At 47.0% G+C, this 144179-nt stretch overlaps 8 non-coding genes across 8 annotated transcripts; 2 read left to right on the forward strand and 6 right to left on the reverse strand.

Moving 5' to 3' along the window:
- Positions 1 to 6794: 6794 nt before the first annotated feature.
- Positions 6795 to 6867, reverse strand: trnak-cuu (transfer RNA lysine (anticodon CUU)). The gene has a single exon. It is a non-coding gene; the product is annotated as a tRNA-Lys (tRNA).
- Positions 6868 to 21079: 14212 nt separating this feature from the next.
- Positions 21080 to 21152, reverse strand: trnav-uac (transfer RNA valine (anticodon UAC)). The gene has a single exon. It is a non-coding gene; the product is annotated as a tRNA-Val (tRNA).
- Positions 21153 to 25021: 3869 nt separating this feature from the next.
- On the reverse strand, positions 25022 to 25094 carry trnav-uac (transfer RNA valine (anticodon UAC)). Its single transcript has one exon. It is a non-coding gene; the product is annotated as a tRNA-Val (tRNA).
- A 1284-nt stretch (positions 25095 to 26378) lies between these two features.
- Positions 26379 to 26466, forward strand: trnap-ugg (transfer RNA proline (anticodon UGG)). Its single transcript is given in 2 exon segments — positions 26379 to 26414; positions 26431 to 26466. It is a non-coding gene; the product is annotated as a tRNA-Pro (tRNA).
- Positions 26467 to 33792: 7326 nt separating this feature from the next.
- trnav-cac (transfer RNA valine (anticodon CAC)) lies at positions 33793 to 33864 on the reverse strand. Its single transcript has one exon. It is a non-coding gene; the product is annotated as a tRNA-Val (tRNA).
- A 1283-nt stretch (positions 33865 to 35147) lies between these two features.
- trnap-ugg (transfer RNA proline (anticodon UGG)) lies at positions 35148 to 35235 on the forward strand. The gene is given in 2 exon segments: positions 35148 to 35183; positions 35200 to 35235. It is a non-coding gene; the product is annotated as a tRNA-Pro (tRNA).
- A 7326-nt stretch (positions 35236 to 42561) lies between these two features.
- trnav-cac (transfer RNA valine (anticodon CAC)) lies at positions 42562 to 42633 on the reverse strand. Its single transcript has one exon. It is a non-coding gene; the product is annotated as a tRNA-Val (tRNA).
- Positions 42634 to 77881: 35248 nt separating this feature from the next.
- On the reverse strand, positions 77882 to 77954 carry trnak-cuu (transfer RNA lysine (anticodon CUU)). Its single transcript has one exon. It is a non-coding gene; the product is annotated as a tRNA-Lys (tRNA).
- Positions 77955 to 144179: the final 66225 nt, after the last annotated feature.

Raw genomic sequence — 144179 nt, forward strand, 5'->3', positions numbered from 1 at the left:
TCTTTCTCCCCAAAAACACCACTTCTGTTGCCATGAAGACGCATTTCGACCTGGTCAGCCTCAGCCCAAAACGATCCAGTCGCTGGAGGACCTCCTCCAGGTTTTGACTGTGTTCCGTGGTTTCCCGACCCATAACCAATATGTCGTCCTAAAAGACCACCGTGTGTGGTACTGACTTGTGTAGGATCTCCATGTTTCTCTGGAAGATCGCTGCAGCCGACCGAATTCCAAACGGGCATCTGTTGTAGATGAATAGTCCCTTGTGCGTGTTGATGCAGGTGAGGCCCTTCGAAGACTCCTCCAGCTCCTGCGTCATGTCGGTCGAAGTCAGGTCAAGCTTGGTGAACGCCTTGCCTCCTGACAGCGCGCCAAATAGGTCGTCTGTCTTAGGTCGCGGGTATTGCTGCTGTAGCGAGAAACGATTTATAGTTACTTTGTAATCGCCGCAAACCCTGACCGTGCCATCACATTTGTGTGCTGGAACAATCGGGCTGGCAACTCGCTGAATTCCACTTGGGAGATGATGCCCTCGTGTTGCAGCCTGTCCAGCTCGATTTCCACTCTCTCCTCATCATGTGTGGTACCGCTTGCGCCTTGTGGTGAATGGGTCGTGCCTCTGGGACCAAGTGAATCCGCACCTTCGCCCCGGAAAAGCTTCCAATGTCTGGCTCAGAAATGGAAGGAAATTTGTTCAGAACCTGGGTACATAAGGCCTCATCGTCATGTGATAGCGCTCGGATGGTATCCCAGTTCTAGCCGATTTTGCCCAGCCAGCTCCTTCCAAGCACTGTGGGGCCATCGCCCGGGACAATCCAGAGTGGCAGTTTGTGCACCGTGCCCTCGTAGGTGACCTTGACCAAGGCGCTGCCCAGGATAGTGATAAGCTCTTTGGTGTACATTCTCAGTTTCGTGTGGATGGGGCTTCGGGCTGGTCTGAATGCCTTGTTGCACCACAGTCTCTCAAACATATTTTTACTCACGATGGATTGGCTAGCGCCAGTGTCTAGTTCCATGGTTATGGGTAAGACATTCAATTTTAGATTTAGCATTATAGGTGGACATTTCGTCGATAAAGTGTGCACCCCGTGTACTTCAGCATTTGCTTCCTCTATCTGAGGCTCTTAATTGCTTTGATCCACCATGGACCGATCTTCCTCTGCCACATGGTGGTTAGCAGGTATTGCAGAGCTTGCAGTTCTTTCGCAAGGCCGTTGGAGATGCCCCATTCTTCCACAGCTCTTGCAAACATACCCTTTGAAGCGGCATGAATAGGCTGAATGGAAGCCTCCACAACGCCAACAAGGTGCGAATTGCCTTGCATTCATCCTTTGTTGGGGACTCTGAGTCATCTGGGTCACCTGAGGCCTGCTGACAGTTGCAGACTCGTGGTTTCTGCCCTGTACATGTCTGCTGACAAACACATTTCCACTTAATTTATGAAGATTGCTAGCACTTGTGTGCTGAGAGGTTTGTTTGGTGTTATCACTGTTGGACATAAATACCTGTGTTATCGCAATGACCTTACTGAGGGCCGGTGTCTCTACAGCCAAAAGCTTTCGTAGGATGGTCTCGTGGCCAATGCCCAGTACAAGAAAGTCTCTGAGCATTTGCTCCAGGTAGCCATCAAAGTCACATTATCCTGCAAGTCGCCTTAGCTCGGCGACGTAGCTCGCCACTCCTGATCTTCAGATCGCTGGCACGTGTAAAACCGATACCTCACCAAAGCACGCTCTCCCTCGGGTTATGATGCTCCCGAACCAGTGTCCACAGCTCCTCATACGACTTATCTGTGGGTTTCACTGGAGCCAGAAGGCTGTAGGTCAGTGCCCCACAGAATGTGAGGAGGACCGCTCTCCTTTTTGCAGCACTTCATTCTCCGTCCAGCTCATTGGCTACAAAGTACTGGTCTAGCCATTCGACATAGGATACCCAGTCCTCACCCTCCGAGAACTTCTTCAGGATGCCAACAGTTTGCTGCAAGTTTGTGTTCGATTCGTATTCTCGTCGCCAGTTATTGTGGTCCTAACACAGATGATGCTGCACACAGGGAGGTTAAAGTAAGAGTGAACTCAGTCTTTCATAAGACACTCCAGAGTGAGAATCTCGCCTTAGGGGCCGGCTTACATACAGTGCTCCAAAGTAGTGCTGGGATCCCTTGGGACTTCAGGGGATGAGCTCCCTGCTGGCAGAACATGGGAGTGCATGCTTTACAGATACACAACACATACATTGCCTCAACTTTGATTTCTGCCAAAATCCCTTGTGTTTAACCTTCGCCGCACCTCCGCCACGATCTCTCACCGTTCCTCCACCACGACCTCTCACCGTTCCACCACCACGACCTCTCGTCACTCCTCCACCACGACTTCTCACCGCTCCTCCACCACGACCTCTCACCGCTCGTCCACCACGACCTCTCACCGTTCCAACACCACGATCTCTCACCGCTCCTCCACCACGACCTCTCACCACTCCTCCACCACGACCTCTCACCGCTCCTCCACCACGACCTATCATCGCTCCTCCACCACGACCTCTCACCGTTCCTCCACCACGATCTCTCACCATTCCTCCACCAAGATGTCTCACCGTTCCTCCAACACGATCTCTCACCGTTCCTCCACCACGATCTCTCACCGTTCCTCCACACTGACCTTCGAGTTCCTCCGCTGTACCTGGGTCCCGCCGATGTTCCTGCCCATGCACCAAACGGCGACCTGGATTTTTATGACGTGCAGCAGAGCAGGTCTCCAGCCGTCCTCGTTAAACCTTGCCACTGGACCAAGACCTCGCTCTGTCAAGCCCGTGTGGTGGCTGGTGTGCAATGGTCACACCACATTAAAACCATCCACCCACAGGCATCTTCCACCCTTTGATTGGAGTTCAGGACTGCAACATCGGGTCCTTCATTGAAACACCTGTTAACACATCTGGAAGTAAGCCTTCCTCGTTCGAGGATCCACCTATGATGATGATGATGATGATGTGTGGGACCTTTCCAAATGCCTGCTGGAAACCATCAGATTAAATCTAGTAAGACCCGTCCCTTGATTCAGTTTTCACTGACCTTGCCTTAGGAAGGCTACATTGGCTTTGGAGGGAGCACTATGTCGGTTCCCATAATGATACCTGGATTCCAAGGTTTAAATTAAGATATGAGATTATACCCACTGGAAATTAGAGGGTCGAGCAGTGATTTGATCAAAATTTTCAAGATAATAAGGGAGCAGATAGGTTAGGTGGAGATAAATGATTTGCGCTGGTTGGGGAGTACCAGACTAGGGGCCGTAGTCTAAACATTAGAGCCAGACGTTTCAGGAGTGAAATTCGGAAACATTCCTACACACACATGGTGGGAGAGGAATGGAACTCCCTTCTGCAAAGGGCAGTTGGTGCGGGGTCAGTTGTTCATTTAACATCGCATTTTGACCAAAATTATTCAGGAATATTGGCCAAAGGTGGGTATATGGAGTTTCGTCACAGATCAGCCACGATCACATTGAATGGGGGAACCGGCTCGAGGGGCTGAATGGCCTCCTCCTGTTCCTGTGTAACAGGCTCGAGGGGCTGAATGGCCTCCTCCTGTTCCTGTGTAACAGGCTCGAGGGGTGAATGGCCTCCTCCTTTTCCTGTGTCACAGGCTCTAGGGGCTGAATGGCCTCCTCCTGTTCCTGTGTAACAGGCTCGAGGGCCTGAATGGCCTCCTCCTGTTCCTGTGTAACAGGCTCGTGGGGCTGAATGGCATCCTCCTGTTCCTGTGTAACAGGCTCGTGGTGCTGAATGGGCCTCCTCCTGTTCCTGTGCAACAGGGTCGAGGGGCTGAATGGGCCTACTCCTGTTCCTGTGTAACAGGCTCAAGGGGCTGAATGGACCTCCTCCTGTTCCTGTGTAACAGGCTCAAGGGGCTTAATGGGCCTCCTCCTGTACCTGTGTTGTAAGGTCTGGGAAACAAAGGGAGGTGATATGAGAAAACATAAACTAAATGGTATTATGTTAAAAGGGAAGTTGAAGGATTGAGTGATTTACACACATAAATCTTTGAAGCTGGGTAGATAAGTTGCTAAGTTGATTAAAAAGAATACAGGGCCCTTGGCTTTATATGTCGTGAAATGGAGGACAGCAGCGAGGAAGTTATACCATACCTTTTCAATCCCGGTTTAGGTCTCAGTTGGAGAAATGTTTACAGTTCTGAGCACCACAATTTAGGAAGGATATCAAGGCATTGGAGAGACGTAAGAAATATATAAGAAACATTTACTGTTGTTGTTGAAGACACAAACACAGGCATTAATCGAGAATCAACCTGCAGGTGACCACACATAACTAAAGAGAGCCAGAGAGACTGACAGAATCGGGAAACACCGGCAAATAGACAAGAGATATTGACAAGGACTGAAAGAACTTTGCGATCAGAAAATTGACGGCACAGCTGTGGTTAATGATACGGCTTTGGATGATTGATCTCCTTCCAAGCCTTGAAATTCTGGAGAACCGGTTTCGTGGTACGAAGCTCGAGATAAACCCACGGGGCGATGCCAACAGGCGCCTGGCAGCAATCAGCGACAGGAAGATGCAGCTTTAGCAGGCCCGGCTCATTCAGTCGGCATCGTATTAGATTTTTACTCTCCGGGTCGTGGGATCGAGCCCCATGTTGGGTGAATTATTTTCCTTAAACTTTTATGGTGCTTTCACAGGAAAACATCATTAATGAACCCACAATCTTCTTTTGCACAATGAAAGAAATGCGAACTGAGGGAGAGTTGTTCATTTGATCATTTGTTCTGTATAAGAACACAAGAACCAGGCACAGGAGTAGGCCATTTGTCCCTTCGAGCCTGCCTTCTTTTGCACTGAAACAAATTATAACCGTGTTTTTAAATTAGCAGTGCGAGATATTTAGAGGGCACATTTCAATGTTTCACAAAACCATTCCTTTCGCGACAGCCACCCAGGATCGATTCCGGTTTGAGAAGTAACTTTGATATCGTTGTTTGTCATTGAATTGGGGTCATTTTATTAAGTTCGATGGATCTCCCAAAGCACTTGAGAGTGGCGTCCAAACAAATGAGTTTGTAATTAAAAACACTGAATGTCAGGAGCTGTATTTGAACCCACACCACCAGAAAAGACTGTGAACTGAACACAGCACCTTAGACAGGTTGGCCATCCTGACTGCTAGATACTCCAGTTGCAAGTTATTACTCTGGAATGTTTCAGACCGGACACTTGTTCGGTGTTACTGGAAGGACCAATGACCGAGATATTCTCGCCCCCGGGGTTTTCATGAGCAGTTGCTCGGTGTATGGGGCGTTGGTCCGGGTCCGAGGTAGCTTGCATCATGTGACAATGGACACCGGACTGCTCTTGTTCCATTTTATCGCACATTAGTTTTTGGTTCAAAAAATATATGAGAAATGGGACATGAACCCACATTTTCAGAGGAGACAGTGACCTGAACACAGAACCTTAGACCGCTAGGCCATCCTGATTATTCAGTGCTGTGTGTGGCCACTTGCAGGTTGATTTTGAACTTTTGTGTCCTGTCACATGAAATAAATGAGGGCAGCAGGCTTGTCTCTGCCTGACACCGAGGAAACAGTGAGACAGACATTGCATTGTGTTCAGGTATCATCACAGCAATATCCGCAGTCAGGAGCTGAAAAGGACGAAGAGCTGAAAAAACACAAGAAGAAAGCTAAGAAATGTCAGCAATTGTGGTAAACTCTTTAATGTGTTTCCTGCTCGTTTAGTGATGCGGTGCTCACAGAGGGAGACCGGATGCAGAAAGTAAATCTTTCATTCAAAATCTTTAAAATAATGACATGCAACAAATTAAACTGTGTGTCGAGGGATGGGGATGGGTGAAGATTAGTTGTTTTATTCCCCATTCATTAACCGACAGCGTTGTTTTGTAGAATTGCTACTGAGGGACAGTGGAAACTTCAATAACTGAACTTTAACTATGTAAGGATTTTGAATCATTGATGAAGTTTTCTCCCCTTACTGACTTTACTCACTCTGTATGTTGGAGACTATTTAAAATGTTCAGTTCTCATGCGAAAAGGAACCAGGCGCGACTTTTGTTCAATTTATTTCACAGCAAAAATAGTCTCCAAAATAATGTTTCCACCCGTGCTCGAACGGGGTACCTTTACGCGTGTGAGGCAAAACTGACAACCGCTACACTACAGAATCATTGTGGGTAAAGTAATCTTAGGAATACAACCAGAGTTTTAACCGACACAGCTGGCCGAAACGGCAGTAGCTGGTTTTACGAGAATAGAATGAAGGTGCTATATTTAAGGAGGCTGTGAGTGTGGCAGGAATTGACCTCGTGTTTCGCAGACTTCACCCATAGGAACAGGAGATGGCCATTTAGCACCGAGTGCTTAGGATCTGGGATGCACGTCTTGAAAGGGCGGTGGAGGCAAATTCAATCTTATCTTTCAGACGGGAGTTGGATAAGTTTCTGAAGGAAAAACAATTGCAGGGCTACGGGGAAAGGGTGGGGGAGTGGAACTCGCTGAGAGTCCGCACGGGCTCGTTGGGCCGAATGGCCTTCCGTGCTGTAACCATTCCATGATTCGATAAGTTATTGGCACATTTCATAGTGTGGGTGAGAGCACAACATTGCAAAGGGACATGGATTGAGTCAGCAAAACTAGAGGCATCTGATTCAGGAGATTCGCAGGGCTTGGAAATTTCGGAGTTTAATGACTTTGAAAGGAACATTTTTGTTTTGTGCCGTTTCGGTCATAGGTTTTCCATGAAAGCAACATGAAATGAAAAGAAATCGCCCAACGTGTGGCTCGAACCCACGACCCTGAGATTAAGAGTCTCATGCTCTTCCGACTGAGCTAGCCAGGCTTCTGACCAACGCACGTTTTTATCACTCATTGCAGCCAGACGCCTGTTGGCTCTGCCCCAGATGTTAAAATTTGCTGTTGAAGAACTGACAGGGTCTTGTTCAATGGTGGACCAGGCTCGAGGAGCCGAATGGCAAACTCCGGCCCCTAATCCGCATGTGTTTATGTTTACGTCTTTATGCGGAGCTCCTTCGGGGTGAACGAGCCAAAGGAGGACAGCGGAAAAGTTACAAGGACACCCTCAAAGCCTCCCTGGTAAAGTGCAACATCACCACTGACACCTGGGAGCAGACAGCCCGAGCTGGAGAAAGTCCATCCGGGAGGGCGTTGAGCTCTTTGAGGCTCGATGCAACGATAATGAAGAGACCAAGCGCAGGCAGCGGAAGGAGCACGCGGCAAACCAGTCCCAACAATCCCTTCCCTCGACGTATGTCTGTCCCACCTGTAACAGGATCTGTGGCTCTCATATCGGACTGTTCAGCCATCAAAGGACTCACTTTGGGAGTGGAAGCAAGTCCTCCTCGATCCCGAGGGACTGCCTCTGATGGTGTCAATGATTTGCGTGTGAGGCGAACGTGTTAACCGCTACACTGCGGAAACATCTCCACTTTCAGCACCAGATTACAAGAATATAACCCAATGTGATCGGGAGAAAATTTCCTCATATGCTCAGACCAAAATATATCATATGACAATAGAATTTTATGAATTAAGAAATGATGTTTAAATTAATGCTTCTATTTTTTTTACACAGTAGATGCATAAAGATGTGCAAAATAGATGAACTATTTTTTTTATAAGGTTTTGAATTAAAAGTACAATTTCCCTGACCGGGAATCGAACCCAGGTCGCAGCCGTGAGAACGCAGCTCCGCAACACAGAACTCTTTGCTCTACGAGCTCTCCCCAGGGACATACACCGAGACAGACATCATCTGCTGCTGGAGGGCCATCAACTCAGTCAAAGATGCTCTTTGGTTTTGCCGAAACTTGCTGGTCTTCCAGAGCAAGAGGATATCCACCTCTGCGTGTTGCAGACTGGCGCAATCCAATATCCAGGATTACGTGCTGAGGGACGCACTTAAAAGTGGTGCAGTTGCCTAAAGGCAGGGTGGGGAAGGGCCACAGTTTAAAGCCCTTCTGACACGGTAAACCCCGGGGCAGGAATCAATATAAAACTCCCCTCGGGCCGTACTTGTAACTTCTTTATCGTGTACATGGAGCACCATGATCTGTAAACACATCTGTAGTGCCATGTACAATGTAAGGTCTGTTTCGTGATGCACGTTGAAAAAAAGTGTAAATGTACCGTTACCCATTCCATGTACTGTACAATGACACGTGTGATGTAATTTGTTGTATGTACTACAAGGTATCCCGTATTGTACCGAATTGTACTGGAACTGAAAAGCAAGGGAATATATCGACAGGAACTGCCGTCAGAACCCAAATGTAGTGTATGGGATTACTGACCGCAGCTAAATGTACTGAACTGCTTTTGAATGTACTGTACAAATTTTTATATGAATAAAGTATTTTTTTAAATAAAAAAATATTCTCTGCCTGACACCGGGGAAACAGTGAGACAGACCTTGGAGCAAGGGTCTGGTTATTGACAAACAGCAAAAGAAATATTAATTCTGGAAGAACAATATCCGAACGAACAGTAACCCCGACGTGATTTAAACACGTAACCTTCGGATTTAAAAGTCAGACAAACTACCGTTGCACCATGTGACCTACATAGCGTGCTGGAGATGTTCCTATATATCAAGGTTCTGTAATACAAGGGTCTTTAAAATCTCCGTCCATTCCCACCAGGTATCACAAGTAGCGCTCACCTGACAGGCACCGTATGGTTTCTTCTTAAAGTTTTCTCTTGCTTTCACGGGAAACCATCATTAATTAACCCCTCACCTTCTTTTGCACAATCAAACAAATGCTAAGTCAGGAACAGTCCATACTTCAATCATTTGTCCTGTGCTTTGCATCTTAACTCGAAAACCACATCTCATTTTACTCACTGTGTTATAGCTTTCTGGTTCAAAATCTTGATTGCCGATGACACCACGAATCTGGGGCAACTTTTTTCAAATTTAACAGCACCGGTTATTCCTACCATGCACACAAAATACAATCAGTAGTGAAGATAAAATCCCAACATGCGTATTTTCAGATTCAACGCAGTAGCATTTCAAATAAAGTGAAAGAATTTTACACTGAAAAGATTTGCAAGTGTTGCTTGTATTTGTGTCTTTAATTCATTTTTGTGGCGTCTGACTCCCGTTCATGCCACTGCTGAATAAGAAAGGAGGGTTTGACATTGACCAGACTGCACTGCCCCTGATATTTGTGAGCTCATCCTTTATATTCAGTAGTTTCTCGCCCTTTGATGGGCTGCAGTGTAGCGGGTATCACGTTGGCCTCACATTGAGTAAAGTTGAGAGGGGAGACTCATCAGGGGAGGGCAGCAGCAGCCAAGTTCATGGCACCGTGGCTGGCTCTGCTACACAGGAGGGCAGGAAAAAGAGTGGGACAGCGATAGTGATAGGGGATTCGATTGTAAGGGGAATAGATAGGCGTTTCTGAGGCCGCAACCGAGTCTCCAGATGGTATGTTGCCTCCCTGGTGCAAGGGTCAAGGATGTTTCGGAACGGGTGCAGGACATTCTGAAAATGGAGGGGGAACAGCCAGTTGTAGTGGTGCACATTGGTACCAACGATTTAGGTAAAAAAAGGGATGAGGTCCTACGAGATGAATTTAAGGAGCTAGGAGCTAAATTAAAAAGTAGGACCTCAAAAGTAGTAATCTCGGGATTGCTACCAGTGCCACGTGTTAGTCAGAGTAGGAATCACAGGATAGCTCAGATGAATACGTGGCTTGAGCAGTGGTGCAGCAGGGAGGGATTCAAATTCCTGGGGCATTGGAACCGGTTCTGGGGGAGTTGGGACCAGTACAAACCAGACGGGCTGCACCTGGGCAGGTCCGGAACCAATGTCCTAGGGGAAGTGTTTACTAGTGCTGTTGGGGAGGAGTTAAAATAAAATAGCATGGGGATGGGAAGCAATGCAGGGAGACAGAGGGAAACAAAATGGAGACAGAAACAAAAGACAGAAAGGAGATGAGGGGAAGTGGAGGGCAGAGAAACCCAAGGCAAAAAACAAAAAGGGCCACTGTACAGCAACATTCTAAAGGGTCAAAGTGTAATAAAAAGGCAAGCCTGAAAGCTCGGTGCCTCAATGCGAGGAGTGTTCAGAACGCAGGAGAGGTTTCTGAGCTAGTTAGAGTGGGTGAGAGCACAGATAAACAGGACCTCAAGAAAGAATGCAAAAGGCAGGAGGCAACAGAGCAGAGTAGCACTGGGGTAAGTGTAAACCTCAAGGTGATAGGAACGGAAAATATGTATGAATATAAAGGGGCTGCAGGAGGAGTCAATACAAAAAATCATGGTTTAAAAACTAGTATTAAACACTCTACCTAAACGCACGCAGCATTCAAAATAAAGTAAATGAGTTGACGGCACAAATCATGACAAATGGTTATGATTTGGTGGCCATTACAGAAACGTGGTTGCAGGGTGGTGAAGACTGGGAATTAAACATACAGGCGTAGCTGACAATTCGGAAAGATAGACAAGAATGGAAAGGAGGTGGGGTAGCTCTGTTAATAAAGGATGATATTAGGGCAGTTGTGAGAGATGATATTGGCTCTAATGAATAAAATGTTGAAACATTGTGGGTCGAGATTACAGATAATAAAGGGAAAAAGTCACTGGTGGGCGTAGTTTATAGGCCCCCAATTAATAACTTGACGGTGGGGTGGGCAATAATCAAGGGAATAATGGAGGCATGTGAAAAAGGAACGGCAGTAATCATGGGGGATTTTAACCTACATATTGATTGGTCAAATCAAATCGCACGGGGTAGCCTGGAGGAGTAATTCATAGAATGCATACGGGATTGTTTCTTAAAACAATATGTTACAGAACCGACAAGGGAGCAAGCTATCTTAGATCTGGTCCTGTGCAATGAGACAGGAATAATAAACGATCTCATAGTAAAAGATCCTCTCGGAATGAGTAATCACAGTATGGTTGAATTTGTAATATAGATTGAGGGTGAGGAATTAGTGTCACAAACGAGCGCACTTTGCTTAAACAAAGGGGACTACAGTGGGATGAGGGCAGAGTTGGCTAAAGTAGTTGGGAACACAGACTAAACGGTGGCACAATTGAGGAACAGCAGAGGACTTTTAAGGAGCTCTTTCACAATGCACAACAAAAATATATTCCAGTGAAAAAGAAGGGCAGTAAGAGAAGGGATAACCTGCCGTGGATAACCAAGGAAATAAAGGAGAGTATCAAATTAAAAACCAATGCGTATAAGGTGGCCAAGGTTAGTGGGAAACTAGAAGATTGGGAAAATGTTAAACGACAGCAAACAATGACAAAGAAAGCAATAAAGAAAGGAAAGATAGATTACGAAATTACACTTGTGCAAAACATAAAAACAGATAGTAAAAGCGCTTACCCATATATAAAACGCCAAAGAGTGACTAAAGTAAATCTTGGTCCCTCAGAAGATGAGAAGGGGGATTTAAAAATGGGAAATGTGGAAATGGTTGAGATCTTAAACAATTATTTTGCTTTGGTCTTCACAGTAGAAGACACAAAAACCATGCCAGAAATTGCTGGTCACAGGAATGTGGGAAGGGAGGACCTTGAGACAATCACTATCACTAGGCGGGTAGTGCTGGCCAGGCTAATAGGACTCAAGGTAGACAAGTTCCCTCGTCCGGATGAAATGCATCCCAGGTTATTAAAAGAGATGGCGGAATTTATAGCAGATGCATTGGCTATAATCTTCCAAAATTCTCTGGATTCTGGGGAGGTACCAGCGGATCGGAAAGCAGCAAATGTAACGCCTCTGTTTAAAAAAGGGGGCAGTCAAAAGGCAGGTAACTATAGGCCGGTTAGTATAACATCTCTCGTGGGGAAAATGTTTGAAACTATCATTAAGGAAGAAATAGCGGGACATCTAGATAGGCTTAGTGCAATCGAGCAGTCACAGCATGGATTCATGAAGGGGAAATCACGTTGAACTAATTTACTGGAATTATTTGAGGATATAACGAGCATGGTGGATAGAGGTGTACCGATGGATGTGGTGTATTTAGATTTCCAAAAGGCATTCGATAAGGTACTACACAAAAGGTTACTTCCGAAGATAGAGGTACGCGGAGTCAGATGATATGTAATAGCATGGATCGAGAAATGGCTGGCGAACAGAAAGCAGAGAGTCGGGATAAATTGGTGCTTTTCAGGTTGGAAATCGGTGGTTAGTGGTGTGCCACAGGGATCGGTGCTGGGACCACAACTGTTTGCAAGAAACATAGATGACCTGGAAGAGGGGACAGAGTGTAGTGTCAGAAAATTTGCAGATGACACAAAGATTAGTGGGAAAGCGGGTTGTGCAGAAGAAAAAGAGAGGCTGCAAAGAGATTTGGATAGGTTAAGCGAATGGGCTAAGATTTTGCAGCTGGAATACAATGTCGGAAAGTGTGAGGTCATCCACCTTGGGAAAAAATACAGTAAAAGGGAATATTATTTGAATGGGGAGAAATTACAACATGCTGCGGTGCAGAGGGACCTGGGGGACCTTGTGCATGAATCCCAAAAAGTTAGTTTGCAGGTGCAGCAGGTAATGAGGAAGGTGAATGGAATGTTCGCTTTCATTGAGAGAGGGATGGAGTACAAAAGCAGGGAGGTCCTGCTGCAACTGTACAGTGTATTGGTGAGGCCGCACCTGGAGTACAGCGTGCAGTTTTGGTCACCTTACTTAAGGAAGGATATACTGGCTTTGGAGGGGATACAGAGATGATTCACTCGACTGATTCCGCAGATGAGGGGGTTACCTTATGATGATAGATTGAGGAGACTGGGTCTTTACTCGGTGGAGTTCAGAAGGATGAGGGGTGATCTCATAGAAACATTTAAAATAATGAAAGGGATAGACAAGATAGAGGCAGAGAGGTTGTTTCCACTGGTAGGGGAGACTAGAACTAGGAGGCACAGCCTCAAAATACGGGGGAGCCAATTTAAAACCGAGTTGAGAAGGAATTTCTTCTCCCAGAGTGTTGTGAATCTGTGGAATTATCTGACCAAGGAAGCAGTTGAGGCGAGCTCATTGAATGTATTCAAGTCACAGATAGATAGATTTTTAACCACTAAGGGAATTAAGGGTTACGGGGAGCGGGCGGGTAAGTGGAGCTGAGTCCACGGCCAGAACAGCCATGATCTTGTTGAATGGCGGAGCAGGCTCGAGGGGCTAGATGACCTACTCCTGTTCTTAATTCTTATGTTTCTTATGTTTCTTATGGTGTAGGCGTCGACTAAAACTAAAAACATTTTTGAAAGGACCTGCGTAGTCCTCATGGACGCGTGCCCAAGGCTTGGTGGGCCAGGACCAGGGGCTAAGGGGGGCTTCGCTGGGCGCATTACCCAGTTGGGCAAACGTGTTGCACCTGCGAACACAATGTTCCAGATCTGCGTCTATCCCTGGACACCAAATGTGTGACTTGGCAATTGCCTTCCTCATGACAATGCCGGGGTGCTCATTGTGGAGTTCTCTGATGAACACCTCTCTGCCAATGTGGTTTTTACGCGGTTTCCCCACAGTAGGCAATCGGCCTGAATCGAGAGTTCATCCCTGCGCCTGTGGAATAGTTTAACTTCCTCAGGGCATGCCCTGTACGTGGCTGCCCAGTCCCCATTCAGGACACATTTATTGACTAGAGACAATAGCGAGTCTCTATTTGTCCAGACTTTAATCTGACGGGCTGTCACGGGTGAGCCGTCGCTTTCGAAAGCTTCAACAGCCATGACCATCTCAGAAACATGCTCGGTAGCCCCCTTAGTGGTGGATAGTGGGAGCCTGCTGATTTCATCGGCGCAGTTTTCGGTGCCCGGTCTGTGCCGAATTGTGTAGTCATAGGCGGCTAACGTGAGTGCCCACCTCTGTAGCGGGCCGATGCGTTTGCATTTATGGCCTTGTTGTCGGCCAAAAGGGACGTTAGGGGTTTGTGATCCAGCTCCAGCTCAAATTTCCTGCCAAACAGGTACTGGTGCATTTTCTTTACCGCATATACACATGCGAGCGCCTCCTTTTCTACCATCCCATAGCCCCTTTCTGCCTGGGACAGACTTCTGGAGGCGTAAGCTACCGGCTGTAACTGACCCTTGGCATTTTCATGCTGCAACACACACCCGACACCATAGGACGACGCATCGCACGTTAACACAAGTTTCTTACATGGGTCATATAGCGTTAACAGTGTGTTGGAACATAACAAATTGCCTGCCCTATTCAAAGCCCTTTCCTGGCTGTCCCCCCAGACACATGCGCGACCTTTGCGTAGGAGCATGTGTAGCGGCTCTCGCAGCGTGCTCAATTTGGAAGAAAGTGAACAAAATAGTTCAGGAGCCCCAGGAACGAACGCAGCTCCGTCGTGTTACGGGGTCTGGGTGCTCTCTGGATCGCTTCCGTTTTTGAGGCAGTAGGGCTGATCCCGTCTGCTGCTACCCTCCTGCCCAGGAATTCTACCTCTGGAGCTAGGAAGACGCACTTCGCATTTTCCAGTCGCAGCCCTATCCGGTCCAGTCTGCATAGCACCTCCTACAGATTGTGGAGGTTTTCTTCAGTATCGTAATCCGTGATGAGGATGTCGTCCTGAAAAACCACCATCCCTGGAATCGACTTGAGGAGGCTTTCCATATTTCATTGGAAGATCGTGGCAACCGAGCGAATCCCGAACGGACATCTGTTGTACTCAAACAACCCCTTGTGTGTCGTGACGGTGGTCAGCTTCTACGACTCACTCGCCAGCTCCTGGGTCATGTAAGCTGAGGACAGGTCTAATTTTGAAAAAAGTTTGCCACCGCCCAATTGATGGTGGCCTTGTAATCACCACATATCCTGACCGACCTATCCGCCTTGAGCACCGGCACAATCGGGCTCGCTCAGTCACTGAATTCGACTGGCGATATGATGCCTTCCCTGAGCAGGCAGTCCAATTCGCCTTCTATCTTTTCCCGCATCACTTACGGCTCCGCCCTGGTCTTGTGGTGTACTGGCCTGGCGTCCGTCTTTATGTGAATCACTACCTTGGCCCCCATGAAAGTGCCAATGCCGGGTTGAAATAATGAGTCAAATTTGTCCAGGATCTGTGAGCATGATACTCGCTCCACAGAGGAAATTGCATTGACATCGTCCCATTTCCAGTTCATGACAGCAAGCCAACTTTGTGGGTCACGACTACCATGGCGCTGCCTAGCACCGGAATTATGTCCTTTGTGTATGTTCGCAGCTGTGCGTCAATCGGCAATAATTTTGGCCTACTGTCCTTGGACGCCCACAACATTTTGAGCTATTTGATACCCATCAGGGACTGGCTGGCCCACGTGTCTAGCGTCACTGATACTGGGATGCCATTGAGGAGCACTTTCATCATTATCGGTGGCGTCCTTGTGTATGAACTGTATACGTGCTTCACATGAACTCGCTGAACTTTAGCTTCCAGCGATTATCCCAAGTGTCCATTTCTGCAATTTCTGCAGGTATTTTGCTCATCTCTGCAAACTCCGGCTGAGTGTGTGCATGCACGCCTCCAACATGAGCTGCTGTTGGAAACAAAATGTCTCTTGCCAGTCTATCGTCACTGACTGCCCCGTGATTGTCCTTGAGTGCACCATTAACAGGTGTTGATGGCCCCATTACTGGCCGCATTGTCCCTTGCAATGACGTGAATCGCCGTTCAGCTTGCCATTGTCTCTGTCGAACTCCCCCTCTGGGTTCGGCTACATATTGGGACATGCCTGACTGCCTTGGCTGCCTGGAGAAGTGTGTGATGCTTTAACAATGTTGAATCTCTGTCCCAACCATTGATTAACACAGTAACTCTCGTCAGTTCAGCTAGTGGCCATGCTCGCGTAGTTTAAATCCCAGTTTCTCGTCGCCATTGATACGTCCTTACTATACAGTGTAAATGCACACGAGGCCCATGCTTCAGAGAAGGTCAGTCTGTGACCTGTCCTTTATTCCTTAGCACTCAAATGATGGAAGTGGGTGGAGCTTCCCCTTTTACACCTGAAGATCCAGGTTAGGATTGTCTCCCACAAGTTCACCACCTAGTGGTCAATATACTCGCAGTGCATAATTTAGGTCAGATTATACATGGGTTACAATGCTGGTTGAATACATGACAGTCCCGGCCTCACTCCCTCTGGAGCCGGGGACGAGCGATTAGTCGATGGGTTGTTTTCGGCTTCAATCTGCTGTTGTCAAGCGAGGCGGAAATGCAGGATCCTTTAATAATCTCTCACAACTCAACTGAAAGCAGCCGGAACGTGCAGCTTTGAGAGGGGCTTTCTGCACCGTCAGGGCTGGAAACGGGAGGGAGTGAGAGACACTGTGTCGAGTTTGAGTGTGTACAGAACTGTACAGAGAAACCAGCCAGTGTAACAGGGCTGTGAGACACTGCATTTTTGTTCATAGTATAGTATTAGGCAGTCCCTCGTATCGAGGATGACTTGTTTCCACACGAAAAAGCGATGAGTTTACAGGTGTTTCGATGAGGGATCTGACAATCTAGGTCCCGAACTACATCCTGAAGGGTGGAAGATGCTTGTGGGTGGATTGTTTTAACGTGGGGTGACCGTTGCACACCAGCCACCACACGGGGGCGAGGTCTTGGTTCATGGGTGAGGTCTTGGTTCAGTGGCAAGGATTACCCAAGAAGACCATAGACCAAGCTCTGCTGCATGGACCTAGTGTGTACACATGCGCCGACTATCCATAGATCGCAGTGTGGGCTGGCCCGTGCTGTCCCTGGTCCCTCGCCTCTCCTGAGCCCCGATCACGACGCTCCTGGGCCCCGATCTCTCACCGCTCCTCCGCTCCGATCAAAAATGGAGCAGTCAGAAACAGGACATCAATTAGCCTCTCTTATCTTGGAGACATCAAATATCAACACTGTTATTTGAAATATCAAAATATTAAACTCCAGCCTAGTTGAAGGGTTATTAACATCAGCAGAAACAAACACCAACTTTGTTAATATTGAACCATTAATGTCAATTATTCCATTTTTTGATATTTTAATTGAACAATGTTCAAAATGTTTCCACGCGGTTTCAAACCAGGGACTTTTCGCGTGTTAGGCGAACGTGATAACCACAACACTTCGATTGACATGGTGCTAGGAACATAACCAGAGCTTTAACCTACACAGCTGGCCGATACTTCAGGAGCTGGTTTTACGAGAATAGAATAAAGGTGCTCTATTTAGGAAGGCTGTGAGTGTAGCAGGAATTGATCTCGTGTTTCCCAGACTTTACACATCGTAACAGGAGCGAGTGGTTAGGATCTGGGATGTATGGCTTGAAAGGGCGGTGGAGACAGACTGAATCTTATCTCTGAGATGGGAGTTGGATAAGTGTCTGAAGGAAAAACAATTGCAGGGCTTCGGGGAAAGGGCGGGGGAGTGGGACTCGCTGTGAGTCGGTACGGTCTCGACGGACCGAATGGCCTTCCGTGCTCTAACCATACCATGATTCGATAAGTTAGTGGCACATTTCATAGTGTGGGTGGGAGCACAACATTGCAAATGGACATGGATTGAGTCGGCAAAAGTAGACACATCTGATTCAGGAGATTCGCGGGGCACGGAAATTCGGGAGTTTAATGACATTGAAAGGAACATTTTTGTTTTGTGCCGTTTCGGTCAGAGAAATGTTTGGGAAAGGAATTTTTCGCAGAAAGGGATGCAGCATTTAACCTTCTGCCTAAACACTTCTTTCTGGGTGTCAGGTCACATTTCGTTTCAATGTTTTTCTTCCAGAATTGCTATAAGAACATAAGAATTAGGAACAGGAGTGGGCCATCTAGCCCTTCGAGCCTGCTCCAACTTCCCCATCATCGGGAACAATCTACCCGCATCTAACCAGTCCTGTGCCATCAGAATCTTGTATGTTTCGATGAGATCCCCTCTCATCCTTCCAAACTCCAATGTATAAAGGCTCAGTTGATCCAGTCTCTCCTCATTTGTCAGTCCAGTCATCCCGGGAATCAGTCGGGTGAACCTTCGCAGCACTCCCTCAATAGCAAGAACGTCCTTCCTCAGATTAGGAGACCAAAATTGAAAACAATATTCCAGGTGAGGCCTCACCAAGTCCCTGTACAGCGCTAGTAAGACCTCCCTGCTCCTGTACTCAAATCCCCTAGCTATGAAGGCCAAAATACCATTTACCTTTTTCCTGCCTGCTGTACCTGTATGCCAAATTTTATGACTGATGAACCATGACACCCAGGTCTCGTTGCACCTCCCCTTTTCCTAATCTGCCACCATGCATAAAATATTCTGTCTTCACGTTTTTGCCCTCAAAGTGGATAACCTCACATTTATCCACATTATACTGCATCTGCCATGAATTTGCCCACTCACCTAACAAGTCTAAGTGACCCTGCAGTCTCTTAGCGTACCCCTCACAGCTCACACCGTCACCCAGTTTAGTGTCATCTGCAAACATGCAGATATTACACTCAATTCCTTCATCCAAATCATTGATGTACATTGTAAAGAGCTGGGGTCCCAGCACTGAGCCCTGCGGCACTCCACTAGTCACTGCCTGCCATTTTAAAAAGGACCCTTTATTCCCGACTCTCTGCATCCTGTCTGCCAACCAGTAATCGATCCACGTCAGTATATTACCCCCAATACCATGTGCTTTGATTATGCACCCCAATCTCTTGTGTGGACCCTTGTCAAAAGCCTTTAAAAGTCCAAATACACCACATCCACTGGTTCTCCCTTGTCCACTCTACTAGTTACATCCTCAAAAATTCCAGAAGATTTGTCAAGCATAAATCCATCCCTTTCATAAATCCATGCTGACTTGGACCGATCCTGTCACTGCTTTCCAAATGCGCTGCTGTTTCATCCTTAATAATTGATTCCAACATTTCCCCATGACTGATGTCAGGCTAACCGGTCTATAATTACTCGCTTTCTCTCTCCCTCCCTTCTAAAAAAGTGGTGTTACATTAGCTAACCTCCAGTCCATAGGAACTGATCCCGAGTCAATCGACTGCTGGAAAATGTTCACCAATGCATCCACCATTTATAGGCCGACTTCCTTAAGTACTCTTGGATGTAGACTATCAGGCCCCAGGGATGTATCATCCTTCAATCCCAACAATGTCCCACCTCATAAGGATATCCTTCAGTTCCTCCTTCTCACTAGACCCTCGGTCCCCTCGTACTTTTGGAAGGTTATTCGTGTCTTCCTGCGTGAACACGGAACTGAAGTATGTGTTCAATTGGTCTTCGATTTCTTTGTTCCCCGTTATAAATTCACCTGAATCCGACTGCAAGGGACCTACAGTTGTCTTCACTAATCTTTTACTGTTCATATTTACAGAACTGTTTGCAGTCAGTTTGTATGTTCCAAGCAAGCTTCTTCTCATAATCCATTTTCCCCCTCCTAATGTAACCCTTAGTCCTCCTCCATTGAATTCTAAATTTCTCCCAGTCCTCAGGTTTGTTCCTTATTCTGGCCAATTTATCTGTCTCTTCCTTGGTTTTAACACTATCCTAAATTTCCCTTGTTAGCCACGGTTGAGCAACGTTCTCCGTTCTATTTTTACTCCAGACAGGGATGTGCAATTGCTGAAGTCACCCGTGTGATCTTTAAATATTTGCCATTGCCTATCCACCGTCAACCCTTTAAGTATCCTTGGCCAGTCTATTCTAGCCAATTCACACCTCATACCGTCAAAATTACCTTTCCTTAAGTTCAGGACCCAAGTGTCTGAATTAACTGTGACACTCTCCATCTTAGTGAAGAATTCTACCATATTATGTTACTCTTCCCCAAGGGGTCTCGCACAACAAGATTGCTAATTAGTTCCTTCTCATTAGACATCACCCAGTCAAGGATGGCCAGCTCCCTTCTTGGTTGAGAAAACCATCTATAACACACTCCATGAAATCCTCCTCCACCACATTACTGCCATGTGGTTAGCCCAATCCCTGTGTCGATGAAAGTCACCCATGATAACTGCTGTACCACCACTGCACACATCCCTTCTTTCTTGTTTGATGCTGTCACCAACCTCACCACTACTTACCAGTGAGAGAGACATTGCAGCAAGTGTCTGGTTATTGTGAAACAGCAATTGCTAAAAGAACAGTGACCCCGACATGATTTGAACACGCAACCCTTTAATCCAAAGTCAGGCACACTACCTTTGCACCACAAGGTCTACACATTAGTTAAGGGATGTTCGTCTATATGACGGTTCTGCAATACAAGGGGCTTTAAAATCCTCGCCCATTTCCACCAGGTGTCACAAGCAGCGCTCACCTGACTGTCACCGGATGGTTTGTTCGAAAACTTTTCTCTTGCTTTCATAGGAAAGCATCATTAATAACACCTCACCTTCTTTTACACATTCAAACAAATGCTAACTCAGGGACAATCCACACTTCAATCATTTGTGCTGGGCTTTGCATCTTAACTCGAAAACCATATCCCATTTTACACACTGTATTTTAGCTTTCTGGTTCAAACTCTTCATTGCCGATGACACCACGAATCTGGGGCAACTTTTCTCAAATTTAACAGCACCGGTTATTCCTACCGTGCGCACAAAATACAATCAGTAGTGAAGATAAAATCCCACTGTGCGTATTTTCAGATTCAACGCAGAAGGATTTCAAATAAAGTGAAAGAATTTTACACTGAAAAGATTTGGAAGTGTTCCTTGTATTTGTGTCTTTAATGAAACTTTGTGACGTCTGACTCCCGTTCATACCACTGCTGAATAAGAAAGGAGGGTTTGACATTGACCAGACTGCACTGCCCCTGATATTGGTGAGCTCCTCCTTTATATTCAGTGATTTCTCGCCCTTTGATGGGCTGCATTGCAGCGGATATCACGTTGGCCTCACTCTCGAAAGGTCCTCGGTGGATCCGTTTTCTCTCACTCAAAGTTATCTATTTATTAAAGTGAAATAAAAAGCAATTAAGGAATAAGGGAGCCCTTTTGCCTGAGCAAATAAAAACAGCAAATGCTGGAAATCTCAGCAGGTCAGGCAGCATTTGCAGGGAGACTAAACTCGCCTCCGATTGTTCATCCACAGCAAGTTTAAACATAATGTTTCCACCCAGGATCGAACCAGGGACCATTTGCGTGTAAAGCAAACGTGATAACCACTGCACTACAGAAACCTCTGCTCCAGCCGCTCCAACAGAGGGGAGCTGACCAGTGAGCTCCCTCTGTGCTGATCGGGAATGTGTTGGCTCACCTTCAACAACTTCTGTCCCAGACTGAAAGTTCTCAATCCTTCTCCTCCGCTGACATTTACAGAAATGTCACGGATCACCCAGCCACCGTGTTCACTTCCACAGACTCTCAGTGGGGCCGCAGAGGCTCCTACCGTCTCCCCGCGATCAGCCATATCAACCAGTTTACAAAATTAAACACCGAACACGTGCCCGGCAAAGGGCAGGGGAAGCCAGATAGTCTGTAAGCTCAGTCTATCACAGAAAGTATTGGTATTCATGGAGATTACAGCAATTATTAATCGTCTCACAGACCTCAATTATTTTTATGCGATGAATTGATCGAGGATGGAAACCAGGTTAGTGCCCCAGGTCTTCACCCCTTGACCACCAGAGAACAGATACGATACATGTCAATATATTTATATATATTTATATATGAACCTGAATGTCAATGGCTAGCTACCTAGACCTCGTGGCGCCCACGGTAGTGTGTCTAAACTTGAGTGAGAGAAATTGTTCCACAGTGACACCTGTCATTTGTTCTACATGGTTACTGCTTGTAATATTACAAGGTGTGCACCAGATGGCACTGCATGGGAGACTTTTAGCTTACCTGTACAGGTGTGCCTGGCCTAGTGTAAAAGGCAGGCCACCAGGTCTGATCCTCACTCTGTGGTTATCAATAAATGACACATTGTCTCGTAGAGTCATCATCAGAGCATCTGAAGGTATAACAATTGGCGATGAGATTCCAGATCTTCTCACGAAAATGGCTAACCTTGGTACGTTGCAGCATTTTGCTGAGGGGGATGATTGGGAAGCCTTTGTGGAGAGGCTTGTCCATTTCTTCACAGCAAACGACCTGGCTGGTGACGACCCGGCCACACTGGCTGATAAGTACAGAGCTATCCTGCGAACCAATTGTGGGCCCACGGTCTGTGGCCTCGTCAGGGACTTGCTGACACCAATGAAGACAACGAGGAGCTTGTAATACTGATCCAAGAACAACTCAAGAACAAAGAGAGCATCCTCACCGCCAGAGAGCGGTTTTATACACAGCGACGGCCCGAAGGCCAGGAGATTACGAAATATGCTGCAGACCTCAGGAGGCTGGCGGCACCGTGGGATTTTGGTGACCACCTCACTGAAGCACTGCGGGATATCTTTGTCATCGGAATCGGCAACGAGGGCCTTCTTCATAAGCAACTGTCAGCAGATACCACAGTCACACTGTAGAAGGCCATCTCCATGAGCCAAGCATTCATGACCTCGACCTGTGGCTCTAGGCAGATGACTCATCACTCAGGACTCAAACCCGGCAAGTACTGTGCACAGAGTGGTGCCTTTTAGAGGCTGGACTCCAGAACGTGAACTTTCTCAGGAGAGAGGGAACATGCCCCCGAGTCCGTTAACTCAATGTCCATGGTCAGATTAGCCATGACCTTATTGAATGGCAGAGCAGGATCGAGGGGCCGAATGGCCGACTCCTGTTCCTATTTCTTATGTTCTTTTGTGAATCATTTAAGGAGCTTGAATCATTGATGAAGTTTTCTCCCCTATCTGACATTACACACTCTGTATTTCGGAGACTGGTTTAAAATATTCAGTGCTCATGCGACAAGGAACCTGGGGCGAATTTTGTTCAATTTATTTCACAGCAAAAGTAGTCTCCAAAATAATGTTTCTACACGGGTTCAAACCGGGGACATTTCACGTGTGGTTCTCCAAAGTGGTGGAGGTTGTGCTCGAGTTTAAAATGGTGCATTCGATCCACTTTGAAAATGCATCTACTACTACGAGGAACATTTTGCCCATGAATGGGCCCGCATAATCTATGTGCACCCGCGACCACGGTTTGGTAGGCCAGGGCTAGGCGCTCAGTGGAGCCACCCTGGGGGCATTGCTGAGCTGGGCACAAATAGTGCACCTTCGGACGCAGAGCTCCAAGTCCGCGTCAATACCACGCCACCAGACGTGGAATCTGGCTATGGCCTTCATGAGAACGATCCCCGGGTGCTCGCGGTGGAGCTACCGGACAAATGCCTCTCTGCCTCGCAGAGGCATGACTACTCGTCTGCCCCACATCAGGCAGTCTGCTTGTAGTGATAGCTCATGCATGCTCCTGTGAAAGGGTTTTAATTGCTCGGGGCAGGCATCACGAGCCTCTGCCCAGTCACCGGTTAGGACACATCTTTTTTATAAGGATAACGTGGGGTTGCTGGCCGTCCAGGCTCTGATTTGCTGAGCTGTTAGGAGCGAACCTGTGGACTCAAAGGCATTGATTGGCATGACTATCTCACAGTCCTGTTCGTCAGACCCTTCCGTGGTGGCCAGGGGTAGCATGCTGAGCACGTCGGCACAGTTGTCTCTGCCTTATGGTATAGTCGTAGGACGCCAGCATGAGTGCCCACCGTTGAATTCGCGCCGAGGCGTTGCCGTTTATTGCCTTACAGAAAATTCTGGTACAACAGCCCCAACAGAGGGGAGCGGACCAGTGAGCTCCCTCTGTGCTGATCGGGAATGTGTTGGCTCACCTTAAACAACTTCTGTCCCACACTGAGGGCCCACGTTTCGGGTGGAGTTGCTCCTAGTTTTTTGGAGCAACTAGTTTACTTTGAAGAATGTTAGAAATTGCAATTCTCGGATATTAGTTTGCTCCAGTTCAACTGAGTTCGTTGAGGTTGGCTTCAGGTAAGGTATTTTTTTTCAAAAAAGGGCGTGTCCAGCCACTCAGGCCTGTTTTGCAAGTTTCGGCAGTGAATACTTAAAACAAACTAACTTCGGCTGGAGTAAGTGCCCACATTTGTAAGTTCAGAACAACCTTACCTGGAGGTAAGCTCAGTGCAGGCACAGCCAGAGAGGGGGTGGGAATCAAACACAAAAAGGATTGAAGCATTAAACACATCACTTAAAATTTCCAAAAACCTCTTTTGATGATATCTTGCCTTATATCTGCTGAATGAGGATAGTTGCTTCTCTTTTTATAAATAAACAAGTGTAACCTCACGGCTGAGGCAGGCACATTCCGGCTGCTTTCAGATGAGCAGTGAGGGATTATTTAAGGGTACGACGGCCCTGTAGCCCCCCACACCAGGATATCATCTCCCCCGGGGTTTTCCTCAGGTTGTGCTCGGTGTACGGGGAGCTTTGGCCCGGGTCCGAGGTAGCTTGCATCCCAGGGATGGACAATAACCCTCTGAGCTCTGGACCTGGGAAGAGCTAATAACTAATGATTTTTTTGTGGGTTTGAAATGTGGCTTAGATCTGCTGGTATTAACCGACGCAGGGGCTGTGAGACATTGCATTGTGTTCAGGTTTAATCACAGCAATATCCGCAGTCAGGAGCTGAAACGGACGAAGAGCTGAAAAAACACAAGACAAAAGCTTAAGAAATGTCAGCAATTGTGGTCAACTATTTAATGTGTTTCCTGCTGGTTCAGTGGTGCGGCGCTCACAGAGGGAGCCCGGATTCAGAAAGTAACTATTTCATTCAAAATCTTATAAATAATGACATGCACCGAATTAAACTGTGTGTCGGGGGATGGGGATGGGTGAAGATTATTTGTTTTATTCCCCATTCATTAACCGACAGCGTTGTTTTGTAGAATTGTTACTGAGGGTCAGTGGAAACTTCAATAACTGAACTTTAATCATTCGAGGATTTTGAATCATTGATGAAGTTTTCTCCCTTATCTGACTTTACACACTCTGCATTTAGGAGACTGGTTTAAAATGTTCAGTGCTCATGTGACAAGGAACCTGGGGCGACTTTTGTTCAATTTATTTCACAGCAAAAATAGTCTCCAAAATAATATTTCTGCCCGGGCTCGAACCGGGGACCTTTCGCGCGTAAGGCGTACGTGATAACCGCTACACTACAGAAACACTACCGTTCAAGTAATCTCAGGAATATAACCAGAGCTTTAACCTACACAGCTGGCCGATACTTCAGGAGCTTGTTTTCCGAGAATAGAATGACGCTGCAATATTTACGAAGGCTGTGAGTGTGGCAGGAATTGATCTCGTGTTTCCCAGACTTTACACATAGGAACAGGAGATGGCCATTTAGCAGCGCGTGGTTAGGATCTGGAATGCACGGCTTGAAAGGGCGGTGGAGGAAGACTCAACCTTATCTTTCAGACGGGAGTTGTATAAGTGTCTGAAGGAAAAACAATTGCAGGGCTACGGGGCAAGGGCGGGGGAGTGGGACTCTCTGAGAGTCGGCACGGGCTCGATTAGCCGAATGGCCTTCCGTGCTGTAACCATTCCATGATTCGATAAGTTAGTGGCACATTTCATAGTGTGGGTGGGAGCACCACATTGCAAAGGGACATGGATTGAGTCGGCAAAACTAGAGGCATCTGATTCAGGAGATTCGCGGGGTGCGGAAATTCAGGTGTTTATTGACTTTGAAAGGAACGTTTTTGCTTTGTGCCGTTTCGGACATTGAAATATTTGTGAAAGGAATTTTTTGCAGAAAGGGCTGCAGCATTTAACCATCTGCCTTAACACTTCTTTCAGGATGTCAGCTCACATTTCGTTTCGATGTTATTCTTCCAGAATTGCTATTTCCTTTGGTGTTTCACAATAACCGGACCCTTGCTCTAAAGTCAGTCTCACTGTTTCCCCAGTCTCCTGTTGATGTTATCAGCAATGAACATTTTGACCCAGACCCCGAAAGCACAGTGTGTAAAATGATTTATGGTTTCAGAGTTCACTTGCAGAGCACAGAAGAAATGATTCAATTATCGAGTTCCTTCAGTTAGATTTCTTTAATTGTGCAAAAGAAGATTGTGGGTTAATTAATGATGATTTTCCATGAAAGCAACATAAAATTAAAAGAAATGCAATCGCCCAACATGGGGCTTAAACCCAGGACCTTGTAATTAAAAGTCTCATCTTCTACCGACTGAGCACGCCGGGCTTCTGGCTCACGCTAGATTTTATCGCTCATTGCAGCCAGGCGCCTGTTGCCCACCCGCAGCCTGGATACAGTACCGTCCCAACAGCTCATTGACTGTCGGAGTGGGACTGTGCGGTGCTTCAGAAGACAGGTCGAAAAAGCAAATTCACTGATTCCGTCCCATGTGCTCCACCGATCAAGAATAGCAACACAGTAAACATGCTTCAATAATGGTTACACCTGAGCTCCACAATTGTGCAGTAGTTGGCTCGTTGGTCTAGGGGTATGATTCTCGCTTTGGGGTTGTTACTTAAAATTTGCGAGAGGTCCCGGGTTCAAATCCCGGACGAGCCCTCAATGTACCCATGAATTTTGAACTTGCATCGAATTTTTGCAAAGAAGGACTTGCATTTCGACAGCACCTTTCAGGAACTCATGACACCCCAAAGCGCTTTCCAGCCGTTGAGTTATGTTTGAAGTGTTGGAGTGTGGGGAAAGATGTGCCCGATTCAACCCACACGAACTGCAACTCTTTGCGAAGGAGTTCGCTGCAAAGAATCAGGTATCTCTTGGACTTGGCCTTTCTGTGAATGAGTTCTGCTTGTACCTGCATTCAAGATGGAAACAGCAACTGGGCTTTATCTCACAGGAGCAGCGTGTAGCGGATAGTGAGTAGGTGACCAGGTTGATGTTCTCCGCTTTCAAACTTTGAAATTTCACCAAACAAAGAAACGGTGAATCCAACTGTCCCTGTCAAGCGACAGATTGAAGGGATCGGTGTTCCAAACAGAGCTGGAACACGCGCAGTGTAGTAATATGGTCCGCAACATTAAATGTCAGAGTTATTAAACATACAATAATTAAACATACACTTAACAACAGTACTTACACCCAAACCTTGCGAATGTTCGCCGAAGAACTCAAACACGTTACAGTTCCCTGCTCGGTGTACAAATTGATCAAAAATTAATCGGAGTCTAAACTATCTGTTCCAAATGCCACATTTTATAACTTTTCCTTATCCCTGCTACGTGACAATTTAAATTTTTAATAGTATTACCTAACACAAGTGCCCAACTTCTAATGGAAGTTCATTAACCTGAAACGTTAACTCTGTTTCTCTCTCCACAGATGCTGCCTGACCTGCTCGGTGTTACCAGCATTTACTCTTTTTATTCTCCTAACTTATAATCAGAAAATTACTTCCCTTGTCATCTAACTACACTCCTTCCTGATATGTAGCCTTGTCCTACAAACCAGGCTCCTTTCGGATGATTCAGGCATTCATTGGAATTATAACTTCTGCACGATAACAATTCTGTGAATTTTGTAACTATGTAATACTTGCCACCAGAGGGCGCGACTGTTGGAGTCCTAATGGTCACCTGCTCACACGTGCAGGGCCAGTATAAAAGGTCGGCTGCCATGTTGTTCAGGCACTCTGGAGTTGTAATAAAGAAGACTAAGGTCACACTAAGTTTAGCTCACAGTACTCAGCCTCGGGGAGTTTTTTTCTACACAACAATTGGCGACGAGTAACAGAATACGAACCTTCACACAACCATGGCTGCCGTTGGAATATTAGAGAGATCCGTAGAGGGTGATGATTGGGAAGCCTTCGTCGAGCAGCTCGACCTGTACTTTGTGGCCAACGAGCTGGAAGGAGACACTAACGTGGCCAAGCAAAGGGTGGTTCTCCTCACCGTCTGTGGGCCTAAAATATGCAGCCTCATCAAGATTCTGCTCACACCGACAAAACCAACGGAGAAGGAATATTCAGCGTTGTGCACACTGGTTTGGGACCAGCTCAAGCCGAAGGAGAGTATCCTCATGGCCAGATATCGTTTTTACACGCACCATCGCTCCGCGGACCAGGACCTGGCGGATTATGTCACCGACCTGAGACACTTTGCGGGACCTTGCTGCGTTGGGGCAAATGCTGTGGGACTTTTACGTGCTGGGCATCATCCACGAGGTAATCTTTGAAAGCTGTTGGCTGCTGAAAACCGAGACCTGAGCAGGGCCATCGCGATCGCCCAGGCATGCATGGCCACGGACGATAACACCAAACAGATATCTTCTCAACATCGAAGCTCATCGGCAAGTACTGTGCATAAAATGATGTCGCTAGCAGGCCGAACTGCATATGGGAGGGTCGATACGTCTGTGGCTGCAAGACCTGTGATGACTCAGAGTGCGCCATCGGGGGTAAATGTGAATCTATTAACACCGTGTTGGTGCTGCGGGGGTAATCCTCGGGCCCATCAATGTCGATTCAAGCACTACGTGTGCAAAGGCTGCACAACGATGGGGTAACTCCAGTGAATGTGCAAACGTGCTGTGACATACCACGTGGCTGAGGATGATCGATCCGGCAACTGAACCCAAGGAGCAAGGACTCCCAGGTGCAGGTGGGGATGTAAAATTTTATCAGGGAGGCTTTGAGGGTGTGCCCGATACGTTTCCTTTGGCCACCTGTGGCTCGCTTAACGTGTCGGAGTTCTGAGTAGAGCGCTTGCTTAGGGAATCTCATGTTGGGCATGTGGACAATGTGGCCCGCCCAGCGGAGCTTGTCGAGTGTGGTCAGTGCTTCAATGCTGGTGATGTTGGCCTGAGCGAGAACACTAATGTTGTTGCGTCTGTCCTCCCAGGGGATTTGCAGTATCTTGCGTAGACAGCCCTGATGGTATTTGTCCAGTAATTTGAGATGTCTGCTGTATATAGTCCATGTCTCGGAGCCATACCTCGGTGCAGGTATCACCACCGCCCTGTAGACCATAAGCCTGATGGCAGATTTGAGGTCCTGGTCTTCAAACACTCTCCTCCTCAGGTGATCGAAGGCTGTGCTGGCACACTTGAGGCGGTGTTGGACCTCGTCATCGATGTCTGCCATTGCTGATAGTAGTTTCCCGAGCCGTGGAAAAGGCACTTACAGCCTTCATAAATATAGCACCCTTATTCTATTCTCTTAAAACAAGCTCCTGAATTCTCGGCTTGCTGTGCAGGTTAGAGCTGTGGTTTTATCCTCAGATAGATTCGACCACAGTGTTTCCGTAGTGTAGTAGTTATCACATTTGCATAACACACAAAAGGTCCCCGGTCCGAAACCGGGCGGAAAGATCTTGAAAACTTGAATATGGGCCGAATACCTGACTCCTGTTCCTAACTCTTACGTTCTTCTGATCTCTTGACCTTTCACAGAAAAACAAACTCTCCTCTGAACAGGCATGAGAAAGCTCCAGAAAATATTTCCCCCCGAGCTGCTTTCGCGTGTGAGGCGAACGCGTTAACCATTACACTGCGGAAACATCTCCACTTTCAGCACCAGATTACCAAAATTAAACCCAATGAGATCGGGATAAAAGTTCCTCACATGCTCAGAGCAAAATACATGATTGATGGTCGACAGAAGAATGAACAAACTTCAGCACCAGGTCAGACAGAAATGTTCAGCGAGCAGGTGGACTGCTGAATCGCACTTTTAAGGAGTTGGTGGTAACAACACAAATTTGTTTCGCTTAATGATTAAATGGGACATGAACCCACATCTCCAGAGGAGAACAGTAACGTGAATACAGCACCTTACACCGCTCGGCCATCCTGACTATTCAGTGCTGTGTGTGGCCACCTGCAGGTTGATTTTGTACTTTTGTGTCCTCTCACATGAAATAAACGAGGGCATCAGGCGTATCTCTGCCTGACACCGTTGAAAAAGTGAGACAGACCTTGGAGCAAGGATTTGGTTATTTCGACACAGCAAAGGAAATATTAATTCTGGAAGAACAATATCCAAAAGAACAATGACCAGTGAGCTCCCTCTGTGCTGACTGGGAATGTGTTCGCTCACCTTAAACAACTTCTGTCCCACACTGAAAGTTCTCAATCCTTCTCCTCCGCTGCCTTTTACAGAAATGTCACCAATCACCCAGCCACCATGTTCACTTCCTCACAGTGGGGCAACAGAGGCTCCTACCATCTCCCTGCGATCAGCGAACTCACCCAGTTTACAAAATTATACCTCGAACACGTGCCTGACAAAGGGCAGGAGAAGCCAGATAGTCTGTAAGGTCGGTCTATCACAGAAAGTATTGGTATTCATGGTGATTACAGAAATTATTAACCGTCTCACAGAACTCAATTATTTTTATGCGATGAATTGATCGAGGATTGAAACCAGGTTAGTGCGCTGGATCTTAACCCCTTGACCACCAGGGAACAGTTATGATACATGTCGATATAGTTATATATATTTATATATGAAACTGAATGTCAATGGCTACCTACCTAGACCTCGTGGTGCCCACGGTAGTGTGTCTAACTTTGAGTGAGAGAAACGGTTCCACAGTGACACCTGTCATATGTCCTACATGGTTATTGCTTGAACTATTGCAAGTTGTGCACCAGAGGAACTGCAGTGGGAGGCTTGTAGCTTACATGTTCAGATGTGCCTGGCCTGGTATAAAAGGCAAGCCATCAGGTGTGATCCTCACTCTGTGGTTATCAATAAAGGACGAAGGTCACTACAGTTCAAGCACTACACATTGTCTCGTGGAGTCATTATCAGAGCATCTGAAGGTATAACAATTGGCGACGCGATAACGGACCTTCACACGAAAATGGTTAACCTTGGTACATTGCAGCAGTTCGCCGATGGTGATGATTGGGAAGCCTTTGTGGAGAGGCTTGCCCATTTCTTCACAGCAAACTATCTGGCAGGTGACAACACGGTCACACTGGCTGATAAGTGCAGAGCTATCCTGCTAACCAGTTGTGGGCCCACCATCTACGGCCTCGTCAGGGACTTGCTGGCACCAGCGAAGACAATGACCAAGATGTACGAGGAGCTTGTAACACTGATCCAAGAACAACTCAAGCCCAAAGAGAGCAACCTCACAGCCAGACAGCGGTTTTATACACAACGACGGCCCGAAGGCCAGGAGATAACGAAATATGCTGCAGACCTCAGGAGGCATTCGGCACAGTGGGATTTTGGTGACCACCTCACCGAAGCACTGCGGGATATCTTTGTCATCGGAATCGGCCACGAGGGCCTTCTTCATAAGCTACTGTCAGCAGATACCACAGTCACACTGCAGAAGGCCATCTCCGTGAGCCAAGCATTCATGACCTCGACCTGTGGCTCCAGGCGGATGACTCATCCTCAGGACTCAAACCCGGCAAGTACTGTGCACAGAGTGGTGCCTTTTAGAGGCTGGACTGTAGAACGTGAACCTTCTCAGGGGAGAGAGAACAGGTCCCCGAGTCCCTAAACTCAATGTCCATGGTCAGATCAGCCATGATCTTATTGAATGGCAGAGCAGGATCGAGGGACCGAATGTCCGACTCCTGTTCCTATTTCTTCTGTACTTTTGTTAATCATTTAAGGAGCTTGAATTATTGATGAAGTTTTCTACGCTATCTGACATTACACACTCTGTATTTCGGAGACTGGTTTAAAATTTTCAGTGCTCATGCGACAAGGAACCTGGGGCGAATTTTATTCAATTTATTTCACAGCAAATATAGTCTCCAAAATAATGTTTCTTCACGGGTTCAAACCGGGGACCTTTCACGTGTGGTTCTCCAAGTGGTGGAGGTTGTGCTCGAGTTTAAAATGGTGCATTCGATCCACTTTGAAAATGCATTACAACTACGAGGATCATTTTGCCCATGAATGGGCCCGCATAGTCTACGTGCACCCGCGACCACGGTTTGGTAGGCCAGGGCCAGGGGCTCAGTGGAGCCTCCCTGGGGGCACTGCTGAGCTGGGCACAAATAGTGCACCTTCGGACGCAGAGCTCCAGGTCCGCGTCAATACCAGGCCACCAGCCGTGGGATCTGGCTATGGCCTTCATGAGAACAATCCCCGGGTGCTCGCGGTGGAGCTACCAGACAAATGCCTCTCTGCCTCGCAGAGGCATGACGACTCGCCTGCCCCACATCAGGCAGTCTGCTTGAAGTGATAGCTCATGCATGCTCCTGTGAAAGGGTTTTAATTGCTCGGGGCAGGCATCACGAGCCTCTGCCCAGTCACCGGTTAGGACACATCTTTTTACTAAGGATAACGTGGGGTTGCTGGCCGTCCAGGCTCTGATTTGGTGAGTTGTTATGGGCGAACCTGTGGACTCAAATGCATTGATTGCCATGACTATCTCACATTCCTGTTCGTCAGACCCTTCCGTGGTCGCCAGAGGTAGCATGCTGAGCGCGTCGGAACAGTTGTCTGTGCCTAGTCTGTGCCTTATGGTATAGTCGTAGGACGCCAGCATGAGTGCCAACCGTTGAATTGGCGCCGAGGCATTGCCGTTTATTGCCTTACAGAAACTTCTGGTACAACAGCCCCAACAGAGGGGAGCTGACCAGTGAGCTCCCTCGTTGCTGATCGGGAATGTGTTGGCTCACCTTAAACAACTTCTGTCCTGCACTGAGGGCCCAACTTTCGGGTGCAGTTGCTCCTAGTTTTTTGGAGCAACTAGTTTACTTTGGAGAATGTTAGAAATTGCAATTCTCGGATATTAGTTTGCTCCAGTTCAACTGAGTTCGTTGAGGTTGGCTTCAGGTATGGTACTTTTTTTCAAAAGGGGGTGTGTCCAGCCACTCAAGCCTTTTTTTGCAAGATTCGGCAGTGAAAACCTACTACAAACTAACTCCGGCTGGAGTAAGTTCCCACTTTTGTAAGATCAGAACAACCTTACCTAGAGGTAAGCTCAGTGCAGGCACAGCCAGAGAGGGGGTGGGAATTAAACACAAAAAGGACTGAAGCATTAAACACATCACTTAAAATGTCCAAAAACCTCTTTTCATGATATCTTGCCTTATATTTGCTGAATGAGGATAGTTGCTTCTCTTTTTATAAATAAACAAGTGTTACCTCACGGCTGAGGCAGGCACATTCCGGCTGCTTTCAGATGAGCTGTCAGAGATTATTGAAGAGTCCGAGGGTCCTGTCGCCCCCCACAATAGGATATCCACTCCCCCGGAGTTTTCCTCAGCGTGTGCTCGGTGTACGGGGACCTTTGGCCTGGGTCTGAGCTAGCTTGCATCACAGGAATGGACAATAACCCTCTGAGCTCTGGAACTGGGAAGAGCGAATAACTATTGAGTTGTTTGTGGGTTTGAAATGCGGCTCAGATCTGCTGGTATTAACCGAGGCAGGGACTGTGAGACATTGCATTGTGTTCAGATTTAATCACAGCAATATCCGCAGTCATGAGCTGAAAAGGATGAATAGCTGAAAAAACAAAGAAAAAAGCTTAAGAAATGTCAGCAATTGTGGTCAACTATTTAATGTGTTTCCTGCTCCTTTAGTGGTGCGGCGCTCACAGAGGGAGCCCGGATTCAGAAAGTAACTCTTTCATTCAAAATCTTTAAAAGAATGACATGCAACGAATTAAACTCTGTGTCGGGCGATGGGGATGGGTGAAGATTATTTGTTTTATTCCCCATTCATTAACCGACAGCGTTGTTTTGTAGAATCGTCACTGATGGACAGTGGAAACTTCAATAACTGAACTTTAATTATTTAAGGATTTTGAATCATTGATGAAGTTTTCTCCCCTATCTGACTTTATACACTCTGCATTTAGGAGCCTTGTTTAAAATGTTCAGTGCTCATGCGACAAGGAACCTGGGGCGACTTTTGTTCAATTTATTTCACGGCAAAAAAAGTCTCCAAAATAATGTTTCTTCCCGGGCTCGAACCGGGACCTTTCACGTGTGAGGCGAACGTGATAACCGCTACACTACAGAAACGCTGTGGTTCCAGTCATCTCAGGAATATAACCAGAGCTTTAACCTACACAGCTGGCCGATACTTCAGGAGCTGGTTTTACGAGAATGGAATGACGGTGCTGTATTTTGGAAGGCGGTTAATGTGGCAGGAATTGATCTCGTGTTTCCAAGACTTTACACATAGGAACAGGAGATGGCCATTTAGCAGCGAGTGTTAGGATCTGGAATGCACGGCTTGAAAGGGCGGTGGAGGAAGACTCAACCTTATCTTTCAGACGGGAGTTGTATAAGTGTCTGAAGGAAAAACAATTGCAGGGCTACGGGGCAAGGGCGGGGGAGTGGGACTCTCTGAGAGTCGGCACGGGCTCGATTAGCCGAATGGCCTTCCGTGCTGTAACCATTCCATGATTCGATAAGTTAGTGGCACATTTCATAGTGTGGGTGGGAGCACCACATTGCAAAGTGACATGGATTGAGTCGGCAAAACTAGAGGCATCTGATTCAGGAGATTCGCGGGGTGCGGAAATTCAGGTGTTTATTGACTTTGAAAGGAACGTTTTTGCTTTGTGCCGTTTCGGACATTGAAATATTTGTGAAAGGAATTTTTTGCAGAAAGGGCTGCAGCATTTAACCATCTGCCTTAACACTTCTTTCAGGATGTCAGCTCACATTTCGTTTCGATGTTATTCTTCCAGAATTGCTATTTCCTTTGGTGTTTCACAATAACCGGACCCTTGCTCTAAAGTCAGTCTCACTGTTTCCCCAGTCTCCTGTTGATGTTATCAGCAATGAACATTTTGACCCAGACCCCGAAAGCACAGTGTGTAAAATGATTTATGGTTTCAGAGTTCACTTGCAGAGCACAGAAGAAATGATTCAATTATCGAGTTCCTTCAGTTAGATTTCTTTAATTGTGCAAAAGAAGATTGTGGGTTAATTAATGATGATTTTCCATGAAAGCAACATAAAATTAAAAGAAATGCAATCGCCCAACATGGGGCTTAAACCCAGGACCTTGTAATTAAAAGTCTCATCTTCTACCGACTGAGCACGCCGGGCTTCTGGCTCACGCTAGATTTTATCGCTCATTGCAGCCAGGCGCCTGTTGCCCACCCGCAGCCTGGATACAGTACCGTCCCAACAGCTCATTGACTGTCGGAGTGGGACTGTGCGGTGCTTCAGAAGACAGGTCGAAAAAGCAAATTCACTGATTCCGTCCCATGTGCTCCACCGATCAAGAATAGCAACACAGTAAACATGCTTCAATAATGGTTACACCTGAGCTCCACAATTGTGCAGTAGTTGGCTCGTTGGTCTAGGGGTATGATTCTCGCTTTGGGGTTGTTACTTAAAATTTGCGAGAGGTCCCGGGTTCAAATCCCGGACGAGCCCTCAATGTACCCATGAATTTTGAACTTGCATCGAATTTTTGCAAAGAAGGACTTGCATTTCGACAGCACCTTTCAGGAACTCATGACACCCCAAAGCGCTTTCCAGCCGTTGAGTTATGTTTGAAGTGTTGGAGTGTGGGGAAAGATGTGCCCGATTCAACCCACACGAACTGCAACTCTTTGCGAAGGAGTTCGCTGCAAAGAATCAGGTATCTCTTGGACTTGGCCTTTCTGTGAATGAGTTCTGCTTGTACCTGCATTCAAGATGGAAACAGCAACTGGGCTTTATCTCACAGGAGCAGCGTGTAGCGGATAGTGAGTAGGTGACCAGGTTGATGTTCTCCGCTTTCAAACTTTGAAATTTCACCAAACAAAGAAACGGTGAATCCAACTGTCCCTGTCAAGCGACAGATTGAAGGGATCGGTGTTCCAAACAGAGCTGGAACACGCGCAGTGTAGTAATATGGTCCGCAACATTAAATGTCAGAGTTATTAAACATACAATAATTAAACATACACTTAACAACAGTACTTACACCCAAACCTTGCGAATGTTCGCCGAAGAACTCAAACACGTTACAGTTCCCTGCTCGGTGTACAAATTGATCAAAAATTAATCGGAGTCTAAACTATCTGTTCCAAATGCCACATTTTATAACTTTTCCTTATCCCTGCTACGTGACAATTTAAATTTTTAATAGTATTACCTAACACAAGTGCCCAACTTCTAATGGAAGTTCATTAACCTGAAACGTTAACTCTGTTTCTCTCTCCACAGATGCTGCCTGACCTGCTCAGTGTTACCAGCATTTACTCTTTTTATTCTCCTAACTTATAATCAGAAAATTACTTCCCTTGTCATCTAACTACACTCCTTCCTGATATGTAGCCTTGTCCTACAAACCAGGCTCCTTTCGGATGATTCAGGCATTCATTGGAATTATAACTTCTGCACGATAACAATTCTGTGAATTTTGTAACTATGTAATACTTGCCACCAGAGGGCGCGACTGTTGGAGTCCTAATGGTCACCTGCTCACACGTGCAGGGCCAGTATAAAAGGTCGGCTGCCATGTTGTTCAGGCACTCTGGAGTTGTAATAAAGAAGACTAAGGTCACACTAAGTTTAGCTCACAGTACTCAGCCTCGGGGAGTTTTTTTCTACACAACAATTGGCGACGAGTAACAGAATACGAACCTTCACACAACCATGGCTGCCGTTGGAATATTAGAGAGATCCGTAGAGGGTGATGATTGGGAAGCCTTCGTCGAGCAGCTCGACCTGTACTTTGTGGCCAACGAGCTGGAAGGAGACACTAACGTGGCCAAGCAAAGGGTGGTTCTCCTCACCGTCTGTGGGCCTAAAATATGCAGCCTCATCAAGATTCTGCTCACACCGACAAAACCAACGGAGAAGGAATATTCAGCGTTGTGCACACTGGTTTGGGACCAGCTCAAGCCGAAGGAGAGTATCCTCATGGCCAGATATCGTTTTTACACGCACCATCGCTCCGCGGACCAGGACCTGGCGGATTATGTCACCGACCTGAGACACTTTGCGGGACCTTGCTGCGTTGGGGCAAATGCTGTGGGACTTTTACGTGCTGGGCATCATCCACGAGGTAATCTTTGAAAGCTGTTGGCTGCTGAAAACCGAGACCTGAGCAGGGCCATCGCGATCGCCCAGGCATGCATGGCCACGGACGATAACACCAAACAGATATCTTCTCAACATCGAAGCTCATCGGCAAGTACTGTGCATAAAATGATGTCGCTAGCAGGCCGAACTGCATATGGGAGGGTCGATACGTCTGTGGCTGCAAGACCTGTGATGACTCAGAGTGCGCCATCGGGGGTAAATGTGAATCTATTAACACCGTGTTGGTGCTGCGGGGGTAATCCTCGGGCCCATCAATGTCGATTCAAGCACTACGTGTGCAAAGGCTGCACAACGATGGGGTAACTCCAGTGAATGTGCAAACGTGCTGTGACATACCACGTGGCTGAGGATGATCGATCCGGCAACTGAACCCAAGGAGCAAGGACTCCCAGGTGCAGGTGGGGATGTAAAATTTTATCAGGGAGGCTTTGAGGGTGTGCCCGATACGTTTCCTTTGGCCACCTGTGGCTCGCTTAACGTGTCGGAGTTCTGAGTAGAGCGCTTGCTTAGGGAATCTCATGTTGGGCATGTGGACAATGTGGCCCGCCCAGCGGAGCTTGTCGAGTGTGGTCAGTGCTTCAATGCTGGTGATGTTGGCCTGAGCGAGAACACTAATGTTGTTGCGTCTGTCCTCCCAGGGGATTTGCAGTATCTTGCGTAGACAGCCCTGATGGTATTTGTCCAGTAATTTGAGATGTCTGCTGTATATAGTCCATGTCTCGGAGCCATACCTCGGTGCAGGTATCACCACCGCCCTGTAGACCATAAGCCTGATGGCAGATTTGAGGTCCTGGTCTTCAAACACTCTCCTCCTCAGGTGATCGAAGGCTGTGCTGGCACACTTGAGGCGGTGTTGGACCTCGTCATCGATGTCTGCCATTGCTGATAGTAGTTTCCCGAGCCGTGGAAAAGGCACTTACAGCCTTCATAAATATAGCACCCTTATTCTATTCTCTTAAAACAAGCTCCTGAATTCTCGGCTTGCTGTGCAGGTTAGAGCTGTGGTTTTATCCTCAGATAGATTCGACCACAGTGTTTCCGTAGTGTAGTAGTTATCACATTTGCATAACACACAAAAGGTCCCCGGTCCGAAACCGGGCGGAAAGATCTTGAAAACTTGAATATGGGCCGAATACCTGACTCCTGTTCCTAACTCTTACGTTCTTCTGATCTCTTGACCTTTCACAGAAAAACAAACTCTCCTCTGAACAGGCATGAGAAAGCTCCAGAAAATATTTCCCCCCGAGCTGCTTTCGCGTGTGAGGCGAACGCGTTAACCATTACACTGCGGAAACATCTCCACTTTCAGCACCAGATTACCAAAATTAAACCCAATGAGATCGGGATAAAAGTTCCTCACATGCTCAGAGCAAAATACATGATTGATGGTCGACAGAAGAATGAACAAACTTCAGCACCAGGTCAGACAGAAATGTTCAGCGAGCAGGTGGACTGCTGAATCGCACTTTTAAGGAGTTGGTGGTAACAACACAAATTTGTTTCGCTTAATGATTAAATGGGACATGAACCCACATCTCCAGAGGAGAACAGTAACGTGAATACAGCACCTTACACCGCTCGGCCATCCTGACTATTCAGTGCTGTGTGTGGCCACCTGCAGGTTGATTTTGTACTTTTGTGTCCTCTCACATGAAATAAACGAGGGCATCAGGCGTATCTCTGCCTGACACCGTTGAAAAAGTGAGACAGACCTTGGAGCAAGGATTTGGTTATTTCGACACAGCAAAGGAAATATTAATTCTGGAAGAACAATATCCAAAAGAACAATGACCAGTGAGCTCCCTCTGTGCTGACTGGGAATGTGTTCGCTCACCTTAAACAACTTCTGTCCCACACTGAAAGTTCTCAATCCTTCTCCTCCGCTGCCTTTTACAGAAATGTCACCAATCACCCAGCCACCATGTTCACTTCCTCACAGTGGGGCAACAGAGGCTCCTACCATCTCCCTGCGATCAGCGAACTCACCCAGTTTACAAAATTATACCTCGAACACGTGCCTGACAAAGGGCAGGAGAAGCCAGATAGTCTGTAAGGTCGGTCTATCACAGAAAGTATTGGTATTCATGGTGATTACAGAAATTATTAACCGTCTCACAGAACTCAATTATTTTTATGCGATGAATTGATCGAGGATTGAAACCAGGTTAGTGCGCTGGATCTTAACCCCTTGACCACCAGGGAACAGTTATGATACATGTCGATATAGTTATATATATTTATATATGAAACTGAATGTCAATGGCTACCTACCTAGACCTCGTGGTGCCCACGGTAGTGTGTCTAACTTTGAGTGAGAGAAACGGTTCCACAGTGACACCTGTCATATGTCCTACATGGTTATTGCTTGAACTATTGCAAGTTGTGCACCAGAGGAACTGCAGTGGGAGGCTTGTAGCTTACATGTTCAGATGTGCCTGGCCTGGTATAAAAGGCAAGCCATCAGGTGTGATCCTCACTCTGTGGTTATCAATAAAGGACGAAGGTCACTACAGTTCAAGCACTACACATTGTCTCGTGGAGTCATTATCAGAGCATCTGAAGGTATAACAATTGGCGACGCGATAACGGACCTTCACACGAAAATGGTTAACCTTGGTACATTGCAGCAGTTCGCCGATGGTGATGATTGGGAAGCCTTTGTGGAGAGGCTTGCCCATTTCTTCACAGCAAACTATCTGGCAGGTGACAACACGGTCACACTGGCTGATAAGTGCAGAGCTATCCTGCTAACCAGTTGTGGGCCCACCATCTACGGCCTCGTCAGGGACTTGCTGGCACCAGCGAAGACAATGACCAAGATGTACGAGGAGCTTGTAACACTGATCCAAGAACAACTCAAGCCCAAAGAGAGCAACCTCACAGCCAGACAGCGGTTTTATACACAACGACGGCCCGAAGGCCAGGAGATAACGAAATATGCTGCAGACCTCAGGAGGCATTCGGCACAGTGGGATTTTGGTGACCACCTCACCGAAGCACTGCGGGATATCTTTGTCATCGGAATCGGCCACGAGGGCCTTCTTCATAAGCTACTGTCAGCAGATACCACAGTCACACTGCAGAAGGCCATCTCCGTGAGCCAAGCATTCATGACCTCGACCTGTGGCTCCAGGCGGATGACTCATCCTCAGGACTCAAACCCGGCAAGTACTGTGCACAGAGTGGTGCCTTTTAGAGGCTGGACTGTAGAACGTGAACCTTCTCAGGGGAGAGAGAACAGGTCCCCGAGTCCCTAAACTCAATGTCCATGGTCAGATCAGCCATGATCTTATTGAATGGCAGAGCAGGATCGAGGGACCGAATGTCCGACTCCTGTTCCTATTTCTTCTGTTCTTTTGTTAATCATTTAAGGAGCTTGAATTATTGATGAAGTTTTCTACGCTATCTGACATTACACACTCTGTATTTCGGAGACTGGTTTAAAATTTTCAGTGCTCATGCGACAAGGAACCTGGGGCGAATTTTATTCAATTTATTTCACAGCAAATATAGTCTCCAAAATAATGTTTCTTCACGGGTTCAAACCGGGGACCTTTCACGTGTGGTTCTCCAAGTGGTGGAGGTTGTGCTCGAGTTTAAAATGGTGCATTCGATCCACTTTGAAAATGCATTACAACTACGAGGATCATTTTGCCCATGAATGGGCCCGCATAGTCTACGTGCACCCGCGACCACGGTTTGGTAGGCCAGGGCCAGGGGCTCAGTGGAGCCTCCCTGGGGGCACTGCTGAGCTGGGCACAAATAGTGCACCTTCGGACGCAGAGCTCCAGGTCCGCGTCAATACCAGGCCACCAGCCGTGGGATCTGGCTATGGCCTTCATGAGAACAATCCCCGGGTGCTCGCGGTGGAGCTACCAGACAAATGCCTCTCTGCCTCGCAGAGGCATGACGACTCGCCTGCCCCACATCAGGCAGTCTGCTTGAAGTGATAGCTCATGCATGCTCCTGTGAAAGGGTTTTAATTGCTCGGGGCAGGCATCACGAGCCTCTGCCCAGTCACCGGTTAGGACACATCTTTTTACTAAGGATAACGTGGGGTTGCTGGCCGTCCAGGCTCTGATTTGGTGAGTTGTTATGGGCGAACCTGTGGACTCAAATGCATTGATTGCCATGACTATCTCACATTCCTGTTCGTCAGACCCTTCCGTGGTCGCCAGAGGTAGCATGCTGAGCGCGTCGGAACAGTTGTCTGTGCCTAGTCTGTGCCTTATGGTATAGTCGTAGGACGCCAGCATGAGTGCCAACCGTTGAATTGGCGCCGAGGCATTGCCGTTTATTGCCTTACAGAAACTTCTGGTACAACAGCCCCAACAGAGGGGAGCTGACCAGTGAGCTCCCTCGTTGCTGATCGGGAATGTGTTGGCTCACCTTAAACAACTTCTGTCCTGCACTGAGGGCCCAACTTTCGGGTGCAGTTGCTCCTAGTTTTTTGGAGCAACTAGTTTACTTTGGAGAATGTTAGAAATTGCAATTCTCGGATATTAGTTTGCTCCAGTTCAACTGAGTTCGTTGAGGTTGGCTTCAGGTATGGTACTTTCTTTCAAAAGGGGGTGTGTCCAGCCACTCAAGCCTTTTTTTGCAAGATTCGGCAGTGAAAACCTACTACAAACTAACTCCGGCTGGAGTAAGTTCCCACTTTTGTAAGATCAGAACAACCTTACCTAGAGGTAAGCTCAGTGCAGGCACAGCCAGAGAGGGGGTGGGAATTAAACACAAAAAGGACTGAAGCATTAAACACATCACTTAAAATGTCCAAAAACCTCTTTTCATGATATCTTGCCTTATATTTGCTGAATGAGGATAGTTGCTTCTCTTTTTATAAATAAACAAGTGTTACCTCACGGCTGAGGCAGGCACATTCCGGCTGCTTTCAGATGAGCTGTCAGAGATTATTGAAGAGTCCGAGGGTCCTGTCGCCCCCCACAATAGGATATCCACTCCCCCGGAGTTTTCCTCAGCGTGTGCTCGGTGTACGGGGACCTTTGGCCTGGGTCTGAGCTAGCTTGCATCACAGGAATGGACAATAACCCTCTGAGCTCTGGAACTGGGAAGAGCGAATAACTATTGAGTTGTTTGTGGGTTTGAAATGCGGCTCAGATCTGCTGGTATTAACCGAGGCAGGGACTGTGAGACATTGCATTGTGTTCAGATTTAATCACAGCAATATCCGCAGTCATGAGCTGAAAAGGATGAATAGCTGAAAAAACAAAGAAAAAAGCTTAAGAAATGTCAGCAATTGTGGTCAACTATTTAATGTGTTTCCTGCTCCTTTAGTGGTGCGGCGCTCACAGAGGGAGCCCGGATTCAGAAAGTAACTCTTTCATTCAAAATCTTTAAAAGAATGACATGCAACGAATTAAACTCTGTGTCGGGCGATGGGGATGGGTGAAGATTATTTGTTTTATTCCCCATTCATTAACCGACAGCGTTGTTTTGTAGAATCGTCACTGATGGACAGTGGAAACTTCAATAACTGAACTTTAATTATTTAAGGATTTTGAATCATTGATGAAGTTTTCTCCCCTATCTGACTTTATACACTCTGCATTTAGGAGCCTTGTTTAAAATGTTCAGTGCTCATGCGACAAGGAACCTGGGGCGACTTTTGTTCAATTTATTTCACGGCAAAAAAAGTCTCCAAAATAATGTTTCTTCCCGGGCTCGAACCGGGACCTTTCACGTGTGAGGCGAACGTGATAACCGCTACACTACAGAAACGCTGTGGTTCCAGTCATCTCAGGAATATAACCAGAGCTTTAACCTACACAGCTGGCCGATACTTCAGGAGCTGGTTTTACGAGAATGGAATGACGGTGCTGTATTTTGGAAGGCGGTTAATGTGGCAGGAATTGATCTCGTGTTTCCAAGACTTTACACATAGGAACAGGAGATGGCCATTTAGCAGCGAGTGTTAGGATCTGGAATGCACGGCTTGAAAGGGCGGTGGAGGAAGAATCAATCTTATCTTTCAGACGGGATTTGGATCAGTGTCTGAAGGAAAAACAATTGCAGGGCTACAGGGGAAGGGCGGGGGAGTGGGACTCTCTGAGAGTCGGCACGGACTCGATTGGCCGAATGGCCTTCCGTGCTGTAACCATTCCATGATTCGATAAGTTAGTGGCACATTTCATAGTGTGGGTGGGATCACAACATTGCAAAGGGACATGGATTGAGTCGGCAAAACTAGTGGCATCTGGTTCAGGAGATTCGCGGGGTGCGGAAATTCAGGTGTTTATTGACTTTGAACGGAACATTTTTGCTTTGTGCCGTTTCGGACATTGAAATATTTGTGAAAGGAATTTTTTGCAGAAAGGGATGCAGCATTTAACCTTCTGCCTTAACACTTCTTTCAGGGTGTCAGCTCACATTTCGTTTCGATGTTATTCTTCCAGAATTGCTATTTTCTTTGGTGTTTCACAATAACCAGACCCTTGGTCTAAAGTCAGTCTCACTGTTTCCCCAGTCTCCTGTTGATGTTATCAGCAATGAACATTTTGACCCAGACCCCGAAAGCACAGTGTGTAAAATGGTTTATGGTTTCAGAGTTCACTTGCAGAGCAGAGAAGAAATGATTCAATTATGGAGTTCCTTCAGTTAGCATTTCTTTAATTGAGCAAAAGAAGATTGTGGGTTCATTAATGATGCTTTTCCATGAAAGCAACATAAAATTAAAAGAAATACAATCGCCCAACATGGGGCTCAAACCCAGGACCTTGTAATTAAGAGTCTCATGTTCTACCGACTGAGCACGCCGGGATTCTGGCTAACGCTAGATTTTATCGCTCATTGCAGCCAGGCGCCTGTTGGCCACCCGCAGCCTGGATACAGTAACGTCCCAACAGCTCATTGACTGTCGGAGTGGGACTGTGCGGTGCTTCAGAAGACAGTTCGAAAAAGCAAATTCACTGATTCTGTCCCATGTGCTCCTCCAATCAAGAATAGCAACACAGTAAACATGCTTCAATAATGGTTACACCTGAGCTCCACATATGTGCAGTAGTTGGCTCGTTGGTCTAGGGGTATGACTCTAGCTTTGGGGTTCTAACTTGAAATTTGCGAGAAGTCCCGGGTTCAAATCCCGGACGAGCCCTCAATTTACCCACGAATTTTGAACTTGCATCGACTTTTTGCAAAGAAGGACTTGCATTTCGACAGCACCTTTCAGGAACTCATGATGCCCCAAAGCGCTTTGCAGCCGTTGAGTTGTGTTTGAAGTGTTGGAGTGTGGGGAAACATGTGCCCGAATCAACCCACACGAACTGCAACTCTTTGCGAAGGAGTTCTGTGCAAAGAATCAGGTATCTCACGGACTTGGCCTTTCTATGAATGAGGTCTGCTTGTACCTGCATTCAAGCTTGAAACAGCAACTGGGCTTCATCTCACGGGAGCAGCGTGTAGCGGATAGTGAGTAGGTGACCAGGTTGATGTCCGCCGCTTTCAATCTTTGAAATTTCACCAAACAAAGAAACGGTGAATCCAACTGTCCCAGTCAAGCGACAGATTGAAGGGGTCGGTGCTTCAAACAGAGCTGGAACACGCGCAGTGCAGTAATATGGTCCGCAACATTAAATGTCAGAGATATTAAACAGACAATAATTAAACATACACTTAACAACAGTACTTACACCCAAAACTTGCGAATTTTCGCCGAAGAACTCAAACACCTTACAGTTCCCAGCTCGGTGTACAAATTGATCAAAAATTAATCGGATTCTAAACTATCTGTTCCAAAAAATGCCACATTTTATATCTTTTCCTTATCCCTGCTACGTGACAATTTAAATTTTTAATAGTATTACCTAACACAAGTGCCCAACTTCTGATGGAAGGTCATTAACCTGAAACGTTCACTCTGTTTCTCTCTCCACAGATGCTGCCTGACCTGCTCAGTGTTACCAGCATTTACTCTTTTTATTCTCCTAACTTATAATCAGAAAATCACTTACCTTGTCATCTAACTACGCTCCTTCCTGATATGTACCCTTGCCCTACAAACCAGCCTCCTTTCGGATGATTCAGGCATTCTTTGGAATTATAACTTCTGAACGATAACAATTATGTGAATTATGTAACTATGTAATACTTGCCACCAAAGGGCGTGACTGTTGGAGTCCGAATGTTCACCTGCCCACACGTGCAGGGCCAATAAAAAAGGTCGGCTGCCATGTTGTTCAGGCACTCTGGAGTTGTAATAAAGAAGACTAAGGTCACACTAAATTTAGCTCACAGTACTCAGCCTCGGGGAGTTCTTCTCGACACAACAATTGGCGACGAGTAACAGAATACGAACCTTCAAACAACCATGGCTGCCGTTGGAATATTAGAGAGATCCGTAGAGTGTGATGATTGGGAAGCCTTCGTCGAGAAGCTCGACCAGTACTTTGTGGGCAACGAGCTGGAAGGAGACACTAACGTGGCCAAGCACAGGGTGGTTCTCCTCACCATCTGTGGGCCTAAAATATACAGCCTCATCAAGAATCTGCTCAACCGACAATACCAACGGAGAAGGAATATTGAGAGTTGTGCACACTGGTTTGGGACAACCTCAAGCCGAAGGAGAGTTTCCTCGTGGCCAGATATCGTTTTGACAGGCACCATCGCTCCGGGGACCAGGACCTGGCGGATTATGTCACCGACCTGAGACACCTCGCGGGACCTTGCTGCGTTGGGGCAAATGATGTGGGACTTTTACGTGCTGGGCATCAGCCACGAGGTCAGTCTTTGAAAGCTGTTGGCTGCTGAAAACCGAGACCTGAGCAGGGCCATCGCGATCGCCCAGGCATGCATGGCCACGGACGATATCACCAAACAGATATCTTCTCAACATCGAAGCTCACCGGCAAGTACTGTGCATAAAATGATGTCGCTCGCAGGCCGAACTGCATATGGCAGGGTTGATACGTCTGTGGCTGCAAGACCTGTGATGACTCAGAGTGCGCCATCGTGGGTAAATGTGAATCTATTAGCACCGTGTTGGTGCTGCGGGGGTAATCCTCGGGCCCATCAATGTCGATTCAAGCACGACGTGTGCAAAGGCTGCACAACGATGGTGTACCTCCAGTGAATGTGCAAACGTGCTGTGACATACCACGTGGCTGAGGATGATCGATCCGGCACGGATCACGCAGCACATGCAACTCAACCCAAGGAACAAGGACTCCCACTTGCAGGTGGGGATGTAGCATTTTATCAGTGAGGCTTTGAGGGTGTGCCCGAAACGTTTCCTTTGGCAACCTGTGGCTCGGTTACCATGTTGGAGTTCTGAGTAGAGCGCTTGCTTAGGGAGTCTCATGTTGGGAATGTGGACAATGTGGCCCGCCCAGCGGAGCTTGTCGAGTGTGGTCAGTGCTTCAATGCTGGTGATGTTGGCCTGAGCGAGAACACTAATGTTGTTTCGTCTGTCCTCCCAGGGGATTTGCAGGATCTTGCGTAGACAGCCCTGGTGGTATTTGTCCAGTGATTTGAGATGTCTGCTGTATATAGTCCATGTCTCGGAGCCATACCGCGGTGCAGGTATCACCAACGCTCTGCAGACCATAAGCCTGATGCCAGATTTGAGGTCCTGGTCTTCAAACACTCTCCTCCTCAGGTGATCGAAGGCTGTGCTGGCACACTGGAGGCGGTGTTGGACCTCGTCATCGATGTGTGCCATTGCTGATAGTAGGTTCCCGAGGCGTGGAAAAAGTTCCCGATGCGTGGAAAAGGCACCTACAGCCTTCCTAAATATAGCACCCTTATTCTATTCTCTTAAAACAAGCTCCTGAATTCTCGGCTAGCTGTGTAGGTTAGAGCTGTGGTTTTATCCTCAGATAGATTCGACCACAGTGTTTCCTTAGTGTAGTAGTTATCATATTCGCCACACACACGAAAGGTCCGCGTTCTGAAACCGGGCGGAAAGATCTTGAAAACTTGAATATGGGCCGACTGCCGGACTCCTGTTCTTAACTATTACGTTCTTCTGATCTCTTGACCTTTCACAGAAGAACAAACTCTCCTCTGAACATGCATGAGAAAGCTCCAGAAAATGTTTCCCCCCGAGGTGCTTTCGCGTGTGAGGCGAACGTGTTAACCGTTACACTGCGGAAACATCTCCACTTTCAGCACCAGATTACCAAAGTTAAACCCAATGAGATCGGGGTAAATGTTCCTCACATGCTCAGAGCAAAATATATCATTGATGGTCGACAGAAGAATGAACAAACTTCAGCACCAGGTCAGACAGAAATGTTCAGCGAGCAGGTGGACTGTTGAATCGCACATTTAAGGAGTTGATGGTGACAAAACAAATGGCTTTCGCTTAATGATTAAATGGGACATGAACCCACATCTCCAGAAGAGAAAAGTGACGTGAACACAGCACCTTACACCGCTCGGCCGCCCTGACTATTCAGTGCTGTGTGTGGCCACCTGCAGGTTGGTTTTGAAATATTGTGTCCTTTCACATGAAATAAACGAGGGCAGCAGGCGTATCTCTGCCTGACACCGGGGAAACAGTGAGACAGACCTTGGAGCAAGGGTTTGGTTATTTCGACACAGCAAAGGAAATATTAATTCTGGAAGGACAATATGCAAAATAACAATGACCTGTGAGCGCCCTCGGAGCTGAGTGGGAATGTGTTGGCTCACCTTAAACAACTTCTGTCCCACACTGAAAGTTCTCAATCATTCTCCTCCGCTGCCCTTTACAGAAATGTCACAAATCAGCCAGCCACCGTGTTCACTTGCTCACAATGGGGCCACAGAGTCTGCAACCATCTGCCCGCAATCAGCGAACTCACCCTGCTTACAAAATTATACCTCGAACACGTGCCTGGCAAAGGGCAGGAGAAGCCAGATAGTCTGTAAGCTCGGTCTATCACAGAAAGTATTGTTATTCATGGTGATTATAGCAATTATTAATCGTCTCACAGACCTCAATAATTTTTATGTGATGAATTGATCGAGGATTGAAACCAGGTTAGCGCACTGGATCTTAACCCCTTGACCACCAGGGAACAGTTATGATACATGTCGATTTATTTATATATATTTATATATGAACCTGAATGTCAATGGCTACCTACCTAGACCTCGTCGTGCCCACGGTAGTGTGTCTAACTTTGAGTGAGAGAAACGGTTCCACAGTGACACCTGTCATGTGTCCTACATGGTTATTACTTGAACTATTGCAAGTTGTGCACCAGAGGGCACTGCAGTGGGCGGCTTGTAGATTACCTGTTCAGGTATGCCTGGCCTGGTATAAAAGGCAAGCCATCAGGTGTGACGCTCACTCTGTGGTTATCAATAAAGAACGAAGGTCACTAAAGTTCAAGCACTAAATATTGTCTCGTGGAGTCATTATCAGAGCATCTGAAGGTGTAACAATTGGCGACGCGATTACGGACCTTCACACGAAAATGGCTAAACTTGGTACGTTGCAGCAGTTCGCCGATGGTGAAGATTGGGAAGCCTTTGTGGAGTGGCTTGTCCATTTCTTCACAGCAAACTATCTGGCAGGTGACAACCCGGTCACACTGGCTGATAAGTGCAGAGCTATCCTGCTAACCAGTTGTGGGCCCATCTTCTACAGCCTCGTCAGGGACTTGCTGGTACAGCGAAGACAATGACCAAGATGTACGAGGAGCTTGTAACACTGATCCAAGAACAAGTCAAGCCCAAAGAGAGCATCTTCACAGCCAGACAGCGGTTTTATACACACCGACGGCCTGAAGGCCAGGAGATCGAAATATGCTGCAGACCTCAGGAGGCTGGCGGCACCGTGGGATTTTGGTAACCACCTCACCGAAACACTGCGGGATATCTTTGTCATCGGAATCGGCCACGAGGGCCTTCTTCATAAGCTACTGTCAGCGGATACCAAAGTCACACTGCAGAAGGCCATCTCCATGAGCCAAGCATTCATGACCTCGACCTGTGGCTCTCGTCGGATGACTCATCCTCAGGACTCAAACCCGGCACGTACTGTGCACAGAGTGGTGCCTTTTAGAGGCTGGACTGTAGAAAGTGAACCTTCTCAGGGGAGAGAGAACAGGCCCCCGAGTCCCTTAACTCAGAATCCATGGTCAGATCACCCATGATCTTATTGAATGGCAGAACAGGATCGAGAGGCCGAATGGCCGACTCCTGTTCCTATTTCTTCTGTTCTTAAGTTAATCATTTAAAGAGCTTAATCATTGATGAAGTTTTCTCCCCTATCTGACTTTATCCACTCTGTGTGTAGGAGACTAGTTTAAAATATTCACTTCTCATGCGACAAGGAACCTTGGGCGACTTTTGTTCAATTCATTTACAACAAAATAGCCTCCAAAATAATGTTTCCGCTTGGGCTTGAACCAGGGACTTTTCGCGTGTGAGGCGAGTATGATAACCGCTACACTACAGAAACGGAGTGGCTAAAGCAATCTTACGAATATAATCAGAGCTTTAACCTACACAGCGGGCCGATACTTCAGCAGCTGGTTTTCCGAGAATAGAATGACGATGTTGGAGTGGATTTTCAGACAAAGCAAAGCATGATGGGGTAAGCCACCACGAAATGAACTTTGTTCCAAGAAGCCTATCTGCTGTCCCTGATATGAACTCTGCAGCAACAAGTGACTCCTGGCCAGGTGCAGGCCACTGTTTCATCGATAGCTTTGCAACAGAATAACTAACCACAAAAGAAGATAAAGAGGAAGGGCCCGCAAACTCGCACCATGCTATCAGGTTTTACTAGGACTAAAAAGTTGAATGTAAATGAATTGCGTTGCCATATGGATCGATTGGTTGTTTGTAAATTAATTTAAATGATTGTATTCCGCCCCCTGTAAACTGCTTAGAACCCTGCGGCACAAGGCACTCGGGGAGATCGCTGGATCTCAACTCTTCTCCCAGAGCTCTGTTAGCAATAAAGTTGTTTCTCTTACCTTACCAGAATCTATGTGAATTTATTTTCATCAACAGTGGATCCAGAGAGGATGTTTCCACCGATGGGGGAGACTGGAACTAGGGGCACGATCTTAGAATAAGGGGCCGCCCATTTAAAAGTGAGATGAGGAGGAATTTCTTCTCTCAGAGGGCTGTAAATCTGTGGAATTCACTGTTACAGAAAGCTGTGGAAGCTGGGAAATAGAATATATTTAGGACAGAAATAGACAGTTTCTTAAACAATAAGGGGTTAAGGGTTTATGGGCAGCGGGCGGGGAAGTGGATCTGAGTCCATGATCGGATCATCCATGATCTTATTAAATGGTGGAGCAGGCTCGAGGGGCCGTATGGCCGACTCTTGCTCCTATTTCTTATGTTCCTTTGACTAATACACATCAACATCCTGGGCGTCACCATTGACAAAGTAGATGTGGGCAAGCCTGGCGAGCTAAGCCTGTAAAGCATGAGATTTTTAATGTTAAGGTCATGTGTTCGAGCCCCACCTTGCGTGAATTATTTTCCTGACACTTTTATATTACTTTCACGGGAATTAACCCACACATTCAAAAAGTAGTTAGATTTGTCCTTTATGTCTAAAAGGATCAAGGGGTATGGAGAGAAAGCAGGAAAGTGGTACTGAGGGAATGATCAGTTATGATCATAGTGAATGGTGGTGCAGGCTCGAAGGGCCGAATGGCCTACTACTGCACCTATTTTCTATGTTTCTATGTTTCCCCTTGTGGGGGAATCTAGAACTTGGGGGCACAGTTTCAGAATAAGCGGGCATAAGAACATAAGAAGTCGGAGCAGGAGTAGGCCACATGGTCCCACGATCCTGCTCCACCATTCAATACGATCATGGCTGATACCCATAACCCCTTATTCCCTGAAGGTTTAAGGGTCGCCCATTTAAAACGGAGATGAGGAGGAATTTCTTCTCTCAGAGGGTGGTGAATCTTTGGAGCTCTCTGCCCCAGAGAGCTGTGGAGGCTGGGTCATTGAATATATTTCAGGTGGAGATGGACAGATTTTTGGACGAGGCCATATGGATTGAATTGGAGAACAAAAAAGGGGCAATCACACGACTGGGAATGTTCGGGACACCCCCGAACATCCAGAGGGAGATAGAGGATCTGGTTATTGTGATTCAGCAAGGAAACTATCGATCCTAGAGGACAAATACTCTGTTGCAAAGGAAACGGACCCAGCCTCTCCAATTGATCAGTTAATTAATGATGTTTTCGCGTGAAAGCAAGAGAAAAGGTTAACAAAACTTATTCGCCCAACCCTGAGATTAAAAGTCTCAAGCTTTACCGACTGAGCTAGCCAGGCTGGGCAAATGTGGCATCCTTGACGTATGTCAAATATTGTGGGTGGATTAATGATGATTGAAATCATGATCGAGTGTCTCACAGACTTGAATTATGGAGTTCCTTCAGTTAGCATTTCTTTCATTGTGCAAAAGAAGATGTGGGTTATTAATGATGTTTTTCCATGAAAGCTGCATTAAATTCAATTAAATGTAATCCGCTGACGTGGGGCTCGGACCCACGACACTGGGATTAAAAGTCTCATACTCTACCGACTGAGCTAGCCGGGCTTCCGGCCAACGCAGGTTTTTATCGCTCATTGCAGCCAGGCGCCTGTTGGCTCTGCCCCAGATGTTGAAACTTGCTTTTGAAACTTGTGTTGTGTTTATCATGTTTGCTTTACACGCAAAACGTCCCTGGTTCAATCCCGGGCAGAAGCATTATGTTTAAACTTTCTGTGGATGAACAATTGGAGGCGAGTTTAGTGTCCCGGCAAATGCTGCCTGACCTGCTGGGATTTCCAGCATTTGCTGTTTTTATTTGCTATTTATTCTCCTGGCAAAAGGGCTCCCTTATTCATTAATTGCTCTTCATTTCACTTCAATAAATGGATAACATTGACTGAGAGAAAACGGGTCCACCGGGGACCTTTTGCGTGTGAGGACAACGTAATATCCGCTACACTGCAGCCCATCAAAGGGAGAGAAACCACTGAATATAAAGGATGAGCTGACAAATATCAGGGGCAGTGCAGTCTGGTCAACGTCACACTCTCCTTTCTTATTCAGCAGAGGCATGAACGGGAGTCAGACGCCACAAAGTTTCATTAAAGACACAAATACAAGTAACACTTGCAAATCTTTTCAGTGTAAAATTCTTTGATTTTATTTGAAATCCTATTGCGTTGAATCTGCAAATACGCACGGTGGGATATTTTCTTCACTACTGATTGTATTTTTTGTGCACGATAGGAATAACCGGTGCTGTTAAATTTGATAATAAATTTGCCCCAGATCCGTGAAGACTTTGAACCAGAAAGCTAAAATACAGTGAGTAAAATGTGATATGGTTTTCGAGTTAAGATGCAAAGCACAGGATAAATGATTGAAGTATGGACTGTTCCTGCGTTAGCAATTGTTTGATTGTGCAACAGAAGGTGGGGGGTTAATTATTGATGGTTTCCCGTGAAAGCAAGAGAAATGTTTAAGAAGAAATCATACGGTGCCTGTCAGGTGAGCGCTGCCTGTGATACCTGGTGGAAATGGGAGGGGATTTTAAAGCCACTTGTATGCAGAACCTTCATATAGTAAAACATCTCCAGCCCACTGTGTAGGTCTCATGGTGCAAAGGTAGTGTGTCTGAATCCAGATCCGAAGGTTGTGTGTTCAGATCACTGCGGGGTCACTGTTCTCTTGGATATTTTTCTTCCAGAATTATTATTTCCTTGGCTGTTTGGCAAGAACCAGACCCTTGCTCCAAGGTCTGTTGAACTGTTTCCCTGGTGTCAGGCAGAGATACGATTTCTGCCCTCATTTATTTCATGTGACAGGACACAAAAGTTCAAAATCAACCAGCAGGTGGACATAGGCAGCACTAAATATTCAGGATGGCCGAGCGGTGTATGGTGCTGTGTTCAGGTCACTGTTTCCTCTGGAAATGTCGGTTTATGTCGCACTTCTGACATTTCCTATATTTTATCATTAAGCGGAATCCATTTGTTTTGTCACCACCAACTTCTTAAAACTACGATTCAGCAGTCCACCTGCTCGCTTAACATTTCCGTCTGACCTGGTACTGAAGTTTGTTCATTCTTTTGTAGACCGGCAATTATATATTTTGCCCTGAGCATGTGAGGAACTTTTATCCCGATCTCATTGGGTTTAATTTTGTTAATCTGGTGGTGAAAGTGGAGATGTTTCTGCAGTGTAATGGTTAACAAGTTCGCCTCACGAGCGAAAGCACCTCGGGGGGAAATATTTTCTGGAGCTTTCTCATGCATGTTCAGAGGAGAGTTTGTTCTCCTGTGAAAGGTCAAGAGATCATACGAACGTAAGCGTTAGGAACAGGAGTCAGCCAATCGTCTCATTTTCAAGTTTTCAAGATCTTTCCGCCCGGTTTCGGCCCGGGGTCCTTTCGTGTGTGAGGTGAATGCGATATCTACTTCACTACGGAAACACTGTGATAGAATCTATCTGAGGATATAACCACAGCTCTAACCTACACAGCTAGCCGAGAATTCAGGAACTTGTTTTAAGAGAATAGAATGAGGGTGCTATATTTAGGAAGGCTGTAAGTGTGGCCTTCGACAGCGTGGACAATATTCCACGCCGCGGGAACCTACTATCAGCAAGGGCAGACGTCGATGACGGGGTCCAATACCGCCTCCAGTGTGACAGCACAGCCGTCGATCACCTGAGGAGAAGAGTGTTTGAAGACCAGGTCCTCAAATCTGGCACCAGGCTTAAGGTGTGCAGGACGGTGGTGATAACTGCCCCGCAGTATGGCTCCGACACATGGACTATATACAGCAAACATCTCAAATCACTGGAGAAATACCACCAGGGCTGTCTCCGCAAGATCCTGCAAATCCCCTGGGAGGACAGACGCACCAACATCAGTGTTCTCGCTCAGGCCAACATCCCCAGCACTGAAGCACTGACCACACTTGACCAGCTCCGCTGGGCGGGCCACATTTTTCACATGCCCGACACGAGAATCCCTAAGCAAGCGCTCCACTCAGAATTCCGACACGGTAAGCGAGCCCCAGGTGAGCAGTGTAATTTATTTCACACTACTCTATATAACTGTACCTTACCATGCTATACATGACTGTAACTAGATAGGACCTTTAACCACAAGCATACTTTACCACCAGGGATGCACTTGCAGGAGACACTGCATACCTGTTCCACACAGGTATATAAAGGCAGGTCTCAGGCAAGTGTGGCACTCAAGAGCTGTGAAGTAAAGGTGCAGGTCAAGAGTGACCTTGACTTCAGCATGTGCCTCGTGTAAGTCTGTTCTGCAGGGTCAGGACTTTAAAGTGGCGCCGAGTTACGGGATCACAGAATCCACAGAATGGCTACCAACGGCTCAGATGAGAAATATAATGCTGGAGACAATTGGGAGGACTTTATAGAAAGGCTCCAGCAAAGCTTTGTAACCAAAGACTGGTTAGGCGACGATAAGGCAGACAAGAGAAGAGCCCATCTCTTGACCAGCTGAGGCTCGAAAACATACGCCTCAATGAATGACCTGCTGGCACCCGAGAAACCAGCAAGCAAGTCGTTTGAGGAGTTGAGCACACTGGTGAGAGACCACCTGAAGCAAGCGAACAGCCTACATATGGCCAGGCACAGGTTCTACAACTACAGACGCTGTGTGGGCCAGAGCATACCCGACTTTGTGGCGGAACTTCGGACGTTGGCTAGTTTATGTGTGTTCTCCAATGTACTAAGGAGAGAAGTACTGAGAGACTTTTTTATTGAAGGAATAGGCCACGCAGGCATATTCCGAAAGCTTATAGAGACCAAGAACTTGACCCTAGAGGCAGCAGCACTGATTGCACAAACATTCTTGGCAGGAGAAGAAGAAACAAGGTTGATCTACACTGCGGGTACGACAACTAACGAAACATCGCAACAAGGGGTTCACAGCTTGAAACAAGCCGCTACCCACACACACAGACAAAGGCAGGAGAGCAGGGCTTCACAGCAGGCAGTGGCGCCATGAGCCGATAAAGGGCCAAATGAACGGCCATTCACACCTCATAAACCCACAATGCGAGCAATCAACTTCAGAATGAGAGAAGCTCAAGAGAGATCAGCCAGACGCAGCTCATCCTTCGAAACAAAGGAAGCGGTCTGTGCTAGAGATGTGGGGCAAGGCACTCAACAAGGGGGTGTCGATTTCAGCATGCTGTTTGCAGAAACTGCAACTTTCCAGGACGTCTGGCTCACGTGCAAAAAACAGCAGCTCGGCTGTTATACGAATCAGAAGGGTCGGAAAGCGGACCAGAAGAAGGTGGGGACAGTGCCCGGGACACCGAGGCAACACGATCAATGTCCACTGTTCTTACAACAAGACGCCTCCAATAATCATGAGGGTCCTACTCAACGGGATACCCGTCAACATGGAACTGGACACGGGAGCTAGTCAATTTCTCATGAGCGTTCAACAACATGAACATCTGTGGCCGCACAAAAGCTACAGACCAAAACTCACAAGTATCGACACCAAACTAAGGACCTATACCAAATAAATCATCCTAGTCCTTGGCAGCGCCATGCTCCCTGTCACACACAAAGGGACAGTGAACCGATTTTCATGTGGATTGTCCCCCAAGATCTCCCAACATGTTGGGAAGAAGCTGTCAGGCAAAACTAAATTGGAAATGGGATGATGTTCACACCGTGTCGTCAGAGGAACGGACCTCCTGCTCAACAGTTCCAAGTCGTTTTGAACATAATTTTCAGCCTTCAAAGGGGCGAAAGTTAAAATCTACGTCACACAGGATGCCAGACCGGTCCATCACAAGGCTAGAGCTGTGCCTTATGTGATGAGGGAAAAGATTGAACACGAACTGGACAGGCTTCTGCGGGAAGGCATTATCTCACCCGTGGAATTAAGCGACTGGGCAAGACCCATCGTCCCCGTCATGAAGACTGATGGATCCGTAAAAATCTGTGGGGATTATAAGTCTACCATAAACAGAGTCTCCCTACAGGACCAGTACCCGCTGACCAGAGCGGAGGATCTATTTGCCACATTGGCTGGAGGAAAACTTTTCTCGAAACTAGATCTCACATCTGCGTATATGACGCAAGAACTGACCAAAGAGACTAAGCTACTCACCACCATCAACACACATCGAGGCCTTTTCATGTACAATCGATGCGCATTCGGCATCAAGTCGGCAGATGCTATATTCCAGCACAAAATGGAGAGTCTGCTCAAGTCCATCCCGGGGACGGTTGTATTTCAAGACAACATACTTATCACGGGCAGTGACACCGACTCCCATCTCTGCAATTTGGAGGAAGTACGAAGTCGATGGGATCGGGTAGGCCTAAGAGTTAAGACATCCAAGTGTCTGTTTCTCGCGCCCGAGGTTGAATTTTTGGGCAGAAGGATGCCGCTGATGGAATCTGCCCAACAGAATCCAAAACAGTATCAATTCGCTTGGCACCCAGGCCCGGAATGTCTCAGAACTGCGCGCCTTTCTCGGGCTACTCAATTACTTTGGGAACTTTATGCAGACATTAAGCACGCTGCTGGAGCCTCTGCATGTGCTACTCAGGAAGGGGTGCGATTGGTTTTGTGAGGAGACCCAGGAACGCGCCTTCAATAAGGCATGCAACCTTCTATGTTCGAACAGTGTTTTGGTTTTCTTTGATCCAGGTAAAAAGCTAGTTCTCACATGTGATGCGTCAGCGTATGGGGTCGGGTGCCTTTTACAACATTTCAATGATGCGGGTAAATTACAACCCATAGCTTCCGCCTCCAGGTCACTTTCGGGGCGGATCTCGGGTACTGTATGGTTGAGAGGGTGGCGCTCGTGTGCGTGTACGGTGTCAAAAAGATGCACCAATACCTTTTCGGGGCCAAGTTCGCGTGAGAAACTGACCACAAACCCCTCACGTCCCTGCTATCCGAGTGCAAGGCAAGAAACGCCAACGCCTCGGCGCGCATTCAGCGGTTGGCACTCATGCTAGCGTCTTACGACTATACAATAAGTCACAGACTTGGCACAGACACCTGTGCCGACGCGCTTAGCAGGCTATCACTGGCGACCACGGAAGGGTCCGACGAACAGGACTGTGAGATGGTGATGGCAATCAATGCCTTTGAATCCACAGGTTCACCCATGACGGCTCGCCAAATCAGAGCTTGGACGACCAGCGACCCAACGTTATCCTTCGTCAAAAGATGTGTTTTAACTGGTGACTGGGCAGAGACTCGTGATGCCCGCTCCGAGGAGATCAAACCTTTCCATAGGCGCATGCATGAACTATCACTACAGGCAGACTGCCTGAAATGGGGCAGCCGAGTAGTTATGCCCTTGCGAGGTAGACAGCGTTTGTCCCGGAGCTCCACTGCGAGCACCCAGGGATCGTCCTGATGAAGGCCATAGCCATATCTCACGTCTGCTGGCCTGGCATTGACGCGGACTTGGAGCTCTGCGTCCGTCGATGCACCATTTGTGCCCAACGCAGTAATACCCCCAGTGAGGCCGCCCTAAGCCCTCGCCATCGCACACCAAACCGTGGTCGCTGGTGCATGTAGACTATGCGGGCGCATTCATGGGCAAAATGTTCATCGTAGTCGTCGATGCATTTTCAAAGTGGATCGAATGCACCATTTTAAACTCGAGCACCACCTCTACCATTCAGGAGAGCCTTAGGACCATGTTTGCTACGCCCGGAATCCCTGACATATTGCTCAGTGATAATGGTCCGTGCTTCAACAGCGCAGAATTTCAAGATTTCATAGTTGACCACGGCATAAATCACGTTCAGACGGCACCATTCAAGCCGGCCTCCAATGGCCAGGTGGAGCGAGCAGTGCAAATCGTGAACCAAGAATGCTAAAAATCCAAGGTCCCACGCTACAGAGCCGCGACTGTTGCTGACATACAGACCTCGTCCACATTCGTTGACTGGGGTTCCCCCCGCGCAACTATTGATGAATCGAACCTTAAAGACGAGACTCCCTTTAATCCTCCCAGATAAGCATGAAATTGTCGAGGCAAAGCGCCGGAAGCTAACTGAGTACGATGACCGAAATTTGAGGGGGAGGTGGAATGTGATAGAGGACAAATTGTTTGTGCTGACCTATGGCCGGGGTCCCAAATGGTTTGCAGGGACAGTAACAGATAAGGAAGTAAACAGGCTACTGTGGTACAAATGGACAATGGCCAAACCTGCCGGACGCATGTAGGCCAAGTAAAAAGTAGATTCACTGATAACACTGCAGAACCAGAGGCAGACTACAAATTGGAACTCACACCACACCTGGTGGACAGACAAAGGGAACAACCTGATAAAAGGGCAGTCTCAAAAGACAGCCCAGGCGAGATACCAGCAATCACACCGAAAGAAAAATAGGCACCAAGGCAAACAACTGAACCACAACTAAGACGCTCCACGCGAGAGCGGAGACCACCTGAGAGACTGAACCTATAAAGAGAATAATACCTTGGGGGAGGGTTATGTTAGGTATCTCACATTACTATATATAACTGTACCTTACCATGCTATACATGACTGTAACTAGATATGACCTGTAACCAAAGCGTACTTTACCACCAGGGTGCACTTGCAGGAGACACTGCATATCTGTTCCACACAGGTATATAAAGGCAGGTCTCAGGCAAGACTGGCACTTGAGAGCTGTGAAATAAAGGTGCAGGTCCAGAGTGACCTTGACTTCAGCAGGTGTCTCGTGCATGTCTGTGCTGCAAGGGTCAGGATTTTACAGGCAGAGGAAACGTTTCGGGCACACACACCTGGTGCTGAAGTTTGTTCATTCTTTTGTAGACCATCAATCATATATTTTGCTCTGAGCATGTGAGGAACTTTTATCCCGATCTCATTGGGTTTAATTTTGGTAATCTGATGCTGAAAGTGGAGATGTTTCCGCAGTGTAATGGTTAACACATTCGCCACACACGCGAAAGCACCTCAGGGAGAAATATTTTCTGGAGCTTTATCATGCATGTTCAGAGGAGAGTTTGTTCTTCTGTAAAAGGTCAAGAGATCATCAGAACGTAAGAGTTAGGAACAGGCGTCAGGTATTCGGCCCATTTTCAAGTTTTCAAGATCTTTCCGCCCGGTTTCGGACCGAGGACCTTTCGTGTGTGAGGAGAATGTGATAACTTCTACACTACGGAAACACTATGGTCGAATCTATCGTAGGATAAAACCACAGCTCTAACCTACACAGCTAGCCGAGAATTAGGAACTTGTTTTAAGAAAATAGAATAAGGGTGCTATATTTAGGAAGGCTGCAAGTGCCTTTTCCACGTCTGTGGAACCTTTTCCATGCCTCGGGAACCTACTATCAGCAAGGGCAGACATCGATGACGAGTTCCAACACCGCCTCCAGTGTGCCAGCACAGCCTTCGATCACCTGAGGAGGAGAGTGTTTGAAGACCAGGACCTCAAATCTGGCACCAGGCTTATGGTCTACAGGGTGGTGGTGATACCTGCCCCGCGGTATGGCTCCGAGACATGGACTATTTACAGCAGACATCTCAAATCACTGGACAAATAAATACCAGGGCTGTCTCCGCAAGATCCTGAAAATCCCCTGGGAGGACAGACGCACCAACATCAGTGTTCTCGCTCAGGCCAAAATCCCCAGCATTGAAGCACTGACGTCACTCGACACGCTCCGCTGGGCAGGCCACATTGTCCACATGCCCAACATGAGACTCCCTAAGCAAGCGCTCAACTCAGAACTCCGACACGGTAAGAGAGCCCGAGGTGGGCAGATGAAACGTTTCGGGCACACCCTCAAAGCCTCCCTGATAAAATGCAGCATCCCCAGCGGCACCTGGGAGTCCTTGTTCTTCGGGTTGAGTTGCCTCTGCTGCGTGATCCATGCCGGATCGATCATCCTCTGCCACGTGGTTTGTCACAGCACGTTTGCACATTCACTGGAGGTGCCCCATCATTGTGCAGCCTTTGCAAACGTAGTGCTTGAATCGACATTGATGGGCACGATGATTAACCCCGCAGCACCAACACGGTGCTCATAGATTCACATTCACCCCCGATGGCGCACTCTGAGCCATCACAGGTCTTGCAGCCACAGACGTTTCGGCCCTGCCATATGCAGTTCGGACTGCTAGCGACATCATTTTATGCACAGTATTTGCCGGTGAGCTTCGATGTTGAGAAGGTATCTGTTTGGTGTTATCGTCCGTGGCCATGTATGTCTGGGCGATCGCGATGGCCCTGCTCAGGTCTAGGGTTTCAGCAGCCAGCAGCTTTCGAAGAATGACCTCGTGGCTGATGCCCAGCACGGAAAAGTCCCACAGCATTTGCCCCAACGCAGCTGCAAAATCGCAAGTTCCCGTGAGGTGTCTCAGGTCGGTGACATAATCCCTGGAGCGATGGTGCGTGTAAAAACGATATCTGACCATGAGGATACTCTCCTTCGGCTTGAGGTAGTCGCAAACCAGTGTGCACAAATTTCAATATTCCTTCTCCGTTGGTTTTGTCGGTGTGAGCAAATTCTTGATGAGGCTGTATATTTTAGGTCCACAGACGGTGAAGAGAACCGAACTGTGCTTGGCCATGTTAGTGTCTCCTTCCAGCTCGTTGACCACAAAGTACTGGTAGAGCTGCTCGTCGAAGGCTTCCCAATCCTCACCCTCGACGTATCTCTCTAATATTCCAACAACAGCCATGGTTGCGTGAAGGTTCGTATTCTGTTACTCGTCGCCAATTGTTGTGTATAGAAGAACTCCCCGAGGCTGAGTACTGTGACCTAAACTTAGTGTGACCTTAGTCTTCTTTATTCCAACTCCAGAGTTTCTGAACAACATGGCAGCCCACCTTTTATATTGGCCCTGTGTGGGCAGGTGACCATTAGGACTCCAACAGTCGCGCCCTCTGGTGGCAAGTATTACAGAGTTACATACATCACATAATTGTTATCGTTAAGAAGCTATAATTCCAATGAAAGCCTATATCGTGCGAAATGAGCCTGTTTGTAGGACAAGGCTACATATCAGGAAGGAGTGTAGTTAGATGACAAGGGAAGTGATACTCTGATTATAAGTTTGATGAATTAAAGAGTAAATGCTGGAATCAATGAGCACGCCAGGCAGCATCTGTGGAGAGAGAAACAGAGTTAACGTTTCAGGTTAATGACCTTCCATCAGAAGTTGGGCAGTTGTGTTCGGTAATACTATTAAAAGTTTCAATTGTCACGTAGCAGGGGTAAGGAAAATATATAAAATGTGGCATTTGGAACAGATAGTTTAGAATCCGTTTAATGTTTGATCAATTTGTACACCGACCTGGGAAATGTAACGTGTTTGAGTTCTTCGGCTAACATTCGCAAGGTTTGGGTGTAAGTACTGTTGTTAAGTGTATGTTTAATTATTGTCTGCTTAATAACTCTGACATTTAAGGTTACGGACCCTATTACTGCACTGCGCGTGTTCCAGCTCTGTTTGGAGCACCACTTCAATCCGTTGCTTACAGGGACAGTTGGATTAACCGTCTCTTTGTTTGGTGAAATTTCAAAGATTGAAAGCGGCGCACCTCAATCTGGTCACCGACTCACTAACCGCTACACGCTGCTCCCGTGAGATGGAAGCCCAGTTACTGTTTCAAGCTTGAACGCAGGTACAAGCAGAACTCATTCATAGAAAGTCCAAGTCCCTGAGGCATCTGATTATTTGCACCGAACTCCTTCGCAAAGAGTTGCAGTTCGTGTGGGGTGATTCGGGCACATCTTTCCCCACACGACAACACTTCAAACATAACTCAACGGCTGTAAAGCGCTTTGGGGCGTCATGAGTTCCTGAAAGGTGTTGTAGAAATGCAAGTTCTTCTTGCAAAAGTTCGATGCAATTTCAAAATTCTTGGCTGAATTGAGGGCTCGTCCAGGATTTGAACCCGGGACATCTCGCAAAATTTAAGTAACAACCCCAAAGCAAGAATCATATCCCTAGACCAAAGAGCCAACTGTTTAACGAATGTGTAGATAAGGTGTAACCATTATTGAAGCATTTTTCGTCTGTTGCTGTTCTTGATCGAAGGAGCACATGAGACGGAATCAGTGACTTTGCTTTTTCGACCTGTCTTCTGAAGCACCGCACTGTTCCACTCCGACAGTCAATGAGCTGTTGGGACATCAGTGTATCCAGGCTGCAAGTGGTCACCCCGAGCGCAGCAGAGGGGTTTCTTCATTAGTTCTGGGTGGGGACAGTATATTTCCCCTTCTCTCTTCCTCTTGTCAATATCTCTGTGCTTTGGTTTCTCTATTTATTCCCCTGTCTCAGTTTCTAGTGTTTAAAAGGGAACAAAAGATGAAATGATTGTCACTGTGGAACAATTTCTCTCACTCAAAGTTAGACCCACTAACGTTGCACCATGAGGTCTAGGTAGGTAGCCGTTGATAATCAGGTTCATATATAAATATATATAAATATATCGGCATGTATCGTAACTGTTCCCTGGTGGTCGAGGGGTTAAGATCTGGCGCACTAACCTGGTTTCAATCCTCGATCAATTCATCGCATAAAAATAATTGAGGTCTGTGAGACGATTAATAATTGCTGTAATCACCATGAATATCAGTACTGTCATGTATCTCACACTACTGTACATAACTGGACCTTACCATGCCATACATAACTGCAACCAGAGATGACCTGTAACCACAACCTTACCTTACCACCAGGGGTGCATTTGCAGGAGACACTGGATACCGTTCCCAGACAGGTATATAAGGACAGGTCTTAGGCAAGTGTGGCATTCGAGAGCTGTGTAATAAAGGTGCAGGTCCTGAGTGACCTTGACTTCAATATGTGCCTCGTGTGAGTCTGTACTACAGGGTCAGGACTTTACAGTGGCGAAGAGTTACGGGATTACAGAATCCACAGAATGGCGACCAACGTCTCAAATGTAAAATACAATGCTGGAGATAATTGGGAGGACTTTATAGAAAGGCTCCAGCAAAGCTTTGTAACCAAAGACTGGTTCGCAACAATAAGGCAGACAAGAGATGTGTCCAGCTCTTGACCTGCTGTGGCTCGAAAACATACGCTTCAATGAAGGATCTGCTGGCACCCGAGAAAGCAGCAAGCAAGTCGTTTGAAGAATTGAGCACACTGGTAAGAGACCACCTGATGCCAGCAAGCAGCCTACACATGTTAGCTACCTCGGACCCGTGCCAATAGTCCCCGTACACCGAGCACAGGCTCAGGAAAACCCCGGGGGTTCATTGGGCCTGCCAGCAACATTGAACAAGTGCCCGGTCTGAAACTTTCCAGTGTAATAACTTGCAACTGGAACATCTAACAGTCAGGTTGGCCGAGCGGTCAAAAGCGCTGCGTTCAGGTCGCAGTCTTTTCTGGAGGCGTGTGATCAAATCCCACTCCTGACATTTAGTATTTTTAATTACAAACTCATTTGTTTGGACACCACTCTCAAGTGCTTTGGGACATCCATTGAACTTAATAAAATGACCCCACTTCAATTGCAAACAGTGATATCAAAGTTACTTCCCAAACCGGGAATCGATTAAGGGTGGCTGTAACGAAAGGAATGTTTTTGTGAAGCATTGAAAGGTGCCCTCGAAATGTCTCGCACTGCTCATTTCAAAACACGGTTATAATTTGTTTGAGTGCAAAAGAAGGCAGGCTCGAAGGGCCAAACGGCCGACTCCTGCTCCTGATTCTTGTGTTCTTATACAGAGCACAGAACAAATGATTAAATGATCAACTCTCCCTCAGTCGCATTTCTTTCATTGTGCAAAATAATTTATGGGTTAATTAATGATGTTTTCCTGTGAAAGCAACATAAAAATTTAAGGAAAATAAATCGGCCAACGTGGGGCTTGAACTCACAACCCTGAGATTAAGAGTCTCATACACGACCAACTGAGCTAACCCGGACGGCTTAAGTTGCGTCTTCCTGTCGCTGATCGCTGCCAGGGGCTTGTTGGCTCCGCACCATGGGTTTATCTCGAACTTCAAACCTCGAAACTGGTTCTCCTGATTTCCAAGCCACTTGCATTGCGGAACCTTCATTTCGAGGAACATCTCCAGCTCAATGTATAGGCCTCGTGGCGGAACGGTCGTGTGTCTTACTTTAGATCCGAAAGTTGTGTGTTCCAATCAGGTCGGGGTCACTGTTCTGTCAGGCATTTTTTTTCCAGAATTAATATTTTTTTTTGCTGTTTGGCAATAACCAGACCCTTGCTCCAAGGTCTCTCTCACTATTTCCCCGGTGTCAGGCAGAGATACGCCTGCTGTCCTCATTTATTTCATGTGACAGGAGACAAAAGTTCAAAATCAACCTGCAGGTGGCCACACACAGCACTGAATAGTCAGGGTGGCCTGACTATTATCCCTACCACAGTGGACAACCTCATATTTCATACATTATACTCCATCTGACAAATTACTGCCCAGCCACTGAGCCTATCGATATCGCTTTGCAGATTGTTTGTGTCCTTCTCACAACTTGCTTTCCCACCGATCTTTGGATCATCTTGGCTACATTACCAACATGCAGAGCACAGAACCAATTATTGACCGACTGACTTTCCGTCAGTTTGCATTTATTTCATTGTGCAAAAGCAGATTATCGATTCATTAACGATGTTATACCATGAAAGCAAAATAAAAGTTAAACGAAAATAATTTGCACACTTGAAAGGAATATTTTTGGTTGGTGCAGTTCTGGTCAGAGAAATGTTGTGAAAGGAACTTTTTGCAGAGAGAGGGATAGAGTATTTCAGCTTATTGCTGCACACTTCTCTCTGGGCATAGAACTAGGCACCAGTTTCTTCTCGTGTAGCAGTTATCACATTTGCCTCACACGCAAAAGTTCCCCGGTTCAAGCCTGGGCCGAAACATTATTTCTGAAACAAAAACTGGTTTTAAATGTTCATTGTTCATGTGACAATGGCCTCCTTCCGTGCTGCAAACTTCTCTGATTCCATGATGAGCAACGAACATTTATAACCAGTCTCCTAAAATACAGAGTATGTAAAATCAGAAAGTGAATAAAACTTCCTCAATAATTCAAGTTTCACAAATTATTAAAATTAAGTTGTTGAAGTTTCGACTGTCCCTCAGTGATCATGTTCGCATTTCTTACAATCTGCTAAACAATGCTATCGGTTAATACCAGCAGATACAAGCCGCATTTCAAACCCGGAATCAACTTTTTCATTGTTCACCCTTCCCAGTTCAACTGCACAGATGGTTATTTATACTCCATCCCAGAAACTCAAATCCAACTTCTGACATTCCTTATTTCGAATTACCAACTCATTTGTTTTGACACCACTCTGAAGTGCTTTGGGTCATCTGCGTAATTTAATTAAATTACTTCACTTTAATTAAAAACGGTCGTAGCAAAATTACTTATCCAACTGTGAATCGAACCCCGGTAGCTGTCGTGATCAGAATGTTTTTGTGAAGCATTTAAATATGCTCTCTAAAAATCTCGCATTCCTAATTTACAAATAGGGTTACCATTTGTTTCAGTGTGAAAGAAGGAGATTGAAAATGACAACAAAAACACCAGGCAGCGACGACATTAAGAAAAATTCAAACTTTTCACAAAGTTGGTTTTACGAAGTAACGGCTGAGCTAAAGTTGGCACTAACCAGTCCCATCAGAATTTTAAATGTTTCTATGAGGTCCCCGCTCATCCTTCTAAATTCTAATGTATAAAGGCCCAGTTGATCCAGTCTCTCCTCATATGTCAGTCCGGCTTGCCCCTTATCCTTAGACTGTGTCCCCTGGTTCTGGACTTCCCCAACATCGGGAACATTCTTCCTGCATCTAACCTGTCCCGTCCCGTCCAAATTTTAAATGTTTCTATGAGTTCCCCTCTCATCCTTCTAAACTCCATTGAATACAGGCCCAATTGATCCAGTCTCTCCTCATATGTCAGTCCTGCCATCCCGGGAATCAGTCTGATGAACCTTCGTTGCACTCCCTCAATAGCAAGAAGGTCCTTCCTCAGATTAGGAGACCAAAACTGAACACAATATTCCAGGTGGTGCCTCACCAAGTCCCTGTACAACTGCAGTAAAAACTCCCTGCTTCTATACGCAAATCCCCTCGCTATGAAGGCCAACATACCATTGGCCTTCTTCATCGCCTGCTGTACCTGCATGCCAACTTTCAATGACTGATGAACCATGACACCCAGGTCTCGTTGCACCGCCCCTTTTCCAAATCTGCCGCCATTCAGATAATATTCTGCCCTAGTGTTTTTGCCCCCAAAGTTGATAACCTCACATTTATCCAAAGTGTACTGCATCTGCCATGCATTTGCCCACTCGCCTAACCTGTCCAAGTCACCCTGAAGCCTCCGAGCGTCCCCCTCACAGCTCACACCTCCACACAGTTTATTGTCATCTGCAAACTTGGAGATATTACACTGTTACATGTTCATTACATGTTACAATGAACATTCTTAATTAGACACCTCTAGTAAAGTGCGTGCAATGGGCAATGATTCAACAATTAACATAAGTACGCAAGTAGCAGGAGTCGGCCATTCGGCCCCTCGAGCCTGCTCCACCATCCAATAATATCGTGGCTGTTCTGATCCTGCACGTCTGCTCTTTTTATACTCCTCTCGAGTTTCTGCAGTGTCGAGTTCTCGCTATCTGTCCTAAGCTTCCCTTTTTCCTTTATCTTACCCTGTGTGTCCCTTGAGGAAATTTTATCCCCCATCTGACTTTACTCACTCTGTGTTTTAGGAGACTGGTTTAAAATGTTAATTGCTCATCATGGAATCATGAAATTTACAGCACGGACGGAGGCCATTCGGCCCATCGTGTCCGTGCCAGCCGACAAACAGCTCCCCAGCCCAGACCCACTTTCCAGCTCTCGGTCCGTAGCCCTGTAGAGTACGGCACTTCAGGTGCACATCCAAGTACTTTTTAAATGTGCTGAGTGTTTCTGCCTCTATCACCCTTTCAGGCAGTGAGTTCCAGTGATTTCCCCTCGAATCCCCTCCAAACCGTCGACCAATTACTTTAAATCTGTGCCCCCTGGTTGTTGCCCCTTTTCTAAGGGAAACAGGTCCTTTCTGTCCACTCTATCCAGGCCCTTCATAATGTTATACACCTCAATCAGGTCTCCCCTCAGCATCCTCTGTTCCAAGGAAAACAAACCCAGCCGATCCAATCTCTGCTCAGAGCTAAAATTCTCCAGTCCGGCAACATCCTCATAAACTTCCTCTGTATCCTCTCCAGTGCAATCACGTCCTTGCTGTAATGTGGTGAACAGGACTGCATGCAGTACTCTAGCTGTGGCCGAACAGTTCAAGAATAACCTCCCTGCTCTTGTATTCCAAGCCTCTGTATAATCGATCTGGACAGGCAGCCTATACTGTCGAGAGGTGATCATGGGAGGCTGAGCCATCGTGGAATCGGAAAGGAGGAAGCTCTCTGCTGATCAACATGCAGTCACCCAAAATTCCTCATTCTTTAGGCGGGACTGTGTTACTGTAAGTTGGGGTGGATTCGTGAAAGAGACCATGTCATTACTGGCTTGCAACAAAATCTATTTACCCAACGTGGGGCTCAAACCCCCAATCCTGAGATTAAGAGCTTTATGTTTGACCAATTGAGCTAGCTGGGCTTGGCAAAGCTATGGATCATTGTTGTATCTCAAATGTTGCGAGTGGATTGATGATTGAAATAATGATTGAGTATCTCACAGACTTGAATTATTTTTGCCAACTTGCCATCGGGAACATTCTTCCTGCATCCTCGTGAACCTTGTCTGAACTGCCTACAATGTAAGTATATCCCTCCTTAAATATGGAGACCAAAACTGTTAGCATGTCTTTCATTGTGCAAAAGTAGATTAATTCTCGTGAAAGCAACATAAAAGTTTAAGGAAAATAATTCAACCGACGTGGGTCTCGAACCCATGACCCTGAGCGTAAGAACCTCATGTTCTCCCGACTGTGCTAGCCGGGCTTCTTAACATCTCTCCAGTCAATCCCCTTCAGTTAGTGTTCAATGGTGATCCCAGGCTGTTGATGGCGGGGGATTCGGCGATGGTAATGCCGTTGATCGCCGGGCCTGCTGAAGTTGCATCTTCCTGTTGCTGATTGCTGCCAGGCGCCTGTTGGCTCCGCCCCGTGGGTTTATCTCGAACTTCAAACCACGAAACAGGTTCTCCTGAATTCCAAGGTGTGTACGGAGATCAACCATCAAAAGCTCTGTCATTAACCACAGGGGGTCCGCCAATTTTCTGATAGCAATGCGCTTTCAGTCCTTGTCCTTAAAATTGCGGACGTGTAAATTGGGGAGTTTAATGACTTTGAAAGGAACATTGTTGTTTTGTGCAGTTCCGGTCAGAGAAATGTTTGTGAAAGGAACGTTTTGCAGAGAGAGGGATTGAGCGCTTGTTGGCGGAAACATTTTTGAAATGAAAACTTGTGGACGATATAATGGAATAAGAGCAGTCCGGGGTACATTGTCACATTATGCAAGCTATCTCGGACCCGGACCAAAGCTCCCCGTACACCGAGCACAGGCTCAGGAAAACCCCGGGAAGAGGATATCCCGGTCACTGGGCCTTCCAGCAACACTGAACAAGTGCCCGGTCTGAAACTTTCCAGAGTAATAACTTGTAACTAGAGCATCCAACAGTCTCTTGGGATCCCTTGGAACTTCAGGTGATGCGCTCCCTGGTGGTGGAACATGGGAGTGCATGCTTTACAGAGACACAACATAACTCCCTCGCCAAAGTCAAAGTAAAAAGTTTTTACATGTTGAGGCGGTCTGGAGCTTTTCTTTCCCTGGTGGACGACCTCGGTACAAATGTCTGTTCTGGTGTGTTGGCTGTGCCCTCGCTGGGCTGGTGTGTTGTTAGCCCTGCAGGGCTGCTGGGTGTGTCTGGACTTGCTGGGCTGTTGGGTGTGATGGGTTCGATTTCCTGGTCCGTGGTGGTGTCGTTTATCCTTTGGGTGTGTGTTGCGGGTTCGAAAAAGGTGGTGTCTGCTGTGGTTGTTCAGGGCAGCCTGTGAACCACAGCCACGTTTGGTCCAGGTGCTTTCTGCAAATTTATCCATTGTCGAGTTTGACGACAAACACCCTTCTCCCTTCTTCAGCGATCACCGTGCCCGAGGTCCACTGGGGACCATGGCCATAGTTTAGCACATACACAGGGTCATTCAGATCAAGTTCCCGTGACACAGTGGCGCGACCATCATTTACATTTTGTTGCTGACGCCTGCACTATATCTGATCATGCAAGTTGGGGTGGACCAGCGAGAGTCTGCTTTTAAGTGTCATTTTCATGCGTAGCTCAGCCGGGGGCACCCCTGTGAGCGAGTGGGGTCTCGTGCTATAGCTGAGCAGTACTCGGGACAGGCGGGTTAGGAGTGAGCCTTCTGTGACTCGTTTGAGGCTCTGTTTGATTGTTTGTGCTGCCCGCTCTGCCTGCCCATTGGAGGCTGGTTTAAACGGGGTCGAGGTGCTATGTTTGATCCCAATGCGGGTCATGAATTCTTTAAATTTGGCACTGGTGAAATATGGCCCGTTGGCACTGACCAGAATGTCACGCATGCCGTGCGTGGCAAACATGGCCCTCAGGCTTTCAATGGTGGCGGTGGCGGTGCTTCCCGACATTATTTCACATTCAATCCATTTTGAAAAATCATCCACCACCACCAGGAACATTTTACCAAGAAATGGGCCTGCATAGTTGACATGGATCCTCGACCCTGTTCTGGAGGCCAGGACCACAAACTTGGTGGTGCCTCTGTGGAGGCGTTGCTCAACTGAGCACAAACACTGCATTGCCGTACACAGGACTCGAAGTCAGAGTCGATACCGGGCCAGCACATGTGGTATCTCGCTATCGCTTTCATCATTACTATACCCGGGTGTGTGCTGTGGAGATCCGAGATGAACGTCTCCCTGCCTTTTTTTGGCAGCACTACGCGGTTACCCCACAACAGGCAGTCTGCCTGACTGGACAGCTCGTCCTTTCGCCGCTGGAACGGCTTGATTGGCTCTTGTATTTCAACGGGGATGCTGGCCCAGCTCCCATGCAATACACAGTTTTTTTTACTAGAGACAGCAGAGGATCTTGGCTGGTCCAAGTCCTAATCTGGCGGGCCGCAAAAGGTGATTTATCATTTTCAAACGCTTCCATGACCATCAACAAGTCAGCGGGCTGCGCCCCCATCAATAAGTTTGCAGGCTGCGCCATGTCTAACCCTGTGGTGGGCAATGGTAGCCGACAGAGCATCCGCAACATTCTCAGTGCCTGGCCTGTGGTGGATTTTCTAGTTATACGCTGAGAACGTGAGTGCCCACCTTTGTATGCGGGCTGAGGCATTAGTATTTATCCCCTTGTTTTCAGCGATCAGGGATGTGAGGGGCATGTGATCGGTTTCCAGCTCAAATTTGAGGCCAAACAGAAACTGATGCATTTTCTTGACCCTGAACACACACGCTAATGCCTCTTTCTCAATCATGCTGTCGGCCCTCTCGGCCTTAGACAAGCTCCTGGAAGCATTGGCGAAAGGTTGCAACTTCCCCGCAATGTTAGCTTGTTGTAATACACACCCGACTCCGTACGACGACACGTCACATGTTAGCACAAGTCTTTTACACGGGTTATACAATACAAGCAGCATGATGGAGCATAAAAGGATGCTGGCTTTGTCAAAAGCAAACACTTGTTTTTTTTTCCCCATACTCAATTCTCACCTTTGTGCAATAACACATGTAGAGGCTCTAAAAGTTGCTTAACCCCGATAGAAAGTTACCAAAATAGTTGAGGAGTCCAAAGAACGAGCGCAGCTCCGTGATGTTCTGTTGCCTGTGCGCGTTCATGATAACATCTTTATTGGCGTCTGTGGGCCGAATGCCGTCCGCCGTTATCTTTCTCCCCAAAATCTCCACTTCTGTTGCCATGAAGACGCATTTCGACCTCTTCAGCCGCAGCCCTACGCGATCCAGTCGATGGAGGACCTCCTCCAGGTTTTGTATTTGTTCGGCTGTGTCCAGACCCAAAACCAATATGTCGTCCTGAAAGACCACCGTGTGTGGTACCGACTTGAGTTGGCTCTCCATGTTTCTCTGGAAGATAGCTGCAGCCGACCGAATTCCAAACGGGCATCTGTTGTCGCTGAACGGTCCCTTTTGCATGTTGATGCAGGTGAGGCCCTTCAAAGACTCCTCCAGCTCCTGCGTCATGTAGGCCGAAGTCAGCTCAAGCTTGGTGAAAGCCTTGCCTTCTGCCAGCGCGCCAAATAGGTCGTCTGTCTTAGGTGGCGGGTATTGGTCCTGTAGCGAGAAACGATTAATGGTTACTTTATAATCGCCGCAAACCCTGACGGTGCCATCACTATTGAGCACTGAAACAATCGGGCTGTCCCACTCGCTGAATTCCACTGGGGAGATGATGCCCTCGTGTTGCAGCCTGTCCATCTCGATTTCCCCTCTCTCCTCATCATGTGAGGTACCGCTCGCGCGTTGTGGTGAATGGATCGTGCCTCTGGGACCAAGTGGATCCGCACGTTCGCCCCGGAAAAGTTTCCAATGCCTGGCTCAGAAAGGGAAGGAAATTTGTTCAGAACTTGGGTACATAAGGCCTCATCGATATGTGATAGCGTTCGGATGGTATCCCAGTTCCAGCGGATTTTCCCCGCCAGCTCCTTCCAAGCAGTGGGGGACATCGCCCGGGACAATCCAGAGTGGCAGTTCGTGCACCGTGCCCTCGTAGGTGACCTTGACCATGGCGCTGCCCAGGACAGTGATAAGCTCTTTGGTGTACATTCTCAGTTTCATGTGGATGGGGCTTCGGGCTGCTCTGAATGCCTTGTTGCACCACAGTCTCTCAAACATCTTTTTACTCCGGATGGATTGGATAGCGCCAGAGTCCAGTTCCATGGTTGGGGGTAAGCCATTCAATTTTACATTTAGCATTATAGGTGGACATTTCGTCGAAAATGTGTGCACCCCGTGTACTTCAACATCTGCCTCCTCTCTCTGAGGCTCGAAATTGCTTTGATCCACCATGGACCGATATTCCTCTGCCACATGGTGGTTCGCAGCTTTTCCAGAGCTTGCAGCATATTCGCAAGCTCGTTGGAGATGCCCCATTGTTCCACAGCTCTTGCAAACATACCCTTTGAAGCGGCATGAATAGGCTGAATGGAAGCCTGCACAACGCCAACAAGTTGTGAATTGCCTTGCACTCATCCTTTGTTGGGGGCACTGACTCATCTGGGTCACCTGAGGCCTGCTGGCAGTTGCAGACTCGTGGGTTCTGCCCTGTACATTTCTGCTCACAAACGCAGTTCCAGTTAATTTATGAACATTGCTAGAACTTGTGTGCTGAGAGATTTGTTTGGTGTTATCACTGGTGGACATAAATACCTGTGTTATCACAATGGCCTTACTGAGGGTCGGTGTCTGTACAGCTAAAGTTTTTCGTAGGATGGTCTCGTGGCCGATGCCCAGTACAAAACAGTCTCTGAGCATTTGCTCCAGGTAGCAATAAAACTTCACATTATCCTGCAAGTCGCCTTCGCTCCGCGATGTAACTCGCCACTTCCTGACCTTCAGATTGCTGCCACGTGTAGAACAGATACCTCGCCATAGCACGCTCTCCCTCGGGTTAAGATGCTCCCGAACCAGTGTACACAGCTCCTCATACGATTTGTCTGTGGGTTTCACCGGAGCCAGAAGATTCTTCATGAGACTGTATGTCTGAGCCCCACAGACAGTGAGGAGGACAACTCTCCTTTTTGCAGCACTTCCTTCTCCGTCCAGCTCGTTGGCTACAAAGTACTGGTTTAGCCATTCGACATAGGCTTCCCAGTCCTCACCTTCCGAGAATTTCTCCAGGATGCCCACAGTTTGCTGCAAGTTTGTGCTGGATTCATATACTCGTCGCCAGTTATTGTGTTCCTAACACAGATGATGCTGCACATGGGAGGTTAAAGTAACATTGCCTCAGTCTTTCATAAGACACGCCAGACTGAGGAACTGGCCGTAGGGGCCGGCTTATATACAGTGCTCCCAAATGGTGCTGGGATCCCTTGGGACTTCAGGTGATGAGCTCCCTGGTGGCGGAACATGGGAGTGCATGCTTTACAGATATACAACACATACGTTGCCTCAACTTTGATTTCTGCCATCATCCCTTGTGTTTAACCTTCGCCGCACCTCCGCCACGATCTCTCACCGTTCCTCCATCACGATCTCACACCGTTCCTCCACCACGATCTCTCACCGTTCCCCCAGCACGATCTCTCACCGTTCCTGCACCACGATTTCTCACCGTTCCTCCGCCACGATCTCTCACAGTTCCTCCACCACGATCTTTCACAGTTCCTCCATCACGACCTATCACCGCTCCTCCACCACGATCTCTCACCATTCCTCCGCCATGATCTCTCACCATTCCTCCACCACGACCTCTCACCGTTCCTCCACCACGATCTCTCACCGTTTCTCCACCACGATCTCTCTTCTCTCCTCCACCACGACCTCTCACCGTTCCACCACCACCATCTCTCAACTTTCCTCCACCACGACCTATCACCGCTCCTCCACCACGATCTCTCGTCACTCCTCCCCCACGATCTCTCACCGTTCCTCCAACACGATCTCTCGCCGTTCCTCGACCAGGACCTCTCACCGTTCCTCCACCACGATCTCTCACCGCTCCTCCACCACGATCTCTCACTGTTCCTCCACACTGACCTTCCCGCTCCTCTGCTGTACCTGGGTCCGCCGATGTTCCTGCCCACGCACCAAACGGCGACCTGGGTTTTGATGACGTGCAGCACTGGACCAAGGCCTCGCTCTGTCAATCCCGTGTGGTGGCTGGTGTGCAATGGTCACACAACGTTAAAACAATCCACCCACAGGCATCTTCCACCCTTTGATTGGAGTTCAGAACTGGAACATCGGGTCCTTCATTGAATCACCTGTGAACCCATGTGGAATTAAGCCTTCCTCGGTCGAGGACCCGCCTATTATGATGATGATGATGATGTGTGGGTCCTTACCAAATGCCTGCTGGAAACCATCAGATTAAATCTAGTAAGACCCGTCCCTTGATTCAGTTTTCACTGACCTTGCCTTAGGAAGGCTATATTGGCTTTGGAGGGAGCACTGTGTCGGATTTCCAGAATGATACCTGGATTCCAAGGTTTAAATTAAGATATGAGATTACACCCACTGGAAATTAGAGGGTCGAGCAGTGATTTGATCAAAATTTTCAAGATAATAAGGGAACAGCTAGAGTAGATAGAGAGAAATGATTCCCGCTGGTTGGGGAGTCCCAGACTAGTGGCCATAGTCTAAATATTAGAGCCAGATGTTTCAGGAGTGAAATTCGGAAACATTCGAACACACACAGGGTGGGAGAGGTTAGGAACTCCCTTCTGCAAAGGTCAGTTGGTGCTGGGTCAGTTGTTCATTTTACATCTCATTTTGACCAAACGTATTAAGGAATATGGGCCAAAGGCGGGTATATGGAGTTTGCTCACAGACCAGCCATGATCTCATTGAATGGCGGAACCGGCTCAAGGGGCTGAATGGACCTCCTCCTGTTCCTGTGTAACAGGCTTGAGGGGCTGAATGGCCTCCTCCTGTTCCTGTGCAACAGGCTCGAGGGGCTGAATGGGCCTCCTGCTGTTCCTGTTTATCAGGCTCGAGGGGCTGAATGGGACTCCTCCTGTTCCTGTGTAAAAGGCTTGAGGGGCTGAATGGCCTCCTCCTGTTCCTGTGCAACAGGCTCGAGGGGCTGAATGGGCCTCCTCCTGTTCCTGTGTAAGGCTCGAGAGGCTGAATGGGCCTCCTCCTGTTCCTGTGCAACAGGCTCGAGGGGCTGAATGGGCCTACTTCTGTTCCTGTGTAACAGGATCAAGGGGTTGAATGGGCCTCCTCCTGTACCTGTGCAACAGGCTCGAGGGACTGAATGGGCGTACTCCTGTTCCTGTGTAACAGGCTCAAGGGGCTGAATGGGCCTATTCCTCTTCCTGTGCAACAGGCTCGTGGGGCTGAGTGGGCCCACTCCTGTTCCTGTGTAACAGGCTCGAGAGGCTGAATGGGCCTACTCCTCTTCCTGTGTAACAGGCTCGAGGGGCTGAATGGGCCTCCTCCTGTTCCTGTGTAACAGGCTCAAGGGGCTGAATGGGCCGCATCCTGTACCTGTGTGCAAGGTCTGGGAAACAAAGGGAGGTGATATGAGAAAACATAAACGAAATGGTATTGTGTTAAAAGGGAAGCAGAAGGATTGAGTGATTTACACACAGAAATCTTTGAAGCTGGGGAGATAAGTTGCTAAGTTGTTTAAAAAGAATACAGGGCCCTTGGCTTGAAATGTAGTGAAATAGAGGACACCAGCGAGGAAGTTATACCATACATTTTCAATCCCGGTTTAGGCCTCAGTTGGAGAACTGTTTACAGTTCTGAGCACCACAATTTAGGAAGGATATCAAGGCATTGGAGAGAACGTAAGAAATATATCAGAAACATTTTCTATTGGTGTTGAAGACACAAACACAGGCATTCATCGAGAATGAACCTGCAGGTGACCACACACAGATTAAAGAGCCAGAGAGACCGAAAGAATCGGGAAACACCGGCAAATAGACAAGAGATATTGAAAAGGACTGAAATCATTGTGCGATCAGAAAATTGACGGCCCAGCTGTGGTTAATGACACGGCTTTTGATGATTGATCTCCGTACAAGCCTTGAAATTCAGGAGAACCGGTTTCGTGGTTTGAAGCTCGAGATAAACCCACAGCGCGATGCCAACAGGCGCCTGGCAGCAATCAGCGACAGGAAGATGCAATTTATGCAGGCCCGGCTAGCTCAGTCGGGAGAGTATAAGACTCTTAATCTCCGGGTCGTGGGTTAGAGCCCCATGTTGGGTGAATTAGTTTCCTTAAACTTTTATGGTGCTTTCCCAGGAAAACATCATAAATGAACCCAAAATCTTCTTTTGCACAATGAAAGAAATGCGAACTGAGGGAGAGTTGATCATTTAATCATTTATTCTGTGCTCTGCAAAAGAAAACAAGAAACAGGAGCAGGAATCGGCCATTTGGCCCTTCGAGCCTGCCTTCTTTTGCACTGAAACAAATTATAACCGTGTTTTTAAATGAGCAGTGCGAGATATTTAGAGGGCAAATTTCAATGCTTCACAAAACCATTCCTATCGCGACAGCCAACCAGGGTCGGTTCCCAGTTTGAGAAGTAACTTTGATATCACTGTTTGTAATTGAAGTGGGGTCGATGGATGTCCCAAAGCACTTCAGAGTGGTGTCAAACAAATGAGTTTGCAATTAAAAACACTGAATGTCAGGAGTGGGATTTGAACCCAAATTTCCAGAGGAGACTGTGAACTGAACACAGCACCTGAGGCCGCTTGGCCATCCTGACTGGTGGAAGTTTCAGATACAAGTTATTGCTCTGGAAAGTTACAGACCGGGCACTTGTTCAGTGTGACTGGAAGGCCCAGTGACCACGATATTCTCTCCCCCGGAGTTTTCCTGAGCCTGTGCTCGGTGTGTGGGGAGCTTTGGTCCGGATCCGAGGTCGCTTGCATCATGTGACAATGCACCTCAGACTGCTCTTGTTTCATTTTATCGCACATAAGTTTTTGGTTCAAAAATAATATCAGAAGTGGGACATGCACCCACATCTCCAGAGGAGACAATAATCTGAACACAGAACGGCCATCTTGCCGATTCAGTGCTGTGTGTGGCTACCTGTATGTTGATTTAGAACTTTTGTGTCCTGTCACATGAAATAAATGAGGGCAGCAGGCGTATCGCTGCCTGACACCCGGGAAACAGTGAGACAGACATTGCATTGTGATCAGGTTTAATCACAGCAAAATCTGCTGTCAGGAGCTGAAAAGGAGGAAGAGCTGAAAAAACACAAGAAAAAAGCTAAGAAATGTCAGCAATTGTGGTAAACTCTTAAATGTGTTTCGTGCTCGTTTCGTGGTGCGGTGCTCACAGAGGGAGCCCAGATTCAGAAAGTAACTCTTTCATTCAAAATCTTTAAAATAATGACATGCAACTAATTAAACTGTGTGTCGGTGGATGGGGATGGATGAAGATTATTTGTTTTATTCCCCACTCATTAACCGACAGCGTTTTTTTGTAGAATTGCTGCTGAGGGACAGTGGAAACTTCAATATCTCAACTTTAATTATTTAAGGATTTTGAATCATTGATGAAGTTTTATCCCCTATCTGACTTTACTCACTCTGTATGTTGGAGACTGGTTAAAAATGTTCAGTGCTCATGCGACAAGGAACCTGGGGCGACTTTTGTTCAATTTATTTCACAGCAAAAATAGTCTCCAAAATGATGTTTCCACCCGTGCTCGAACCAGAGACCTTTCGCGTGCAAGGCAAACGTGATAACCACTACACTGCAGTTAAAGTAAACTAAGGTATAAAACCAGAGCTTTAACCTACAGAGCTGGCCGATACTTCAGGAGCTGGTTTTACGAGAATAGAATGATGGTGCTATATTTCGGAAGGCTGTGAGTTTGGCAGGAATTGATCTCGGGTTTCACAGACTTTACACATCGGAACAGGAGATGGCCATTTAGCAGCGAGTGGTTAGGATCTGGAATGCACGGCTTGAAAGGGCGGTGGAGGCAGACTCAATCTTATCTTTCAGACGGGAGTTGGATAAGGGTCTGAGGGAAAAACAATTGCAGAGCTACAGAGAAAGAGCGGAGGAGTGGGACTCGCTGAGAGTCGGCACGGGCTCGATTGGCCGAATGGCCTTCCGTGCTGTAACCATTCCATGATTCGATAAGTTAGTGGCACATTTCATAGTGTGGGTGGGAGCACAACATTGCAAGGGGACATGGATTGAGTCGGCAAAACTAGAGGCATCTGATTCAGGAGATTCGTGGCGCGCTGAAATTTCGGAGTTCAATGACTTTGAAAGGAACATTTTTGTTTTGTGCCGTTTCGGTCAGAGGTTTTCCATGAAAGCAACATGAAATGAAAAGAAATACAATCGCCCAACGTGGGGCTCGAACCCACGACCCTGAGATTAAGAGTCTCATGCTCTACCGACTGAGCTAGCCAGGCTTCTGTCCAACGCGGGTTTTTATCACTCATTGCAGCCAGGCGCCTGTTGGCTCCGCCCCAGATGTTGAATCTTGCTGTTGAAGAACTGCCAGGGTCTTCTTGAATGGTGAACCAGGCTCGAGGGGACGAATAGCCAAATCGGCCCCGAATCCTTACGTGTTTATGATTAGCTCCTTCAGGGTAAACGAGCCAAAGGAGTACAGCGGAAACGTTACAAGGACACCCTCAAAGTCTCCCTGGTAAAGTGCGACATCACCACTGACACCTGGGAGACCCTGGCCGCAGACCGCGCGAGGTGGAGAAAGTCCATCCGGTAGGGCGTTGAGCTCTTTGAGTCTCCACGCAAGGAGCATGAAGAGACCAAACGCAGGCAGCGGAAGGAGCACGCGGCAAACGAGTCCCACCGACCCCTTCCCTCGACGTATGTCTGTCCCACCTGTAACAGGGTCTGTGGCTCTCCTATCGGAATGTTCAGCCATCAAAGGACTCACTTTATGATGGAAGCAAGTCCTCCTCGATCCCGAGAGACTTCCTCTGATGGTGTCTATGATTTGTGGTACACTGCGGAAACATCTCCACTTTCAGCACCAGATTACCAGAATTAGACCCAATGGCGACGGCACAAAAGTTCCTCATCTGCTCAGAGAAAAATATATCGTATGACAATAGAATTTTATGAATTAATTAATGATGTTTAAATCAATGCTTCTTTTTTTTTTGCATAGGAGATGCATAAAGATGTGTAAAATAGATGAACTATTTTTTTATAAGGTTTTGAACTAAAAGTACAATTTCCCTGACCACAAACCGCGGCGGTGAGAGCACTAAATCCTAACCACTGGACCATCAGGGAACTCAGTTTGGACACAGAAGCAGTGGTTTTGTCGAGGTTCACATCGAGCAGCTTCGTAACACAGGACTCTGTGCTCTATGGGCTATTAGGAAGAACACACACATCACCTGTTGCTGGAGGGCTATCAACTCAATCAAAGTGACCACGAGGTGATTTGAACACATAATCTTCTGATCTGAAGTCAGACACATTACAGTTGCTCCATCAGAGCTACACAGTGAACTGGAGATGTTTGTCTATATGAAGGTTCTGTAATACAAGGGGCTTTAAAATCTCCGCCCATTCCCACCAGGTATCACAAGCAGAGCTCACCTGACAGGCACCGTATAGTTTCTTCTTAAACTTTTCTTTTGCTTTCACGGGAAACAATCATAAATTAACCCCTCACCTTCTTTTGCACAATCAAACAAATGCTAACTCAGGAACAGTCCATACTTCAATCATTTGTCTTGTGCTTTGCATCTTAACTCGAAACCATATCCCATTTTACTCACTGTATTGTAGCTTTCTGGTTCAAAATCTTTATTGCCGATGACCCCACGAATCTGGGGCAAATTTATCAAATTTAACAGCACCGGTTATTCCTACCGTGCACACAAAATATAATCAGTAGTGAAGATAAAATCCCACCGTGTGTATTTTCAGATTTAACGCAGCAGCATTTCAAATAAAGTTTACACTGAAAAGATTTGCAAGTGTTGCTTGTATTTGTGTCTTTAATTAAACTTTTTGGCGTCTGACTCCCATTCATGCCACTGCTGAATAAGAAAGGAGGGTTTACATTGACCAGACTGCACTGCCCCTGATATTTGTGAGCTCATCCTTTATATTCAGTGGTTACTCACCCTTTGATGGGCTGCAGTGTAGCGGATATCACGTTGGCCTCACATCGAGTACTGTTGAGGGGGATGACTCATCAGGGGAGGGTAGCAGCAGCCAAGTTCATGGCACCATGGCTGGCTCTGCTGCACAGAAGGGCAGGAAAAAGAGTGGGACAGCGATAGTGATAGGGGATTCGATTGTAAGGGGAATAGATAGGCGTTTCTGCGTCCGCAACCGAGACTCCAGGATGGTATGTTGCCTCCCTGGTGCAAGGGTCAAGGATGTCTTGGAGCGGGTGCGGGACATTCTGAAAAAGGAGGGTGAACGGCCAGTTGTAGTGGTGCACATTAGTACCAAAGATTTAGGTAAAAAAAAGGGATGAGGTCCTACGAGATGAATTTAAAGAGCTAGAAGCTAAATTAAAAAGTAGGACCTCAAAAGTAGTAATCTCGGGATTGCTACCAATGCCACGTGCTAGTCAGAGGAGGAATCGCAGGATAGCTCAGATGAATACGTGACTTGAGCAGTGGTGCAGCAGGGAGTGATTCAAATTCCTTGGGCATTGGAACCGGTTCTGGGGGAGGTGGGACCAGTACAAACCACTCGGTCTGCACCTGGGCAGTTCCGGAACCAAAGTCCTAGGGGGGAGTGTTTGCTAGTGCTGTTGGGCAGGAGTTAAACTAATATGGCAGGGGGGTGGGAACCAATGCAGGGAGACTGAGGGAAACAAAATGGAGACAGATACAAAAGACAGAAAGGAGATGAGTAAAAGTGGAGGGCAGAGAAATCCAAGGCAAAAACCAAAAAGGGCCACTGTACATCAAAATTCTAAAGGGTCACAGTGTAATAAAAAGGCAAGCCTGAAAGCTCGGTGCCTCAATGCGAGGAGTATTCGAAACGCAGGAGAGGGCTCTGAGCTAGAGTCGGTGAGAGCGCAGATAAACAGGACCCCAAGAAAGACTGCAAAAGGCAGGAAGCAACAGAGCAGAGTAGCACTGGGGTAATTGTAAACCACAAGGTGATGGGAAGGGACAATATGTATGAATATAACGGGGCTGCAGGAGGGGTCAAATCTAAAAATCATGGATTAAAAACTAGTATTAAATACTTTACCTAAATGCACGCAGCATTCAAAATAAAGTAAATGCGTTGACGGCACAAATCATGACAAATAGGTATGATTTGGTGGCCATTACAGAAACGTGGTTGCAGGGTGGCGAAGACTGGGAATTAAACATACAGGGGTATGTGACAATTCGGAAAGATAGACAAGAAGGGAAAGAAGGTGGGGTAGCTCTCTTAATAAAGGATGATATCAGGGCAGTTGTGAGAGATGATATTGGCTCTAATGAACAAAATGTTGAATCATTGTGGGTGGAGATTAGAGACAGTGAGGGGAAAAAGTCACTGGTGGGCGTAGTTTATCGGCGCCGAAATAATAACTTGACGGTGGGGCGGGCAATAATCAAGGGAATAATGGAGGCATGTGAAAAAGCAACGGCAGTAATCATGGGGGATTTTAACCTACATATTGATTGGTCAATTCAAATCGCACGGGGTAGCCTGGAGGTGGAATTCATAGAATGCATACAGGATTGTTTCTGAGAACAATATGTTACAGAACCTACAAGGGAGCAAGCTATCTTACATCTGGTCCTGTGCAATGAGACAGAAATAATAAACGATCTCCTAGAAAAAGATCCTCACGGAATGAGTGATCACAGTTTGGTTGAATTTGTAATATAGATTGTTGGTGAGGAAATAATGTCTCAAACGAGCATACAATGCGAAAACAAAGGGGACTACAGTGGGATGAGGGCAGAGTTGGCTAAAGTAGACTGGGAACACAGACTAACCGGTGGCACAATTGAGGTACAGCAGAGGACTTTGAAGGAGCTCTTTCATGGTGCACAACAAAAATATATTCCAGTGAAAAAGAAGGGCAGTAAGAGAAGGGATAACCTGCCGTTGATAACCAAGGAAATAAAGGAGAGTATCAAATTAAAAACCAATGCGTATAAGGTGGCCAAGGTTAGTGGGAAACTAGAAGATTGGGAAAATGTTAAACGACAGCAAACAATGACTAAGAAAGCAATAAAGAAAGGAAAGATAGATTACGAAATATAACTTGCGCAAAACATAAAAACAGATAGTAAAAGCTTTTACCGACATATAAAATGGAATAGAATGACTAAAGTAAATGTTGGTCCTTCAGAAGATGAGAAGGGGGATTTAATAATGGGAAATGTGGAAATGGCTGACATCTTAAACAATTATTTTGCTTCGGTCTTCACAGTGGAAGACACAAAAACCATGCCAGAAATTGCTGGTCACAGGAATGTGGGAAGGGAGGACCTTGAGACAATCACTATCACTGGGCGGGTAGTGCTGGACAGGCTAATGGGACTCAAGGTAGACAAGTTCCCTGGTCCTGATGAAATGCATCCCAGGGTATTAAAAGAGATGGCGGAAGTTATAGCAGATGCATTCGTTATAATCTTCCAAAATTCTCTGGACTCTGGGGAGGTACCAGCGAATTGGAAAGCAGCTAATGTTACGCCTCTGTTTAAAAAAGGGGGCAGACGAAAGGCAGGTAACAATAGGCCGGGTAGTTTAACATCTGTCGTGGGGAAAATGTTTGAAACTATCATTAAGGAAGAAATAGCGGGACATCGAGATAGGCTTAGTGCAATCAAGCAGACACAGCATAGATTCATGAAGGGGAAATCATGTTCAACTAATTTACTGGAATTCTTTGAGGATATAACGAGCATGGTGGATAGAGGTGTACCGATGGATGTGGTGTATTTATATTTCCAAAAGGCTTTCGATAAGGTACCACACAAAAGGTTACGTCCGAAGATAGAGGAACGCGGAGTCAGAGGATATGTATTAGCATGGATCGAGATTTGGCTGGCGAACAGAAAGCAGAGAGTCGGGATAAATTGGTGCTTTTCAGGTTGGAAATCGATGGTTTGTGGTGTGCCACAGGGATCCGTGCTAGGACCACAACTGTATGCAATATACATAGATGACCTGGAAGAGGGGACAGAGTGTCGTGTAAAAGAATTTGCAGATGACACAAAGATTAGTGGGAAAGCGAGTTGTGTAGAGGACACAGAGAGGCTGCAAAGAAATTTGGATAGGTTAAGCGAATGGGCTAAGGTTTGGCAGATGGAATACAATGTCGGAAAGTGTGAGGTCATCCACCTTGGGAAAAAAAACAGTAAAAGGGAATATTATTTGAATAGGGAGAAATTACAACATGCTGCGGTGCAAAGGGACCTGGGGGTTCTTGTGCATGAATCCCCAAAAGTTAGTTTGCAGGTGCAGCAGGTAATCAGGAAAGTGAATGGAATGTTCGCCTTCATTGCGAGAGGGATGGAGTACAAAAGCAGGGAGGTCCTGCTGCAACTGTATAGGGTAATTGTGAGGCCGCACCTGGAGTACTGCGTGCAGTTTTGGTCACCTTACTTAAGGATAGTATAGTATTAGGCAGTCCCTCGTATCGAGGATGATTTGTTTCCACTCCAAAAAGTGATGAGTTCACAGGTGTTTCGATGAGGGACCTGACAATCTAGATCCCGAACTACATCCTGAAGGGTGGAAGATGCCTGTGGGTGGATTTTTTTAACGTGGGGTGACCGTTGCACACCAGCCACCACACGGGCTTGACAGAGCTTGGTCTTGATCCAGAGGCAAGGATTACCCAAGACGACCATTGACCAAGCTCTGCTGCATGGACCAATTGTGTACACATGCGCCGACTATCCATCGAACGCAGAGTTGGCTGGCCCGTGCTGTCCCTGTGCCCTCGCCTCTGTTGAGCCCCGATCACAACGCTCCTGGGCCCTGATCTCTCACCACTCCTCCGCCCCGATCAAAAATGGAACAGTCAAAAACAGGACATCAATTAGCCTCTCTTATCTTGGAGACATCAAATATCAACAATGTTATTTGAAATATCAAAATATTAAACTCCAGCCTAGTTGAAGGGTTATTAACATCAGCAGAAACAAACACCAACTTTGTTAATATTGAACCATTAATGTCAATTATTCCATTTTTTCTAATATTTAATTGAACAATGTTGAAAATATTTCCTCCCGGTTTCGAACCGGGGATTTTTCGCGTGTTAGGCGAACGTGATAACCACTACACTACATAAACATTGCGATTGACACACTGCGAGGAACATAACCAGAGCTTTAACCTACACAGCTGGCCGATACTTCAGGAGCTGGTTTTACGAGAATAGAATGAAGGTGCTATATTTAGGAAGGCTGTGAGTGTGGCAGGAATTGATCTCGTGTTTCCCAGACTTTACACATAGGAACAAGAGCAAGTGGTTAGGATCAGGGATGCACGGCTTGAAAGGGCGGTGGAGACAGATGCAATCTTATCTTTCTGATGGGAGTTGGATAAGTGTCTGAAGGAAAAACAATTGCAGGGCTCCGGGGAAAGGGCGGGGGAGTGGGACTCGCTGAGAGTCGGTACGGTCTCGACGGGCCTAATGGCCTTCCGTGCTGTAACCATTCCATGATTCGATAAGTTAGTGGCACATTTCATAGTGTGGGTGGAAGCAGAACATTGCAAAGGGACATGGATTGAGTCGCCAAAACTAGAGGCATCTGATTCAGGAGATTCAGGGTGCACGTAAATTCGGGAGTTTAATGACTTTGAAAGGAACATTTTTGTTTTGTGCCGCTTCGGTCACAGAAATGTTTGTGAAAGGAATTTTTTGCAGAAAGGGATGCAGCATTTAACCTTCTGCCTCAACACTTCTTTCTGGGTGTCAGGTCACATTTCGCTTCAATGTTAATCAATTGCTATAAGAACATAAGAATTAGGAACAGGAGTGGGCCATCTAGCCCCTCGAGCCTGCTCCAACTTCCCCAGCATCGGGAACAATCTACCCACATCTAACCAGTCCTGTCCCATCAGAATCGGATATGTTTCGATGAGATCCCCTCTCATCCTTCTAAACTCCAATGTATAAAGGCCGAGTTGATCCACTCTCGCCTCATATGACAGTCCAGCCATCACGAGAATCAGTCTGGTGAACCTTCGCTCCACTCCCTCAATAGCAAGAACGTAATTTCTCAGATTAGGAGACCAAAATTGAAAACAATATTCCAGTTGAGGCCTCACCAAGGCCCTGTACAACTGCAATAAGAACTCCTTGCTACTATACTCAAATCACCTAGCTATAAAGGCCAACATACGATTTACCTTTTTCCTGCCTGCTGTACCTGTACGCCAACTTTCAGTGACTGATGAACCATGACACCCAGGTCTCATTGCACCTCCCCTTTTCCTAATCTGACACCATTCAGATAATATTCTGTCTTCACGTTTTTTGCCCTCAAAGTGGATAATCTCACATTTATCCACATTATACTGCATCTGCCAAATATTTGCCCACTCACCTAACCTGTCTAACTCACCCTGCAGTCTCTTAGCGTCCCGCTCACAGCTCACACCGCCACCCAATTTTGTTTCATCTGCAAACCTGGAGATATTACACTCAATTCCTTCATCCAAATCAATGATGTATATTGTAAAGAGCTGGGGTCCCAGCACTGAGCCCTGCGGCACTCCACTAGTCACTGCCTGCCATTCTGAAAAGGACCCTTTTATCCCGACTCTCTGCTTTCTGTCTGCTAACCAGTTCTCTATCCACGTCAGTATATTACCCCCAATACCATGTGCTTTGATTTTGCACAGAAATCTCTTGTGTGGACCCTTGTCAACAACCTTTTGAAAGTCCAAATATACCACATCCACTGGTTCTCCCTTGTCCACTCTACTCGTTACAGCCACAAAAATTCCAGAAGATTTGTCAAGCATGATTTCCCTTTCATAAATCTATGCTGACTTGGACCGATCCTGTCACTGCTTTCCAAATGCGATGCTATTTCATCCTTAATAATTGATTCCAACATTTTCCCCACGACTGATTCAGGCTAACCGGTGTATAATTACCCGCTTTCTCTCTCCCACCCTTCTTAAAAAGAGGTTTTACATTAGCTACTCTCTTGTCCATAGGAACTGATCCAGAGTCAATAGACTGTTGCAAAATGATCACCAATGCATCCACTATTTCTAGGGCTACTTCCTTAAATACTCTTGGATGCAGACTATCAGGCCCCGGGGATTTTTCATCCTTCAATCCCATCAATTTCCCACCTCATAAGGATATCCTTCAGTTACTCCTTCTCACTCGACCCTCGGTCCCCGAGTTCTTTTGGAAGGTTATTCGTGTCTTCCTTCGTGAAGACGGAACTGAAGTATTTGGTCAGTTGGTCTGCCATTTCTTTGTTCCCCAATATAAATTCACCTGAATCCGACTACAAGGGACCTATAGTTGTCTTCACTAATCTTTTTCTCTTCACATGTTTACAGAAGCTTTTGCAGTCAGTTGTTATGTTCCAAGCAAGCTTCCTCTCAAAATCCATTTTCCCCCTCCTCATGAAACCCTTAGTCCTCCTCTGTTGAATTCAAAATTTCTCCCAGTTCTCAGGTTTGTTCCTTTTTCTGGCCAATTTATTTTCCTCTTCCTTGGTTTTAACACTATCCTCAATTTCCCTTGTTAGCCACGGTTGAGCAACGTTCTCCGTTCTATTTATACTCCAGACAGGGATGCGCAATTGCTGAAGTCACCCGTGTGATCTTTAAATGTTTGCCATTGCCTATCCACCATCAACCCTTCAAGTATCCTTGGCCAGTCTATTCTAGCGAATTCACACCTCATACCGTCAAATTTACCTTTCCTTAAGTTCAGGACCCAAGTTTCTGAAATAACTGTGATACTCTCCATCTTAATGAAGAATTGTACCATATTGTGTTACTCGTCCCCAAGGGGCCTCGCACAACAAGATTGATAATTAGTCCCTTCTCATTCCACATCACCCAGTCAAGAATGGCCAGATCTCTTCTGGGTTGAGAAAACCATCCATAATACTCTCCATGAAATCCTCCTCCAACACATCACTACCATGTGTTTAGCTCAATCACGATGTAGATAAAATTACCCATGATAACTACTGTACCACCACTGCACACATCGCTTCTTTCTTCTTTGATGATGTCCCCAACCCGACCACAACGAACCAGTGAGACAGACATTGCAGCAAGTGAGTGGTTATTGTGAAACAGCAATTGCTAAAAGAACAGTGACCACGACATGATTTAAACACGCAACTCGTTGATCTAGAATCAGGCGCACTACCGTTGCACCACAAGGTCTACACAGCAGTTAGGGATGTTCGTCTATATGAGGGTTCTGCAATGCAAGGGACTTTAAAATCCCAGCCCATTCCCACCAGGTATCACAAGCAGCGCTCACCTGACAGTCACCGGATGGTTTGTTCGAAAACATTTATCTTGCTTTCACAGGAAAGCATCATTAATTAACCCTTCACCTTCTTTTGCACAATCAAACAAATGCTAACTTAGGGACACTCCATACTTCAATCATTTGGCCTGTGCTTTGGGGAGCGGCCAGGGAAGTGGAACTGAGTCCTTGATCAGATCAGCCATGATCGTATCAAATGGCGGAGCAGGATCGAGGGGCCGTATGGCCTACTCCTGCTCCTATTTCATATGTTCTTATGTATGTTAACCCATTTTACTCACTGTATTTTAGCTTTCTGGTTCAAAGTGTTCATTGCCGATGACACCAGGAATCTGGTGCAAATTTTATCAAATTCATCAGCACAGATTATTCCTACCGTGCACACAAAATACAATCAGTAGTGAAGATAAAATCCCACCGTGTGTATTTTCAGATTTAACGCAGTAGCATTTCAAATAAAGTGAAAGAATTTTACACTAAAAAATTTGCAAGTGTTACTTGTATTTGTGTCTTTAAGTAAACTTTGTGGCGTCTGACTCCCGTTCATGCCACTGCTGAATAAGAAAGGAGGGTTTGACATTGACCAGTCTGCATTGCCCCTGATATTTGTCAGCTCATCCTTTATATTCAGTGGTTTCTCGCCCTTTGATGGGCTGCAGTGTAGCGGATATCACTTTGGCTTCACACGCAAAAGGTCCCCGTGGATCCGTTTTATCTCACTCAAAGTTATCTATTTATTGGTGAAATAAAGAGCAATTAATGAATAAGGGAGCCCTTTTGCCAGGAGAATAAATAGCAAATAAAAACAGCAAATGCTGGAAATCTCAGCAGGTCAGGCAGCATTTGCAGGGAGACTAAACTCGCCTCCGATTGTTCATCCACAGCAAGTTTAAAAATAATGTTTCTGCCTGGGATTGTACTTGGGACTTTTTGCGGGTAAAGCAAACGTGATAACCACTGCACTACAGAAACCTCTGGCGCAACAGCCCCCTCAGCGAGGAGCTGACCAGTGAGCTCCCTCTGTGCTGATCGGGAATGAGTTGCCTCACCTGAAACACATTCTGTCCCACACTGAATGTTCTCAATACTTCTCCTCCACTGCCCTTTGCAGAAATGTCACCGATCACCCAGCCACCGTGTTCACTTCCACATCCTCACAGTGGGGCCACAGAGGCTCCTACCGTCTCCCTGCGATCAGCGAACTCACCCAGTTTACAAAATTAAACCCCGAACACGAGCCCGGTAAAGGGCAGGAGAAGCCAGATAGTCTGTAAGCTCGGTCTATCACAGAAAGTATTGGTATTCATGGTGATTACAGCAATTATTAATCGTCTCACAGTCCACAATTATTTTTATGCGATGAATTGATCGATGATTGAAACCAAGTTAGTGCGCCAGATCTTAACCCCTTGACCACCAGGGAACAGTTACGATACATGTCGATATATTTATATGTGAACCTGAATGTCAATGGCTACCTACCTAGACCTCGTGGCGCCCACGGTAGTGCGTATAACTTTAAGTGAGAGAAACGGTTCCACAGTGACGCCTGTCATGTGTTCGACATGGTTACTGCTTGTACTATTACAAGGTGTGCCACCAGAGGGCACTACAGTGGGAGACTTGTAGCTTACCTGCACAGGTGTGCCTGGCCTAGTATCAAAGGCAGGCCACCAGGTGTGATCCTCACTCTGTGGTTATCAATAAAGAACTCAGGTCACTACAGTTCCAGCACGACACATTGTCTCGTGGAGTCATTATCAGAGCATTTGAAGGTATAACAAGGGAGCCAAATGCCTCAGAAACTGGAAATTCTACCAGAGCGTCGAAGTCATGCTATCGGTGCCTGGGACAACATATTGCTCAAAGTTCTCCACACGTGAAGGCAGAGTGTTTCTTCTGCAGAAAGCTGGACATCTTGTGAAGGCATGCTGACTAGAGGGTAAACCTGTTTTTAAAGCTGTGAGTCCAACGTTCAAAGCTATGAGTAGAAATCCCAAGAGACTACATAGTGTGGAAGAACAACAACAGGACGAGGAGATGTTCGAGTTCTCCATCATCAGGTGCACGATGTTAACGGACAGCGATTCGGAAAGCATCAAAATCCACATAGATGTTGCGGGATTCAAGATACCAATGGAAATTGACACGGGAGCATCCGTGAGTAGAATACCGGAGTCACTGTTCCGCGACAAATTGCGTGATTTCCAACTGGAGAAACCCAAGATAGAGCTGCGAGGCGACTCGGGAGAGTAAATTCCTGTGGTACATCGAAACACTGTACCGGTGAAATATAAAGATCAATTTCAGAACTTGCCTCTAATCGTAGTGAAAGGAGACAAGTCTGCCTTACAAGGAAGAAATTGATTAAGCTCACTGAAGCTGGATTGGAGTACGATTTTCTGTGTGGAAGCGAGATTTTCATCAACGGATGAGGTTATCAAGAAGTATCCAACGGTGTTCTGCGAAACTGGCAGTCCGATCCAAGGCTTCAAGGCGAATGTCGGGGTACAGAAGGACGCTAGATTGGTTTACTACAAGCCCCGTTCCGTACCATGTACAATCAAGGAGAAAGTTGAGCAAGAACTCAAAATACTAGAAGGTGTTAACCGTCACACTGCGGAAACATCTCCACTTAAAGCACCAGATTACCAAAATTAAACCCAATGAGATCGGCAGAAAAGTTCCTCACATGCTCAGTGCAAAATATATGATTGTCGTTCTACAAAAGAATGAACAAACTTCAGCACCAGGTCTGACGGAAATGTTAAGCGAGCATGTGGACTGCTGAATCGCACTTTTAAGGAGTTGGTGGTGACACAACAAATGGGTTTGCCGAATGATTAAATATAAGAAATGTCTGAAATAGGATTCAAACCCAATCTCCAGAGAAGATAGCGATCTGAGCACAGCAACTTAGACCACTCGGCCATCATTACTATTCAGTGCTGCGTGTGGCCACCTGCAGGTTGATTTTGAACTTTTGTGTCCTGTCACATGAAATAAATGAGGGCAGCAGGCGTATCTCTGCCTGACACCGGGGAAACAGTGAGACCGGCCTTGGAGCAAGGGTCTGGTTATTGCCAAACAGCAAATGAAATATTCATTCTGGAAGAATAACATTGAACCGAAATGTGATCCTGACACCCAGAAAGAAGTGTTGAGGTAGAAGGTTAAATACTGCATCCCTTTCTGCAAAAAATTCCTTTCACAAACTTTTCTCTGAACAAAACGGCAAAAACAAATGTTCTTTTCAAAGTCATTAAACTCCCGAATTTCCGCGCCCCGCGAATCTCCTGGATCAGATGCCTCGAGCTTTGCCGACTCAATCCATATCCCGTTGCTCCAAGGTCTGTCTCCCTGTTTCCCCGGTGTCAGGCAGAGTTCCGCCTGCTGCCCTCATTTATTTCAATCTCTGTGAATCTCTCTAATATTCCAACAGCAGCCTTGGTTGCGTGAAGATTTGTATTCTGTTACTCGTCGCAAATTGTTGTGAAAATAAGAACTCCCCGAGGCTGAGTACTGTGAGCTAAACTTAGTGTGATCTTATTCTTCTTTGTTACAACTCTAGAGTGCCTGAACAACATGGCAGCCAACATTTTATACTGGCCCTGTATGTGTGGGCAGGTGACCATTAGGACTCCAACAGTCGCGCCCTCTGGTGGCAAGTATTACATAGTTACATACATCACATAATTGTTATCGTTAAGAAGATATAATTCCAATGAATGCCTGAATCGTGCGAAAGGTGCCTGTTTGTAGCACAAGGCTACATATCAGGAAGGAGTGTAGTTAGATGACAAGGGAAGTGATACTCTGCGTATAAGTTTGGAGAATAAAAAGAGTAAATGCTGGAATCACTGAGCAGGCCAGGCGGCATCTGTGGAGAGAGAAACAGAGTTAACGTTTCAGGTTAATGACCTTCCATCAGAAGTTGGGCAGTTGTCTTAGGTAATACTATTAAAAGTTTCATTTGTCACGTAGCAGGGGTAAGGAAAATATATAAAATGTTGCATTTGGAACAGATAGTTTAGATCCGATTAATGTTTGATAAATTTGTACACCGAGCAAGGAACTGTAACGTGTTTGAGTTCTTCGGCTAACATTTGCAATGTCTGGGTGTAAGTACTGTTGTTAAGTGTATGTTTAACTACTGTCTGCTTAATAACTCTGACATTTAATGTTGCAGACCCTATTCCTGCACTGCGCGTGTTCCAGCTCTGTTTGGAGCACCGATCCCATCAATCTGTCGCTTACAGGGACAGTTGGATTCATCGTTTCTTTGTTTGGTGAAATTTTAAAGATTGAAAGCGGCGCACATCAACCTGGTCACCTGCTCACTAACCGCTACACGCTGCTCCCGTGAGATGGAAGCCCAGTTTCTGTTTCAAGCTTGAATGCTGGTACAAGCAGAACTCATTCATAGAAAGTTCAAGTCCCTGAGATACCTGATTCTTTGCACCGAACTCCTTCGCAAAGAGTTGCGGTTCGTGTGGGGTGATTTGGGCACATCTTTCCCCACACTACAGCACTTCAAACATAACTCAACGGCTGTAAAGCGCTTTGGGGCGTCATGAGTTCCTGAAAGGTGTTGCAGAAATGCAAGTCCTTCTTTGCAAAAGTTCGATGCAATTTCAAAATTCAGAGCTAAACTGAGGGCTCGTCTGAGATTTGATCCCGAGACCTCTCGCAAATTTCAAGTAACAACCCCACAGCGAAAACCATACCCCTAGGCCAACGAGCCAACTAATTGACAAATGTGGATTATTGAAGCATTTTTAGCGTGTTGCTATTCTTGATCGGAGGAGCACATGGGACTGAATCAGTGACTTTGCTTTTTCGACCTGTCTTCTGAAGCACCGCACGGTCCCACTCCGACAGTCAATGTATGTTTTGGACGTTAGTGTATCCAGGCTGCGGGTGGCCAACAGGCACCTGGCTGCAATGAGCGAGTAAATCCAGCGTCAGCCAGAAGCCCGGAGTGCTCCGTCGGTCGAACCTGAGAAACTTAATTACATGGGCGTGGGTTTGAGCCCCATGTTGGGCGATTGCATTTATTTTAATTTAATATTGCTTTCATCGAGAATCATCATTAATGAAACCACAATCTTTTTTTGGACAATTAAAGAAATGCTAACTGAAGGAATTCCATAATTGAATCATTTCTTCTGTGCTCTGCAAGTGTACTCTGAAACCATAAACCATTTTACACACTGTGCTTTCGGGGTCTGGGTCAAAATGTTCATTGCTGGTAACATCAACAGGAGACTGGGGAAATAGTGAGACTGACTTTAGAGCAAGTGTCTGGTTATTGTGAAACACCAAAGAAAATAGCAATTCTGGAAGAATAACATCGAAACGAAATGTGAGCTGACACCCAGAAAGACGTGTTAAGGCAGAAGGTTAAATGCTGCATCCCTTTCTGCAAAAAATTCCTTTCACAAATATTTCAATGACCGAAACGACACAAAACAAAAATATTCCTTTCAAAGTCATTAAACACCCGATTTTCTGCACCCCGCGAATCTCCTGAATCAGATGCCTCTAGTTTTGCCGACTCAATCCATGTCCTTTTGCAATGTTGTGCTCCCACCCACACTATGAAATGTGCCACTAACTTATCGAATCATGGAATGTTTACAGCACGGAAGGCCATTCGGCCCATCGAGCCCGTGGCGACTCTCAGCGAGTCACACTCTCCCGCCCTTCCCCCGTAGCCCTGCAATTGTTTTTCTTTCAGACACTTATCCATTTCCCGTCTGAAAGATAAGATTGAGACTTCCTCCACCGCCCTTTCAAGCCGTGCATTCCAGATCCTAACCACTCGCTGCTAAATGGCCATCTCCTGTTCCTATGTGTAAAGTCTGGGAAACAGGAGATCAATTCCTGCCACACTCACAGCCTTCCTAAATATAGCACCATCATTCTCTTCTCGGAAAACCAGCTCCTGAAGTATCGGCCAGCTGTGTAGGTTAACGCTCTAGTTATATTCCTGAGATTACTTGAATCACAGCGTTGCTGTAGTGTAGCGGTTATCACGTTTGCTTCACACGCGAAAGGTCCCCGGTTCGAGCCTGGGCAAAAACATTATTTTGGAGGCTATTTTTGGCGTGAAATAAATTGAACAAAAGTCGCCCCAGGTTCCTTGTCGCATGAGCACTGAACATTTTAAATCAGTCTCCTAAATGCAGGGTGTGTAAAGTCAGATGATGGAGAAAACGTCATCAATGATTTAAAATCATCGAATTATTAAAGTTCAGTTATTGAAGTTTCCACTGACCCTCAGTAACAATTCTACAAAACAACGCTGTCGGTTAATGAATGGGGAATAAAACAAATAATCTGCACAAACCCCCATCCCCCTACACACAGTTTAATTCATTGCATGTCATTATTTTAAAGATTTTGAATGAAAGAGTTACTTTCTGAATCCGGGCTCCCTCTGTGAGCGCCGCACCACTAAACGAGCAGGAAACACATTAAAGAGTTTACCACAATTGCTGACATTTCTTAGCTTTTTTCTAGTGTTTTTTCAGCTCTTCGTCCTTTTCAGCTCCTGACTGCGGATATTGCTGTTATTAAACCTGAAAACTATGCAATGTCTCACAGCCCCTGCCTCGGTTAATACCTGCAGATTAAGCCGCATTTCAAACGCACAAACAACTCATTAGTTATTCGCTCTTCCCAGTTCCAGAGCTCAGAGGGTTATTGTTCATCCCTGGGATGCAAGCTACCTCGGACCCGGCCCAAAGCTCTCCGTATACCGAGCACAGGCTGAGGAAAACCCCGGGGGGAGGATATTCTGGTGTGGGGGGCTACAGGACCCTCGGACCTTTTAATAATCTCTCACAGCTCATCTGAAAGCAGCCGAAATGTGCCTTCCCCAGCCGGGAGGCTACACTTGTTTATTTATAAAAAGAGAAGCAACTATCCTCATTCAGCAGATATAAGGCAAGATATCATCAAAAGAGGTTTTTGGACATTTTAAGTGATGTGTTTAATGCTTCAGTCCTTTTTGTGTTTAATTCCCACCCCTTCTCTGGCTGTGCCTGCACTGAGCTTACCTCTAGGTAAGGTTGTTCTGAACTTACAAAAGTGGGCACTTACTCCAGCTAAATTTAGTTTGTAGTAGGTTTTCACTGCCGAAACTTGCAAAACAGGCCTGAGTGGCTGGACACAACCCCTTTTGGAAAAAAATACCTTACCTGAAGCCAACCTCGATTAATTCAGTAGAACTGGAGCAAAGTAATATCCGAGAATTGCAATTTCTAACATTCTCCAAACAAAACTACTTGCTACAAAAAACTAGGAGCATCTCCACCCGAAACTTGGGCCCTCAGTGTGGGACAGAAGTTGTTTAAGGTGAGCCAACACATTCCGGATCAGCACAGAGGGAGCTCACTGGTCAGCTCCCCTCTGTTGGGGCTGTTGTACCAGAAGTTTCTGTAAGGCAATAAACGCCAATGCCTCGGGGCGAATTCAACGGTGGGCACTCATGCTGGCGTCCTACGACGATACCACAAGGCGCAGACCAGGTACAGACAACTGGGCCGACGCGCTCAGCATCGTTCCCCCGCCGACCACGGAAGCGTCTGACGAACAGGACAGTGAGATAGTCATGGCAATCAATGCCTTTGAGTCCACAGGTTCGCCCATAACAACTCACCAAATCAGAGCCTGGACGGCCAGCGACCCCACGTTATCCTTAGTAAAAAGATGTGTCCTAACCGGTGACTGGGCAGAGGCTCGTGATGCCTGCCCCGAGGAATTAAAACCCTTTCACAGGAGCATGCATGAGCTATCACTACAAGCAGACTGCCTGATGTGGGGCAGCCGAGTCGTCATGACTCTGCGAGGCAGAGAGCCATTTGTCCCGGAGCTCCACCCCGAGCACCCGGGGATCGTTCTCATGAAGGCCAGAGCCAGATCCCACGTCTGGTGGCCTGGTATTGACGCGGACTTGGAGCTCTGCGTCCGAAGATGCACTATTTGTGCCCAACTCAGCAATGCCCCCAGGGAGGATCCACTGAGCCCCTGGCCCTGGCCTTCCAAACTGTGGTCGCGGGTGCACTTCGACTATTCGGGACCATTCATGGGAAAAATGTTCCTCCTAGTTGTAGATGTATTTTCAAAGTGGATCGAATGCACCATTTTAAACTCGAGCTCAACCTCCACCACTGTGGAGAACCACACGTGAAAGGTCCCCGGTTTGAACCCATGTAGAAACATTATTTGGGAGACTACTTTTGCTGTGAAATAAATTGAACAAAATTCGCCCCAGGTTCCTTGTCGCATGAGCAGTGAACATTTTAAACCAGTCTCCGAAATACAGAGTGTGTAAAATCAGATAGGGGAGATAACGTCATCAATGATTCAAGCTCCTTAAATGATTAACATAAGAACATAAAAAATAGGAACAGACGTCGGCCATTCTGTCTCTCGATCCTGCTCTGACATTTAATAAGATCATGGCTGATCTGACCATGGATTTGAGTTAAGGGACTCGGGGGCCTGTTCTCTCTCCCCTGAGAAGGTTCATGTTCTACATTCCAGCCTCAAAAAGGCACCACTCTATGTACAGTACTTGCCGGGTTTGAGTCCTGAGGATGAGTCATCCTCCGAGAGCCAAAGGTCGAGGTCATGAATGCTTGGCTCATGGAGATGGCCTTCTGCAGTGTGACTGTGGTATCCGCTGACAGTAGCTTATGAAGTAGGCCCTCGTGGCCGATTCCGATGACAAAGATATCCCGCAGTGCTTCGGTGAGGTGGTCACCAAAATCCCACGGTGCCGCCAGCCTCCTGAGGTCTGCAGGATATTTCGTGATCTCCTTGCCTTCGGGCCGTCGATGTGTATAAAACCGCTGTCTGGCTGTGAGGATGCTCTCTTTGGGCTTGTGTTGTTCTTGGATCAGTGTTACAAGCTCCTCGTACGCCTTGGTCGTTGTCTTCATAGGTGCCAGCAAGTCCCTGACGAGGCCGTAGACGGTGGGCCCACAACTGTTTAGCAGGATAGCTCTGCACTTATCAGCCAGTGTGACCGGGTTATCACCTGCCAGGTCGTTTGCTGTGAAGAAATGGTCGAGCCTCTCCTCAAAGACTTCCCACTCATCACCATCAGCGAACTGCTGCAACGTACCAAGGTTAGCCATTTTCGTGTGAAGGTCCGTAATCTCGTCGCCAATTGTTATACCTTCAGATGCCCTGATGATGACTCCACGAGACAATGTGTCGTGCTTGAACTGTAGTGACCTTAGTTCTTTATTGATACCCACAGAGTGAGGATCAAACCTGGTCGCCTGTCTTTTATACTAGGTCAGGCACACCTGTACAGGTAAGCTACAAGTCTCCCACTGCGGTGCCCTCTGGTGCACACCTTGTAATAGTACAAGCAATAACCATGTAGGACACATGACAGGTGTCACTGTGGAAGCGTTTCTCTCACTCAAAGTTAGAAACACTACCTTGGGCACAACGAGGTCTAGGTAGCTAACCATTGACATTCAGGTTCATATATAAATATATATAAATATATCGACATGTATCGTAACTGTTCCCTGGTGTTCGAGGGGTTAACATCCAGCGCACTAACCTGGTTTCAATCCTCGATCAATTCATCGCATAAAAATAATTGAGGTCTGTGAGTCGATTAATAATTGATGTAATCACCATGAATACCAATACTTTCTGTGATAGACCGAGCTTACAGACGATCTGGCTTCTCCTGCCCTTTGCCAGGCACGTGTTTGTGGTTTAATTTTGTAAACTGGGTGAGTTCGCTGATCGCGGGGAGACGGTAGGAGCCTCTGTGGCCCCTCTGTGAGGATGTGGAAGTGAACACGATGGCTGGGTGATTGGTGACATTTCTGTAAAGGGCAGCAGAGGAGAAGGATTGATAATTTTAAGTGTGGGACAGAAGTTGTTTAAGATGAGCCAACACATTCCCGATCAGCACAGAGGGAGCTCACTGGTCATTGTTCTTTTGGATATTGTTCTTCCAGAATTAATATTTCCTTTGCTGTGTCGAAATAACCAAACCTTTGCTCCAAGGCCTGTCTCACTGTTTCCCCGGTGTCAGGCAGAGATACGCCTGCTGCCCTCATTTATTTCATGTGACCGGACACAAAAGTTGAAAATCAACTTGCAAGTGGCCACACACAACACTGGATAGTCAGGATGGGCGATCGGTCTAAAGTGCTGTGATCAGGTCACTGTCTCCTCTGGAGATGTGGGTTCATGTCCTAGTTCTGCCATTTCTTATATTTAAACAATAAGCGGAACCAATTTATTTTGTAACCACCAACTCCTCAAAAGTGCGATTCATCAGTCCACCTGCTCGATGAACATTTCCGTCTGACCTGGTGCTGAAGTTTGTTCATTCTTTTGTAGACCATCAATCATATATTTTGCTCTGAGCATGTGAGGAACTTTTATCCCGATCTCATTGGGTTTAATTTTGGTAATCTGATGCTGAAAGTGGAGATGTTTCCGCAGTGTAATGGTTAACACATTCGCCACACACGCGAAAGCACCTCAGGGAGAAATATTTTCTGGAGCTTTCTCATGCATGTTCAGAGGAGAGTTTGTTCTTCTGTAAAAGGTCAAGAGATCATCAGAACGTAAGAGTTAGGAACAGGCGTCAGGTATTCGGCCCATTTTCAAGTTTTCAAGATCTTTCCGCCCGGTTTCGGACCGAGGACCTTTCGTGTGTGAGGAGAATGTGATAACTTCTACACTACGGAAACACTATGGTCGAATCTATCGTAGGATAAAACCACAGCTCTAACCTACACAGCTAGCCGAGAATTAGGAACGTGTTTTGAGAAAATAGAACAAGGGTGCTATATTTAGGAAGGCTGCAAGTGCCTTTTCCACGTCTGTGGAACCTTTTCCATGCCTCGGGAACCTACTATCAGCAAGGGCAGACAACGATGACGAGGTCCAACACCGCCTCCAGTGTGCCAGCACAGCCTTCGATCACCTGAGGAGGAGAGTGTTTGAAGACCAGGACCTCAAATCTGGCACCAGGCTTATGGTCTGCAGGGTGGTGGTGATACCTGCCCCGCGGTATGGCTCCGAGACATGGACTATTTACAGCAGACATCTCAAATCACTGGACAAATAAATACCAGGGCTGTCTCCGCAAGATCCTGAAAATCCCCTGGGAGGACAGACGCACCAACATCAGTGTTCTCGCTCAGGCCAACATCCCCAGCATTGAAGCACTGACGTCACTCGACACGCTCCGCTGGGCAGGCCACATTGTCCACATGCCCAACATGAGACTCCCTAAGCAAGCGCTCAACTCAGAACTCCGACACGGTAAGAGAGCCCGAGGTGGGCAGATGAAACGTTTCGGGCACACCCTCAAAGCCTCCCTGATAAAATGCAACATCCCCACCGGCACCTGGGAGTCCTTGTTCCTCGGGGTGAGTTGCCTGTGCTGCGTGATCCGTGCCGGATCGATCATCCTCAGCCACGTGGTATGTCACAGCACGTTTGCACATTCACTGGAGGTACCTCATCGTTGTGCAGCCTTTGCACAGGTCGTGCTTGAATCGACATTGATGGGCCCGAAGATTACCCCCGCAGCACCAACACGGTGCTAATAGATTCACATTCACCCCCGATGGCGCACTCTGAGTCATCACAGATCTTGCAGCCACAGACGTATAGACTCTGCCATATGCAGTTCGGCCTGCGAGCAACATCATTTTATGCACAGTACTTGACGGTGAGCTTCGATGTTGAGAAGGTATCTGTTTGATGTTATCGTCCGTGGCCATGCATGCCTGGGCGATCGCGATGGCCGTGCTCAGCTCTCGGGTTTCAGCAGCCAGCAGCTTTCGAAGAATGACCTCGTGGCTGATGCCCAGCACGTAAAAGTCCCACAGCATTTGCCCCAACGCAGCTCCAAAATAGCAAGGTCCCGCGAGGTGTCTCAGGTCGGTGACATAATCTGCCAGGTCCTGGTCCCGGAGCGATGGTGCGTGTAAAAACGATATCTGGCCATGAGGATACTCTCCTTCGGCTTGACGTGGTCCCAAACCAGTGTGCACAACTCTGAATATTCCTTCTCCGTTGGTTTTGTCGGTGTGAGCAGATTCTTGATGAAGCTGTATATTTTAGGCCCACAGACAGTGAGGAGAACCACCCTGTGCTTGGCCATGTTAGTATCTCCTTCCAACTCGTTGGCCACAAAGTACTGGTCGAGCTGCTCTTCGAAGGCTTCCCAAACATCATCCTCGATGGATCTCTCTAATATTGCAACAGCAGCCATGGTTGCGTGAAAGTTCGAATTCTGTTACTCGTCTCCAAATTTGTGTGTAGAAGAACTCCCCGAGGCTGAGTACTGTAAGCTAAACTTAGTGTGACCTTAGTCTTCTTTATTACAACTCCAGTGTGCCTGAACAACATGGCAGCCAACCTTTTATACTGGCCGTGCACGTGTGGGCAGGTGGCCATTAGGATTCCAACAGTCGCGCCCTCTGGTGGCAAGTATTACATAGTTACATACTTCACATAATTGTTATCGTTCAGAAGCTATAATTCCAATGAATGCCTGAATCATCCGAAAGGAGCCTGGTTTGTAGGACAAGGCTACATATCAGGAAGAAGTGTAGTTAGATGACAAGGGAAGTGATATTCGGATTATAAGTTTGGAGAATAAAAAGAGTAAATGCTGGCAACACTGAGCAGGTCAGGCAGCATCTGTGGAGAGAGAAACAGAGTTAACGTTTCAGGTTAATGAACTTCCATCAGAAGTTGGGCACTTGTGTTAGGTAATACTATTAAACGTTTAATTTGTCACATATCAGGGGTAAGGAAAAGATATAAAATGTGGCATTTGGAACAGATAGTTTCGAATCCGATTAATGTTTGATCAATTTGTACACCGAGCTGGGAACTGTAACGTGTTTGAGTTCTTCTGCTAACATTCGCAAGGTTTGGGTGTAAGTACTATTAAGTGTATGTTTAATTATAGTCTGCTTAATAACTCTGACATTTAATGTTGCGGAACCTATTCCTGCACTGCGCGTGTTCCAGCTCTGTTTGGAGCACCGATCCCTTCAATCCGTCGCATACAGGGACAGTTGGATTCACCGTTTCTTTGTTTGGTGAAATTTCAAAGACTGAAAGCGGCGCACATCAACCTGGTCACCTACTCACTAACCGCTTCACGCTGCTCCCGTGAGATGGAAGCCCTTTTGCTGTTTCAAGCTTGAACGCAGGTACAAGCAGAACTCATTCATAGAAAGTCCAAGTCCCTGAGGCACCGAACTCCTTCGCAAAGATTTGCGGTTCGTGTCGGGTGATTTGCGCACATCTTTCCCCACATTACAACACTTCAACCACAACTCAACGGCTGTGAAGCGCTTTGGGGCATCATGAGTTGCTGAAAGGTGTTGGAGAAATGCAAGTCCTTCTTTGCAAAAGTTCGATGCAACTTCAAAATTCTTGGATAAACTGAGGGCTCATCAGGGACTTGAGCTCGGGTCCGCTCGCAAATTTCAAGTATCAACCGCAAAGCAAGAATCATACCCCTAGACCAACGAGCTAACTGTTTAACAAATGTGAAGATAACGTGTAACCAGTATTGAAGCATTTTTAGTGTGTTGCTCTTCTTGATCGGAGGAGCACATGAGACGGAATCAGTGACATCGCTTTTTCGACCTGTCTTCTGAAGCACCGCACGGTCCCACTCCGACAGTCAATGAGCTGTTGGGACGTTAATATATCCAGGCTGTGGGTGGTCACCCCGAGCGCAGCAGAGGGGTTTCTGCATTAGTTCTGGGTGGGGACAGTGTCTTTCCCCTTCTCTCTTCCTCTTGTCTGTATCCCTGTGCTTTGGTTTCTCTATTTATTCCCCTGTCTCAGTTTCTAGTGTTTAAAAGGGAACAAAAGATGAAATGGGTGTCACTGTGGAACAATTTCTTTCACTCAAAGTTAGACACACTACCGTTCCACCACGAGGTCTCGGTAGGTAGCCGTTGATATTCAGGTTCATATATAAATATATATAAATATATTGACATGTACCGTAACTGTTCCCTCCTTGTCGAGGGGTTAAGATCTGGCGCACCAACCTGCTTTCAATCCTCGATCAATTCATCGCATAAAAATAATTGAGGTCTGTGAGACGATTATTAATTGCTGTAATCACCATGAATACCAATACTGTCATGTATCTCACACTACTGTACATAACTGTACCTTACCATGCCATACATGACTGTAACCAGAGATGACCTGTAACCACAAGCTTACCTTACCACCAGGGGTGCATTTGCAGGAGACACTGGATACCTTTCCCAGACAGGTTTATAAGGACAGGTCTCAGGCAAGTGTGGCATTCGAGAGCTGTGTAATAAAGGTGCAGGTCCTGAGTGACCTTGACTTCAGTATGTGCCTCGTGTGAGTCTTTATTACAGGGTCAGGACTTTACAGTGGCGACGAGTAATGGGATTACAGAATCCACAGAATGGCGACCAACGGCTCAGGTGAAAAATACAATGCTGGAGATAATTGGGAGGACTTTATAGAAAGGCTCCAGCAAAGCTTTGTAACCAAAGAATGGTTAGGCGACAATAAGGCAGACAAGAGAAGAGCCCATCTCTTGACCAGCTGTGGCTCGAAAACATAGGCTTTAATGAAGGACCTGCTGGCACCCTAGAAACCAGCAAGCAAGTCGTTTGAAGAATTGAGCACACTGGTAATAGACCACCTTGAAGATTGCAAGCAGCCTACACATTTAAGCTACCTCGGACCCGTGCCAAAGGTCACCGTACACCGAGCACAGGCTCAGGAAAACCCCGGGCGAGAGGATATCCCGGTCACTGGGCCTTCCAGCAACACTGAGAAAGTGCCCGTTCTGAAACTTTCCAGTGCAATAACTTGCAACTAGAGCATCTAACAGTCAGGATGGCCGAGCGGTCTCCTCTGGAGGCGTGGGTTCAAATTCCACTCCTGACATTCAGTGTTTTTTATTACAAACTCATTTGTTTCGACACCACTCTGAAGTGCTTCGGGACATCCATCGAACTGAATAAAATGACCCCACTTCAATTACAAACAGTGATATCAAAGTTACTTCCCAAGCCGGGAATCGTTCCCGGGTGGCTGTCACGAAAGAATGGTTTTGTGAAGCATTGAAAGCTGCCCTCTAAATATCTCGCACTGCTCATTTAAAAACACGGTTCAATTTGTTTCAGTGCAAAAGAAAGCTGGCTCGAAGGGACAAATGGCCGACTCGTGCTCCTGGTTCTTGTGTTCTTCTACAGAGCACAGAACAGATAATTAAATGATCAACTCTCCCTCAGTTCGCATTTCTTTCATTGTGCAAAATAATTTATGGGTTAATTAATGATGTTTTCCTGTAAAAGCAACATAAAAATTTAAGGAAATTAAATCGGCCAACTTGGGGCTTGAACTCACCACCCTGAGATTAAGAGTCTCATACTCTCCCGACTGAGTTAGCCAATACTGCTTAAGTTGCATCTTCGTGTCGCTGATGGCTGCCAGGGGCCAGTTGGCTCCGCACCCTGGGTTTATCTCGAACTTCAAACCTCGAAACTGGTTCTCCTGATTTCCAAGCTCCTTGTATTGCAGAATTTACATTTCGACGAACATCTCCAACTCAGTGTGTAGGCCTCGTGGCGCAACAGTAGTGTGTGTAACTCTAGATCTGTAGGTTGTGTGTTGCAATCAGGTCGACATCACTGTTCTTTCAGACATTTTTATTCCAGAATTAATATTTCCTTTGCTGTTTGGCAATAACCAGACCCTTGCTCCAAGGTCTCTCTCACTATTTCCCCGGTGTCAGGCAGAGATACGCCTGCTGCCCTCATTTATTTCACGTGACAGGACACAAAAGTTCAAAATCAACCTGCAGGTGACCACACACAGCACTGAATAGTCAGGATGGCCTGACTATTATCCCGACCACAGTGGATAACCACATATTTCCCACATTATACTCCATCTGACAAATTACTGCCCAGCCACTGAGCCTATCGATATCGCTTTGCAGATTGTCTGTGTCCTCCTCACAACTTGCATTCCCACCGATATTTGGATCATCTTGGCTGCATTACCAACATGCAGAGCAGAGAATCAATCATTGACCGACTGACTTTCCCTCAGTTAGTATTTCTTTCATTGTGCAAAAAGAAGATTATCGATTCATTAACGATGTTATCGCATGAAAGCAAAATAAAAGTTAAACGAAAATAATTTGCACAATTGAAAGGAATATTTTTGTTTGGTGCAGTTCCGGTCAGAGAAATGTTGTGAAAGGAACTTTTTGCAGAGAGAGGGATTGAGTATTTCAGCTTGTTGCTGAACACTTCTCTCTGGGCATAGAACTAGGCATCAGTTTCTGTAGTGCAGCGGTTATCACATTTGCCTCACCCGCGAAAGGTCCCCGGTTCAAGCCCCGGCAAAACATTATTTCTGAAACAAAAACTGGTTTTCAATGTTCATTGCTCATGTGATAATGGCCTCTTTCCGTGCTGTAAACTCCTCTGATTCCATGATGAGCACTGAACATTTAAAACCAGTCTCCGAAAATACAGATTGTGTAAAATCAGAAATGGAATAGAACTTCCTCAATGATTCAAGTTTCACAAATTATTAAAATTGAGTTGTTGAAGTTTCGACTGTCCCTCAGTGATCATGTTAGCATTTCTTTCATTCTGCTAAACAATGCTATCGGTTAATACCAGCAGATACAAGCCGCATTTCAAACCCGGAAACAACTAATTCATTATTCACCCTTCCCAGTTCCAGTGCACAGAGGGTTATTTATACTCCATCCCAGAAACTCAAATCCAACTTCTGACATTCCTTATTTCGAATTACCAACTCATTTGTTTTGACACCACTCTGAAGTGCTTTGGGTCATCTGTGTAATTTAATTAAATTACTTCACTTTATTTAAAAACGGTGGTAGCAAAATTATTTCTCTAACTGGGAATCGAACCCCGGTAGCTGTCGTGATCAGAATGTTTTTGTGGAGCATTTAAATATGCTCTCTAAAAATCTAGCATTCCTAATTTACAAATAGGGTTACCATTTGTTTCAGTATGAAAGAAGGAGATTGAAAATGACAACAAAAACACCAGGCAGCGATTACATTAAGACAAATTCAAACTTTTCACAAAGTTGGTTTTACAAATTAACGGCTGAGCTAAAGTTGGCACTAACCAGTCCCATCAGAATTTTAAATGTTTCTATGAGATCCCCGCTCATGCTTCTAAATTCCAATGAATAAAGGCCCAGTTGATTCAGTCTCTCCTCATATGTCAGTCCGGCTTGCCCCTTATCCTTAGACTATGTACCCTGGTTCTGGACTTCCCCAACATCGGGAACATTCTTCCTGCATCTAACCTGTCCCGTTCCGTCCAAATTTTAAATGTTTCTATGAGTTACCCTCTCATCCTTCTAAACTACAGTGAATAAAGGCCCAATTGATCCAGTTTCTCCTCATATGACAGTCCAGCCATCCCGGGAATCAGTCTGGTGAACCTTCGCTGCACTCCCTCAACAGCAAGAACGTCTTTCCTCAGATTAGGAGACCAAAACGGAACACAATATTCCAGGTGAGGCATCACTAAGACTCTATACAACTGCAGTAAGAACTCCCTGCTCCTATACTCAAATACTCGAGCTATGAATGCCAACATACGATTTGCCTTCTTCACTGCCTGTTGCACCTGTATGTCAACCTTCAATGTCTGATGACCCATGATACCCAGGTCTCATTGCACCTCACCTTTTCGTAATCTGCCGCCTTTCAGATAATATTCTGCCCCAGTGTTTTTTCCCCACAAAATGGATAAACTCACATTTATCCACAGTATACTGCATCTGCCATGCATTTGCCCACTCGCCTAAATCACCCTGAAGACTCTGAGCGTTCCCCTCACAGCTCACACCGCCACACAGTTTAGTGTCATCTGCGAACTTGGAAATGAACATTCTGAATCAGACACCTCAAGTAAAGTGCGTGCAATGGGCAATGATTCAACAATTAACATAAGTACGTAAGGAGCAGGAGTCGGCCATTCGGCCCCTCGAGCCTGCTCCACCATCCAATAATATCGTGACTGTTCTGATCCTGCACCCCTGCTCTTTTTAGACTCCTCTCGAGTTTCTGCAGTGTCGAGTTCTCGCTATCTGTCCTCAACTTCCCTTTTTCCTTTATCTTACCCTGTGTGTCCCGAAAGGAATTTTTATCAACTATCTGACTTTACACATTCTGTGTTTTAGGAGACTGGTTTAAAATGTTAATTGCTCATCATGGAATCAGAGAAATTTACAGCACGGAAGGAGGCCATTCAGCCCATCGTGTCCGTGCCAGCCGACAAGCAGATCCCCAGCCCAGTCCCACTTTCCAGCTCTCGGTCCATAGCCCTGTCGGTTACGGCACTTCAGGTGCACATCCATGTATTTTTTAAATGTGCTGAGTGTTTCTGCCTCTACCACCCTTTCAGGCAGTGAGTTCCCGTGATTTCCCCTCAAATCCCCTCTAAACCTTCGAACAATTACTTTAAATCTGTGCCCAATGGTTGTTGACCCCTCTTCTAAGGGAAAAAGGTCCTTCCTGTCCACTCTATCCAGGCCTTTCATAATTTTATACACCTCAATCAGGTCTCCCCTCAGCATCCTCTGTTCCAAGGAAAACAAATCTGTGCTCAGAGCTAAAATTCTCCAGTCGCGCCAACATCCTCATAAACCTCCAGTGCAATCACGTCCTTGCTGTAAAGTGGTGACCAGAACTGCATGCAGTACTCTAGCTTTCGCCTAACAGTTCAAGAATAAACTCCCTGCTCTTGTATTCCAAGCTTCTGTATAATCGATCTGGACAGCAGCCTGTACTGTCGAGAGGTGATCGTGGGAGGCTGAGCCTTAATGGAATCGAAGAGGAGGAAGTTCTCTGCTGATCAACATGCAGTCACTCACAATTCCTCATTCTTTAGGCGGGGCTTTGTTACTGTCAGTTGGGGTTGATTAGTGAAAGAATCCATGTCATTACTGGCTTGCAACAAAAGCTATTTACCCAACGTGGGGTTCAAACCCCAACCCTGAGATTATGAGTTTTATGTTTGACCAATTGAGCTAGCTGGGCTTGGCAAAGCTATGGATCCTTTTTGTATCTCAAATGTTGTGGGTGGATTAATGATTGAAATAATGATTGAGTATCTCACAGACTTGAATTATTTTTGCCAACTTGCCATCGGGAACATTCTTCCTGCATCCTCGTGAACCTTGTCTGAACTGCCTACAATGTAAGTATATCCCTCCTTAAATAAGGAGACCAAAACTGTTAGCATTTCTTTCATTGTGCAAAAGCAGATTAATTCCCGTGAAAGCAACATAAAAGTTTAAGGAAACTAATTCACCTGACGTGGCGCTCGAAACCATGACCCTGAAATTAAGAGCCTTATGCTCTACCGACTGAGCTAGCCCGGCTTCTCAGCATCACTCCTGTCAATCTCCTTCAGTTAGTGGTCAATGGTGATCCCAGCCTGTTGATGGCGGGGGATTCGGCGATGGTCATGCCGTTGACAGCCGGGCCTTCTTAAGTTGCATCTTGCTGTCGCTGATTGCTGCCAGGCGCCGGTTGGCTCCGCCCCGTGGGTTTATCTCGAACTTCAAACCACGAAACAGGTTCTCCTGAATTCCAAGGTGTGTATGGAGATCAACCATCAAAAGCTCTGTCATTAACCACAGGGATCCGGAAATTTTCTGATCGCAATGCGCTTTAATTCCTTGTCCTTAAAATTGCGGATGTGGAAATTGGCGAGTTTAATGACTTTGAAAGGAACATTGTTGTTTGGTGCAATTTCGGTCACAGAAATGTTTGTGAAAGGAACGTTTTGCAGAGAGAGGGATTGAGCGCCTGTTGGCGGAAACATTTTTGAAATGAAAACTTGTGGACGATAAAATGGAACAAGAGCAGTCCAGGGTACATTGTCACATGATGCAAGCTATCTCGGACCCGGACCAAAGCTCCCCGTACACCGAGCACAGGCTCAGGAAAACCCCGGGTAGAGGATATTCCGGTCACCGGGCCTTGCAGCAACACTGAACAAGTGCCCGGTCTGTAACTTTCCAGAATAATAACTTGTAACTGGAGCATCGAACAGTCTCTTGGGACCCCTTGGGACTTCAAGGGATGCGCCTCCTGGTGGTGGAACATGGGAGTGCATGCTTTACAGAGACACAACATCACTCCCCCGCCAAAGTCAAAGTGAAAACTATTTACAAGGTGAGGCGGTCGGGAGACTTTCTTTCCCTGGTGGATCGCCTCGGTACAAATGTCTGTTCTGGTGTGTTGGCTGTGCCCTCGCTGGGCTGGCGTGTTGTTGGCCCTGCAGGGCTGCTGGGTGAGTCTGGCCTTGCTGGGCTGTTGGGTGTGATGGGTTAGATTTCCTTGTCCGGGGTGGTGTCGTTGATCCTTTGGGTATGTGTTGTGGGTTCGAAAAAGGTGATGTCTGCTGTGGGTTGTTCAGGGCAGTCTGTGAACCGCAGCCTCGTTTGGTCCAATTGCTTTCTGCAAATTTGTCCATTGTCGAGTTTGACGACAAACACCCTACTCCCTTCTTTAGCTTTCACCGTGCCCGCGATCCACTTGGGACCATGTCCATAGTTCAGCACATAAACAGGATCATTCAGATCAATTTCCCGTGACACAGTGGCGCGACCGTCATTTACATTTTGTTGCTGACGCCTGCTCTCTACCTGATCATGTTGGGGTGGACCAGCGAGAGTCTGCTTTTAAGTGTCTTTTTCAGGAGTAGCTCAGCCGGGGGCACCCCTGTGAGCGAGTGGGGTCTCGTGCTATAGCTGAGCAATATTCGGGACAGGCGGGTTTGGAGTGAGCCTTCTGTGACCCGTTTAAGGCTCTGTTTGATGGTTTGTACTGCCCGCTCTGCCTGCCCATTGGAGGTTGGTTTAAACGGGGCCGAGGTGACATGTTTGATGCCATTGCGGGTCATGAATTCTTTAAAATTGGCATTCGTGAAACATGGCCCGTTGTCACTGACCAGTATGTCAGGCAGGCCGTGTGTGGCAAACCTGTCCCTCAGACTTTCAATGGTTGCGGTGGCGGTGCTTCCCGACATTATTTCACATTCAATCCATTTTGAAAAAGCATCCACCACCACCAGGAACATTTTACCAAGAAATGGGCCTGCATAGCTGACATGGATCCTCGACCATGGTCTGGAGGGGCAGGACCACAAACTTAGTGGTACCTCTCTGGGCGCATTGCTCAACTGAGCACATACACTGCATTGCCGTACACAGGACTCAAAGTCAGAGTCGATACCGGGCCACCACATGTGGGATCTGGCTATCACTTTCATCATTACTATACCCGGGTGTGTGCTGTGGAGGTCCGAGATGAAAGTCTCCCTGCCCTTTTTTGGTAGCACTATGCGGTTATCCCACAACAGGCTGTCTGCCTGAATTGACAGCTCGTCCTTTCGCCGCTGGAACGGCTTGATTGGTTCTTGCATTTCAACCGTGATGCTGGCCCAGCTCCCATGCAGTACACAGTTTTTTACCACGGACAGCAGAGGATCTTGGCTGGTCCAAGTCCTAATCTGGCGGGCCATAACAGGTGATTTATCATTTTCAAATGCTTCCATGACCATCAGCAAGTCAGCGGGCTGCTTCACCATCAACAAGTTTGGAGGCTGCGCCATTTCCACCCCCGTGGTGGGCAATGGTAGCCGACAGAGCATCCGCACAGTTTTCAGTGCCTGGCCTGTAGCGGATGGTCTAGTTATATGCTGAGAACATCAGTGCCCACCTTTGTATGCGGGCAGAGGTATTAGTATTTAGCCCCTTGTTTTCAGCGAACAGGAATGTGAGGGGCAGGTGATCGGTTTCCAGCTCAAATTTGAGGCCAAACACGAACTGATGCATTCTCTATACCCCGAATACACACGCTAATGCCTCTTTCTCAATCATGCTGTAGGCCCTCTCGGCCTGAGACAAGCACCTGAAGCAAAGGCGACAGGTTGCAACTTCGCCGCAATGTTAGCTTGTTGTAACACACACCCGAGTCCGTACGACGACGCGTCACATGCTAGCACAAGTCTTTTACACGGGTTATACAATACAAGCAGCTTGTTGGAGCATAAAAGGTTGCTGGCTTTGTCAAAAGCAATTACCTGTTTTTTTTCCCCATACCCAGTTCTCACCTTTGTGCAATAACACATGTAGGGGCTCTAAAAGGTGCTTAACCCCAGTAGGAAGTTACCAAAATAGTTGAGGAGTCCCAGGAACGATCGCAGCTCCGTGACGTTCTGTGGCTTGGGCGCGTTCATGATAGACTCTGTCTTGGCGTCTGTGGGCCGAATGCCATCCGCCCTGATCTTTCTCCCCAAAATCTCCACTTCTGTTGCCACGAAGATGCATTTCGACCTCTTCAGCCGTGGCGCTACGCGATCCAGTCGCTGCAGGACCTGCTCCAGGTTCTGTATGTTTTCGGCGGTGTCCCGACCCATAACCAATAACTCGTCCTGAAAGACCATCGTGTGTGGTACCGAATTACGTAGGCTCTCCATGTTTCTCTGGAAGATCGCTGCAGCCGACCGAATTCCAAACGGGCATATTTTGTCGTTGAACATTCCCTTTTGCGTGTTGATGCAGGTGAGGCCCTTCAAAGACTCCTCCAGCTCCTGCGTCATGTAGGCAGAAGTCAGGTCAAGCTTGGTGAACGCCTTGCCTCCTGCCAGCGCGCCAAATAGGTCGTCTGTCTCAGGTAGCGGGTATTGGTCCTGTAGAGAGAAACGATTAATAGTTACTTTATAATCGCCACAAACCCTGACCGTGCCATCACTTTTGAATACTGGAACAATCGGGCTGGCCCACTCGCTGAATTCCACTAGGGAGATGATGCCCTCGTGTTGCAGCCTGTCCAGCTCGATTTCCACTCTCTCCTCATCATGTGAGGTACCGCTCGCACCTTGTGGTGAATGGGTCAAGCCTCTGGGACCAAGTGGATCCGCACCTTCGCCCCGGAAAAGTTTCCAATGACTGGCTCAGAAAGGGAAGGAAATTTGTTCAGAACGTGGGTACATAAGGCCTCATCGGCATGTGATAGCGCTCGGATGATATCCCATTTCCAGCGGATTTTACCCAGCCAGCACCTTCCAAGCAGTGTGGGGCCATCGCCCGGGACAATCCAGAGTGGCAATTTGTGCATCGTGCCCTCGGAGGTGACCTTGAACATGGCGCTGGCCAGGACAGTGATAAGCTCTTTGATGTACATTCTCAGTTTCGTGTGGATGGGGCATCGGGCTGATCTGAATGCCTTGTTGCACCACAGTCTCTCAAACATCTTTTTACTCACGATGGATTGGCTCGCGCCAGTGTCCAGTTCCATGGTTTGTGGTAAGCCATTCAATTTTACATTTAGTTTTATAGGTGGACATTTCGTCGAAAATGTGTGCACCCCGTGTACTTCAGCATCTGCCTCCACTCTCTGAGGCTCTAAATTGCTTTGATCCACATGGGCCGATCTTCCTCTGCCACATGGTGGTAAGCAGGTTTTGCAGAGCTTGCAGCTCATTCGCAAGCCCGTTGGAAATGTCACATTCTTCCACAGCTCTTGCAAACATACCCTTTGAAGTGGCATGAATAGGCTGAATAGAAGCCACGACAACGCCAACAAGGTGTGAATTGCCTTGCATTCATCCTTTGTTGGGGACTCTGAGTCATCTGGGTCACCTGAGGCCTGCTGGCAGTTGCAGACTCGTGGCTTCTGCCCTGTACATGCCTGCTCACAAACACAGTTCCACTTAATTTATGAACATTGCAAGCACTTGTGTGCTGAGAGATTTGTTTGGTGTTATCACTGGTGGACATAAATACCTGTGTTATTGCAATGGCCTTAATGAGGGTCGGTGTCTCTACAGCCAATAGTTTTCGTAGGATGGTCTCCTGGCCAATGCCCAGTACAAAAAAGTCTCTGAGCATTTGCTCCAGGTAGCCATCAAAGTCACATTATCCTGCAAGTCGCCTTAGCTCGGCGATGTAGCTCGCCATTTCCCGATCTTCAGATCGCTGGCACGTGTAGAACCGATACCTCGCCATAGCACGCTCTCCCTCGGGTTAAGATGCTCCCGAACCAGTGCACACAGCTCCTCATACGACTTATCTGTGCGTTTCACTGGAGTCAGAAGATTCTTCATGAGGCTGTAGGTCTGAGCCCACAGACTGTGAGGAGGACCGCTCTCCTTTTTGCAGCACTTCCTTCTCTGTCCAGCTCATTGGCTACAAAGTGCTGGTCTAGCTGTTCGACATAGGCTTCGCAGTCCTCACCCTCTGAGAAGTTCTTCAGGATCCCCACAGTTTGCTGCAAGTTTGTGTTGGATTCGTATTTTCGTCGCAAGTTATTGTGGTCCAAACACAGATGATGCTGCATACAGGGAGGTTAAAGTAACAGTGAACTCAGTCTTTCATAAGACACTCCAGAGTGAGAAACTGACCTTTGGGGCCGGCTTATATACAGTGCTCCCAAGGGGTGCTGGGATCCCTTGGGACTTCAGGGGATGAGCTCCCTGATGGCGGAACATGGGAGTGTATGCTTTACAGATATACAACACATACGTTGCCTCAACTTTTATTTCTGCCAACATCCCTTGTGTTTAACCTTCGGCGCACCTCCGCCATGATCTCTCACCATTCCTCCAACACGACCTCTCACCTTTCCACCACCACGATCTCTCGTCACTCCTCCACCACGACCTCTCACCGCTCCTCCACCGCGATTTCTCACCGCTCCTCCACCACGATCTCTCACCGTTCCACCACCACGATCTCAAACCGCTCCTCCACCACGACCTCACACCGCTCCTCCACCACGACCTCTCTTCGCTCCTCAACCACGATTTCTCACCGCTCCTCCACCACGACCTCTCACCGTTCCACCACCATGACATTTCACCGCTCCTCCACCACGACCTATCACCGCTCCTCCACCCCGACCTCTCACCGTTCCTCCACCACGATCACTCACCTTTCCTCCACCACGATCTCTCACCGTTCCTCCACCACGACCTCTCACCGTTCCACCACCACGATCTCTCACCTTTCCTCCACCACGATCTCTCACCGTTCCTCCACACTGACCTTCCCGCTCCTCCGCTGTACCTGGGTCCCGCCGATGTTCCTGCCCATGCACCAAACGGCCACCTGGGTTTTGATGACGTGCAGCAGAGCAGATCTCCAGCCGTCCTGGTTAACCCTTGCCACTTGACCAAGACCTCGCTCTGTCAAGCCCGTGTGGTGGCTGGTGTGCAATTGTCACACCACGTTAAAACAATCCACCCACAGGCATCTTCCACCCTTCCCTTTGATTGGAGTTCAGGACTGGAACATCGGGACCTTCATTGAAACACCTGTGAACCCATGTGGAAGTAAGCCTTCCTCGTTCGAGGACCCACCTATGATGATGATGATAATGATGTGTGGGACCTTACCAAATGCCTGCTGGAAACCATCAGATTAAATCTAGTAAGACACGTCCCTTGATTCTTTTTTCAATGACCTTGCCTTAGGAAGGCTATATTGGCTTTGGAGGGAGCACTGTGTAGGTTTTCCAGAATGATACCTGGATTCCAAGATTTAAATTAAGATATGAGATTACACCCACTGGAAATTAGAGGGTCGAGCAGTGATTTGATCAAAATTTTCAAGGTAATAAGGGAACAGATAGATAGATAGAGAGAAAGGATTCCCGCTGGTTGGGAGTCCCAGACTAGGGGCCATGGTCCTAACATTAGAGCCAGACGTTTCAGGAGTTTAATTCGGAAACATTCCTGCACACACAGGGTGGGAGAGGTTTGGAACTCCCTCCTGCAAAGGGCAGTTAGTGCAGGGTCAGTTGTTCATTTTACATCGCATTTTGACCAAAACTATTAAGGAATATGGGCCAAAGGTGGGTATAGAGTTTCGTCACAGATCAGCCATGATCACATTCAATCGCGGAACCGGCTCGAGGGGCTGAATGGCCTCCTCCTGTTCCTGTGTAACAGGCTCGAGGGGCTGAATGGCCCCCTCCTGTTCCTGTGTCACAGGTTCGAGGTGCTGAATGGCCTCCTCCTGTACTTGTGTAAGAGGATCGAAGGCCTGAATGGCCTCCTCCTGTTCCTGTGTAACAGGCTCGAGGGGCTGAATGGGCCTCCTCCTGTTCCTGTGTAACAGGCTCGAGGGGCTGTATAGGCCTCCTCCTGTTCCTGTGTAACAGGCTGAAGAGGCAGAATGGGTCTCCTCCTGTTCCTGTGTAACAGGCTCGAGGGGCTGAATGGCCTCCTCCTGTTCCTGTGTAACAGGCTCGAGGGGCTGAATGGGCCTCCTCCTGTTCCTGTGTAACAGGCTCGAGGGGCTGAATGGCCTCCTCCTGTTCCTGTGTAACAGGCTCGAAAGGCTGATTGGGCCACCCCCTGTTCCTGTGCAACAGGCTCGAGGGGCTGAATGGGCCTACTCTTTGTTGGGAGTTGGCCCATCTCCACAGCAAGTAGATGTCCACGTCTGCATGTTGCAGACTGGCACAATCCAATATCCAGGATTACATGCTCAGCGACGCACTTAAAATAGGTGTAGTTGCCGCAAAGGCAGGGTGGGGAGGGGCCACAGTTTAAAGCCCTTCTGACACGGTCAACCCCGGGGCAGGAATCAGTATAAAACTCCCCTCGGGCCATACTTGTAACTTCTTTATTGTGCACATGGAGCACCATGATCTGTAAACACCTATGTAGTGCCATGTACAATGTAAGGTCTGTTTCGTTATGCACGTTGAAAAAAAGTGTAAATGTACCTTCACCCATTCCATGTACTGTATAGTGACACGTGTGATGTAATTTGTTGAATGTACTACAAGGTATCCCGTATTGTACCGAATTGTACTGGAACTGAAAACAAGGGAATATATCGACCGGAACTGCCGTCAGCACCCAAATGGAGTGTATGGGATTACTGACCGCAGCTAAATGTACTGAAATGCTTTTGAATGTACTGAACAAATTTTTATATGAATAAAGTATTTTTTTAAATAAAACAAAAATTTCTGCCTGACACCGGGGAAACAGTGAGACAGACCTTGGAGCAAGTATCTGGTTATTGCCAAACAGCAAAGGAAATATCAATTCTGGTAGAACAATGACCCCGACGTGATTTAAACACGCAACCTTCCGATCAGAAGTCAGACACACTACCGTTGCACCATGAGACCTACACAATGAACTGGAGATGTTCGTCTATATGAAGGTTCTGTAATACAAGGGGCTTTAAAATCCCCGCCCATTCCCACCAGGTATCACAAGCCGCGCTCACCAGACAGGCACCGTATGGTTTCATCTTTAACTTTTCTCTTGCTTTCACGGGAAACCATCATTAATTAACCCCTCACCTCCTTTTGCACAATGAAAGAAATGCTAACTCAGGAACAGTCCCTACTTTAATCATTTGTCCTGTGCTTTGCATCTTAACTCGAAAACCATATCCCATTTTACTCACTGTTATTTCGATTTTTGGTTCAAAATCTTCATTGCCAATGACACCACGAATCTGGGGCAACTTTTATCAAATTTACCAGCACCGGTTATTCCTACCGTGTACACAAAATACAATCAGTAGTAAAGATAAAATCCCAACATGCGTATTTTCAGATTCAACGCAGTAGCATTGCAAATAAAGTGAAAGAATGTTACACTCAAAAGATTTGCAAGTATTGCTTGTATTTATGTCTTTAATTAAACTTTGTAGCGTCTGACTCCCGTTCATGCCACTGCTGAATAAAAAAGGAGGGTTTGACATTGACCAGACTGCAGTGCCCCTGATATTTGTCAGCTCATCCTTTTTATTCAGTGGTTTATCGCCCTTTGATGGGCTGCAGTGTAGCGGATATCACGATGGCCTCACTTTGAGTACTGTTGAGGGGGATGACTCATCAGGGGAGGGCAGCAGCAGCCAAGTTCATGGCACCGTGGCTGGTTCTACTGCACAGGAGGACAGGAAAAAGAGTGGGACAGCGACAGCGAAAGGGGATTCGATTGTAAGGGGAATAGAAAGGCGTTTCTGCGGCCGCAACCGAGACTCCAGGATGGTATGTTGCCTCCCTGGTGCAAGGGTCAATGATGTCTCGGAGCGGGTGCAGCACATTCTGAAAAGGGAGGGTGATCAGCTATTTGTAGTGGTGCACATTGGCACCAAAGATTTCGGTAAAAAAATGGATGAGGTCCTACGAGATGAAATTAAGGAGCTCGGAGCTAAATTGAAAAGTAGTGCCTCAAAAGTAGTAATCTCGGGATTGCTACCAATGCCACGTGCTAGTCAGAGTAGGAATCGCAGGATAGCTCAGATGAATACGTGGCTTGAGCAGTGGTGCAGCAGGGAGGGATTCAAATTCCTGGGGCATTGGAACCGGTTCTGGGGGAGGTGGGACCAGTACAAACCGGACGGTCTGCACCTGGACAGGTCCGGAACCAATATCCTAGTAGAAGTGTTTGCTAGTGCTGGTGCGGAGGAGTTAAACTAATATGGCAGGGGGATGGGAACCAATGCAGGAAGACAGAGGGACACAAAATGGAGACAGAAACAAAAGACAGAAAGGAGATGAGTAAAAGTGGAGGGCAGAGAAACTCAAGGCAAAAACCAAAAAGGGCAACTGTACAGCAAAATTCGAAAGGGTCAAAGTTTAATAAAAAGGCAAGCCTGAAAGCTCGGTGCCTCAATGCCAGGAGTATTCAGAACGCACGAGAGGGCTCTGAGCTAGTTAGAGTGGGTGAGAGCGCAGATAAACAGGACCCCAAGAAAGAATGCAAAAGGCAGGAGGCAACAGAGCAGAGTAGCACTGTGGTAAGTGTAAACCAGAAGGTGATAGGAAGGGACAATATGTATGAATATAAAGGGGCTGCAGGAGGGGTCAGAACTAAAAATCATGGTTTAAAAACTAGCATTAAAGATTCTAGCCTAAACGCACACAGCATTCAAAATAAAGTAAATGAGTTGACGGCACAAATCATGACAAATGGGTATGATTTGGTGGCCATTACAGAAACGTGGTTGCAGGGTGGCGAAGACTGGGAATTAAACATACAGGGGTAGCTGACAATTCGGAAAGATAGACAAGAAGGGAAGGGAGGTGGTGTCGCCCTGTTCATAAAGGATGATAACAGGGCAGTTGTGAGAGATGATATTGGCTCTAATGAACAAAATGTTGAATCATTGTTGGTGGAGATTAGGGATAGTAAGGGGAAAACGTCACTGGTGGGCGTAGTTTATAGGCCCACAAATAATAACTTGACGGTGGGGTGGGCAATAATCTAGGGAATAATGGAGGCATGTGAAAAAGGAACGGCAGTAATCATGGTAATTTTAACCTCCATATTGAATGGTCAAATCAAATCGCACGGGGTAGCCTGGAGGAGGAATTCATAGAATGCATACGGGATTGTTTCATAGAACAATATGTTACAGAACCTACAAGGGAGCAAGGTATCTTAGATCTGGTCCTGTGCAATGAGACAGGAATAATAAACGATCTCCTAGTTAAAGATCTTCTCGGAATGTGTGATCACAGTATGGTTGAATTTGTAATATAGATTGAGCGTGAAGAAGTAGTGTCTCAAACGACCGTACTATGCATAAACAAAGGGGACGACAGTGAGATGATGGCAGAGTTCGCGAATGTAGACTGGGAACACAGACTAAATTGTGGCACAATTCAGGAACAACAGAGGACTTTTAACGAGCTCTTTCATAGTGCACAACAAAAATATATTCCAGTGAAAAAGAAGGGCAGTAAGAGAAGTGATAACCTGTCGTGGATAACCAAGGAAATAAAGGAGAGTATCAAATTAAAAACCAATGCGTATAAGTTGGCCAAGGTTAGTGGGAAACTAGAAGATTGGGAAAATTTTAAACAACAGCAAACAATGACTAAGAAAGCAATAAAGAAAGGAAAGATAGATTACGAAATTAAACTTGCGCAAAACATAAAAACAGATAGTAAAAGCTTTTAACGATATATAAAACGGCAAAGAGTGATTAAAGTAAATGTTGGTCCATCAGAAGATGAGAAGGGGGATGTAATAATGGGAAATGTGGAAATGGCTGAGACCTTAAACAATTATTTTGCTTCGGTCTTCACAGTGGAAGACACAAAAACCATGCCAGAAATTGCTGGACACAGGAATGTGGGAAGGGAGGACCATGAGACAATCACTATCACTAGGCTGGTAGTGCTGGACAGGCTAATGGGTCTCAAGGTAGACAAGTTCCCTGGTCCTGATAATATGCATCCCAGGGTATTAAAAGAGATGACGGAAGTTATAGCAGATGCATTCGTGTTAATCTTCCAAAATTCACTGGACTCTGGGGAGGTACCAGCGGATTGGAAAGCAGCAATTGTAACGCCTCTGTTTAAAAAAGGGGGCAGACAAAAGGCAGGTAAATATAGGACGGTTAGTTTAACATCTGTCGTGGGGAAAATGCTTGAAACTATCATTAAGGAAGAAATAGCAGAACATCTAGATAGGCTTAGTGCAATCAAGCAGACACAGCATGGATTCTTGAAGTGGAAATCATGTTTAACTAATTTACTGGAATTCTTTGAGGATATAACGAGCATGTTGGATAGAGGTGTACCGATGGATGTGGTATATTTAGATTTCCAAAAGGCATTCGATAAGGTACCACACAAAAGGTTACTTCCGAAGATAGAGGTACGTGGAGTCAGAGGATATGTATTAACATGGATCGAGAATTGGCTGGCGAACAGAAAGCAGAGAGTCGGGATAAATGGGTGCTTTTCAGGTTGGAAATCGGTGGTTAGTGGTGTGCCACAGGGATCGGTGCTGGGACAACAACTGTTTGCAATATACATAGATGACCTGGAAGAGGGGACAGAGTGTAGTGTAACAAAATTTGCAGATGACACAAAGATTGGTGGGAAAGCGGGTTGTGTAGAGGACACAGAGAGGCTGCAAAGAGATTTGCATCGATTAAGCGAATGGGCTAAGGTTTGGCAGATGGAATACAATGTCGGAAAGTGTGAGGTCATCCACCTTGGGAAAAAAAACAGTAAAAGGTAATATTATTTGAATAGGGAGAAATTACAACATGCTGCGGTGCAGAGGGACCGAGGGGTCCTTGTGCATGAATCCCAAAAAGTAAGTTTGCAGGTGCAGCAGGTAATCAGGAAGGTGAATGGAATGTTCGCCTTCATTGCGAGAGGGATGGAGTACAAAAGCAGGGCAGTCCTGCTGCAACTGTATAGGGTATTGGTCAGGCCGCACCTGGAGTACTGCGTGCAGTTTTGGTCACCTTACTTAAGGAAGGATATACTGGCTTTGGAGGGGATACAGAGACGATTCACTCGGCTGATTCCGCAGATGAGGGTGTTAACTTATGATGATAGATTGAGTAGACTGGGTCTTTACTCCTTGGAGTTCAGAAGGATGAGGGGTGATCTCATAGAAACATTTAAAATAATGAAAGGGATAGACAAGATAGAGGCAGAGAGGTTGTCCAACTGGGAGGGGAGACTAGAACTAGGAGGCACAACCTCAAAATACGGGGGAGCCAATTTAAAACCGAGTTGAGAAGGAATTTCTTCTCCCAGAGGGTTGTAAATCTGTGGAATTATCTGCCCAAGGAAGCAGTTGAGGCGAGCTCATTGAATGTATTCAAGTCACAACTAGATAGATTTTTAACCACCATGGGAATTAAGGGTTCCGGGGAGCGGGCGGGTAAGTGGAGCTCAGTCCACGGCCAGATCAGCCATGATCTTGTTGAATAGCGGAGCAGGCTCGAGGGTATGGATGACCTACTCCTGTTCCTAATGCTAATGTTTCTTATGGAGTAGGCGTCTACTACAAACAAAAACATTTTTGAAAGGACCTGCGTAGTCCTCATGGATGCGTGCCCAAGGCTTGGTGGGCCAGGACCAGGGGCTAAGGGGGGCTTCCCTGGGCGCATTATCCAGCTGGGCAAACGTGTTGCACCTGCGAACACAAAGTTCCAGATCTGCGTCTATCCCTGGACACCAAATGTGTGACTTGGCAATTGCCTTCCTCATGACAATGCCCGGGTGCTCATTGTGGAGTTCTCTGATGAACACCTCTCTGCCCATGTGGTTTCTACGCGGTTTCCCCACAGTAGCCAATCGGCCTGAATCGAGAGTTCATCCCTGCGTCTGTGAAATAGTTTAACTTCCTCAGGGCATGCCCTGCACGTGGCTGCCCAGTCCCCATTCAGTACACATTTCTTGACTAGAGACAAAAGCGGGTCTCTATTTGTCCAGATTTTAATCTAACGGGCTATCACGGGTGAGCCTTCGCTTCCGAAAGCTTCAACAGCCATGACCATCTCAACAGCATGCTCAGTAGCCCCCTCAGTGGTGGCTAGTGGGAGCCTGCTGTGTGCGTCGGCACAGTTTTCGGTGCCCGGTCTGTGCCGAATTGTGTAGTCATAGGCGGCTAACGTGAGTGCCCACCTCTGTATGAGGGCCAATGCGTTTGCATTTATGGCCTTGTTGTCGGTCAAAAGGGACGTTAGGGGTTTGTGATCTGTCTCCACCTCAAATTGCCTGCCAAACAGTTACTGGTGCCTTTTCTTTACCGCATATACACATGCGAGCGCCTCCTTTTCTACCATCCTGTAGCCCCTTTCTGCCTGGGACAGACTTCTGGATGCCTAAACTACCGGCTGTAACTGACCCTTGGCATTGACATGCTGCAACACACACCCGACACCATAGGACGACGCATCGCACGTTAAAACAAGTTTCTTACATGGGTGATACTGCGTTAACACATTGTTGGAACATAACAAATTGCGTGCTCTATTAAAAGACCTTTCCTGGCTGTCCCCCCAAACACATTCTTGATCTTTGCGTAGGAGCACATGTAGCGGCTCTAGCAGCGTGCTCAATTTGGGAAGAAAGTTACCAAAATATTTCAGGAGCCCCAGGAACGAACGCAGCTCCTTCGTGTTACGGGGTCTGGGTGCTCTCTGGATCGCTTCCGTTTTGGAGGCAGTAGGGCTGATCCCGTCTGCTGCTACCCTCATCCCCAGGAATTCTACCTCTGGAGTTAGGACGACGCACTTCGCCTTTTTCAGTCGGAGCCCTACCCGGTCCAGTCTGCGTAGCACCTCCTTCAGGTTGTGGAGGTGTTCTTCTGCATCATAACCCGTGATGAGGATGTCGTACTGAAAAACCACCGTCCCTGGAATCGACTTGAGGCTTTCCATATTTCGTTGGAAGATCGCGGCAACCGAGCGAATCCCGAATGGACATCTGTTGTAATCAAACAACCCCTTGTGTGTCGTGATGGTGGTCAGCTTCTTCGACTCATTCGCCTGCTCCTGGGTCATGAAAGCTGAGGTCAGGTCTAATTTTGAAAAAAGGTTGCCACCAGACAGCGTCGCACAGAGGTCCTCCGCTCTCGGTCGCGGGTTCTGGTCTTGGAGTGACACCCGATTGATGGTGGCCTTGTAATCACCACATATCCTGACCGACCCATCCGCCTTGAGCACCGGCACAATCGGGCTCGCTCAGTCAATGAATTCGACTGGCGAAATTATGCCTTCCCTCAGCAGGCGGTCCAATTCGCCTTCTACCTTTTCTCGCATCACGTACGGCACCGCCCTGACGTTGTGGTGTACTGGCCTGGCGTCCGGGTTTATGTGAATCACGACCTTGGCCCCCATGAAAGTGCCAATGCCGGGTTGAAATAATGAGTCAAATTTGTCCAGGATCTGTGAGCATGATACTTGCTCCACAGAGGAAATTGCATTGACATCGCCCCATTTCCTGTTCATGACAGCAAGCCAACTTTGTGGGTTACGACTACCGTGGCGCTGCCTAGCACCGGAATGTCTCCTTTGTGTATGTTCGTAGCTGTGCGTCAATCGGCGATAAATTTGGCCTCCTGGCCTTGGACGCCCACAACTCATCGAACTGTTTGATACCCATCAGGGACTGGCTGGCACCCGTGTCTAGCTCCACTGATACTGGGATGCCATTGAGGAGCACTTTCATCATTATCGGTGGCGTCCTGGTGCATGAACTTTATATGTGCTGGTATTTTGCTCATCTCTGCAAACTCCGGCTGAGTGTGTGCCTCCACGCCTCCAACATGAGCTGCTGTTGGAAACAAAAGGTCTCTTGCCAGTCGATCGTCACTGACTGCCCCTTGATTGTCCTTGAATGCACCATTAACAGGTGTTGATGGCCCGATTACTGGCCGCATTGCCTCTTGCAATGGCGTGAATCGCCGTTCAGCTTGCCATTGTCTCTGTCGAACTCCCCCTCATGGTTCGGCTACATATTGGGGCATGCCTGGTGTGATGCTTTAACAATGCGGAATCTCTGTCGCAACCATTGCTTTACACAGTACCTCTCGTCTGTTCTGCTAGTGGCCATGTTCGCGTGGTTTCAATCCCAGATTCTCGTCGCCATTGATACGTCCTTACTATACAGTGTTAATGCACACGAGACCCATGCTTGAGAGAAGGTGAGTCTGTGACCTGTCCTTTATTCCTTAGCACTCAAGTGATGGGAGTGGGTGGAGCTTGCCCTTTTATATCTGAAGGTCCAGGTTAGGAGTGTCTCCCACAAGTTCACCAGCTCGTGGTCATTGTTCTCACAGTGTACAACTTATTTCAGATTATACATGGGTTACAATGCTGGTTGAATAAATGACTGTCCCGGCCTCACTCACTCTGGAGCTGGGGACGCGCGATTAGTCGATGGGTTGTTTGTGGCTTCGATCTGCTATTGTGAAGCGAGGCGGAGCTGCAGGTTCCTTCAATAACCTCTCACAACTCATCTGAAAGAAGCCGGAACGTGCAGCTATGAGAGGGGCTTTCTGCACCGTCAGGGCTGGAAACGGGAGGGAGTGAGAGACACTGTGTAGAGTTTGAGTGTGTACAGAACTGTTCAGAGAAATCAGCCAATGTAACAGGGCTGTGAGCCACTGCATTTTTTTAATAGTATAGTATTAGACAGTCCCTCGTATCGAGGATTACTTGTTTCCACACTAAAAAGGGATGGGTTTACAGGTTTTTCGATGAGGGACCTGACAATCTAGGTCCAGACAAAGATCCTGAAGGGTGGAAGATGCCTGTGGGTGGATTGTTTTAACGTGGGGTGATCGTTGCACACCAGCCACCACACGGGCTTGACAGAACTAGGTCTTGATCCAGTGGCAAGGATTACCCAAGACGACCATAGACCAAGCTCTGCTGCATGCACCTAGTGTGTACACATGCGCCGACTATCCTGAGATCGGAGTGTGGGCTGGCCCGTGTTGTCCCTGGGACCTCGGCTCTCCTGAGCCCCGATCACGACGCTCCTGGGCCCCGATTTCTCACCGCTCCCCGCCCCGATCAAAAATGGAGCAGTCAGAAACAGGACATCAATTAATCTCTCTTATCTTGGAGACATCAAATATCAACACTGTTATTTGAAATATCAAAATATTAAACTCCAGCCGAGTTGAAGGGTTATTAACATTAGCAGAAACAAACACCAACTTTGTTAATATTGAACCATTAATGTCAATGATTCCATTTTTTCTAATATTTAATTGAACAATGTTCAAAATGTTTCCACCCGGGAACCTTTCACGTGTTCGGCGAACGTGATAACCACGACACGACAGAAACACTGTGATTGACACAGTGCTAGGAACATAACCAGAGCTTTAACCTACACAGCTGGCCGATACTTCAGGAGCTGGTTTTACGAGAATAGAATGACGGTGCTATATATAGGAAGGCTGTGAGTGTGGCAGGAATTGATCTCGTGTTTCCAAGACATTACACACAGGAACAGGAGCTGGCCATTTAGCAGCGAGTGGTTAGGATCTGGAATGCACGGCTTGAAAGGGCGGTGGAGGCAGACTCAATCTTATCTTTCAGACGGGAGTAGTATAAGTGTCTGAAGGAAAAACAATTGCAGGGCAACGGGGGAGTGGGGCTCGCTGAGAGTCGGCACGGGCTCGATGGGCCGAATGGCCTTCCGTGCTTTAACCATTCCATGATTCGATAAGTTAGTGGCACATTTCATAGTGTGGGTGGGAGTACAATATTGCAAAGGGACATGGATTAAGTCTGCAAAACTAGAGGCATCTGATTCAGGAGATTCGCGGGGCACGGAAATTCGGGAGTTTAATGACTTTGAAAGGAACATTTTTGTTTTGTGCCGTTTCGGTTATTGAAATGTTTGTGGAAGGAATTTTTTGCAGAAAGGGATGCAGCATTTAACCTTCTGCCTTAACAATTCTTTCTGGTTGTCAGCTCACATTTCGTTTCGATGTTATTCTTCCAGAATTGCTATTTTCTTGGTGTTTCACAATAACCAGACCCTTGCTCGAAAGTCAGTCTCACTGTTTCCCCAGTCTCCTGTTTATCTTACCAGCAATGAACATTTTGGCCCAGACCCCGAATGCACAGTTTGTAAAATGGTTTATGGTTTCAGAGTTTACTTGCAGAGCACAGAAGAAATTATTCAATTATGGAGTTCCTTCAGTTAGCATTTCTTTAATTGTGCAAAAGAAGATTGTAGGTTAATTAATGATGATTTTCCATGAAAGCAACATTAAATTAAAAGAAATGCAATCGCCCAAGATGGGGCTCAAACCCACGACTCTGTAATTAAGATTCTCATGTTCTTCCGACTGAGCACGCGGGACTTCTGGCTAACGCTGGATTTTATCGCTCATTGCAGACAGGCGCCTGTTGGCCACCCGCAGCCTGGATACAATAACGTGCAGCTCATTGACTGTCGGAGTGGCACCGTGCGGTGCTTCAGAAGACAGGTCGAAAAAGCAAAGTCACTGATTCCGTCCCATGTGCTCCTCCGATCAAGAAGAGCAACATACTAAATATGCTTCAATAATGGTTACACCTGAGCTTCACCTTTGTCAAGTAGTTGGCTCGTTGGTCTAGGGGTATGATTCTCACTTTGGGGTTGTTACTTGAAATTTGCGAGAGGTCCTGGGTTTAAATCCCGGACGAGCCCTCAGTTTATCCACGAATTTTGAAATTGCATCGAACTTTTGCAAAGAAGGACTTGCATTTCTGCAACAGCTTTCAGGAACTCATGACGCCCAAAGCGCTTCACAGCCGTTGAGTTATGTTTGAAGTGTTGTCGTGTGGGGAAAGATGTGCCCAAATCACCCCACACGAACCGCAACTCTTTGCGAAGGAGTTCGGTGCAAAGAATCAGGTATCTCAGGGAATTGGACTTTCTATGAATGAGTTCTGCTTGTACCTGCATTCAAGCTTGAAACAGCAACTGGGCTTCCATCTCACGGGAGCAGCGTGTAGCGATTAGTGAGTAGGTGACCAGGTTGATGTGCGCCGCTTTCAATATTTGAAATTTCACCAAACAAAGAAACGGTGAATCCAACTGTCCCTGCAAGCGACAGATTGAAGGGATTGGTGCTCCAAACAGAGCTCGAACAGACGCAGTTCAGTAATAGGATCCGCAACATTAAATGTCAGAGTTATTAAGCAGACAAAAATTAAACATACACTTAACAACAGTACTTATACCCACAACCTTGCGACTGTTAGGCGAAGAACTCAAATACGTTACACTTCCCAGCTCGGTGTACAAATTGATCAAACATTAATCGGATTCTAAACTATCTGTTCCAAATGCCACATTTTATATTATTTCCTTACCCCTGCTTCGTGACAATTGAAACTTTTAATATTATTACCTAACACAACGGCCCAACTTCTGATGGAAGGTCATAAACCTGAAACGTTAACTCTGTTTCTCTCTCCACAGATGCTGCCTGGCCTGCTCAGTGATTCCAGCATTTACTCTTTTTATTCTCTAAACTTATAATCAGCTTAACACTTCCCTTGTCTTCTAACAACACTCCTTCCTGATATGTAGCCTTGTCTTACAAACAGGCTCCTTTCGCACGATTCAGGCATTCATTGGAATTATAACTTCTTAACGATAACAATGATGTGATGTATGTAACTATGTAATACTTGCCACCCCTGGGCGCGACTGTTGGAGTCCTAATTGTCAGCTGCCCACACAGGGCCAGTATAAAAGGTAGTCTGCCATGTTGTTCAGGCACTCTGGAGTTGTAATAAATAAGACCAATGTCACACTAAGTTTAGCTCACAGTACTCAGCCTCGGGGAGTTCTTCTATACACAACAATTGGCGACGAGTAACAGAATACGAACCTTCACACAACCATGGCTGGAATATCAGAGAGATCCGTCGAGGGTGATGATTGGGAAGCCTTCGTCGAGAAGCTCGACCAGTTCTTTGTGACCAAAGAGCTGGAAGGAGATACTAACGTGGCCAAGCACAGGGCGGTTCTCCTCACCTTCTGTGGGCCTGAAATATACAGCCTCATCAAGAATCTGCTCACACCGACAAAACCAACGGAGAAGGAATATTCAGAGATGTGCACACTGGTTTGGGACTACCTGAAGCCGAAGGAGATTATCCGCATGTTCACATATCGTTTTTACACGCACCATCGCTCCGGGGACCAGGACCTGACGGATTATGTCACCGACCTGAGATACCTCGCGGGACGTTACGATTTTGGAGCTGCGTTGGGGGAAATGCTGTGGGACTTTTACGTGCTGGGCATCAGCCACGAGGTCATTCTTCGAAAGCTGCTAGCTGCTGAAACCCTTGACCAGAGCAGGGCCATCGCGATCGCCCAGGCATGCATGGCCACGGACGATAACACCAAACAGATACCTTCTCAACATCGAAGCTCACCGGCAAGTACTGTGCATAAAATGATGTCGCTAGCAGGCCGAACTGCATATGGCAGGGCCGATACGTATGTGGCTGCAACACCTTTGATGACTCAGGGTGCGCCATCGGGGGTGAATGTGAATCTATTAGCACCGTGTTTGTGCTGCGGGGGTAATCCTCGGGCCCATCCATGTCGATTCAAGCACTACGTGTGCAAAGGCTGCACAATGATCGGGTACCTCCAGTGAATGTGCAAACGTGGTGTGACATAACACGTGGCAGAGGATGATCGATCCGGCACGGATCACGCAGCACAGGCAACTCAACCCGAGGAACAAGGACTCCCAGGTGCCGGTGGGGATGTTGCATTTTATCAGGGAGGCTTTGAGGGTGTGCCAGAAACGTTTCCTCTGTCTGTAAAATCCTGACGCTTGCTGTACAGACTTACACGAGGCAGATGCTGAAGTCAAGGTCACTCTGGACCTGCACCTTTTTTTCACAGCTCTCAAGTGCCACACTTGCCTGAGACCTGCCTTTAGAAACCTGTGTGGAACAGATATGCAGTGTGTCCTGCACGTGCACCCGTGGTGGTAAACTACGCTTGTGGTTACATGTCATATCTAGTTACAGTCATGTATTGCATGGTAAGGTACAGTTATATACAGTAGTGTGAGATACATGACATAACCCTCCCCCAACGTCTTATTGTCTGTATAGGTTCAGTCTCTCAGGTGGTCTTGACTCTCGCGTGGACCGTCTTAGTTGTGGTTCAGTTGTTTGCCTTGGTGCCTGTTTTTCTTTCGATTTGATTGCTGGTATCTCGCCTGGGCTGTCTGTTGAGACTGCCCTTTTCTCAGGTTGTTCCCTCTGTCTGTCCACCAGGTGTGGTGTGAGTTCCACACTGTAGTCTGCCTCTGGTTCTGCAGTGTTGTCAGTGAATCTACTTTTTACTTGGTCTACATGCTTCCGGTAGGTTTGGCAATTGTCCATTGGTACCACAGTAGCCTGCTTCCTTCCTTATCTGTTACTGTCCCTGCAAACCATTTGGGACCCCGGCCATAGGTCAGCACAAAAACTTTGTCCTCTATCTCATTCCACCTCCCCCTCGAATTTCGGTCATGATACTCAGTTAGCTTCCGGCGCTTTGCCTCAACAATTTCATGCATGTCGAGGAGGAATAAAGGGAGTCTCGTCTTTAAGGTTAGTTTCATCAATTGTTGCGCGGGGGGACCCCCAGTCAACAAATGTGGACGAGGTCTGTATGTCAGCAGAAGTCTCGACAGGCGGCTCTGCAGCTTGGGACCTTGGATTTTTAGCACACCTTGTTTCACGCTCGGCCTGGCCACTGGAGGCCGGCTTGAACGGTGCCGTCTTAACGTGATTTATGCCGTGGTCAACTATGAAATCTTGAAATTCTGCGCTGTTGAAGCACGGACCATTATCACTGAGCAATATGTCAGGGATTCCGTACGTTGTAAACATGGCTCGAAGGCTCTCCACAGTGGTGGAGGTGGTGCTTGAGTTTAAAATGGTGCATTCGATCCACTTTGAAAATGCATCGACGACTACGAGGAACATTTTACCCATGAATGGGCCAGCATAGTCTACGTGCACCCGCGACCAAGGTTTGGTGGGCCAGGGCCAGGGGCTTAGGGGGGCCTCCCTGGGGGTATTACTGCGTTGGGCACAAATGGTGCATCGACGGACGCAGAGCTCCAAGTCCGCGTCAATGCCAGGCCACCAGACGTGGGATCTGGCTATGGCCTTCATCAGGACGATCCCTGGGTGCTCGCAGTGGAGCTCCCGGACAAATGCTTCTCTACCTCGCAAGGGTATAACTACTCGGCTGCCCCATGTCAGGCAGTCTGCCTGCAGTGATTGTTCATGCATGCGCCTATGTAAGGTTTGATCTCCTCGGAGCAGGCATCACGAGCCTCTGCCCAGTCACCAGTTAAAAACATCTTTTGACTAAGGATAACGTGGGGTCGCTGGTCGTCCAAGCTCTGATTTGGCGAGCCGTCATGGGTGAACGTGTGGATTCAAAGGCATTGATTGCCATGACCATCTCACAGACCTGTTCGTCGGACCCTTCCGTTGTCGCCAGGGATAGCATGCTAAGCGCGTCGGCACAGTTGTCTGCGCCTGGTCTGTGCCTTATTGTTTCGTAGTAAGACGCTAGCATGAGTGCCCACCGCTGAATGCGCGCCGAGGCTTTGGTGTTTATTGCCTTGCACTCGCATAGCAGGGACGTGAGGGGTTTGTGGTCAGTTTCTCACGCGAACTTGGCCCCGAAATGGTATTGGTGAATCTTTTTTGACTCCGTAAATGCACACGAGTGCCTCCTTCTCAACCATACAGTACCCGCGCTCCGCCCGCGAAAATGACCTGGAGGCGTCAGCTGTGGGTTGTAATTTATCCGCATCATTGACATGTTGTAAAACGCACCCGACTCCATATGCTGACGCATCACATGTGAGAACGAGCTTTTTATTGTATCAAAGAAAACCAAAACTCTGCTGGAACAGAGAAGGTTGCATGCCTTATTGAAGGCGCGTTCCTGGGTGTCCCCCCAAAACCAAACGCACCCCATCCTGAGTAGCACATGGAGAGGCTCCAGCAGCGTGCTGAAGTTCTGCATAAAGTTCCCAAAGTAATTGAGTAGCCCGAGAAAGGCACGCAGTTCTGAGACATTCCGGGGCCTTGGTGCCAGGCGAATTGCTTCTGTTTTGGATTCTGTTGGGTAGATTCCATCAGCGGCAATCTTTCTGCCCAAAAGCTCAACCTCGGGCGCGAGAAACAGACAATGAATTTCTTAACTCATAGGCCTACCCGATCCAATCGACTTAGTACTTCCTCCAAATTGCAGAGATGGGAGTCGGTGTCCCTGCCCGTGATAAGTATGTCGTCTTGAAATACAAGCGTCCCCGGGATGGACTTGAGCAGACTCTCCATGTTGCGCTGGATTATAGCAGCTGCCGACCTGATGCCGAATGGGCATCGATTGTACATTTAAATGCCTCGATATGTGTTGATGGTGGTGTGTAGCTTAGTCTCTTTGGTCAGGTCTTGCGTTATATACGCAGATGTGAGATCTAGTTTCGAGAAAATATTTCCTCCAGCCAATGTGGCAAATAGATCATCCGCTCTGGGCAGTGGGTACTGGTCCTGTAGTGAGGCTCTGTTTATGGTAGACTTATAATCCCCACAGATTCGTACGGATCCATCAGGCTTCATGACGGGGACGATAGGACTTGCCCAGTCACTAAATTCCACGGGTGAGATAATGCCTTCCCGCAGAAGCCGGTCCAGTTCGTGTTCAATCTTTTCCCTCATCACATAAGGCACAGCTCTAGCCTTGTGATGGACCGGTCTCGCATCCTGTGTGACATAGATTTTAACTTTCGCCCCTTTGAAGGCTGAAAGAGATGTTTAAAACGACTTGGAACTGTTGAGCAGGAGGTCCGTTCCTCTGACGACATGGTGTGAACATCATCCCATTTCCAATTTAGTTTTGCCTGACAGCTTCTTGCCACCAATGCTGGGAGATCTCGGGGGACAATCCACATGGAAATCGGTTCACTGTCCCTTTGTGTGTGACAGAGAGCATGGCGCTGCCAAGAACTGGGACGATTTCTTTGGTATAGGTCCTTAGTTTGGTGTCGATCCTCGTGAGTTTTGGTCTGTTGCTTTTGTGCGGCCACAGCTGTTCAAATTGTTGAACGCTCATGAGAGATTGACTAGCTCCCGTGTCCAGTTCCATGTTGACGGGTATCCCATTGAGTAGGACCCTCATCATTATTGGAGGCGTCTTGTTGTAAGAACAGTGGACATTGATCGTGTTGACCCGCTGTACCTCGGTGTCCCGGGCACTGTCCCCACCTTCTTCTGATCCGCTTTCCGACCTTTCTGAATCGTATAGCAGCCGAGCTGCTGCGTTTTTGCACGTGAGCCAGGTGTCCTGTATTGTTGAAGTTTCTGCAAACAGCATACTGAAATCGACACCCCCTTGTTGAGTGCCTTCCCCCACATCTCAAGCACAGACCGCTTCCATTGTTTCCGAAGGATGAGCTGCGTCAGGCTGATCTCTCTTGAGCTTTTCTCAGTCTGTAGTTGATTGCTCGCATTGTGGGTTGATGAGGTGCGAATGGACGTTCATGTGGCCCTTGATGGCTTCTGGCGCCACTGCCTGCAGTTGAAGGCCTGCTCTCCTGCCTTTTGTCTGTGTGTGGGGGTAGCGGCTTGTTTCACGCTGTGAACCCCTTGTTCCGATGTTTCATTAGTTGTCGTACCCGCAGTGTAGATCAACATTGTTTCTTCTTCTCCTGCCAAGAATGTATGTGCGATCAGTGCTGCTGCCTCTAGGATCAAGTTCTTGGTCTCTATAAGCTTTCGGAATATGCCTACGTGACCTATTCCTTCAATAAAAAAGTCTCTCAGTACTTCTCATTTAGTTCATTGGAGAACTCACATAAACCAGCCAACGTCTGAAGTTCCACCACAAAGTCGGGTATGGTCTGGCCCACACAGCGTCTGTAGTTGTAGAACCTGCGTCTGGACATATGTTGGCTGCTCGCTGGCTTCAGGTGATCTCTCACCAGTGTGCTCAACTCCTCAAACGACTTGCTTGCTAGTTTCTAGGGTGCCAGCAGGTCCTTCTTTAAGGCGTATGTTTTCGAGCCAGAGCTGGTCAAGAGATGGGCTCTTCTCTTGTCTGCCTTAACGTCGCCCAACCAGTCTTTGGTTACATAGCTTTGCTGGAGCCTTTCGATAAAGTCCTCCCAATTGTCTTCAGCATTATATTGCTCAGCTGAGCCGTTGGTAGCCATTCTGTGGATTCTGTGATCCCGTAATTCGTCGCCACTGTAAAGTCCTGACCCTGCAGTACAAACTTTCACGAGGCACATGCTGAAGTCAAGGTCACTCTGGACCTGCATCATTATTTCACAGCTTTTGAGTGCCACACTTGTCTGAGACCTGCATTTATATACCTGTGTGGAACAGGTATGCAGTGTCTCTTGCAAGTGCAACCCTGGTGGTAAAATATGCTTGTGTTAACAGTCATATCTAGTTACAGTCATGTATAGCATGGTAAGGTACAGTTATATACAGTAGTGTGAAATAAATGATACTGCTCACCTGGGGCTCGCTTACATTGTCGGAGTTCTGAGTAGAGCGCTTGCTTACGGAGTCTCGTGTCGGGCATGTGGACAATGTGGACCGCCCAGCGGAGCTGGTCGAGTGTGGTCAGTGCTTCAATGCTGGGGATGTTGGCCTGAGCGAGAACACTGATGTTGGTGCGTCTGTCCTCCCAGGGGATTTGCAGGATCTTGCGGAGACAGCCCTGGTGTTATTTCTCCAGTGATTTGAGATGTCTGCTGTATATAGTCAATGTCTCGGAGCTATACCACGGGGCAGGTATCACCACCGCCCTGCACACCATAAGCCTGGGCCAGATTTGAGGTCCTGGTCTTCAAACACTCTCCTCCTCAAGTGATCGAAGGCTGTGCTGGCACACTGGAGGCGGTGTTGGACCTCGTCATCGATGTCTGCCCTTGCTGATAGTAGTTTCCCGAGGCGTGGAAAATGGTCCACGCTGTCGAAGGCCACACTTACAGCCTTCCTAAATATAGCACCCTCATTTTATTCTCTGAAAACAAGTTCCTGAATTCTCGGCGAGCTGTGTAGGTTTAGAGCTGTAGTTTTAACGTAAAATAGATTCTATCACAGTGTTTCCTTAGTGTAGCAGTTATCACATTCGCCAAACACACAAAAGGTCCCCGGTCCGAAATCGGGCGGAAAGATCTTGAAAAGTTGAAAATGGGACGAATGGCTGACTCCAGTTCCTAACTTTTACGTTCTTATGATCTCGTGACCTTTCACAGGAGAATAAACTCTCCTCTGAACATGCAAGAGAAAACTCCAGAAAATATTTCCCCCCGAGGTGCTATCGCGTGTGAGGCGAATGTGTTAACCATTACACTGCGGAAACATCTCCACTTTCAGCACCAGATTTCCAAAATTAAACCCAATGAGATCGGGATAAAAGTTCCTCACATGCTCAGGGCAAAATATTTGATTGCCGGTCTACAACAGAATGAACAAACTTCAGCACCAGGTCAGACGGAAATGTTAAGCGAGCAGAGCGACTGCTGAATCGTACTTTTAAGGAGTTGGTCGTGACAAAACAAATGGGTTCCGCTTAATGATTAAATATAAGAAATGGGACATAAACACACATCTCCAGAGGAAATACTGACCTGAACACAGCACCTTAGGCAGCTCGGCCATCCTGACTATTCATTGTTGCTTGTGGCCACCTGCAGGTTGATTTTGATCTTTTGTGTCCTGTCCCATGAAATAAATGAGGGCAGTAGGCGTAGCTCTGCCTGACACCGGGGAAACAGTGAGACAGTCCTTGGAGCAAGGGTCTGGTCATTGCCAACAGCAAAGGAAATAATAATTCTGGAAGAAAAATATCCAAGAGAACAGTGACCCCGAAGTGATTTGAATACACAGCCCTCTGATTATGAGACCTATTCAGCGAGCTGGAGATGTTCGTCTATATGAAGGTTCTTCAATACAAGGAGCTTTAAAAGCTCCGCCCATTCCCACCAGGTATCACAAGCAGCGCTCACCTGACAGGCACAATTTGATTTCTTCTTAAACTTTTCTCTTGCTTTCACGGGAAACCATCATTAATTAACCCCTCACCTTCTGTTGCACAATCATACAAATGCTAACTTAGGGACACTCCATACTTCAATCATTTGTCCTGTGCTTAGCATCGTAACTCGAAAACCATATCCCATTTTATTCACTGTATTTTAGCTTTCTGGTTCAAAGTCTTCAGAGATCTGGGGCAACTTTTATCAAATTTAACAGCACCGGTTATTCCTATCGTGCACACACAATAGAATCAGTAGTGAAGATAATATCCCACCGTGCGTATTTGCAGATTCAACGCAATAGGATTTCAAATAAAGTAAAAGAATTTTACACTGAAAAGATTTGCAAGTATTACTTGTATTTGTGTCTTTAATTAAACCTTGTGACGTCTGACTCCCGTTCATGCCACTGCTGAATAAGAAAGGAGGGTTTGACGTTGAACAGACTGCACTGCCCCTGATATTTGTCAGCTCATCCTTTATATTCAGTGGTTTCTCGCCCTTTGATGGGCTGCAGTGTAGCGGATATCACGTTGGCCTCACACGCAAAAGTTCCCCGGTGGATCCGTTTTCTCTCAGTCAAAGTGATCCATTTATTGGAGTGAAATAAAGAGCAATTAAGGAATAAGGGAACCCTTTTGCCAGGAGAATAAATAGCAAATAAAAACAGCAAATGCTGGAAATCTCAGCAGGTCAGGCAGCATTTGCCGGGATACTAAACTCACCTCCGATTGTTCATCCACAGAAAGTTTAAACATAATATTTCTGCCCGGGATTGAACTAGGGACCATTTGCATGTAAAGCAAACGTGATAACCACGACACAAGTTTCAACAGCAATTTTCAACATCTGTGGCGAAGCCAACATGCGCCTGGCTGCAATGAGCGATAAAAACCTGCGTTGAGCAGAAGGCCGGCTTGCTCAGTCAGTGAAGTATGAGACTTTAGATCTCAAGGTCGTGGGTCCGTGCCTCACGTTGGGTGATTACGTTTCTTTTAATTTAATGCAGCTTTCATGGAAAAACATCAATAATTAACCCACAATCTTCTTTTGCACAATAAAGAAACGCTAACTGAAGGAACTCCATAATTCAAGTCTGTGAGACACTCAATCATTATGTCACTCATCATGAATCCACCCACAACATTTGACATACGTCAAGGATGCGACATTTGCCAAGCCCGGCTAGCTCAGTCAGTAGAGCATGAGACTCTTAATCTCAGAGTCGTGGTTTAATCCCCACGTTGGGCGAATAAGCTTTGTTAAACTTTTATGTTGCTTTCACGGAAAAACATTTAATGAACTGATCAATTGGAGAGGCTGGGTCTGTTTCCATTGGAACAGAGTATTTGTCCTCCAGGATCGATAGTTTCCTTGCTGAATCACAATAACCAGACCCTTTCTCTCCCTCTGGATGTTCGGGGGTCTCTCGTATATTCCCACTCGTGTGATCGCCCCTTTTCTGTTCTCCAATTCAATCCACATGGCCTCGTTCAAAAAACTGTCTACCTCCACCTTAAATATATTCAATGACCCAGCCTCCACAGCTCTCTGGGGCAGAGATCTCCAAAGATTCACCACTCCCTGAGAGAAGAAATTCCTCCTCAACTCCCTTTTAAATGGGCGACCCTTAAACCTTCAGGGAATAAAGGGTTATGGGGATCAGCCATGATCGTATTGAATGGTGGAGCAGGCTCGAGGGACCATGTGGCCTACTCCTGCTCCGACTTCTTATGTTCTTATGACCCCTTATTCTGAAACTGTGCCCCCAAGTTCTAGATTCCCCCACATGGGGCAAAATAGAAACATAGAAAATAGGTGCAGTAGTAGGTCATTCGGCCCTTCGAGCCTGCACCGCCATTCACGATGATCACAGCTGATCATTCCCTCAGTATCCCTTTCCTGCTTTCTCTCCATACCCCTTGATCCTTTTCGCCATAATGGACATATCGAACTCCTTTTTGAATGTGTGGGTTAATTCCCGTGAAAGTAATATAAAAGTTTAAGGAAAATAATTCATGCAAGGTGGGGCTCGAACGCATGACCTTAAAATTAAAAATCTCATGTTCTACAGACTGAGCTAGCCAGGTTTAACCACATGTACTTTATGAATAGTGACTCCCAGGATGTTGATATGTCTTAGTCAAAGGAACATATGAAATAGGAGCAGGAGTCTGCCATACGGCCCCTCGAGCCTGCTCCACCATTTATTAAGATCATGGCTGATCCGATCATAGACTCAGCTCCACTACCCCGCCCGCTGCCCATATCTCCTTAATCCCTTATTGTTTAAGAAACTGTCTATTTCTGTCCTAAATATATTCGATTTCCCAGTTTCCACAGCTCTCTGGGACAGTGAATTCCACAGATTTACAACCCTCTGAGAGAAGAAATTCCTCCTCATCTCAGTTATAAATGTGCGGCCCCTTATTCTAAGATCATGCCCCTAGTTCTAGTCTCCCCCATCGGTGGAAACATCCTCCCTGCATCCACTGATAGTGAAAATAAATTCACATAGACTCTGGTAAGTTAATAGAGACAACTTTATTGCTAACAGAGCTCTGGGAGAAGAGTTGATATCCAGCGATCTCCCCGAGTGCCTTGTGCCGCGGGGTGATAAGCAGTTTGCAGGGGGCAGAATACAATCATTTAAATTCATTAACATACAACCAATCGATCCATATTGCAAAGCAATTCATTTACATTCAACTTTTTAGTCCTAGTGAAGCCTCATAGCATGGTGCGAGTTTGGGGGCCCTTCCTCTTCATCTTCTTTTGTGGTTAGTTATTCTGTTGCAAAGCTTTCGATGAAACAGTGGCCTGCACCTGGCCAGGAGTCACTTGTTGCTGCAGAGTTCATATCAGGGACAGCAGATAGGCTTCACGGTACAAAGTTCATTTCGTGGTGGCTTACCCCATCATGCTTTGCTATATCTGAAAATCCACTCCAACACCGTCATTCTATTCTCGAAAAACCAGCTCCTGAAGTATCGGCCAGCTGTGTAGGTGAAAGCTCTGGTTATATGCCTCAGATTACTTTAACCACATCGTTTCTGTCGTTTAGCGGTTATCACATTTGCATCACACACGCAAAGTCCCTGGTTCAAGCCCAGGCGGAAACATTATTTTGGAGGCTATGTTTGCTGCAAAGAAATTGAACAAAAGTCGCCCAAGGTTCCTTGTCGCATGAGCAGTGAATATTTTAAACCAGTCTCCTAAATACAGAGTGTATAAAGTCAGATAGGGGAGAAAACTTCATCAATGATTCATGCTCCATAAATAATTAACATAAGAACATAAGAAATAGGAACAGGAGTCGGCCATTCGGCCTCTTGATCCTGCTCTGCCATTCAATAAGATCATGGCTGCTCTGACCATGGACTCTGAGTTAATGGACTCGAGGGCCTGTTCTCTCTCCCCTGAGAAGGTTCACGTTCTACAGTCCAGCCTCTAAAAGGCACCACTCTGTGTACAGTACATGCCGCGTTTGAGTCCTGAGGATGAGTCATCCGCCTGGAGCCAGAGGTCGAGGTCATGAATGCTTGGCTCACGGAGATGGCCTTCTGCTGTGTGACTGTGGTATCATCTGACAGTAGCTTATGAAGGAGGCCCTCGTGGCCGATTCCGATGACAAAGATATCCCGCAGTGGTTCGGTGAGGTGGTCACCAAAATCCCACGGTGCCGCCAGCCTCCTGAGGTCTGCAGCATATTGCGTGATCTCCTGGCCTTCGGGCCATCGGTGTGTATAAAACCGGTGTCTGGCAGTGAGGATAGTCTCTTTGGGCTTGAGTTGTTGTTGATCAGTGTTACAAGCTCCTCGTACATCTTGGTCATTGTCTTCGCTGGTGCCAGCAAGCCCCAGACGAGCCCATAGATGGTGGGCCCACAACTGGTTAGCAGGATAGAACTGCACTTATCAGCCAGTGTGGCCTGTTGTCACCTGCTAGATCGTTTGCTGTGAAGAAATGGTCGAGCCTCTACACAAAGGCTTCCCAATCATCACCATCGGTGAACTGCTGCAACGTACCAAGGTTAGCCATTTTCGTGTGAAGGTCCGTAATCTCGTCGCCAATTGTGAAACCTTCAGATGCTCTGATAATGACTCCACGAGACAATGTGTCGTGCTTGAACTGTCGTGACATTTGTCCTTTTTTGATAACCACAGAGTGAGTATCACACCTGGTGGCCGACCTTTTATACTCGGCCAGGCACACCTGTACAGGTAAGCTACAAGTCTCCCAATGCTGTGCCCACTGGTGCACACCTTGTAATAGTACAAGCAATAACCATGAAGGACACATGACAGATGTCACTGCGGAACCGTTTCTCTCACTCAAAGTTAGACACACTACCGTGGGCACCACGACGTCTAGGTAGGTAGCCATTGACATTCAGGTTCACATGTTAACATATATAAATATATCGACATGTATCGTAACTGTTCCCTGGTGGTCGAGGGGTTAAGATCCAGCGCACTGACCTGGTTTCAATCCTCGATCAATTCATCGCATAAAAATAATTGAGGTCTGTGAGACGATTAATAATTGCTGTGATCACCATGAATACCAATACTTTCTGTGATAGACCGAGCTTACAGAATATCTGGCTTCTCCTGCCCTTTGCCAGGCACGTGTTCGGGGTTTAATTTTGTAAACTGGGTGAGTTCGCTGATCGTGGGGAGACGGTAGGAGCCTCTGTGGCCCCAATGTGACGATGTGGAAGTGAACACGGTGGCTGGGTGATTGGTGACATTTCTGTAAAGGGCAGCGGAGGAGAAGGATTGAGAACTTTCAGTGTGGGACAGAAGTTGTTTAAGGTGAGCCAACACATTCCCGATCAGCACAGAGCGAGCTCACTGGTCATTGTTCTTTTGGATATTGTTCTTCCACAATTAATATTTCCTTTGCTGTGTCGAAATAACCAAACCTTTGCTCCAAGGCCGGTCTCACTGTTTCCCATTGTGTCAGGCAGAGATACGCCTGCTGCCCTCATTTGTTTCATGTGACAGGACACAAAAGTTCAAAATCAACGTGCAGGTGGCCACAAAGAGCAATGGATAGTCAGGTTAGCCGAGCGGTCTAAGGTGCTTTGTTGAGTTCACTGTTTTCTCTGGGGATGTGGGTTCAATCCCAGTTCTTACATTTAATCATTAGCGGAAACCATTTGTTTTGTCACCACCAACTCTTTAAAAGTGCGATTCAGCAGTCCACCTGCTCGCTGAACATTTCCGTCTGACCTGGGGCTGAAGTTTGTTCATTGTTTTGTAGACCATCAATCATATATTTTGCTCTGAGCATGTGAGGACCTTTTATCCCGATCTCATTGGGTTTAATTTTGGTAATCTGCTGCTGAAAGTGGAGATGTTTCCGCAGTGTAAAGGTTAACATGTTCGCCCTCACACGCGAATGCACCTCGGGGGCTTTCTTATGCATATTCAGAGGAGAGTTTGTTCTTCTGTGAAAGGTCAAGAGATCATAAGAACGTAAGAGTTAGGAACAGGAGTCAGGTATTCGGCCCATTTTCAAGTTTTCAAGATCTTTCCGCCCGGTTTCGGACCGGGGACCTTTCGTCTGTGATGCATATGTGATAACTACTACACTACGGAAACACTGTTATCGAATCTATCTTAGGATAAAACCACAACTCTAACCGACACAGCTAGCCGAGAATTCAGAAACTTGTTCAAAGAGAATTGAATAAGGGTGCTATATTTACGAAGGATGTAAGTGCCTTTTCTACGCCTCGGGAACATTTTCCACGCATCGGGAACTTACTATCAGCAAGGGCAGACATCGATGACGAGGTCCAACACCGCCTCCAGTGTGACTGCACAGCCTTCGATCACCTGAAGAGGAGAGTTTTTGAAGACCAGGACCTCATTTCTGGCACCAGGCTTATGGTCTGCAGGGCGGCGGTGATACCTAACCCGCGGTATGGCTCCGAGACATGGACTATATACAGCACACATCTCAAATCACTTGAGAATACGACCAGGGCTGTCTCCGCAAGATCCTGCAAGTCCCCCGGGAGGACAGATGCACCAACATCAGTGTTCTCGCTCAGGCCAACATCCCAAGCATTGAAGCACTGACCACACTCGACATGCTACGCTGGGCGGGATCATTGTCCACATGCCCAACACGAGCATCCCTAAGTAAACGCTCTACTCAGAACTCAGACACGGAGAGCGAGCCACAGGTGGGCAGAGGAAACGTTTCGGGCACACCCTCAAAGCCTCACTGATAAAATGCAACATCCCCACCGGCACCTGGGAGTCCTTGTTCCTTGGGTTGAGTTGCCTGTGCTGCGTGATCCGTGCCGGATCGATCATCCTCAGCCACGTGGTATGTCACAGCACGTTTGCACATTCACTGGAGGTACCCCATCGTTGTGTAGCCTTTGCACACATAGTTCTTGAATCGACCTTGATGGGCCGGAGGATTACCCCCGCAGCACCAACACGGTGCTAATAGATTCACATTCAGCCCCGATGGCGCACTCTGAGGCATCACAGGTCTTGCAGCCACAGACGTATAGGCCCTGCCATATGCAGTTCGGACTGCTAGCGACATCATTTTATGCACAGTATTTGCCGGTGAGCTTCGATGTTGAGAAGTTATCTGTTTGGTTTTATCGTCCCTGGCCATGCATGCCTGGGCGATCGCGATGGCCCTGCTCAGGTCTCGGGTTTAGCAACCAGCAGCTTTCGAAGAATGACCTCGTGGCTGATGCCCAGCACGTAAAAGTCCCACAGCATTTGCCCCAATGCAGCAAGGTCACGCGAGGTGTCTCAGGTCGGTGACATAATCCGCCAGACCCTGGTCCCGGAGCGATGCTGCGTTTATAAACAATATCTGGCCATGAGGATACTCTCCTTCGGATTGAGGTAGTCCCAAACCATTGTGCACAACTCTGAATATTCCTTCTCCGTTGGTTTTGTCGGTGTGAGCAGATTCTTGATGAGGCTGTATATTTTAGGCCCACAGACAGTGAGGAGAACAGTCCTGTGCTTGGCCACGTTAGTGTCTCCTTCCAGCTCGTTTGCCACAAAGTAGCTGCTCGACGAAGGCTTCCCAATCATCACCCTCCATGGATCTCTGTTATATTCCAACAGCAGCCATGGTTGTGTAAAGGTTCGAATTCTGTTACTCGTCGCCAATTGTTGTGCACAAAAGAACTCCCCAAAGCTGAGTACTGTGAGCTAAACATAGTGTGACCTTAGTCTTCTTTATTACAACTCCAGAGTGCCTGAACAACATGACAGCCAACCTTTTATACAGGCCCTGTACGTGTGGGCAGGTGACCATTCGGATTCCAACATTCGCTCCCTCTGGTGGAAAGTATGACATAGTTACATACTTCAAATAATTTTATCGTTAAGAAGTTATAATTCCAATGAATGCCTGAATCATCCGAAAGGAGCCTGGTTTGTAGGACAAGGCTACATATCAGGAAGGAGTGTCGTAAGATGACAAGGGAAGTGATATTCTGATTATAAGTTTGGAGAATAAAAAGAGTAAATGCTGGAAACACTGAGCAGGTCAGGCAGCATCTGTGGAGAGAGAAACAGAGTTAACGTTTCAGGTTAATGACCTTCCATCAGAAGTTGGCACTTGTGTTAGGTAATACGATTAGAAGTTTCAATTGTCACGTAGCAGGGGTAAGGAAAAGATTTAAAATGTGGCATTTGGAACAGATAGTTTAGAATCGGATTAATGTTTGACCAATTTGTACACCGAGCTGGGAACTGTAACGTGTTTGAGTGCTTCGGCTAACATTCGCATGGTTTGGGTGTAATTACTGTTCAGTGTATGTTTAATTATTATCTGCTTAATAACTCTGACATTTAATGTTGCGGACCTTATTCCTGCACTGCGCGTGTTCCAGCTCTGTTTGGAGCACCGATCCCTTCAATCCGTCGCATACAGGGACAGTTGGATTCACCGTTTCTTTGTTTGGTGAAATTCCAAAAATTGAAAGCGGCGCACATCAACCTGGTTACCTACTCACTAACCGCTACACACTGCTCCCGTGAGATGGAAGCCCAGTTACTGTTTGTAGCTTGAATGCAGGTACAAGCAGAACTCATTCATAGAAAGTCCAAGTCCATGAGGCACCTGATTATTTGCACCGAACTCCTTCTCAAAGAGTTGCGGTTCGTGTGGGGTGATTTGGGCACATCTTTCCACACACTACAACACTTCAAACATAACTCAACGGCTGTAAAGTGCTTTGGGGAGTCATGCATTCCTGAAAGGGGTTGCAGAAATGCAAGTCCTTCTTTGCAAAAGTGCGATGCAAATTCAAAATTCTTGGTTAAACTGAGGACTCGTCCAGGATTTAAACTCTGGACCTCTCGCAAATTTCAAGTAACAACCCCGAAGCAAGAATCATACCCCTAGACCAACGACCCAACTGCTTGATAAATGCGGAGATAAGGTGTAACCATTATTGAAGCATTTTTAGTGTGTTGCTATTCTTGATCGGACGAGCACATGGGACAGAATCAGTGACTTTGCTTTTTCGACCTGTCTTCTGAAGCACCGCACGGCCCCACTCCGACAGTCAATGAGCTGTTGGGACATTAGTGTATCCAGGCTGTGGGTGGTCACTCCGAGCGCAGCAGAGGGGTTTCTGCATTAGTTCTGGGTGGGGACAGTATCTTTCCCCTTCTCTCTTCCTCTTGTCTATATCCCTGTGCTTTGGTTTCTCTATTTATTCCCCTTTCTCAGTTTCTAGTGTTTAAAAGGGAACAAAAGATGAAATGGGTGTCACTGTGGAACAATTTCTCTCACTCAAAGTTAGACACACTACCGTTGCACCATGAGGTCTAGGTAGGTAGCCGGTGATATTCAGGTTCATATATAAATATATATAAATATATCGACATGTATCGTAACTGTTCCCTGGTGGTCGAGGGGTTAAGATCTGGCGCACTAACCTGGTTTCAATCCTCGATCAATTCATTGCATAAAAATAATTGAGGTCTGTGAGACAATTAATAATTGGTTTAATCACCATGAATACCAATACTGTCATGTATCTCACACTACTGTACATATCTGTACCTTACCATGCCATACATGACTGCAACCAGAGATGACCTGAAACCACAAGCTTACCTTACCACCAAGGGTGCATTTGCAGGAGACACTGCATACCTTTCCCACACAGGTATATAAGGACAGGTCTTAGGCAAGTGTGGCATTCGAGAGCTCTGTAATAAAGGTGCAGGTCCTGAGTGACCTTGACTTCAGTATGTGCCTCGTGTGAGTCTGTACTGCAGGGTCAGGTCTTTACAATGGCGACGAGTTACGGGATTACAGAATCCACAGAATGACGACCAACGGCTCAGATGAAAAATACAATGTTGGAGAGAATTGGGAGGACTTTATAGAAAGGCTCCAGCAAAGCTTTGTAACCAAAGACTGGTTAACGACAATAAGGCAGACAAGAGAAGAGCCCATAACTTGACCAGCTGTGGCTCGAAAACATACGCTTTTACGAAGGACCTGCTGGCACCCGAGAAACTAGCAAGCAAGTCGTTTGAAGAATTGACAACATTGGTAAGAGATCACCTAAAGCCAGCAAGAAGTCTACACATGTAAGCTACCTCGGACCCGTGCAAAGCTCCCCGAATACCGAGCACAGGCTCAGGAAAATCCCGGGGGAGAGGATATCCTGGTCACTGGGCCTTCCAGTTACACTGAACAAGTGCCCGGTCTGAAACTTTCCAGGCTGTTGATGGCGGGGGATTCAGCGATGGTAATGCCGTTGATAGCCGGGCCTGCTTAAGTTGCATCTTCCTGTCGCTGATTGCTGCAAGGCGCCTGTTGGCTCTGCCCAGTGAGTTTAGCTCCAACTTCAAACCACGAAAAAGGTTCTCCTGATTTCCAAGGTGTGTACGGAGATCAACCATCAAAAGCTCGTTCATTAACAACAGGGGCTCCGGCAATTTTCTGATCGTAATGCGCTTTCATTCCTTGTCCTTAAAATTGCGGACGTGGAAATTGGGGAGTTTAATGATTTTGAAAGGAACATTGTTGTTTGGTGCAGTTCCAGTCAGAGAAATGTTCGTGAAAGGAACTTTTTGCAAAGAGAGGGATTGATTGCCTGTTGGCAGAAACATTTTTGAAATGAAAACGTGTGGACGATAAAAAGGAACAAGAGCAGTACGGGGAACATTGTCACATGATGGAAGCTAACTCGGACGCGGACCAATGCTCCCCGTACACCGAGCACAGGCTCAGGAAAACCTCGGGTAGAGGATATCCCAGTCACTGGGCCTTCCAGCAACACTGAACAAGTGCCCGGTCTGAAACTTTCCAGAGTAAAACTTTCTAGAGCATCCAACAGTCCCTTGGGATCCATTGTGACTTCAGGGGATGCGCTCCCTGGTGGTCGAACATGGGAGTGCATGCTTTACAGAGACACAACATCACTCCACCGCCAAAGTCAGTGTGAAAACTATTTACAAGGTGAGGCGGTCGGGAGCCTTTCTTTCCCTGGTGGATCACCTCGGTACAAATGTCTGTTCTGGTGTGTTGGCTGTGCCCTCGCTGGGCTGGCGTGTTGTTGGCCCTGCAGGGCTGCTGGGTGAACCTGGCCTTGCTGGGCTGTTGGGCATGCTGGGTTCGATTTCCTGGTCCAGTATGGTGTCGTTGATCTTTGTGTGTGTTGTGGGTTCGAAAAAGGTGGTGTCTGCTGTGGGTTGTTCAAGGCAGTCTGTGAACCGCAGCCTCGTTTGGTCCAGATGCTTTCTGCAAATTTGTCCATTGTCTAGTTTGACTACAAACATCCTACTCCCTTCTTTGGCTATCACCGTGCTCGCGATCCATTTGGGACCATGTCCATAGTTTAGCACATACACGGTCATTCAGATCAATTTCCTGTGACACAGTGGCGCGCCCATCATTTCTATTTTGTTGCTGACGACTGCTCTCTACCTGATCATGCAGGTTGGGGTGGACCAGCGAGAGTATGCTTTAAATTGTCTTTTACATTAGTAGCTCAGCCGGGAACACCCCTGTTAGCGAATGGGGTCTCGTGCAATAGCTGAGCAGTACTCGGGACAGGCGGATTTGGAGTGAGCCTTCTGTGACTCGTTGAAGGCTCTGTTTGATGGTTTGTACTGCCCGCTCTGCCTGCCCATTGGAGGCTGGTTCAAACGGGGTCGAGGTGATATGTTTGATCCCATTGCGGGTCATGAATTCTTTAAATTCGGCACTGGTGAAACATGGCCCGTTGTCACTGAGAAGTATGTCAGGCAGGCCGTGGGTGGCAAACATGGCCGTCAGGCTTTCAATGGTGGTGGTGGCGGTGCTTCCCGACATTATTTCACAATCAATCCGTTTTGAAAATGCATCCACCACCACCAGGAACATTTTACCAAGAAATGGCCCCGCATAGTTGACATGGATCTCGACCATGGTGCCTCTCTGCGGGCGTTGGTCAACTGAGCACATACGCTGCATTGCCGTACACAGGACTCGAAGTCAGAGTCGATACCGTGCCACCACAAGTGGGATCTGGCTATCGCTTTCATCATTACTATACTCGGGTGTGTGTTGTGGAGATCCGAGATGAACGTCTCCCTGCCCTTTTTTGGTAACACTATGCTGTTACCCCACAAAAGGCAGTCTGCCTGACTGGACAGCTCGTCCTTTCGCCGCTGGAACAGCTTGATTGGCTCTTGCATTTCAACGGGAATGCTGGCCCAGCTCCCATGCAGTACATTGTTCTTTACTAGGCACAACAG

This window comes from Pristiophorus japonicus, chromosome 33 (assembly GCF_044704955.1).
Source record: "Pristiophorus japonicus isolate sPriJap1 chromosome 33, sPriJap1.hap1, whole genome shotgun sequence".
Taxonomy (NCBI): Eukaryota; Metazoa; Chordata; class Chondrichthyes; family Pristiophoridae; genus Pristiophorus; species Pristiophorus japonicus.